This window comes from Dermacentor albipictus, chromosome 10 (assembly GCF_038994185.2).
Source record: "Dermacentor albipictus isolate Rhodes 1998 colony chromosome 10, USDA_Dalb.pri_finalv2, whole genome shotgun sequence".
In the NCBI taxonomy this organism is placed as follows: domain Eukaryota; kingdom Metazoa; phylum Arthropoda; class Arachnida; order Ixodida; family Ixodidae; genus Dermacentor; species Dermacentor albipictus.
The window spans coordinates 73628059-73772237 of NC_091830.1; the positions used below are offsets into that span (position 1 = coordinate 73628059).

The 144179-nt window shown below is 45.7% G+C and overlaps 3 protein-coding genes across 4 annotated transcripts; 2 read left to right on the top strand and 1 right to left on the bottom strand.

Moving 5' to 3' along the window:
- Nucleotides 1-24407: 24407 nt before the first annotated feature.
- LOC135898140 (lipase member M-like) lies at nt 24408-77920 on the top strand. The gene is made up of 10 exons (XM_065426901.2): nt 24408-24475; nt 25511-25646; nt 28156-28372; nt 29285-29399; nt 45960-46110; nt 50824-50916; nt 59824-59976; nt 63116-63187; nt 67828-67896; nt 77540-77920. Exons 1-10 carry the CDS (start codon nt 24408-24410, stop codon nt 77792-77794), a joined length of 1329 nt encoding a protein of 442 aa, XP_065282973.2. The 3' UTR covers nt 77795-77920.
- An 18074-nt stretch (nt 77921-95994) lies between these two features.
- Nucleotides 95995-98232, bottom strand: LOC135898132 (uncharacterized). 2 transcript variants are annotated; one of them, XR_011508954.1, is made up of 5 exons: nt 98116-98232; nt 97698-97915; nt 97572-97594; nt 97122-97163; nt 95995-96421 (listed from the first exon to the last, which is right to left on the bottom strand). XR_011508954.1 is itself a non-coding variant. In XM_065426888.2 (4 exons), exons 1-4 carry the CDS (start codon nt 97738-97740, stop codon nt 96191-96193), a joined length of 339 nt encoding a protein of 112 aa, XP_065282960.1. In that variant the 5' UTR covers nt 97741-97993; the 3' UTR covers nt 95995-96190. The 2 variants fall into 2 exon arrangements, 1 of the variants encoding a protein (XP_065282960.1); XM_065426888.2 differs by lacking the exon at nt 98116-98232 and having other exon boundaries at nt 97698-97993.
- A 9818-nt stretch (nt 98233-108050) lies between these two features.
- LOC135899948 (uncharacterized) lies at nt 108051-110171 on the top strand. Its single transcript, XM_070527696.1, has 4 exons — nt 108051-108494; nt 108596-108618; nt 109027-109068; nt 109756-110171. Exons 1-4 carry the CDS (start codon nt 108452-108454, stop codon nt 109984-109986), a joined length of 339 nt encoding a protein of 112 aa, XP_070383797.1. The 5' UTR covers nt 108051-108451; the 3' UTR covers nt 109987-110171.
- Nucleotides 110172-144179: the final 34008 nt, after the last annotated feature.

A 144179-nucleotide genomic window follows, 5' to 3' on the forward strand; every position in this document is an offset into this window, starting at 1 on the left:
TCAACTTCGCTCACTTGGTCGGGCACTTGGAGATAGCGCTCACTGAACAAGCGGCTCCTTTTGTTTCATCGTACAAACCTGCCTGGACTTGTTTCAGCTATTTGCTGGTTTTCTGTCCAAGAAGGGACGGACGCGTCCAACTTTGTACGGAGAATAAAAACTACTCTGACTCCCAACTTTTTTTCCTACGTTGCTTAGCCCCAGGTAATACGCTCTATGCGTACACCCTCACAACAGACTTACCGCGCTCTTTTTTTTTTACTGAGAGCTGTCGCTGCCCTGCTTAATTTTTTTTATTGTTTTCATACAAGAAAAGCAGGTCACATCATTTGGGTATGCGGGAACCCTGTGTCGTAAGACCTCGCTAATGAAGGCTGGACCTCATGTTGTGAAAGCATGGTTACCTTAGTGATTAATACATACGGGATAGCTGCGGTATCATTTTTGTTTTACTTTGGCCAACTTTCTCGTTCGTAACCAATCAGGCATTTTAATTTGAGACAAAGAAGGGCACATTGCTGTTGCGCCCTAAAGCACGTTCTCGGAGAATAATATGTCGGCAGTGAAAAAGAAAAGAAGTTGCGAAACATTACTTTGTGGGTACAAAAGAGGAAGCATTAATCTGTTGAATAACCTCAATTTTGAAGTTGCGAAGTCTGCAGTCAAAAACACACACTGGAGTGCTTCTTTCCCATTAAGAAGCAAGATGCACATAACACCGGTGCCATGAAGAAAGCACGCAATTCGTTACGAAACGAGGCACTTGGCAGTCAGCAATTTCGAACTTCTTGTATAAGCATCCCTCAAGATTAGGCATCGTAGATCCTTTGCTCGTACATGACTTCTTCAAAAGACAGAACCCGGGAGGCTGTTGCAGTGTTAGCATTGGTGTTGAAGAGCTTTTCTTTCGCAATCATACAGCTCTCCTGAAGTACGTAAAAGGTGTGATACAGAGGAGAATGATGAAAATAAATTTGGGTGTAGTTTCAAAGCGTCAGTAAAAAAATGCCTTGAAATTTTACGATAATATTTACCTTCAATAATAATTAGGTGGCAGGGAGAGCTTTATATCTGGCTTGTACGTAGAATCAAAAGTGGCGCCTTTACCTTATGATCTGTTTCATAGTCATGCAGGCCATTCTATTGCAGCTGATGCACGAAAAATTATAAAGCCTTTTTTATCTTGTGTCCAAATTTCGTGTCGTCAGAGCATTCATTCCACAGCGCCGACTTTGGCAAAAAATTGTTTACGAAACTCGACCTCAAAGCACACCTTGCATCACTCAAGCTCACCTATGAGGTTGAATTCAACAAGGAAAACCTGAGTCATAATATTTCTACCAGTCGCCAACCTCACTGGAGCCCCACCAAACTTTGTGAAGTTCAAATCCAATTGAGGTTGACGTTTGGCGTTAGAAGGTGGAAAGCTCGTGAGGTTGCCCGCCTCTGCTGGCAACTTATGTGCCCATGCCAAGCAGGTGGTGGTGCGTTGGTCACGTGCTAATGATTCTGTGTTCGCGCGCTAATGGCCGGAGTGTGGAAGTACACAGTGCGTAATCGCCAGCGATGCAGCACGTTAGGTCTCCGGGCCGCCAGGACCCGCGTTCTACAGCTTCCGCCACTATTGGAGCGCGTGACGTCAGCATGCGCTGGCCACTCAGAAGTCCCTAGCGCGCCACACCCTTACGAGAGCCATGGGAGAACCGGTGTGTGTATTCTGCTGCGAACTTGGTAGTGTATGGTGCAGCATATAACTCTAATCATAATAGGCGGCCGATGATGCTGCTTGATTAATGTCTTCCGGTTCGTTTAATTGAGCGCTCCTGTAGAACTTCTCTGCAGCCGAACTTCCAGCGACAGTGTCAGCCCCCGTGACAGCGACAATTGCTTTCGTAATAAATGCCCAGCAATGCTTTGTTGATGCGCTGATTTTTTACGTGTGTTTTATTTGATTTCTCTGTTGTGTGGCAAGTGCCGCGTAGATCCAACGGGGCTCACTTAAAACGGATGCTGCAAGCAACACCTGGCAGCGTTTACTGCTTTGGCGGCAGGCGGCCATTCGGCTTATTACCGCTGTGCTCATTCACCGACTGTTTCGCACCATTTGCTGTACCTGACGGTTTCAGAGGCAAGCAAATATTACAAACATATGGAACACAAAAATCAGTATACGGTCGACAAAGCACAAGGTCGCTTGGTCTATCCACAAAAACAGAGTAATTATCTCAAAAATGAGCTGCACACCGATGTAGGCCATTTTACTCTCTGAACAACATGAAATGAAGGTTGCTTCCCTGTGCTTAGGCTCATAGCATTCCTCGAGTTCTGTGTTTGCTCAAAATGCTAAACTGCTTCACAGCTGCTCTCGCGTCTTGCGTGATTCTATTTTTATTCCTGTGTCTTCTAGGTAAACACATCTCTGTTGTCAAGTGGACACAATCTATCTCACATGTCTTGACCAGCTCAGTATCGACACGCTCGAAGCTGGGCTTGCTACGCTGGTATTTGAGAGTAATGCTATGTTCAGACTACGTTCGTAAGGCGCCGATTTTTCGTAACATACGTAAGCGGAAGCGCAACAAGCGTATGCGTCTAGTTCAGACTGCGAACGTAAAGGTGCCAACGTGCGCAATTCTCGCAAAAATCGTGGGTGAGAGTGTTAAAGGGTCGGCAACATTTACGACTGTTATGTTACGACCGTTGCGACACAGCCAATGATCGATAAGCTTTCGTCTTTCAACAACCGGTGACGACACTTCCGTCCTTCCGTCTGCAGACAGCTCCGGGCGCGGGAAGTGCCATTCCACCATTCCGTGCGCACGATTGGCTGTGTTCGTGAAAATTTTTGCAGTGCGCCTAGCGAGACTGTTTTCAGTTCATCTGGTTTATCCGCCGAGGAAATCGATGGCCGCAGATGCGTGCTCCGAACTTCGATGAGTGGTCTCACTAGGTTTTCAAGGAAGCGGAACTGCTGGGGCGACATGCGCATGAAGTTGTGAAACATCGCAGCGTCACCAACTCGGAGCTTGGCGAAAAGGTTGTGAAAATCGCCGTCCACTGCTCTGTCGATAAATACTTGCCGCACCCAAACCCTTCTGCGTTGCCTTCGTCGTCTTCGGGCGATTGAATACATCACTACAAGTTTGTTTTGAGCGTGAATTTCTTCGAGCTCGGACAGCGCTCGCATGTTGACAGGAGCCATATTGGACCGCTGGTGACGTCGATTCTGCAGCTCTAAATTTGATTGGCCTGTTGTAAAAGCCGTAATTTACGCAGCAGTAAATGTGAACAAAGGTGCCGGCTTAACTGCCGTAACGTTTTTTACAGCCGTTACGTTCGATATGCCGAAAGAGCTGTTACGCGCGTTACGACCGTAGTGTGAACATAGCATAACACTGTCGCCTTTGTTGTGATGATGTTATCGCTTAGCCCTTATCAGGCCGCGTTACATTCCTGAGCTTCACACTTTCCCCAAGCTCGCTAAAAATAAAGATTTCGTCTTCACCGACAACAGGCAGTGCACAGCGGAATCGGACTGGCTGACCATTCAAAATTTACAGTCGCGGCTTTGGCCCTTGATTTGAAACTGAGCGTTTTTCCGCCCCACGTACATTACGAGTGTGTTGACACCTGGGTTTCAGCAATGGAACTGTCAGCGAATAATCAAGCATCGCATTATGCGCATCGGCATGACGAAGTTGCTGTGCATGTGAATTGGAAATTTTGTACTTTCCTGACGCCTCTTCTCGTTGCCCCAAAGAATGCTTCTCAAATTTTCCTCAAGTGTAACTAGCTTTACCTTAACCAATCAAGCTTTCTTTGTCCTGGGTATTTATGTCGGGTGCTCGCTGCAGTACCAAATCGCCAGATTGTGGTTCTCGAGTCCTGACGTTTGCGGTGCTAGGGCTGCTGACAATGTTATGCTTTGTTTGTACTGTAAAATAACATTCTAGACACAGTATGTCTTTTAAAGGTTATTTTTATTTGTTCGTCTCTTCCTGTGTGTAAGTGTTCCCATTACAATTCCAGTTTATTTTGCCTTCTTTCTCAGAGAAATATAACTTATTACACTGATACAATGCTCGTAGGAAACCAGAGAAAAAAACATAAAGATGAGAAAAATGAAAGGGCAGAAATTGAAAGCTAATGAAATGGCATTCTAACGGGGTTATTGTCCCATGTTAGCATATTCCTGCCCTTGTGTTTGGGGCATGTTTTGAGACCACAATAAAAATACGAGTGTGCGCGGAGAGCAACCGATAATGAGCAGTAAAAGACTTTATTGCTGAAGGAATGTCCTAAGGTATGCCGGTTTGCTGGATATATCCAGCACTTATTCATGACGTGCCAGAAGGCTTTATTCACAGAAAATACAGCCGAGTGCTTATATGCGAGTACAGGGTTATCAGATACCTGAGCGCTCGTATATGGTAGTGATGGGGCGTGTTGAAGACACAGAGTCAAAGAGCTCCTGCATTGCTAAACACAGTAAACCAAGGCGCATCATTTTTGCTTCAATATTTTAGCATTACATTCCTTTTGCTTATCAGCCATCGGTTACACATGAAGATAATTTTGCAGAAATAAATGCCGATAGAAACTGGTCTCACAATTCTGCTTTGTTGCAACAAGGTTACTGTTTTCTGATGTATACTTGTAAAAAAATATCACGTTCAGAACTTCAAATATCTCTCTTTGCTTTTGTTCAAGATAATCAAAATCGATATCGTGCTATCAAGTGCAATAAATTAGTGTGTTTGGCAAACCCAGATGCTCAGAATACCATTACACGGAGAAACAGCAATAACGCCTGCCAGCACACTTGTAATCGCTCTTCGGCTTCTTATATAATTCATGTGACCTGTATCGGAGGCTGGTTAAATTTAAAAATGTGAATGAATTGGCCATTACATAAACAAAAGAACTAAATGTGGCTACTCTTTTTACCTTCTTTTGGAAGAAAACGAGATTCGAACTTGAGTAACTCTTGAAGCCATATATCATGATCACCTCGTCGAGGCCTGCGCCTTTAAAGATGTCATTTGCTCCCACGCAGTAAGCCAACTTTTTTCACACATGGGGCAATAGTAAGATGCAGTCAGAAGTTCACAAACTCACGGATAGTGAAGTCCCTGCAAATCAATTGCGAAGATGGAATCAGATAAATTGTACATGAACTTGAATAACTGTGAGCCCTCGTATATGGGGCCAACTTTCTAGTCGCATTGCGGAATTACAATGATGTAATGACCACATCATGCTACTTAATAAATCGTGATAACATGTGAGGTTGCATGAAACAGCCCAGAAAAGATATCTTTCTTTTTTTCTTTTTATTGAATAATTATTTGTTAGTACTTTTGGCTGATTGGGCTGTTACAGGGCTGGGGTACAAATATGGCGCAGAGCCCATCATTGCGCACATAAAGTAGCAATGTATAGCTAATATATAGATTTACAAGTTACTCCGTGACATTATACATAGCTATAATACAAAATCTGACATGACAACCGTCACGTCAAACATAACAGTGAGTCCTAATTTGCGATGTAAGAACCATAGCATTTTTTCAGCGGTAGAGCAAATATTAGGGATATGTTGAATGCAGTTGAGGTCTTGAGATATTGTTACTCCTAAGTATTTACATTTGTTAACGGTAGTTAGCACAGTAAAACTTAGTTGATAATGAAATTTAGGACGTTCTTAACCTTGTTTGTAACAAGTAAAAGAACAGCCTTTTCTTTATTTACTTGCATTTTCCAAGTTTCAAACCATTTTTCAACAGACGTCAGTGCATCGCTGGGCATATTTTGATCCTTGTGGTTGCATACTTCTCGATAAATTAAACAGTCGTCGGCGAACAGTGGTAGTGTAACGTATTAATTATTCATCATCATTATTTATCATCATTTATTGTCCTTTAAAGGCCCCTGTCGGGGTATTACATAAGGGGGGGGGGAAGAGCGTATACAAGGTAGCTAATAAAAACAAAGGCCATAAAATATAACAGTGTAACGCAGGGACATAAAAAGAAGCAAAGAACGTGATAGTTAAAACAGTGCTTGTCAATATTGCCTTTATGCCACAAGCACCACACACGTTGGCGAATAGTTAGGGCAGCAGGGCGAGTACACAATGGTTACAGGGGAAGAAGAAAAAACTCAATACAGGAAAAAAGAATAAAATTTCATATGACACACAAATCGGAGCAAAAAGAACGTTTCAACCCATATGATTTAACAACATCGCCTTAAACCTTGTCGCGCCGTGCTCATTAGTTAGTGAATCGGGTAGCAGGTTCCGTTCTTCAAGTGCGGTCGGGAAGAAGGACTTGTGAGAAGCATTAGTGGAGCCATGAAGTCGTTGGATGCTATTTGAATTGAATAGGCGACGCGATGTACGAATGGGAGGAGATATAAGGGAACGAAGCAGATAGGGGAAATTGAAATATAACTTATGGAATAAACACAGGCGCGCAACTTTTCATCTGAGAGCTAAGGGAGTGAGGCCAAGTGATGGTTTAATGGAACTTACGCTGGAATGAAAGTCGTATGGGGACGATATGAAGCGTGCTGCATGGTTCTGGACGAATTCAAGCATGTTAATTATGTGGGACTGATGAGGACTCCAGATCGCGGATGCATATTCAAGCCTACTGCGGACGAAAGTTTCATATGCCAGTTTTCGTATGTTAGCGGGGGAAGGGAAAGTGATCTTCTGATAGAACCAAGTGTACGTGAAGCGTCGGCCGTGATTTTTGTGATATGATTAACCCAACTTAAATTGCTATTGATTGTGATGCCAAGGCAACGAAAAGATTCTACTTGCAATAGGTCCTCAGAAAATAAAGTGTAAGGAGAAGTTAAATTATAGCGCTTCCGATAAATTTGCATAAAACTGCACTTCCTAGTATTTAGTTCCATCATCCACAATGTGCACCAATTTGCAATAAGCTTCAGATCGTTCTGGAGGGCAGCTTGATCGTCTTTAGTATTTATACGCCGGCAGATAATGCAATCATCTGCGAAAAGGCGAATGCTGGATGAGATGTTGAGTGGGAGGTCGTCAATAAAAATTGAGAAGAGAAGCGGACCCGACACAGACCCCTGTGGTACTCCGGAGGTGACGCAAGTAGAATTTGAAGGAAGTCCACCTATTAGGGTGCACTGAGAGCGAGCTGTGAGAAAGTTGTGAATCCAGTCTAAAACAAGTGGTTGAAGGCAAAGACCTGAAAGTTTGGACATAAGACGTTGATGTGGGACACGTCGAATGCTTTGGAAAAATCAAGATAGATGACATCGGTTTGGAACAAAGAATCAAGGTTTAAGTGAAGGTCCATGGTAAACTCAAATGACTATGGTTCACATGAATAGCCATGACGAAAGCCATGCTGATTTTTGAAGAAGAAGGAGTTGGAATTCAGGTGGGATGCAATATGCGAGTATATAATATGCTCAAGAAAATTACAGGGTATGCAATTTAATGAAATAGGACGATAATTCAACGGGTCGCTCCAGCTGCCTGTCTTGAACGCAGGAACAACTTTGTTAATTTTCCAGTCACTAGGCATAGAACTGTTCGCAAGAGATTGATCAAAGATTATTTTTAGAAAATGAGAAGATACATTTTTTGTAGGTTTTCACATCTTCGCAGTGACGTTGCCTGGCACGGCGGCACTGGACAAGTATAGTTTGTCTATCACTTTGTCTGTAGTTTGTCTATATCTAAACTGGTATCGTTAATATAAACGCGAAATAGTACGGGTCCACGGACAGACCCTTGAGGGACGCCTGAAGTTACAAATAAACGATCGGACTGGTAGCCGTTTAGGTCCACGTACTGCGTCCTACCTGATAGATATGACCTGAACCATTCCACTATATTGTTATTTATTCCAAGCTGTTTCAATTTGATAAACAAATTATTATGAAGAACCCTATCAAAAGCTTTCGAGAAATCAAGGCATACTGCATCAGCAAGTTTTTTGTTATCTATTGCTTTTGAAAAGTCGTTAATGGTTTCAACGAGCTGCGAGTTGACAGTTTTTGCCGGAAGCCATGTTGGTTCGAATGTAGTGCTTTCTTATTTTCGGGGTACTTATATATTGCTTTCGATATTATATGTTCGAGGAGTTTGCAGCAGACGCCGGTTAAAGAAATTGGCCAGTAATTTTCAATTTTCTGCTTTTGTCCGTTTTTGTATATCGGGATAACTTTTGCGACAAGCCAGTCATCTGGGACCCGTTTTTGTTGCAAGGACGCATTAAAGGTAATTTCTAAGTATTGAGCAACGCATTCAGCGTATCTTCGCAGAAAGGTATTTGGAATTCCATTGGGACCAACACATTCTTATTCTTTATTGTTTAGCAGCAGCAATAGCAACTTTCATAGCTAATTCGTATTTCTGGCATCTCAGACTCGTGTGAAAATGATGTTACTGTAGTTGGAGCAGTAAAATTAGAAACATTTGAAAAGGCAGACTGGAAGAACTTGTTATGGTAAGACGCAATTTTTGAACAATCAGTTATGATTTCGTCGTTAACAACAATGCTGTATTCGCTTTGAGTGGTTTGCGACAAGTGACGCCAAAACTTTTGCGGAGAAGATAACATGAAGTTCGGAAGTGTATCCTTGTAATATTTCTTTTTCGCTTACCTAAGCTTTATTCGCAGCCGTGCAGATAGGTTAGACATCTTTTCACGATTTTTTACTTTCTTTTTTCTTCCTATTTTTTGCTTCATGCGAACAATCTCTCGCGTTATCCAGAGATTAAGTTTATTTCTTCTTTTTTTCCTTAATATTACGAAAGAGTTTACGTAGTGCACGGTAATGGTTTCGAATCTTGCCCACAACGCATTGACATCATCGTCAGAGCTCAGACTCTCTAGATGAAACGAGAAGTAATGAATGACTCGTGTCGTCAGCTTTATCAACATTGGGTACGTGCGCAGCGCTTTCTTTAAGATTTGTTTCGCAAACCTTAGTTTTGATTCGAACAAATACAAGTTGATGGTCTGATATGCCAGCTTTAACTGCTACCTGATAATTTTCAGACCGTCCATCAAGAAATACTGAGTGCAATATGGACTGCACTGTTCCCGTTTTTCGAGTGCTTTCCTCTACCACCTGTGTTAAATCGTTAGCCAAAGCAATGTCGTGCAGCACTTCGCAGTCAGCTCGTTCCCGTAACTCTATGGTAATCAAGTTCCAGTCAATCCCCGGCAAGTTATTATCCCCGACAATCATTACCGTTTGGTTTCGCGCCTTCTGTTTTTCTAAGTAGTATTGGATGGCCTCTACATATTCGATCGGTGCGTTAGGGGATCTATTGATTGTTCCTATTACGTGTAAAGTAGTTCCCAGTTTTATTTGACACCAAGCGCTCTCATTATTAGGGATACCGTTCATCCTTGCACATTCAATATTTTTTTTGTATTATGACAGTGTAAAGAGAGGGAAACCATAGCAGCACTCACTAAAATTAGTTCTTTTGTGGCTGTGGTGTGCGCTGTACAATATCTCCGCTTGAGCATCGCAGCGATTACAGTAGTGTCACTCTACAGCCTATTAAAATCATGAACGAGAAAGTTAAGGTGAAAAACGAGCCCCAATACTTGGCTAAATACAAATGTACTAGGCCAACCGACAAGAAAGCGAAAAAAAGCGCCAGGAAAATTACTGGGCGTGATATACGAAGATTCGAATACGAATTCCAAAGATGCAGTCTAGCACAAAAAAGCTATTTGATATTTTTGAATAATAGAAATTAACTAAAATTTCCCAGCTGACTGTTAAATCCGGCCGCTGTTCTCCGTCTGCTATACAAACTATCGCAAGCAACCAGAAGTGTGTTAAGCTAGGAATGCGTTATCAGAATGTGTTATGAAAGCTTTCTTTTTGGTTTCGCAGAGGAAGACTGCATGATAACCTGTGATTTTCGTTTGTCTACCATTTAGTATGTTTTGACAGTCTAGTCATGTAACACTTTTATGTTTTGCGCTACAACCAGCAATGTTTTACATGCAAGGTGTCCTTCTACATCATTGTAGGGCACACATGTCCTTGAAAAGCCACTTCCAGCAACCGTTTATTCAGGGTTTTCATAAATTAAGCCATACATCAACCATTCATTATTGGAAACAGTGTTTGATGATGATGATGATGTGTGGTTTTTTGTGGCGCAAGGGCCAGGTTTGGCCAAAGAGCGCCATGACAAGTTGTAATGTTGAGGATGTATTATGGAAGATGTGACTTGGCTGTAAAGTGGCCTAAAAATATTCGCTGTAGAGTGCGTAAAATTAACTTGTTATAAAATTATGGCGATGACAGATGACGAATACTATGAACACTAAAATCCATCGTGAAAGAATGATGCAGAATAGAAAATATATGAGATGGTAAAAATGCCTGGAGCACTGTTGCCTCGCCAGAGCCCTTCAAACACAAGGGCCTAGAGGCACGTGCTACACGAAAGAACTATCGCAGCGCCATCCTCTGAAGAGAGGAGACGCTACGAACATGTTGGGCTAACAACATGCAACACAACATCTTTCAGATAACTTAGGACTGCGTTAGTGTCGAAGAGCGGTTCTGGGCCGAGTAACATTACAGGATGAAGGGGAATATGCTGCCGGTATGCTAACGGAAAATGTTTCTTTCTGTCAGATTCGGCTTTCCGACACTCCAGGAGGACATGGAGGACGGTCAGCCTCTCCCCGCATCTACCGCAAGTTGGAGGATCATTTTCAGTGAGTAAGAAGTTGTGTGTACCAAATGTGTGTCCTATTCTGAGGCGACAGAATAGGACATCTGTTCGCCGTGATTTTGTTACGGAGGGCCAAGAACCTAACTGTGGCTTTATCACGTGCAGTTTGTTATTTACTTCTACGTCCCACTTACGTTGCCAGTGGTTTCGCAGTTTCCTTCTTAAGAAAGGCTTCAGGTCCGTGACAGGGACCGAAGCAGTAGGACTGACTGTATGCAATGAAATTGATGTGGCCATCTGGTCTGCTAGAACGTTACCCTCGATGCCCCTATGTCCAGGCACCCAGCATATAATGACATGCTGGTTAGACATATACGCTCTACAGAGGACGGAATAGAGCTCAATAATTACGGGGTTTCTGTGTTTACAGTGTGACTTCAAGGCTTTTACCACGCTTAAGGAGTCTGTAAATAAAATTGTTTTTTGAACATTTGATTTTCTGATATGTTTCATAGCCGACAGTAGTGCATAGGCCTCAGCCGTAAATATGCTTGTTTCAGGGTGCAGTACACCGGATTCCGAGAAGGATGGGCCAATGGCTGCGTAGGACACCCCGGCATGCGACTTAGAAGCGTCCGTATAAAACTCTGTGCACGAGTACTTGTACTGGAGCTCTAAGAAGTGCATTTTGATATGTGTCTCTGACGCATGTTTAGTGACCTGTACAAAGGATGTGTCACATTCTATCAGCTGCCACTCCCAGGGTGGTACTAGCTTAGCTGGAGGCATTAGGCGTTGGTCGAGAACTGGGACATCCATTTCCGTGCTAAGTTCTCTTGCACGCAGTGAGAAAGGACGTCTCACAGAGGGTCTGTTATGAAAAAGTGTTTCACATGTCAAGTCGTTAACGGTTGTGAAACACGGATGTTCCTTATTAGAGCGCACTTTCAGAAAATAGTTGAAGCTGATGTAAGTTCTCCGAAAATGGAGTGACCACTCATCGGACTCAACATACAAACTTTCAACAGGGCTTGTTCTAAAAGCCCCAGTGGCCAGATGGATTCCCAGATGGTGTACGGGGTCTAACATCTTTAGCGCGCTCGGGGCGGCAGAGTGATACACTGCGGCTCCATAGTCTATTCGCGACCGAACTAGGCTCCTGTAAAGATTCAACAGGCACTTCCTGTCACTACCCCATGTTGTGTATGATAGGATTTTAAGTAGGTTCATTGTTTTTAGACATTTTTCTTTAACATGTTTTATGTGAGGAATGAAAGTGAGCCTAGAGTCAAGAATAACACCAAGGAATTTGTGTTCTTTGCTGACAGGAATTTGGTGTCCGCCCAGTTCTACACAAGGATCTAGGACCAGGCCTCTCTTTCTTGTGAAGAGAACACAAGCACTTTTGTGGGGGTTGACCTTAAATCCGTTTTCGTCTGCCCACTTGGAAACCTTGTTCAAGCCCTGCTGTACCTGTCTTTCGCATACTGTAAGGTTGCAGGATTTGAAGCCTATTTGTATATCATCTACGTATACGGAATAAAAAATGGCAGGTGGTAGTGAAGCACGTAGCGTGTTCATCTTTACGATAAAGAGAGTGCAGCTGAGCACGCCTCCCTGGGGTACACCAGTTTCTTGCGTAAAGGGACGTGAGAGTTCATTGCCGACTTTTACTCGGAAGGTACGATTTGACAAATAGCTTTCAATTGTGTTCAGCATATTTCCACGGATGCCAATTGCCGACAGGTCTCGTAAGATCCCGTAACGCCATGCCGTGTCATATGCCTTCTCCATATCGAGGAATATCGATAGAAAAAACTGTTTATGTATAAAGGCATCGCGGATAATTCCTTCCATGCGCACAAGATGATCGGTTGTGGACCGCCCTTCTCGGAATCCACACTGATAAGGATCGAGTATATTGTTGAGCTCAAGGAAATGTATAAGTCTGCGATTTATCATTTTTTCAAAAAGCTTACACAGACAATTAGTTAGAGCTATCGGACGGTAACTAGCCGCCAAGGAAGGGTCTTTTCCCTGCTTTAGGACAGGAACCACAATCGCTTCTTTCCATGTGGATGGGAGGTACCCCGAAGCCCAAATAGTATTGTATAGTGTAAGAAGTGTAACTTGTGCGTCAGTATGTAGGTGCCTGATCATGTCATACATGACTCTGTCTGGTCCCGGTGCAGTGCTTTTACATGTGTTCAAGGCAGCTCTCAACTCGGCAATACCAAAAGGCCGGTTATACTGTTCATTCTGCCTGGATTTCCGTATGATTGGCTGACGTTCTATTATTTCTTTATGCTTAAGAAAGGACTGGGAATAATTGATTGATCTTGACACACGCTCAAAGTGCTCCCCTAGTGAATCTGCCTGGTCTTGCAGGGTTTCGCCTTGTGTGTTTACTAAAGGGAGGGAGTATCTTTGTCGCCCTCTTATTCTACTAACCCTGTTCCAGACTTTGGCCTCATCTGTATACGAGTTGATACCTGTTAAAAAGTTCTGCCAGCTCTCTCTTCTGGCCTGTCGGCGGGTTCGCCTGCCTTGGGATTTAACTTTTTTAAAATTGATAAGATTCTCCGCAGTGGGGGAGGCGCGTAGCAACCCCCACGCTTTATTTTGTTTCTTACGAGCGATCCTACAATCATCGTTCCACCAGGGGACACGCCGTTTGCCTGCCAATCCATTTACTTGTGATATACATTTAGTTGCGGCATCTATGATGAAGGCTGTAAAGTACTCCACAGCTGCATCGATTTCTAAAGAAGACATATCAGCCAGCGAGATGTTAGTAAGTGTTCGAAATTTCTCCCAGTCAGCTGTGTCTATCTTCCACCTAGGAGCTTGCGGAGGATATTCGTTTTCTTTAGATGTTCTTATCAGTATAGGGAAGTGGTCGCTGCCGTAAGGATTGTTCGTGACTTCCCATACGAGTTCGGTCAGTATGGACGGGGAAACTATGGTAAGATCTATTGAAGAAAAGGTTCTGTTTGCTAGGGAGTAATACGTGAGTTCCTTCTTATTGAGCAAGCAAGCACCTGAAGAAAAAAGGAACTGTTCAACAAGACGACCTCGCGCGTCTGTACGAGTGTCGCCCCACAGGGATGCGCATTGAAATCGCCAAGAACAACATAGGGTTCTGGCAACTCGTCTATAAATGACTGAAATTCATGTTTGTTTAGTTTGTAGTGTGGGGGTATATAAATTGAGCAAATAGTGATAAGTTTGTTTAGCAGAACAGCTCGCACTGCCACTGCTTCAAGGGGCGTTCGTAGCTGTACATGCTGACAGGAAACACTTTTATGAATCAAAATGGCAACACCGCCTGATGATACGACAGCATCATCGCGATCTTTGCGAAACTTGATATACGGTCGGAGAAAGTTTGTATGTTGTGGTTTTAGGTGTGTTTCCTGTAGACACAGCACTAGTGGATTGTGTTTTTGGATAAGCTCTTGCACATCATCAAGGTTCCTAAGAAGACCTCTGATGTTCCATTGAATTATTTGTGTATCCATATTGGAAGTCAGTAGGTGCTGTGTGTACAGAAACAGAAGTATTGATTATGGAAATTACAGAGCTTAAATTACAGAGCCCTTTCGAGGCCCTGTAACGGGAGTTTTACCCTTTCTGGAGCGTTCGAGGGAGCCTCGCCGCTCCTTAGGCGCGTGGCGCGCCGTGAGGACATGTGAAGTGTCCATTGCCTCTTGCGAGGCGCCGGACACATGCTCTTGCGAGCGAGAAGTTTTCTGTGTGGGTCCTGCCTCGGAAGGCAAGACCCCTGCGCCCACCAGCCCGGAGGTCGGTGGGGCTCCCTGAGGGATCTGGCTGCGCCGGTTGTTGCCAGCGCTGGACGGGGCCGGGGAGGTTGGGGTAGCCTCGGCTGCGCCCACCTTCGTGGTCGTTGGCCCCGCCTGCTGTGGTGGCGTAGCAGCGTTAGCTGCAATCGCCGAGGGGGCGGATGGCGTCACTGCCGCCTCACTGGCTGTGGGACGGACAGCCGCCGGAGGCCGTTGTGGCGCTGCCCCCTGACGCGCCACTTCGGCAAAGGTGTGCTTTGGCAGGAAAGATACCCGCCTGCGTGCTTCTTTGAAACTTATGTTTTCTTTTACTTTAATCGTAACTATTTCTTTTTCTTTCTTCCAAGACGGGCACGACCGCGAGTATGCAGCGTGCTCGCCTTCACAGTTTACGCAGTGGAGAGAGTTTTCACACGATTCAGAAGTGTGCTCATTAGCACTGCATTTAGCGCAGGTTTGGCGGCCTCGGCAGCTCTGCGAGCTGTGACCGAAACGATGGCATTTGAAGCAACGCAGGGGATTAGGGATGTATGGACGAACACGGAGCTTGATATACCCGGCCTCGATGGACTCGGGCAGGACACTTGAGTTAAAGGTGAGTATTAGGTGTTTGGTCGCAAGTTCCTTACCATCTCGCCTCATCTTGATTCTTTTGACATTTATAGCATTTTGTTCACTGAAGCCCTCCAAGAGTTCAGCCTCAGAGAGCTGCAGCAAATCATCGTCTGAGACAACGCCGCGGGAGGTATTCATCGTGCGGTGCGGGGTTACTACTATATGGGTCTCCCCAAATGATACAAGTTTAGGCAGTTTCTCAAATTGTTTGTGATCACGGAGCTCCAGGAGGAGGTCACCGCTAGCCATCCTCGACGCCTTATATCCTGGACCAAAAACATCGGTAAGGGACTTCGATACAAGAAATGGAGAAATTGTTCGCACTGGTTTAGCTGGTGTTTCAGAATGGATAACGTGGAAACGAGGGAAAGATTCTTTTTGCCGACCAAAAAGTTTGAATACTTCATCGGTGCGCCCTCTTTTCTGAGGGCGATCAGGGAGTGAAGGGAAGGAGGTATCCATAAACATATGTGAGATTTCGGCAGTAACGCCAGCCACCCACCGTGGAGTCCTACAAGGGGACGCTGCAGGACCTGTGAAACACGGCCTGCAAACGCCAGCTGTACATTACTACTATAACCAAATATGAAATAACCAAGGTTGGCTATCCACACAGGGTTAACCCTTGCCGCCAGGAAAAAAGAAGTAAAAAGAAGAGAGCAGGAGACAGGAAAGGTGGAAAATAAGAGAAAGACGAAGCTAATAGGGAGAGAGAGACAGGAAAAGGCAACTACCGATTTCCCCCGGGTGGGTCAGTCCGGGGGTGCCGTCTACGTGAAGCAGAGGCCAAAGAGGTGTGTTGCCTCCGCCGGGGGGCCATAAAGGTCCGAACACCCGGCATCGGCTCAACCTCCAGGATCCCCCTTTCCCCGGACACGGCTAAGCCGCGCACGGCTACGCGCGGGAGGGTCTAACCCTCGTGTGCTCGGGTCCGTGGTGTCGCCACACACCAAACGCCTGCTGACGCAGACGCCCCTGCGGGGTGGAAACAGTGTTTGCAAGTAGTCTCAAAAGGTGTTGAGAAGCTATTCGTGCACATTTCTTTTATTAAGCAGTGATATTGTGCATAAAACTGATCCTAACTATCCCACTTTCAGAATTATGCGTTTATCGTCACTCCCTATGTTACCATATCCTTCCTCGTCAATAACCATATCTCTCAATTTATCATAACTTCCTTTGATCATCGGACAGTAATCAACGGTAGATTGCTTAGTTCTGGCTTCCCACGTGATCTGGTCATGACACTAGATTACACACATGATGTGCCTCATAGAGATCGAGCATTAAGTTCTCGTTGGTGTCGGTATAATCATCTAGATTCTGTATATGGTTACTCAAGCAACCTAACAGAATAATTTCGGCAGCATTCTCGAAAGCTTTAATGTCAGCACTTAGGCATTTTACCAACTTTTAATTCTTTGCTATTTTTCGCCGTCCACAAATATGTAACGCCCAGACAAATTTTTTTGCGTTTACTCTGCCTCATAGCCAAAGATGTTCTTGACACTTTGAATTTGCTCTTCCCATTTGGCTCCCTGATGTATGAGTATTTCGACTCCCCCTCCCTTTCTTTCCGATTTAGTTCTGTTGCACTCTTCCCAAACATAATTCCCATTGATTGGTCGCTCTTCTTAGTCTCCAAGCTGCGTTTCTCTAAACGCATACACAGTCATTTGTTCTCTATTTAACTGCTCCTCAATCTCTAACCATTTGCCCTTTCTTCTGCTGCCCTGAATGTTTGTGTAACCTATTCCACGGTGAGCGCTCTTCTGTCCTATTTCCTTCGTTATTCTGTTATTTGCCGTAATCCTTGTGCGAATTTCCCCTAGGGGACTTTCTTCTTCACTACAGCCTATTCTGAAATTCTGAGCGCCCGAGCCTCCCCCCCCCCCTTCCAAAAAAAAAAAAATAGCAGCCTACTTCTCGTCCGAGCCTGTGCTGGAAGTTGGTTCCGTCTCGTTGAAAACCACTGTAACTTCTCACTTCCCTGTCTATTTGCACAACCTCGAAACACTTCATTCCTCTCCCTTCCCCTACAGCCTCATTAGCGGCCGAAACCGCTCTTTGTACGCTAATGTCACGTAAAAGTACGACTGGCACCGTTCACATCACAACCTGCACCCGAGGGGACGTCTCGCGCAAGCCGTCTGCGTACCCCCTTCGCCAAACGCTGGTCTAGTCTTGCCCCCTTTTTGTTTAGCGCGTCATTGAGTACAGCCCCGCTACTACTAAAAGTTTTCGTCCCAGTCCATCATCCGCAAGCTTTTCTCTAGCTCGCTCACTTGAAAGACACGGGGCTTTCTGACAAATTGTGACAGTACACTGTATGGCGCAGGACTGTACGGTGACACTGCGTAAGACTAGGAATGCCTTTGCGGGCTGCGTGACAGTGGCCACAGAAATACTTCGTGTGTACGTGCGTGTGTGTGCTTAGGTTTTTTTTCCTTTCTTTTTTTTAGCCTTCTTTCTTCGTCACCTATTGCATCCCCTTTCCCCTCCTCCAGTACAGTGTAGCCAACCGGAGATAATCTCTGGTTGGCCTCCCCGTCTTTCCTTTGCCTTTCTCTCTCTTTCTCTAGCTCGCTCCCTAACAGAGCCCAATGTTTGCCCTGGAAACGTCCTGCCACTGTTTTGTCGGCTCCCACCACAATGGCTTCTGAGCATCAACTCAGTTTTAGGTCAACGGCGAGTCGGCGACTATGACCTTTTCACTCTCTCCTACTGTCGAGGCCTCTCCCTGCTGCCCTTTGCCAACTTTTTCTGCGTGACTCGGATTTGACACGGGCCACAGGGCCCTCCGTTCTTGCCTTCGCTTTGTGGTCGCTGCAAACTAGGTAAGCCTTTTTCCAGCTGCCCAAACCACAAGTTCGACACCTTCCACGTGCTTTTTTGGCACTCCTGGTCCTGCTACGCCGGAAGACGACATTCTATCGTCGTTACCGTTTTCTTTCGTTATGGCGGCCCTGGATGCTCGAAGTGTTTCCTTTACTGCCTTCCGTGTATCTTGCTCCTTATCGAGTTCATTTTACAGCGAGAGCTGTATATGACTAATCTTCCGTAGTTTTTTCGGCGTCGGGCAACAGAAACGGACTTCGCGTTTTCTAACAAACCCATACGAGTGCAGTGTGGTGGTGCAGATGTCAAAACTCGGAACAGATTAGAATTCTCGCCGCGAACCACATCGTGACTTCAAGGTTATCGCTGTATATAAGAAGGAGAGGTATCGGCGCTAAAAGCAGCTGCATTATCGATGGGGCGGACACGTATGGTTCGTACACCCTAAGAACAACGTGCGTACGAGGAGCGCCTGATGGAACAGCAACGAGAATGTAAACGGCGCCGGTGCGAAACGACCACTGAGGAAGAACGTTCCCGCGATGATGAACGAAAACGACAATCGCGAGCTCGGGCACCTCCGAACGAGCAACGACGCCAGATCTACAACGCAAAAAATGACAACCATTCCACTCTGTGAAGATGGAATGGCAGCGAAAGCACTTTGCTTTTCGTTTAAGAGCTTTGACTGTCGTCAGCTTTCGCTGCCATTCCATGTTCACAGAATGGAATGGTTGTCATGTTTTTGAGCTCTTCGACCAGTTTTACAAGCTCACCTTAGACATACTTCATTTTTCTTTAGTGTAGCATCGACAACACAGTGTCTGCCGAACGACTCCGTTTCCTCTGCATTTGCATTTTCCCCCTCGTCTACCTTGGAGGATCCTTTCCCGCGGCATGCTTTATCGCGTTTTTTTTTTGCCATATGTTGCGCTTAGCTTTCTCTAATGTTAAAAACGAACCTTTCAGAGGACGTACCTAGAAGCCAAGGCCGATACGCATATAACCTGCATCTTTAAAATGCCATCAATTCTTTATCTGCGATGTTTAAAAGCAATAAATGCCCTACAGACTGAACGTATGACACACGAGCGTAGGTTTGAGAGCACGCGGCTAAGCTCTGACTGTCCTACAAAAGCAATATTCCAGATATGTTCACACTCACACAAAGAAAACACAAATGCCCTCTCCGCTTCCACTCTACTATATAAAAGCTATGGAGAGAGACTCCACATTCCGCATCGTTACAGCTGTTGACACACGTGGCATGAAGGTACGCTTTGAGTATCCTACAAAACCAAATATACCCGATGCGCACAGGCACACACGCCACAAAAATATATAGAAAATATCAAAAAACCTAATAGCTGGCAACCTTGCCTCTTCCAACTCACTATGTAAAGGCAAAAAAAAACAGCAAATCTAAAAACACAAGCAAGCTCAAAGCATGCACAAAAAAAAAACGTTTTCGTCGCTGCCACGGAGCCCTGGAAAAACACGTCCATCTGCCACAAACACCCTGCACTTCCGTGATCGTGTTAGGCAAAGCCACCACTTACGGCCGCGGCGGCCGACGTAGACCTTGCATTTTTTACCACAGCTGCCACAACGTACGTGTACTTAGGAGAAGGCAACAGACCAATGAGCAGTGTCATATCACGTCGCGGCATTCGAGGCGCTCACTGCGCAGTGAACGAGAATAATAGGGAGACTAGTGGCGTACGGTGAGGGGCTAGTTGGTATGACATTATGAGAACAAAGAAAAACTGCGCAAGAAAGAACAAGACAGAGAAAGAACCACACGACACAGGCGCAGACTAACAACTGGTTTAATGCTCCAACGCCTCTTTCCTACCAACAACAGAGCGCACGCGCACCAACCACAAAGACCAATGCTGCTATCATGTAGTCAAGCCTAGAGACGCCAACTCCTTGCGGTACAAGTGAGGCTTCCACACATTTGTACCGCAAGGAGTTGGCGTTTCTAGGCTTGACTACATGATATCAGCATTGGTCTTTGTGGTTGGTGCGCATGCGCTCTGTTGTTGGGAGGAAAGAGGCGTTGGAGCATTAAACCAGTTTTTAGTCTGCGCCTGTTTCGTGTGGTTCTTTCTCTGTCTTGTTCTTTTCTGCGCAGTTTTTCTTTGTTCTCATAATAGGGAGAGCCAGGCACATAAGCAGAGGGGGGGGGGGGGGGGGCGCCCGGCCTCCCCCTCCCCGCCCCGAAATTAAGCGGCATACCCCCCCACCTCCTCACCCACGCCACCAATCCTCACGCACATTACTAAAGCGCCGGCAAATCAATGTTGAGACTTGACAGCTATTCGGTGGTCCACATTTTGCTGCCTTTTTCACTCGTTTTGGATGACGGTATTTATCGGCATCTCCTGGGGTGTGAAGGCAAAATTTGCTCACCGATTCAGTGCCCGCGCGATTAACTGGAGATGCGTTCAGTTGTCACTATCTATTCAACGGTCTCGCTAATGGCTGTTGCTTCGTTAGTTCAGCCTTCTTTGTTTAGACTGATCCAGGGACCAGGAAAGGGATTCGGTTCGTAGTCGGCTGGTCTGTATGCTTGAGGAACAAGTTGCAGCAGGAAAGAACGCCAGTTGAGCTTAACTGGTCTGGAAAAGACGCCAGTTGAGTTTAACTGGTCCTTTTGCTTCATTGTTACCTCGAGCGACGGCCCGCCGCGACGCTTGCAGATCGTCGGAGAGAGAGAATGAAGAGGAAAGGCAGGGAGGTTAACCAGATATGAGTCTCCGGTTTGCTACCCTACACTGGGGATGGGGGATAGGGGTTAGAAAGATGACAGAGAGGAAAACGCTAAAAAAAAGGAAAAAAAACACGCACACATGGAGGCACACACACAAAAAGGCGTTCCAGTTAAAGTCGTTCACTCAGGCCGGTAGATCGCAAAAAGCGCAATAGCGCTTGCACGGCCTTCTTCTGTGACGGTAGGTCCTTTCGATGTTGTAGAATTCTGTTTTCGGATAGCGCTTGGTCGTCCAGTTTGTCAAGTTCGTGGCGAAGGCATGCCCTCTGTGTACTGTACTGCGGGCAGGCACACAGAATATGGCCAATTGATTCTTCATGGCCGCAGTGGTCACAGGTTGGGCTGTCGGTCATCCCTATGCGGAATGCATAGGCTTGAGTAAAGGCAACGCCCAACCAAAGTCGATATAAAAGCGTGGCGTCTCTACGGCGAAGCTGTGATGGCGCTCGAAGACTTAATGTTGGGTCAAGTGAGTACAGTCGCGTGTTTCTTAAATGTGGCTCATTCCATTGCGACGCGGTGCACTGCCGAGCAAGTAGGCGGAGCTTCCGTGCTGCGTCAGGTCTAGAATGAGGAATCGGGACGCAGCGCTCCTCAGTATGGGCTGAGCGGGCAGCGTGATCCGCCCGTTCATTGCCGATAATCCCGCAGTGACTTGGAAGCCACTGAAAGGTTATCTCATGGCCTGCTTCACTTATATGTTGCAAAGTCTCTGTAATATGGAATATTAGTTGCTCGTGTGGTCCACGTCGTAGAGGTGACAGTAGAGACTGCAGTGCTGCCTTCGAATCACAGAATATTGTCCATTTATGTGGTGGTTCATCACCAATGTGATGAAGGGCAGTAAAGAGCGCTGCGAGCTCTGCTGCCGTCGATGTTGTGGCGTGGGTCGTCTTAAACTTGATTGTTGTAGCTTTCGCCGGTATGACGATTGCCGCCGCGGTGCTACTTGGAAGGACAGATCCATCAGTGTAAATATGCGTAGAATCACGGTAGTTCTCGTACAAATGTAGTAGCGTGAGTTGTCTAAGGGCTGGCGATGATAGATCAGCTTTTTTCGAGATACCAGGTATTGTGAGGTTGATTTTTGGTTGAGCGAGGCACCATGGAGGAATCGAAGGTCTCGCAGCCGGGGTAAAACAAGCTGGCAATGATTCGTCATATGCGTTTATCGTCCGGCTGAAAGATGTGTGTGGTCTGTCCGCTGTTAGGGAGGCCAAGTGGTGACGAGGAGTCCTGGTCAGATGCCTTATATGGGTCCTGAGCACTTCAATTTCAATGTGGGTCTTGACAAGGTGATCTCCAGCGATTGCTATCGTAGCCACTGTTGAAGCACTCTGAGGCAGGCCTAGACAGATCCGGAGCACTTGACCCTGAAGACTTTGTATTGTGCGTAGATTTGTTTTACCAGTGTTGTTTATTGCTGGCAAGCTGTATCGCAGAAATCCTAGGAAAAGCACCCTGTACAGTTGCAACATCGCACTTGGCGACATTCCCCAGGTCTTGCCAGCGAAAAACTTGAACAGGTGGCAGATGCCTGTTAACCGTTTTTTCATGTATGATACGTGTGGGCTCCATGACAAGTCCCTGTCGATTATTACACCTAGGAACTTGTACGATCGGACCCGTCGTATTATTTGGCCATTTATCATTACACTGTAGTTGGCCATGGGTTTGCGCGTAAATGGCACTAGTGCGCATTTCTCTGAGGAAATTTCCAGGCCTCGATTACGAAGGTAGAGAACAGTTTGTGTGGCGGCTTTCTGGATTCTCGCTCGCAGCTGTAGGCGTGTTACTGCAGATGCCCATATGCAGATGTCATCCGCGTACATTGATACCCTGACTGTGGCTGGCACGTGCTCAAGCAGAGCAATTAGTGTTAGATTGAATAACACGGGGCTAAGTACACCGCCCTGGGGGACGCCGCGGTAGCTATAATGTAGAGAAGTATGGCCTTCCTCCGTGCTTACAAAGAAGGATCGCATGGATAGATAGCTCCGTATCCATTGAAACATCCGCCCACCCACTCCTACCTCTGCGAGAGCAGAGAGGATGGCTTCATGCGTAACGTTGTCATACGCCCCTTTAACGTCGAGGAATAAAGACGCGCAGAGACGCTTACGGCATTTCTCATGTTGAATGTAGGTGACCAGGTCGACGACGTTATCGATCGATGATCGACCGCGTCGGAAGCCCGCCATGGCATCTGGGTAGGTGTTGTGGTACTCCAAGTACCACTCCAGGCGTCCTAGGACCATCCTCTCCATTACCTTGCCCACACAGCTCGCCAACGCGATCGGGCGATATGATGAGAGCTCCAACGGCGACTTGCCAGGCTTCAGCAGTGGAACAAGGCGACTTGTTCTTCCAGGTTGTTCTTCCAGATCGTCGGAACCATGTACCCACGATATGGGCTAAATAAAGCGCAAATTAAAATAATGGGAAACAGCGTCCATCATCAAATCCTGCAATAACGCTTAAACCCATAAGCCACATTAGTGCCATGCGTTACCTCATCTGTGTTTTCCCTCATTGTACAGCACGTTTTGTGCAATATTGGCAATTGGAAACAAGAGTCGCAAGGAGTTGAGAAATTAAGCCAAGGCAGCAGCCAGACAAGAAGGAAAAGCGAAAATTAACAAATTTAACCATTGTTTATGAAAAGGTTTATGGATCGACATCTTTTTATTTAAAGAGAAAGTAGAGAAAACGCACCCGGAAGTGGAGAAGAATTCTGTGTATTTTGGATGACGCTTCTACAGTCATCATTCGAGTCGCCTGACGTAGCCACTTCTCTGCTGTGCTTATGTAAGTGCTTTTCTAACCTTACGCGGTGGGCGCAGTACGTCCAGAACCGCAGCGTCCTGCCCTCTGGGTGGTTGTACGGTACTGGGGGCCACGCATCATCACGCAACTTCCCAAATAAAGATACGAGTCGGTTTTGGCCCTTCACGTGTCAGAGCAGTAAACAAGGGATCCAGAAGAACAGTGATTGTTCCGCAAATATACGTTTCTCTATAATTCTTCCAGAGCTAATTTAAAAAAACAGAAAACATCGGATGCACTATAGTCGGATACAACTTAAGTCTGCAGTTAAGCCCCGCACATGCCCTCATAACCACAAGCCGCTGTTCCACCGCGAGGCTGCAAATAATTCGTGCTTCAAACTTTTCCTGTTACCAATACAAGGCAGTAACGCCAAAAATAAAATTATTAGCGCGTAAATTTATGCGTTTCCCTCACCTATTATAGTGGAATGGCGAAAGCCTAATCATTCATTGAAGTGAAATAAAATCCTTGCTTTGCTGCAAATATTTACTGTCAAGTTTCACTTCAGGTTGCCGTGAAATTTCATGAGTAAAACGGGCGCAGCAGGGAAATGAACTGTACCCCAGACTTTTGAAGAAATAATTAATTATGTGTTTTATGTGCCAAAACCACGATCTGATAATTAGGCACGCTGTAGTGTGGGACTCCGGGAATTTCGACCACCTGGGGTTCCTTAACGTGCACCTAAATTTAAGTAGACGGGTGTTTTAGCATTTCGTCCCCATCGCAATGTGGCCGCTGAGGCTGGGATTCCATCCCGCGACCTCGTGCTTAGTAGCCCAACACCATAAGCAGGTAGCCTTTTGAAGAGTGAAATGCTCAGACTCTATACGCTTTACCCATGTCTGTTGCACACCTCATTGCTTCCGTCGATGAAAAGACTCTTGAAGAACAGCAGACGCTCCGGAGGTATCAAGTACGATGCCATTTTGAAAAGGCCGCATGACGACGATTTTGTTTACTTCTGGGATTGGCTGGCGGAGTAACACAACCCCGCGCGGTCCGTGTGCCTTGGTTCCCAACTGCTGTTTTTTTAAGTTATATTCTACTATAGGTATCCCTGTTTTACGCTTTCGCTTGTTTACTTCTTCTTGGCAGTGCTCTTCCTGCGCTTCTTTCCTGCGTGAGTTCGTTCTATGTGGTTCCCTCTTTGCCAAGTAAAGAAGAGATGTATGTCACAGGCGTACTACCTGTGAGATACCTTATTTCATTTCTCTTTTGCGTGTTTACGCGTCTTTGTGGCGAATGGCGTGCGTTATTCACATTTGTACTAGTAAAGGTATACCCCCTCATTTGCATAGATAAGTTACCTTGGATTGCCCCCCACCCCCCCTGAAAATATCCTGGGGAGAGCCAAAGAGCTCGATATTTGCTCATCGCAAGTCCATCAAGCCAACATAGCAGAGGCCGAGAAATGCATTGGGGGAATTCGGACTGGTATATATATATATATATATATATATATATATATTGATGGAATCATACGTTAAGGGCAAATAAAATACACAACATATAAGATTAACAAATTGCAAGCAAAACAGTGAAAATAAAGACCCCTCGCTTTGAGAAAAAGACACGCCATTCTATGGTTGCACGCGTATTTATCACCTTTTTGCAAAACAACAATGAATCAGGTCGTTTTTCGCACTTCTCATGCGCCGGCATGCGCGAGTATAAAATTCGAGAGCTGCACTGGTGTTTTTGTTTTTCTTTAGCGAAGCTCGTTCGTTATTCTACTGCACAGCTGCTCTGAATGAGCATGCACATTTCGCCGGAGGTCGACAAAGCTGAAAGCTCGAGCAACAACAACGAAAAAAAAGGAGATATCATAGTGGTGAAAGGAGACGAGGCCAAGCAGAGTGCGCGTACAAATAAAGCAAACAGGATGCAACAAAGCACATTTGGAACACTCTGCGCTCCCTCGTGTGCGCCCATTCTGAGCAGGTCAGGCGGCAAGATGAGTGTTCTGCGGGCGCCCTGGCGCGTTCTACGGAAGCCTATTCTTTTCTTGACGTTGTTCTCGGTATGCATCCTGACAACGTATGCCTCCGACGTGGAGGAACAAGCAAAGCTGACAACGGTAAGCCAGATGCATTTAGTCCTTATTACTAAATATTGCAATCTTTCCGACCTCTGTGAAGGAACTGCCCGCGCGAGAGATCCTCCTTGAAATTGGGCTGAAGTGTGGACAATGCATATTTTTATTACGTCGACAAAAAAACCAGCTGCGTCGCTTTCAAAAGAAAGCTCACTTTATTGTATTGGCACGGCACCAAGTGTCTCGCACTGAACAGCACATAGAATGAAGACAGCGGATTGGTGGCACTGCTCGCCTAAACATGACGGTCTGCTCTTGATGGTGTATCTATGCTGTTCGGAAAAAAAAATCGCCTTTGTGGACTTTCCTTTTCAATAGAGTACTGCTGTGGCTTAGTAACCAAACCAAGTCGTTACTTTGGTGATGGTACCTTCCAATAACAGTTAGTAAAAAGTACTCTACTAGTTTAGCGCTATGACAAAATGAACCTAAGTTTCCAGGACTGACTCGGCTTGATTGCTATTCTGCTGTGATAACCTGAGGAGCTTCGTACGCGTGTACGTATTTCCCTACAGTCTCATGCGAGGGCAACAAATCCCGATGCGGCTCGAACGTTAAACAACATTCTATGCTTAATAATACCACGGGTACGCTTAATATTCCCGGAAATCTGTGTTTTAGCTCACTTTGGCTTTCAAGAGAGAGGGAGATTCGACCATGAATGTTCGCTCTGTGTAGAGCCTTAGAAAATGTAAATAGAAGTCGAGTTGTGTAAATTTCGGAACGCGGTGTCAAAGTAGAGGAGAAAGCGTCGAGAAAAATTTACTTCCTCTAACAAAACCGCTGTAACCTAGCGTGCAATATCATAGGCAACGGTGATTGCTGACACTAATAATTAGTAAGATACGTCGTTACGCATGTTCAGCAGCAGGCGGTTTGACACCTTGCCTCTACTTGGCGTGATAAAATGATAAAGACAGTATCTTCCTTAGCAGGTCACCATTACTTTTCGTTATCGGGTATGTTTCTAGGGTTTTACATTGGCCGATCCGAAAGTAGTGAAGTCTAAAGATGTCGGCAGATATGTGCAGCTGGGTATGCGCTTAGGTGGGCCCATGGGGCCATGGTGTTGCCGTGATTATTCAGACACACACGCACACATATATGTATATATATACGTATATGTACCGAACGTGAACCAAGGGGGTTAACCGAGGGACGTCATTTTTATTCATCATATCATAAGAAGCCAACAAACAAACACAGCAAGGAAAACCCAGGAGAAATTACATGTACTTACTAATTGAATTAAATAAAACTTGATAAATTAATTCAATTGAAAGAAGATGAGCAGTCAACTTGCCGCAGGTAGGGAACGATCCCATGCATTCGCATTACCCGTGCGATGCTTTACCAATGAAGCTACTGCGGCGCCGTTCTCCCACCCACGTTGTGGGGTATTTATGTGCTACTACTAGAACTAACCCTGGGCGCTGGATTCTAAAAGAGGACCCTCCAGCGCAGAAGCCAGCTAATGTAACCTTTATGCCATGGACACGACGGCACTTCGCCGTTACTTTACTACAGCGTGCCTCAATATCAGGTAGGAGGTAAAGCCACAGACGTTATTTAAATTTAATTACCGCATCCTCACACGTCAGAATGCGAGCCGATCCCGAAGGTAACGCAGCAAAAAAAAAATGAAAGAGTCCACGCTTCTTCTACTCCCCTCACGCGAGGAGCAACGCGGTAGTTTGCCTTGGGCAGGGATTTCCGCGCATTGTCCGCACCAGCTCAATCAAAAAGGCATTATCTACGATCGTATTCATCTGAATATTGTAACACCTTCCAACGTTTCGTTATACCGTGGCTAGATTCTTCTGGTCCTACTTTATCTTTCGTCGATACCTAGACTCTGTCATAGGCTCGCCTTCCGACCACTACTTGCGTATTTACATGTGGCAGCTCGCATAACAACACCACGTGTTACCGACGCCCGTTCACGTATACACCAAATAAAGCATTTAAATAAAATAAATAAATTAAATTAAACTATGGGGTGTCGTGAGCCAAAAAAAACTACGATCTGATTATGAAACGTGCCGTAGTTAGTTGGGAACTCCAGATTAATTTCGACTACCTGGGGTTCTTGAAAGTACACCTAAATCTAAGTACACGGGCGTCTGCATTTCGTCCCCATCGATATGCGGCCGCCATGGCCGTGATTCGGTCCCATGAGAGGTCGCGCTTAGCAGTGCGACACCAAAGCCACTAAGCCGCCACGGTGGGTATTTAAAAAAAAAGCGCTAGGTGTATTCAGTTAGTGGCAAACAGCCTATTCACACATCGGCTTACCGGTTGCATTGCTACGTTGCGTGTTATGTACAGCTCTGCTGTTCAAGCTCTCGTGTTCTGAAGCGCAGATATGTTACTATGCGCAATGAAATTAAGCCTACGTAATTTTGTCGACTTTGCTGTTGGACGCATAACTTTCTGTGTAACTAAAAGATGGACACTATGTGTGACCACTTTCTCGCTGTCACGTTTGCAGTGCGAGCTTATCACGTACTTTGGCTTTCCCTGCGAGACGACTGCGGCCACCACAGACGACGGGTACATCCTGGATGTGGACAGGGTGGGCACGTGTGTTGGGGAGGACAGTACGACTTGTGCGAAAAACGGCACCGGTCGCAACCCCATCATCCTGGTGCCGGGCATATTGTCAGAGTCGGGTTCCTGGTTCGTGAACTACCCCTCGCAGAGTCCAGGTACGCAAATAATTTGTGGCGTATTTTACAATCAATCAATCAATCAATCAATCAATCAATCAATCAATCAATCAAATAAATGTATTTGTTAAAGTGCCCAGGAACAACCTCAAGGGTCTTGGTGCTGGGGCACTCGGCTTAATGCAAGCTCACACACATACACACGCACGCATCTAAAAGAAAGAATAATAATCTGGCGAATACAGAATTTAACAGAGAATAAAAAGTGTACACGAAGAGAATACAAAGCAAAAATGGTGAAACACAAGAAAGGATTAGAGCATAACAAAACACACAACAGATATGAGAGTTTTTGTTCAGTTATCAAAAACCTCTGCAACTCCTTCCAGGAAAATAATAAATTTAGGCATGAAGATATCCAGGCACTCTGAATGGGCGTTGTATGTCGCCTGCACTCTAGATAGACGGTCACAAAAATTTGAAGGCTGAAAAGCTCAATGTTTCCTTCTACCTTTATGCGGAATGTAAAAGCGCACATTAGAAGGCAAGTGCCAGGAGCAGATTTTTCCATGTATCAATTTGTGAAGAAAAGTAACGTCCGATTTATTGCGTCTGCAGTTGATGGTAGGTAACGTGGGTGTCTGTGTTATCTCTATGGAGATGGAAGGCTTTTGACAGAATCGATGTTTGAATATAGATGTGAACTTCTTTGCGCATTTTCGAGAACTGCGAATACGACTGCGACTGGCGAAACTGCGACTTTTTTCTTTATCCATTGTGTCGCATGCATGACTATTGCATGCATCCTTACTATTGCGTGCATGTTTGCATGCATACTATTGCATGCATGCATGACTATTGCACGCATGCATGCATAACTCGCAGCTGTCAGTGCCAATAATTTAAACTATCAAATTACTGTGGTAACGAGTTTGTGGTTGCAAATTGCAGGCTTTCTTCTGGCTCAGCTTGGCTACGACCTATGGGCGATGAACACCCGAGAGATAGCGTTCCGCTCTCGCCACAAGACCCTGAGCCAAGACGATGACCGCTACTGGCAATGGAGGCAAGGCATTTTGCACTAAAGTTCTTATTTTTGATCTCGAAGTTCCGCATACTTGAAAAGAACAAAAAAAATTTCACTCACCAAAAATAATTATCAAGTGTCATAAGTATCTGTTTTCGAAGAAAACATTGCACGATATCTATTCAGAGTATTCATGGCTTTATTTATTCTAGGATAAAAAATAATGTACATTTCGTTCCGTTAGTTTATTATTGGCGGGATCGTAATGGAACACGTTTTAATGGTGAATCAAAGTACCGCACTTTCTCTATGACCCATAATGGTATAGCTAATGGAGACATTCGTCACTCATATCTGCAGTTCGTCTCTTGTCGTAGTGCGCAACTTATTGCCTATAAGCCGCCTTTCCTTCTTTTATCTTCTCTCGCTCTCACTGCAAAGTTAAAATATGTTGCATATCTGTTCAACGACTTCAAATGAAGAAGCCCATAATAGATTTCTGCTAAACGCATTGACATTATTCACTATGTCGTCAGAAATACATAATTATTTGTGTGCATTTTCGATAATGACCATGAATACTCGTCGTTTGAAAAAGGAAGAAAGATACCTGCAGCTGTGTCAGTTCTACTACGATCACTAAGCGTAGAGATTGATCAACCCTGGGCGAACACGGGAATTAAGTGTAAGCGTGACGCCAGTGTTAACAGAACCAAGTCTTTCTTGTTTTAATGAGTCAAATTTGTATTTGTTAAATTGTGGCCTTTGCTAGGATACAACCCGTGTTTGCCGGCTATCCGATCAATTGAATAGATGAGCGCGAAGAACGTGGGACTACACTAAGCGTGTTCGCCATTAGTGATGGGGAAAATGCATGCATAGACAACGGAAAGAATCGACCAGAATACCGCTTTTCAGTCAAGCACTGTTTACAAATGTTCGCGCTTTGTCGCATGGTAAATCAGTAAAGCTGTCCCAACAAATATGTTATTCCAATGTGAATGTTTCAAAAGCGGCAAATCAATGGTAACGAGATAATATATTTATGGGTTAGAAAGATATAACTTCGGTCTATTTGTTGCGCTTGTCTAACTGCAAAAGACGATGTTGTGTTTGTATTCTCAGCACCGCGGTATATGGTAATTGCACGGTAACGTGAACAAAAAGAGGTACAATTCATATAAGGTTGCCATCCATGCAAACAATATTCATTCATTTGCATTTAGAGAGTGATTAAAGATTGATAATGTTTATCTCTTGCGAAATGAGCCTATGAGAACATAAAGAAAATTGCAGAAGCTGGAACTTCACTGTTCATTTGCGCGCATTGGAGAGAGCTGGAAGCTTTTATTTCCCGTTTCTTTTATATTCAATATGCCTTGCAGAAAATCGTCACAAATAAAGAAATACTTACATAGGACATAAGCTGTCACGTCATCTCTTCAGAATGGCCCTGAGATCGGCGTTGGAGTCTTTCGTGTTAGATAGGCCGACAAGAACCCACGATGCAGTTTCAACTTTTATTTTGGCAGCAGTAAGGGCTCGAGATTGAGTTTGCTTTATTTGCCCGTCCATCCGCCCGTCCCGTTATGCCGACGACAACCGCTGTCGTCATCGACGACACAAAACGATGGGTTTTTCGTCGTTACCCCACCTCGTCATTACCAGCCTTGCCTTTGCGACTGTTGTATAGCCTAATTGTTGTAATCGGTGATGATCGTTCAGGAAGGCGCTGCCATTTGATGTGTATATAACGTTCTTTATTCGTCAAATTATTCAGACAAATAAGAGCACTTCCATTAACGTGTTAAGGTCTCGTCCGAGCGGCCGTTATAATATGCTTGCACAGCAGCTCCTCCGAGTCGTTCTGCCTCTGTCCGCTCTCCCAGCTTCCAAAATCTCCGCCTCCCCCCCTACCCAGTGACGTCCCTCCATGGCAAGCCCAACGGAACCATAAACTTCAGGACAGTCTCGGCGTACGGGGAATCCGTCCGTGGAGGGAAGCTCCATTATGTTTTTTAAGGTAGAGCGCCTGGAGTATCTCAAGTCACGATACTGCCACATGCGCTTATTATATGCGCTTATGCGCTTATTATATCTATATGAAGACGATGCCATGTGACCTTGGCGTTACGATCATGGGATGACGACCGTGGAATGATGACTCTAGAGTGACGACGGTAGTATGACGATGGTGGCGATGATGGAGGGATGAAGGGAAAATAGAGTGATGCTAACATTGTGACAATACGACGACGATGCTAAAATGATTATAATGGTGTGAAGACAGCGTCGTAACGACAATGATGTGACGGTGCTGAACTGGCAACGACTTATGATGACGATAGCATGTCGAAGCGGAATGAGGACAGTGCTACGACGAAGGTAAAATGACAGCGAGAAAGGCATGACAAGAAAAGGAGGACGACAGTGGAAACAGTACGGCGAAATGCCGGCGATAAAATGACCAGGACGACATGGCGGCGACTCTGATGACGACGCAATTGCGACGATGGAATGAAGATGCCGGACTGATGACCATGGAACGACGCGGATGTTATGACGACGGCGAGTAAAAGATGGTGGCGTAATCATGATGATGACAATCCAGTGAAATGGACATAGTCAGGACGACGGAAGGATGACGATAATATGACAACGAAACACTGATGACTACAGCATGAACATGTTGAAATGACGACGGCGGCAGTAAGTGACGGTATGTTGCTGCTGGCTGAGTTCATGTAAGCGCGTAAATGCGTCACCTGCCGCCATGGGCTGCCTTGACCTGGACTGTATCCAAAAGTCCCAGTTTCACCCGAAGGGGCAGCATTGATTGCAATGGCAAATTAGTAGACAGCTGTATGAAATAATGATAGTAAACTTATGGGCCGTATGAACTTGTAAACATTCGCTTACTAACTAAATCGACAAGCATAATGTAATGCGCGCACAGGCAAATATGAGCACATTTCGCTCGATCAACGCGGACACTTGCGGTCAATAATGACACGTGTACTTGTTTGTCTTTTTCGTGTGACCGATTTTGACCGTCTAACAAATGTTATACCGCAGCGCGGGATGCGCCCGCACGTATCGGAAATTTCTCGAATGTTATCGGTGGTTCTTTTTGTTGTCTTGTAGCCGAATCTTGAGTAACCTTATTGAATGTATGCGCGATGCGAATGGTGTGGAACTTTCTGTAAGACTGGCGGACACCAGCAATTACTCTGGAACCTTCGATGACTCATCCATAAAAGCCCCCCCCCCCCCCCCCCTGCGCCCTTGACCCGCTCATCATATTTTCGGCAATCGCCGGTTGGGTTCGCCGCTGTTTGAGTGCAGCCTGTTTTTTGAGGGCACAAGTTCGCCCAATAAAACGCTACTTTCGTCATTCCCAGTATTGCGGCTTCCTCCCCCTTCACTACTACGTGACAGTATGCTGGCGCGAGGAACAGTGGCAGCAGCAGCGAGCGAATCGACCTTCGTGCTGCCTCTCCCTTCAACGTGAACTAAGGGTGCGGGAACACAGCGCACGTGAAGCTACGTCCGCACCGGCCCACGTAAACTCTCTGCTCCTCGCGGATCGCCTTCAAGATAGCGCCTTGGCTGCTGAGCACGAGGTCGCGGGATCGAATCCCGGCCACGGCTGCCGCATTTCGATGGGGGTGAAATGCGAAAACACCCGTGTACTTAGATTTAGGTGCACGTTAAAGAACCCCAGGTGGTCGAAATTTCCGGAGTCCTCCACTACGGCGTGCTTCATAATCAGAAAGTGGTTTTGGCACGTAAAACCCCATAATTTTCAAGATAGCGCCCGCGCTCGGTCGCTTCATAGGCAGCCGCCGCCATAGTAGAGCGCCCACTCCGGGGTGCCTTGCACGCGGGTGGAAGATGGCACGCTTCCTCCCCACCTTCCTCCCTTGGGCGCGCGGGATCAAGCCACCATCCTTGGCTCAACTTCGCACGATTTCACTCGCACCTACAGCATACGACGCGCGAGCGCGGTGTTATCGCACTTGGACATAAGACGGAACACCACGGAGATGCCGAAGGCGGAAATGTGCATATCCGCCACAATATTTGTTTGCACTATAACCGGTACCGGCAAATCGTGCAAGTCTATGGTCAACATTTATGAGGTATGACAACTGTAGAACGACGGCGGCATCATCACGACATTAACTTCAGTGTGATCTACGCATTTGCTAAGAGCTATGGGGCAAGAGAGCAGTCAACAGCAGGGAGCCACCAGTAGCGGGAACGTCGAGAGAAGAGGCAAAGAAAGCCTCGCTTTAAAAATGTTGGGAGGATATTTCAAACCTGAAGCTAATCTGAAATGACACGCTACAGTCACCTCAGGCAGGAAGTTGCTTAGGCGTTGCGAACGACTGAAACAAAAAGAAGATGTAGTGTCTATCGGTAGGCAGCCGCAGTGGGTCACGTAAAACAGCTGCTTGCTGCAGATGGTATGTGAAAATTGGGTTACAAGAATGACGTACTGCAATGCAGATGGTACATTTATTCACAAATTACAAAGAATACATTCCATAGTAAGCTCTCGCAAATGTAACAATTCCGGCTCGGATTCACGAATATGCTGCCGAGCTCGGCCTTCCGAAGCGCTCAGCAAGAGGCTAAATTTAGCTCCGATTGAGTCATGCGTGGCGCTAGAACGTCGCTATTTGGGCGCGCTACACGTGCATGAACGAATAATGGCTCCTTTCTTCTAAGCAACGATGTCAAAGTATGGCAAGTGGCTGGTACGGTTGCAAAGATATAAGCAATAATACTATAACACGTTTTCGTGACCTGCACTTTTCACGTATTTCAAAGATGTTTAACTAAAAAAATGTGAATGTATTCCAAAAGCTATCGAAACTGGTTACACTAACACCAACGCCATTACCTTGAACAAACACAAATAAACAAAAATAAACACGCTAGCATAAAGATTATCTGAATCAAATATATTATAACAGTAAGATGAACCGCCTCGAGCAAAAAAAAGGAATGTGATACGGTTTTACAAAAGAGCTGCGAATTAAAGGTTCCATAGAGCCATACATCCTTGGAACAACAATCCCGTGGGCGCCGCCATGTTTGATCACTTGACGACGGCTTCACTCTGCCACAGCTACCTCTGTCGCGCCTGTGTTTACCACAGATGTGCATGAGGCCCCGATGCGGCTCAGCAAACCTTTGTTTCGGCGGGTATTGTAGGCGGTGACTTTGTGCATGATACCAAGATTTGGCTACAGCTTCAGAGGCCATGTAAGCGCTTTCGCTGCTTGTTACGACTTGTCCAAAAGGGGCTAGTAGCGTTTACCGTGCTATGCCGTTCAGAGCGACAAAACTATATTTTGTGTTGTCTACCGCCCTCCAGACGGAAAACTTGAAAATTTTTTTTCATCGTTAGAAGCACTCTTTGATTATGTGTCTATAAATGAGCACGTGTTATACCTTTCCGGTGATATGAATATTGATATGCGAACCGCGTCACCAGGGCAGACAGAATTTGCTTCTTTATTTGATTCTTACGCTCTTGTGAATGTAATTACTGTTCCAACGCGCGTAACTTGTTCCACTTCAACTACTTTAGATTTAATTATCAATAACAAAGATAAAAGCACTATAACTTCCGGAACTTTGATAACTGACATCAGTGATCATTTTCCAGTATTTTCCTTTATTGCTAATACCAACCCTAAACATGCTTCTAAATCACCGGTGTCTTATTATCGCTGCATTGATTCGAAATCCCTCGACACCTTTCGTAATGAAATATGTACAGCCAACTTTTCCCATATATTGTCGCTACCTGACGCAGATGTTGCGTACGATGCACTAATGATTGTGTTAAACCAAATATATCAAAACTGCTTTCCTTTAAAATGCTGTCGCAAACGAAAATCAAAGAAACCATGGATTACGAATGCCTTATTGAAAAAAATAGAAAGAAGAACGAAACTATATGCGCAATTCATTAAATCCAAGGATCCCGTGAAATTTTCTCAATATAAGAAATATCGCAATATCTTGAACAAAGAACTACGTCAAGCCAAGTACGAATACTTCAGCTATTCGTTATCAGATAATTCTAGCACGAACCCTCAGCATCGATGGCATGAACTAGGTAAACTGCTAGGACGTCGCTACAACAGTGGTCCAAACTGCATTATGCGCGATGGTGCTGTGCTGACAGGGAAGGATCTCTCAAATGCTTTTAATGATTTCTTTGTGAATATCACAAATACAGCAAGCTCTCCTATTAATTCAACAAACACGTCAATTCACCAAGCACCAGGAGTCTCGATGTCGATGTTTATGCCCCCTACAACCGAAAATGAAATAATTTCTGTATTCAGAAATCTTAAAAACAGTAGGGCTTTAGATATTAACGGTTTTCAAATAAAACCTCTAAAGTATGTAATTGATTTGCTAGCCCCAATATTAACACACATATTCAACCTTTGTCTCGGTAGTGGAGTATTTCCTAAGCAGATGCAGATTGCAAAAGTTATCGTGATACACAAAGGAGGCGATACCTCTGAACTGTCAAATTATAGGCCAATTTCTATTCTACCGGTAATTTCTAAAGGCATAGAAAAAATTATTCACACGAGAATAACAAATTTCTTAGATAAGCATTCCGTTTTGTCGAATGATCAGTTCGGGTTCAGACCAAAAAGATCCACTGAGTTGGCACTGCTCAAGCAAAAGGAACTCATCATAAATGCATTTGAAGACAAGCTCCTTGTCCTCGGAATTTATATTGACTTTTCGAAAGCCTTTGATTTAATCAATCATGACTTGTTAGTAAATAAACTAAACCACTACGGTATAAGAGGGATTTCTAATTCTTTGATACGGTCATACCTTCAACATCGTAAACAAATTGTAGCACACAATGAAGCTCTGTCTGATGGCCAATACATAAGATCGGGCGTGCCGCAAGGCAGCATCTTAGGCCCTTTGTTGTTTTTAGTTTACTTAAATGATATATTTTACACTAAGCTACCGGTGAACCTTACTGCCTACGCTGATGACCTTACGGTGCTCATTACGGGTAGTAGAGAAAATGACTTATCCTCTAGAGGTAATGAGTTCTTGCAATACATGTGTCAGTGGTCGCAGGAAAATTACCTAAAGGTGAACACAAGCAAAACTAAAGCCATAGTATTTCGAGCGAAAAACAAAGTTGTAAAGGATATTATGCTTAAGTTTGAGAACAACTATATTTAAATCGTGCGTACTATCAAGTGTCTGGGAGTAACCTTCTCGGAATCGCTTAATTGGGATGCCCAAATTAATAACGTAAGATCAAAAATGAATAAAGTGAATGGGGTGCTATGTCGTCAACGGTATGTGCTATCAACAAAAATTAAACTATTAATCTACAATGCTTTCTCAGTTCCAATACTTAACTATTGCCACACTGTCTGGGGCACAAGTACGAAGCATAATTTATCCAAGATTACTCTTACCCAGAAACGTGCGATAAGATTAATTGCTAACATACCATGGTACGCCCACACAGAAAGCTATTATTCCGAGTTTAGCATCATTCAAGTGCCTAATCTTTATGCCTTCAGATTAATTCTTATGTACAAGAATGCTATTAGAACAAACAACGCAGATATGTTGACACTGTTCAACCTTCAAAGCAATGTGCCCATGTACAATGTACGCCGTTGCACCACTTGGTCTACACCGTTTTGTCGGACTGTGTACCGATTTCAATCAAGCGCCTATAAACTTCCCTGTTACCTTAACACACTTGAACGTAATAACATCTCCCTGGAAGAAATATCGAAAAATAAGTTAATTAGTGTTTTGCCGCTCCTGCACTAATGTATAGTGTTTCATTCTGTTTTTGTATGTCGCGCTATTATTTCTTACGTCACACAATGTTAACAAATGCGCTAAGGCTGTTGTCGATTTTGTACGTATATTTTCTTACTGATCCCTACTGTATTTTTTGCCCTTGTAAGTTCACAAATTTCGCAATGTATTCCAATGTGTCTAGTATTTCTCTGCGTTTGTCATGAATAAGCTGCTTCTCGTCATACTGTCATGTGGGGCGTAATGGGGTTTTTTTCAAGCCGCTGCATGCGGCTTTTACCCTTACGTCCGCTCTCATTCTGTATTCTGTGGAAAGAGAGAAATAAAGATTATTATTATATATATATATATATATATATATATATATATATATATATATATATATATATATATATATATATATATATATATTATATAGACTCTAAGAATAAAGGGAGGAAATAGGGTATTGAGGCAACTCATTTAGCGGAGGAACTGATCTGCCACAACCATTCCTCCCTTTAGGGGCCAAGTGCGAGGGGATGGATTGTTGCTCCCCATGCGATTACTCCTTCGTGGACTAACAGTTGCTCTTCTTGCGATGCTCCTCAAAGATGTAATTAACGAAATTAGCCATTTATACGATGATAAAATATATCACTGAGATGAAAATGAATTGGAAAAAAAGACGATGCCCCAACGTACGATTCGAACACACATCCTCATGCTCCCAAGTCAGGTACTCTGACCACTTCACCATGGCGACTCATTTTATTTCTTCGTATTCATTACAGTAGAGTGCAACCCGAGGTAACATTCATCAGTAGTGCATAGTGATATAATAGAGGGCACAATGACAGTCATGCACAGAAAAGGCAGCGTTCATACTTTGGCTGGAAACGTTGGTTCCACTTTAGAAGGGTGGTAAGAATATGCATCTTACGAAATTGGGGTACCAGTCCATTGAATACTACGTTCATCACCAAGTGAAGTTACACATGCCAGCTCGGTTGACGAGACAGGATACTGAGACAAGGTTAAGCGTCTGAACGCAAATGCGGCAATACAAAAGAGACTCGGCATTTTGTGTGTGCTATGCGGCCAGAGTCCAACGCTGTGTGTACTTGCATTCATAAGTGAGTGCAAAAAGAAAGCTGTCCGTAAATTCTTGGGATAATTTAAACTGAGCCCATGACGTGATGTGCGTGTAGCGAGCGCAAATGGGGCATCAAGACGACAGGGACGGCCAACTTCACAGTCGCTTAGCGAGCCGCTTTTGAGCTACACATCACTTCAGTTAAGTTTGTAATCTCCTTAGAACGGAAGGAATTTAGGTGCTATTTGGCAAGAAAATATAGCAGTCCACCAATAACTTGCGCTTGTAAAGTGTATCGTTCACTTATGGTCTGCATGCACACGAAGTGCGTGGTTTTTTGCATTCCGCCTTAAATTTCGCGTAATTGTCTCACGAAAAGGCAAAGTGCTGCTTTGCATGTAGTTCGACAGAGAGTACACGAGCTTCGAATTATTCACGATTTACTGACAATACCTTTTCCGCCGCATCATTACACCAGACGAACGAAAGCAGCGGAAAGTATGGGGAGTAACTGCTGCTGTTTTTCCTCTCGTTGCTCTCTCTCCGACCAGGAACTAAACATTTACTCTGCGAAATTCGCGCAAATTCGCACGCTCCTGGAGTTAGTCCCTTGAGGGACGAAAGTGCCCTTTTTAGGACTAACTGTCTAGTTACTCCCGTTTACCCCGACATGTTTCGTAGAGTGTAGGAGTAGGGTTAGAACTCTATCCTAAGTGTCGAACCTTTGCGCTTCTGAATTAAATCACGATATGGATCTTTCCTGCGTTTCGTTACGTGTTTGCTAATCACTTCGAAGCCGCCACTTGTCATGTTTCTGATTCAGTAACGTCCCTAAGTGAGGTGTCCATCTGATTGTTTATTTTCGGCGTAATCGCTTGCGGCTCTGTTCAGTTGGGGTAGATTTGTTGGTAGCTCGGTTTAGCGGAGGGAAGTAATACACGCTTGGATAGGTTGAGAACGGAGGGTCGACTGGATTCATTCCACAATAAAAGCAGGTTTGCCGAGTGGCTGTGGTTGCGCCCCAGTCGGGCAGCCACCTCGCTTCCAAGAGCAGGGGGCAATGATCCCACGTGGAGGTCAGGCGAGGTAACTGGATTTCCCAGAAACGGGCACAACGTATGGTGACGGACGGTCGCAACAAGGACTTCCCCCCCTAGAACGCCGGAGGCCTAGACTAGGTGTGGATGGCGCAAGCAATGAAGCGTAGGCTGGTTTCACGCGGTCGCACGACACTGTCTCTTCTTTGCCGCGTAAGTCAATCTTCTAGGTTATCTCCGAACGCAAAACCACACGAAAGGGCCTTTGTAGGAAGTAGTTGTCGGAGCTAATGCAAGGAAGATCTAGCTCCGGCAGCGTTGGGTTGTGAACTGTTCTTGTTTTTTATGTCGCACTGCCACGCTGCGCGGCCCAGAGCTAACTTCCTCATCCTTGACCAACGCTGCAAGCGTAGCGAGTTGTGGCCTGCGGCCCGGGCCCAATGCAAGGGGCGCCGCTACAGGGCTCCCCCTGTAGCGCCATTGCCACCTTTATACGTCTTTTGACAGCTCTATGCGTCTATTCATTTCGCGATACATTTTGGCAAATAATTCGAGAAAGACGTGTAACAGAGTGGGCAATCATTGAACATTTTATCTGTGGGACAAGTGCGCCGGCTTTTATGCATGACTCAGCGAAGGTTCCAGTCTAATCGCCTGGTGCCGCTTGGCGACCAGAAAGTGCTACAGAACACGTGCCGCGCATACAATCATAATACAAAGCAACCGCGAAACATGGCAGTCGAAACAAGCGCGAACGAGACCAGAAGAAGCAAAACAGACAAGCGCGACCAGACGCGGCTGCGCGTGCCGTGGCCACCGACAACTCGGCGCATGCGCAGGTCATCTGCCCTCCGCTCCTCCTCCGCTTGCCACCTAATGCTTCTACTGTAGCCTCCTCCTCCGCGTTCCTCCTCGCGCTCTCCTCTTTCGTCTGCAGCGGCTCTCCGCGTTCGCTTTCTTCTTTCGCTATGCTCGTTCGCTCAGTTACGTTGTACGATGACGAGGCACGCCAAGGCTCCTCACAGGAACGAGCGCCTAAGAGCTATGCTCTCAAAATAGCAGACGCTACGACAAATCTGCTTGCGCAGACAAAAGAGTGTGGATGAAATGCATATTTTGCAAAAACATTTGTAAGCAAGTGTGGGGAAATCCCGAGATGCTTTCGTTAGCTGCATTTCCGAATGCCCCGAGAAAACTCTGCGCGGCACAACTTTTATAGGGGGCATACATGGGTGACACTATATGTTCGATGTGTCCCAAACGTTTTCTGTATCTGGCTTATTAAAGCGCGCTAGAAATTATCACTGAACCCTATTTTTGCTATTTTCATACTTCATACGAGGTTCGTAGTCGGTTTCTCCGGTGCGATCGGGGAACCGCACGAAGTGCCTTATTTATATTTGGCCTAAATAACTTTCATAGTCTGAATAACCTACAAGAAAAGTTCCAAGTGTGCAACTTATCAGTGACGTATGGAGGCGCTGTGGAGCGTTACGAGCGGTAGGAAAGTTAGCCCGCTGCCATGTCGTAACTCTAAATTCCACCGACAACAAATTTAGCAAGCTTACGCACAGAGCTATGGCCAATTTCGGCCAAAAGGTAAATGCGCGATGCTCAGGTACAGTCTCTCTAAACAATTTCTATATCAATTGTTTGTAGGCATTACACGGCCATATTGTGCTATGTTCCCAGCGTCCTGAGGAACTGAAGGCTAAACAAATTTTTGTTTGGCTAGAACAAGGCACACGGGCTTCGTCTGTGCTGTTTTCGTCCCTGTGCATGTTTCAACTTTGCAGTGCTGCTTTATAAGTACAAACACGTTATTGGTCATGCGCAGGCGAAATTCAAGAGGTTTAGAATAATCATGACCTATTGAATAAATAAGGTATACACACACTACAGAGCGTATATGATTTAGCTCTAGGAGCTGCTCAAAATTCAGCAGGCAGCCCTAGCATAACTACAAATGCCACTGACATCAAACTTGGCAAAAATTGGTGTACCGCGCTATGAAGAATTATTGTACAAAGATAAATGCGTGCGCGTAAAAGCTAGGCGTTGCAAAAAAATTCACGATTAGAGAGCATCAGGCTGTTGTTATTAGTTACACTACCTTATATATCCAGAGAAAACGCTGCTCTGCGCAAATGTTTGCGAACAAATGGACTTATTCGAAGATTTTTGAAAGTGTCACGCGCCACATGACAGTCTTCTTTTTCTTCTTCATTCTTTTTCTTTATATTAAGAAGAATTCCTTCAATTTATTTTGCTTGTACATTATTCTATCATATTGAATTCACTTTGCCCCAGCGAAGCGTAACCAGCTGGTCTACATTCGGTAACCTTTCTCTCTCTCTCTCTCTCTCTCTCTCTCTTTCTGCGTTGTAGAAAGTTTGTTTTTCATTGAAGTGGAGGCCACCCTAACTTGTGTCGCAAAATTGAAGCGTTTCTGATATAATTAGGAGCATTAAAATATTTCTTGAACCCTCGTTTTCTCGGCCTTTTCATGCGTTACACGATATTCTCCCAGTGTCCTCAGTCAACGAAATAAATAACGTTGTTTCATCATCATCATCATCATCAGCCTGGTTACGCCCACTGCAGGGCAAAGGCCTCTCCCATATTTCTCCAACAACCCCGGTCGTGTACTAATTGTGGCCACGCCGTCCCTGCAAACGTCTTAATCTCATCCGCCCACCTAAATTTCGGCCGCCCCCTGCTACGCTTCCCTTCCCTTGGGATCCAGTCCGTAACCCTTAATGACCATCGGTTATCTTCCCTCCTCATTACATGTCCTGCCCATGCCCATTTCTTTTTCTTGATTTCAACTAAGATGTCATTAACTCGCGTTTGTTCCCTGACCCAATCTGCTCTCTTCTTATCCCTTAACGTTACACCTATCATTTTTCTTTCCATAGCTCGTTGCGTGGTCCTCAATTTGAGTAGAACTCTTTTCGTAAGCCTCCAGGTTTCTGCCCCATAGGTGAGTACTGGTAAGACACAGCTATTATATACTTTTCTCTTGAGGGATAATGGCAACCTGCTGTTCATGATCTGAGAATGCCTGCCAAACGCACCCCAGCCCATTCTTATTGTCCTGATTATTTCCGTCTCATGATCTGGATCCGCCGTCACTACCTGCCCCAAGTAGGTGTATTCCCTTACGACTTCCAGTGCCTCGCTGCCTATTGTAAATTGCTGTTCTCTTCCGAGACTGTTAAACATTACTTTAGTTTTCTGCAGATTCATTTTTAGACCCACTCTTCTGCTTTGCCTCTCCAGGTCAGTGAGCATGCATTGCAATTGGTCTCCTGAGTTACTAAGCAAGGCAATATCATCAGCGAATCGCAAGTTACTAAGGTACTCTCCATTAACTTTTATCCCCAATTCTTCCCAATCCAGGTCTCTGAATACCTCCTGTAAACATGCTGTGAATAACATTGGAGAGATCGTATCTCCCTGCCTGACGCCTTTCTTTATTGGGATTTTGTTGCTTGCTTTATGGGGGGCTACGGTGGCTGTGAAGCCGCTATAGATATCTTTCAGTATTTTTACATACGGCTCGTCTACACCCTGATTCCGTAATGCCTCCATGACTGCTGAGGTTTCGAGAAAATCAAATGCTTTCTCGTAATCAATGAAAGCTATATATTGGTTATATTCCGCACATTTCTCTATCACCTGATTGATAGTGTGAATATGGTCTATTGTTGAGTAGCCTTTACGGCATCCTGCATGGTCCTTTGCTTGACCGAAGTCTAAGGTGTTCCTGATTCTATTTGCGATTACCTTAGTAAATAGCTTGTAGGCAACTGACAGTAAGCTGATCGGTCTATAATTTTTCAAGTCTTTGGCATCCCCTTTCTTATGGATTAGGAGTATGTTAACGTTCTTCCAAGATTCCAGTACACTCGAGGTCATGAGGCATTGCGTATACAGGGTGGCCAGTTTCTCTAGAACAATCTGCCCACCATCCTTCAACAAATCTGCTGTTACCTGATCCTGTTACCTGAAGTAATGTGACAGATGATAAAGATTGGAGAAGGCTGATGAGGCTTTCTTCCTTCATACTCCGTCGTCGGTTGGTCACTCGTCGAAGGATCTTGGAGACAGCCGTAGAGTTAGCTCCATTGGCTTCAATGGTCCTACCATGAACGCGGATGCGTTGGGACCACGGGTGTAACTTCACTGAGCCCTACTATATCCCATTTAGTGCCCTCTAATTCCTCCAATAGCACTGCTAGACTCGCCTCACTAGATAACGTTCTAGCGTTAAACGTTGCCAGGTTCACATTCCATTGGCGGCCAGTCCGGAGCCAGTGATTCTTAGCACCCTCTGCTGCGTTGCAGGTCTGACCGCCGCCGTGGTCAGTTGCTTCGCAGCTGCTGGGGACTGAGGGCCGGGATTTGATTGTTGTGTTCATATAGGAGGCTGTGACCAAGTACTGCACCAGGGTGGCCAATCCTGCTCTGGTGAGGGAGTGCGTTACCCGTGCTGGTCACCGGGATCAGGCCACACTCCAGGCCTGTTTGTGAAATTTTATCAACGCGCGGATTTTTTTTTTATTCCGGTGGAAAATTGCCGGCACCGGGATTCGAACCACGGACCGCTTGCACGCGAGGCGGGTGTTCTACCTCTACGCCACCACGCACCAACGTTGTTTATGATTAGTGAAAGTAAGGACCAGACGAAGTAAGGTGATGCGCAGGCAAACTTCAACGAGAGTTGGTGAATTGACGGGTTTACACTAAATTACGTATGCAAGCGTCCCGAAGTGCTATGAGGGCCTTTCGAGCACGCCGAAATTTACACCGTTTTCCGTAGCAGAACTACAAGTGGGACCAAGTTAAGATTTAGCGAAAATGGGGAAAGGCTAACTGCGCGAAGTTAATTGCGCATGGAACAAAAACTGCCTTTGCAATAGAAACATCCTGAAACAAGTGTTCGAATTTGTCATGTGCCCGTTATCAATTGTGCTTCACAATGTCCCCAGATAACTTCACGTTACCTCAAGGGTATGTTTCGTACAAATGTATCTTGTTATGCGCAATTTGTGACGAAGCTGGAACGTTTCGCGCTTAATTATAAGCTGTGCGAGTAATTACTAAACGCAAGTATTTTCGCTCTTTTTAAGTATCATACAAGATTGTTAGTAGCTTTTTCCAGTGTTATCAGTGATAATAAAGAGTCAGCTTGTTCGCATTCGTTTAAAATGAGCGGCAGGTTATCGGTGACATGCACACGAAGTTCGAAGTGTGTTTACAAATTAATGTTTTTACACTAAACTACGTATGCAAACTACCTAGAGCGTTATAAGTATATTTTCTAAAGAACGCAGACTATACCTTCCTGCGCGAGTAGTTGTTAACGCCACTAAGACAATGTACAGGATGATAATATTCAAATTTTATACAGTTCTTAAAGTGCGCTTGTGAGACGGCCTAATCCTTCCCCTTCAGATGTATTATTCGAGGCGGATATTATCAGGACGAGAAATCGAAACACATATCCAACTAATTAACCAAAATTTACTCATTAACTTTCCAAGTACCTTTCAGCCGATATTACAATTTACGAATTTTAGCCAGTGAGCTTGCATGACATATTCAATTGAAATGAATTTTCAAGATGACCTTAGTTTCGAGATATTTCACAAGCTGTGGGTCAGAATAGACGGGCGTTCCAATTACTTTTTGTGCTTCAATACATAAAACAGCGTGTTGTCAAAAAAAAAAAGTAACTGGAACAACAGTGCATTTTTACGGCAAGTTTGATGGGCACATCTCTAAACCGGCGCCATTCCAGAAATTCATTTCAAGTGGACACACCTTGTAACCTCAGACCTACAATTCGAAAATTTGCAGTATGTACCGTAAACTAAATTCTTCAGAACGTAATTAGTGATTTTTTGTTAATTAGTTCAATCAATGTTTGGATTTCTACTGCAAGTAATGTACGCCTCTCTGAATAATGCAGCTCTAGGGCTAGAATTATGTTTTTTACAACAGGCCATTTTTTAAATTCCGTAAAACTGAGAGATCACACTATCTAGTGAAAACCTTGAAAACGCGATGGACAATTTTCTCGCAAAGTACAAGTGCGTGGGAACGAAATAAAACTTCTTTAACGAGTGCTGGACAGCGCTTTATGAGCGCAAGATTTCTACCTAAATAGTTTACATAGGGCCACTGTTTCAATGCATGTCATTTTGTTAGAGACTACGGAGATTCTCATTACTACAGCTCAAAAAAATAAAGGCATCTTCGCTGCAAGTGAAGTTCTGATTCTGCAAGGGCTCACAAGTGTGTTGTTTTATTATTAATATTTGCAATGTTCTTGCAATAGATGAATACATTTTATACAACCGTAGCCGTTTCCCCCAACTAAAGACCATGTAACTGCTGGATTCATGTCCAGTAGTGTGTTGTGGGTGTTGTTGGAGTAAAAGAATTCAGAGCTAAACCGAACGCTGCATTTCTTTACAAGCTGAAATCAACACCAGGGGACCTCATAAACTGGCAACCTGAGCAACAGTGCACATCGTTGTGGTTAATACACTTAGTCACCGTAAGTGAAGTGCATGATTATCAAGGACATTGAAAACTTCTGGCGTTTTTTTTTTCACTGAATCTTTGGCTCAGCTTTGATGAAATTGGCCGCTACGATGTCGCTGCCGTCGTTGACCTCGTACTGAACGCCACCCGTGCAAGCAAAGTCACCCTGCTGGCATACTCCCAAGGACTGACTGCGACCTTGATTCTCCTTTCTACGAGGACAGAGTACAACGAGAAGGTTTGTTGTGCGGAGCACATTTGTCACGGTGTCGTTGTTGCCTATAGAGTTAGGATTCGCCTACGAAGCGGAGTATTGGCGACGCATTTTTAATGTTACACAAACAATAGGGCATATTCGCGTTGCAAGATACTTAGCTTACAATGAAGGTGGCGTAATGGCACCTGCAAGTGTAACCGCAAACGTGTTTCGATTGTGGTCCCAAAGTTTCGACCGGGAGGTCTTGCCGGTGCCACGAAACATCCTTTCTAAGCACAGCGACTATATGCCCCGATTAAGCGGAACTCGGATTAAGTAAACTCTGGCTAAAAGAAACTGTTGAGATAATAATAATAAGTGTCGTCGCCAGCTATTACGTTTCATGGAATACAGCCGCAGCAGTCTGACAGCCGTGTTAGTATGGTAGTCGCTATGGTAACACTATGTAGTAACGCTATGGTAGTCGAAGATGCTTTCACCTGCAAGCAACTGTGAATCGATGACATTGCTATGAAGAGCCACCTTTTGCAAAAACAAAGCTTGAACTGTTTAGAGGGTTTTCACTCCTCTGTATGCCGTTTAACAATGCTAGTCGCATGACGAGACAGTGTTCGGTCGAGTTCACGACTCAATCGCTTAATTCAATTAGGCAGCACCTAAATAATAACGCAACCAGGCATGCACGCAGCCGCAATGTCACAGTTGGTCGTAGAAATCCTTCGCTGCACTCCGACACAAGAATTTCCGAAACTTCTTAAAAAATACAGCCGTATTTTCTTATTCTTAAGCCATCTGTGGTAGAATTGCGGATATTTGTTTACACGCAAGAATGCACCTGACTACCGCAGTAGGGCAGAAGTAGGGATATAAAAGCAGTCATGTCGTCATTGTCTACGGACTCCAGAAAGGCAAAATAAGCATATTGGAGTAGCTAGCCACCTAGCCTCCGATATGGTTCTGTGGCTATGCTGTTTGTGAATTACATTGCAGATCGGGGGTCCTATTTTCCTCCCGGGGGGCCACATTACAGTGTAGGTGTGATCGTACAACGCGTTTGTACCAACAGCATTTCTATTTCCCATTTCCTTTCCCTGTAAATCGACGAACTTTTTAGGAATATGATTTGTCCATTTCACTTATTACCAAAAGCTTCTGGTATACTAGCAAAACATTTGTTTTCTTTTGGAACTGGTGCGTTATATTATATTGCGTTCCTTTGCTAAATTGAGCGCAATACTTGACTACATAATCATTTCGAATGATTTAAAGATATTATTGCGTAATAACAATATCTTGTTTCAGCCTGTCACGACGCATTTATCAAATGGCTTGGTAACTCGCACATTACGTGATCAACAAGCTTTTTGAAGCACTGGCTTAAAGAAAAAAGACGTTACACGAGTTTCAGAATCACACACAATGGTTCCAAAGAACTTTTCATTACGGCGTGAAAAGTTGGGCTCGTAAAGCTAGCCATACCAAGTAAGAATGAGTACGAAGAAAAACAGACACAATGACACTAGGAGTGTCAAAGATATTTACTAAGTATGCCAAATGAAAAGGCATGAAACTGCAGTTATTGTGATCATGTACAAATTATGGAAAACTTGTATTATTCGCTAGCAAATGATCCTGTTTAGCCTAGTAGCTCCCGTCTTACAAACAGATCATTTCAGTGATTTATACTTTCTGTCGGTTGAAACGAATAGACAATTTTAAATACTAGAAATTCCTGCGGCTGAGCGACCAAGCTAGACATCAATAAGAACTACCATCGAGATCACCTCAGATACAACATTCTATGATTTTCTTAAATATATTTCAGCCTTTCTCTGCACTTTCCTAGCCTGGTTATTTCAGGCTCTCTTCTTTCGACCGAACCACAAAGCTAAGTATTATGGCATCCAGAGCTGGGATGTATAAAGAGAACACATATGCCACATATAATCTAACGTTCGACGGATAGAGAGATCTAGAAAAGCTTCTAGATTGCACATGATCCAAAGCCTCAGACGCGAATGGGCCATTGCCTTCTCTCGTTATTTCATGCTCCCTGTAGCAGTATCAGAAACATACGTGAACATTTTCGTTTGTCGGATAGTCAATTCAGTGAGTGAGAGTTTAAAAGAAGGCTGTGATGTTAACGAGTTAGGTGTCCGGTTGGCTACCCTACACTGGTGGAAGGATAAGGGGAAAGTCCAAAGAAAGGAAAGAGAGAGAAAGGAATACAGTGAATGCGAGCGCGCGTGTGCACGGCACTACGCAAAGGCCCATGATCGGTGGGGACTGTGTACCAGCATTGCCTGTTCATTCACCCCATGATCATCTAGTTTCATCAATGCGTTGCACAGAGATAGTGATTGTGTTTGAAAATGTGGACAGTGGCACATTAGGTGGTCCATACTCTCCACGGAGCCCCCGACATCACCCTGCCGAACTTTCAGCCATTCCAACTGGTGCTGTAGTCTATTGAGAAACCTACTCAACTATTACCTATTACAATAACCATGGGGCACCTCAGGGCGGAGTACTGGGCCAAACGCTCTTCAGTCTAACACTCATTGTGCTCGCCGACATCCTGCCATGCACCGTTAGGTTCTCCATCTATGCCGAAGACATTTGCATCTGGACGTGGGCTGTGACGCGACTGCAGCTTCGCGCGCGACTACAGAAGGCAGCCACTTTATGTCATCTTACCTTCGAGAACAAGGACTTCATATATCATATGAAAATTGTGCAGTGGTGGCGTTTACCAGGAAATCAATGTCTCCATACGTGATGTCCCTCGACGGACAATTGGTCTCGTACAGCACACGAGTCACAGATTTTTGGGGGTGGTCATTGACAGAAATCTCTCCTGGACCCCTCATGTGAATTATGTGAGAAAACGCCTGATAGGAATTTGCCATATGTTTAAGTTCATAGCAGAAAAGACCTGAGGAGGGCCAATACAATCTATGCTGCAACTGTACAGGGTCCTCTCTATTGGATTCCTGGGGTACAACTTACTGGTCATGTCCAACACCTCAAGAACTAACCTGAATATAATCCAAAGCATCCAAGGCCAAGCACTCAAGCTATGCCTTGGCCTACCGCAGAGTGCGTCAACGACTGAAGTTATGGCAGTCGCTCAAGTTTCCACTCTTAAAACGCACATTAGCATTGAAACAATGCGTGTGCACATAAGACACTTCGCCCGGAATCCTACCCGCCACCTCACAAGTCTCCCAGTAGATGGGCCCCACACAACTATCAGTGCGACTGTCTTCGTGCCTCGTGCTTCTCTCAAGTCAGGTTACACACCTGCGGCAAGACCTTCTATTCCTCTATGGTGTGTGTGCCATACTCAAGTAAATCTTACAATTCCAGGCCTTCAGAAAAAGTTGGACTTGCCGTCATCAGCACTACAGCAACTAGCTTTACTTCTTTTGTACGCGAAATACAGTGACTGCACACACATCTATACCGATGGATCAACTACATGAACCAGTTCTGGTGGCGCTGTAGTTATACCAACAATGAGAATAACCCAGCAGTTCAAGACTTCCCATGTAACTACGTCTACAGCTGCAGAGCTGGCGGCTCTCCGCGACGCGCTTCTTGTGATAAGTGCTGAAAGTGCTAGGAAATGGGCAGTCTTCTGTGATTCAAGGCCGGCCTTGCAATGTGTGCAGTCGTTTCTCCGACATGGAACTCATGATCAGCTCACGTGGGAAATCGTGAAACTTGTCCATCATTTAGGAGAAAAAGGCCATTATATATCTTTTCAGTGGATACCAGGTCATTGCGGTATCATAGGAAATGATGAGGCAGATAAGGCAGCTCGGATGTCAAACCAAGAAGACAGCTGCGTCCCCATTCCTCTCTCAAGGACCGGCGCCGCGAGACAACTTCGCAATCTAGCTCGCAAGATCTCCTTAACAGAGTGGAATACCGCGCATGCAAGGCGCACAAGACTGCACAGACTAAACCCATCACTTCAGCTCAGACCTCCGACCGGTCTGCACCCATGCGAAGCGTCTCTTCTGTGTCGGTTGTGGCTTGGAGTTGCCTTCACGAATGCCTACTCATCACTAATTGGAATGACTGATAGTCCTACATGTGATGTTTACGGATGCGAGGAGAACATTGACCACTAATTGTGCCATTGTCCTCAATTCCAAACACAAAAAACAATCTTTTTCCAACTCTTCCAGGAAACTCAATGATCGTCCTCTGAGTGAACAGATATTACTAGAGCACCGTCCCCACCGATCATCGGCTCAGAAGGCACTGAAGGCACTTTTGTGCTTTCTCAGAACGTCGGGTTTGCGAGAGCGGCTTTAACTCAAGTACTGTTCGTACACGTATCTACACTTTCTCTCTCCCTTCTTTCTCGTCCCCTTCTCCCTTTCCCCAGCGTAGGGCATCCAACCAGACCCTTGACTGGTTAACATCCCTGCCTTCCTATATTCTCCTCTCTCTCTCTACTCAACTACTGATTATGAATTCGGTAAATAGATCTGCAATGGCGCTATACAAGATCATATCTGTACCTGCTTTTAGGTCTATCGTTCGCCATTATCTCATTCTACATCAGAAAATGTTGAATAATCTAAAGGTCATCCTAATTGGAGGCCGAATTTCAGCATGGGCTATAGAACACTGTGATTCGGTTTTTCCAAACGCCTGATGTTTTGTCGTCTGCGACTTGTATATATCGGGAGCCTGTCCCCCTTCCCCCTTTTTTTGCAGATTGACCTCGTTGTTGCCTATGGACCTGTGGCGAATATAACTCACATCGGGTTCCCTATTCGCGAGCTGATCGCAATCTCGGATCCACTTTTCGTGAGTACCAGCTTGACTCAGTAGCTTTTATTTTTTTTTCTGTTACGTTAGATGCCTCTTTTCATGAACTAACAGCAAAACGGACATGAGTGGGAAAGTTAGATTACTTAATTTGCGCATCATGTCAGCACTGTCGATGAAACTAGAGGAATTCGTAAACTGTGGATTCCTGCAACATTTAATAAACTTGGCTAGTAGTTTTTCTTACACATAGCGAATGACAAATATCACTAAGCGAATCAAGCACACACACACGACTGATGCACTATCCGGTTCGGATATTGTTCGTCCTCTCGCCACCAGCCCTCGACGTGGACTGAGAACTAAGAAAAAAAAGAGATAGCACGGCTAAAGAAAGCCAAATAGGCATTGCGTTTGCATGCTACCCGAACACGACATTTCTTTAATTACTGCGATGAGAAAGGCAGAAGGCGCGAGCTGATGATGAAAGAAAGATAAAAAAGCAAGCAAATAGCCAGGCCGCGTTACATGAATTAAACCGTATTAGCTCAAGCAGGATAGGTGACTATTTATGGTTGCCACGTTTCAAAGGGAATGTGAATAAACTTCAGCAGCAGCATCATTTGCTCTTTTAAATTTAGCCTGAATAATCAAAGGACCCCGGGGACTCTATCATTAGCTAGTTAAAGCTATGTGAAGGCGCACAGGCAATGAATCAAGGGAAACAATAGGAGGGTATGAAAATGGAAATGAAAGTTGAGAAATAACTTGCCTGCGGGGGCAGTAGAACTCACCATTTTCATACACCATATACAAAACAGTACTCCTTGGGCATCTACTCCGTTCATATATACATATAGAAAATGGTGATCAGTACCAAACTAAGATTAAGATATGGTTTGAAACAAACGAATCAAACCATTATATGAGCCTGTATAAGTAGTAGAGCAAGTACTTTGGCCCCAAGTACAGCAAGGACAATATGTTGAGTATATCGGACTTGTATTTTCCTTACACCACTGGAATAGTGCGGGTGCATTCTTCATTGGGCACATCGCAAACCGAAGACTGTGCGTACAAGCACACCAGTTACGCCTTGCCGAAAGAATTCGGCAAGTCGGCGTGTTTTCCAAATGTACAAACATGTGCATATTTTTTTCATTAGAGCGTAAATTGCTGTAATGCGTGAAATGTACACGCATGCATCTTTATTCTCAAAGTCCTCTCTTACTCATCTTTTACGCTGTGCTGTGCACTGCGAGCATACATGACTGTCATGGCAACGTTCTGTTTGTAGAAAAATAAACAGTAGAGATATTTATGGCCATCTTTTTTACCTAGTGGCCCTGTTTCTATCTAAGCACTTTACTTGCTTCTATAGTTTCTCTTACATTTATTATGGTTGATATTTATTTCATTTAAATCATCAGTCACATACACACGTAATAATTTTGTACGTTCGAGCAGGTTAGTTTTTTAAATCTCCGTGTAGCGAATTTACGCTGTCCAGCGAATTTACGCTGTCCGAATTACGCTGTCCTATAAGTCTGCGCAACGGCGCTGTAACAGTGGGTATCTTCTACAATTTGTGCTTCCTGTCACGGCATTGCACAGTGCTGTGATGAAGGCCCGCTTTACAGATATTAAACAGAGTAATTTTCTATTCATAATGTTTATAACCGCCTTCCCATGACGTCTTGTGTTGTTTCTATCTATTGAGCTAGAGAATGCCAATACCTGCGCGCTTTACCACATTTCCACTCAATGGACTTAATAGCCTTTTTTTTATTATCTAATTTCTAAATAACGTTATTTCTAGACGATGTTTAGAATTTTTCGCCACGTTCGCTAGTTTTTTTCAAAGTCACAGTTTGTACACGTTATTCAAGACTGACGCATTTCATTATGTTATACGCGGCTGCAGCAGCTTCGGCTACATGAATCATCGCGCCCATAGTTGCAATACGACGCAGAAGAACACAGCGTTAGGTTTCGACACTTGAATCTTGATGTTGAGCGCCTTCAACTTTAACGCCTCTGCTAGCTTGCTGGTACCTGCCACTGTGTACCCTATACGCTGATGGTGCAAATCCCATCCTGTACCTTTCGAGATGCGACCGCACTGCACAAGAATGTAGGCAGGCCAGTGATGTAGTTCTAATTTCTGGCGTCAGTGAAATGTGCAAATGCTAGTAAATTTCCTCCTTTCAGCCACTTTTTCTTTGGGCTCTCACTACGGTGAGAGGGTAATAATAATAATAATAGTATATACCATATCATAACGGGCCCCCCTCACCGTATCGTTTGTGGGGTGAGGGGGCGGGTCCTTTTTATTCCATCTCATGTTATGTGTGCAGTTTACCTTTCTCCCTCCTACCCTCTCTTTCTTTGAATCCCATCTCCGCCACCCTGCTGGCGCTGAGCCGTGCTCCCGCAGGGGTTGCAGAAGATAGTGCCAGCCTTTCCTCCTTTCCCACAAGAACCACTTCTCTCTGCAGTTTTACCATTCAGTGGCTGGGGGCTCGTCTAACTGTGGCGCACACTAAGAAGGTAACAATGCGTCATTATTCATTGGTCTGCGGTCGCTAAAACAGCATCTACATCAAGTCCTCCACCCAACCCATTGGCGTGTCAGGTGCGGCGGTGGGGCATTGGAGAAAGTAACAAGCACTGCCGTGGTTAATCGAGGAAAACAATAATGTGGCAAGCTCACAAAAAATCACGCAATAACTCCTCTCACCCCACCGCATTGGAACTAAGTGTTTTTTGTTCTTTATCTCTAGCTCCTCTGGGAGTTGTCTAAGTATGCGCAATCATTATGCCACTTGCTGTTTTCTAAAAATTGCCTAAGACACGATTCAAACCAACTACCCTGCAATCATGAGCCTAACAGTTTGCACGTTACCATGAAGCCAGGCGGAGAGATGCACTCTTACACAGGTTCCGAAAAGGTGGCTTCAACCCACCACCATAGTGTTGTGGCTGTAGTGCGGGGCCCCCATATTACAGTTACTTCCTTTCCTGTGTGGATTTCTGTTAGCTCTGATATCCCGTGATTCAGTATATGCTGCGATGCATACTTGTGACAGCACACGCCATATGTTAGGATAGAGTGCCTATTTTATTGATTTATTTCTCTATGAATTATTGCTTTTTGTCTAGTTGATGAATGATGAATTCATCGAGTAGATGAATGGTTGACAAGATACGCCAGTCGTTTTATATATAATAGATGTTCTTCGACGGCACACGGCAATCGCTGATTATTCATTTGCAAGTGATACGGGTCGGAAGGTGATTAGTCTTTTTCGGTACGTGAAAAAATGTCTTTGGATAAATCACTGGGCTAGCACGCCGTGTATAAGGAGCGCTTCAACTGCCTCTGCGTGATCCGTGGTGCGGAAGTCCAATGAAATTCTTGTTTGATGCTAAAGAATAAAAAGAAAACTTGTTAAGCGTGCTATTGTATGACAACACGGGAGCGTAGGAAGATGAAGGCGCGATTTGTACGCAGTGGAATCAGTGTGACAGTGCTTAGAGAAAAAGTCTACAGGCATGGTTTCAGAAAATTTCTATTGCGCTAGCTAATTAACCTCCATTGGCAACGTCCATTAGCGGAACTAGCAGGCACCAATTAGTCATTGACGGCAAAAAGCGCCAGGCTAAGCCAGCCTGTTTTGTCAGGTTGCCGTCCACGTGTTCATTTACGACAGGAAGGAGTGCTGATCATCTTGTTTATTGCATTACCAATACCAGTGAGAATAATAGATATTCCATTCACTTAGAGAGTACGCAAAAGTTGGGCGTGGGACAATAAAACAGGCTACTGAACAGCAAATGCAGTGAAATAAGCATTATTTACTGTAGCTGCTGATTTGGGGATGGAATACGGGCTGATGGAATTTAAGTAAGTGTAATAGAGGCGTCAGAGTTCATCATTTGCCAAAATGCCTCCCGTTGTTTAAAGCGTGGCATGAAGTGTTTTAATATGGAAGTCAGGCTTAGCTTGTGCTAGAGCAACGTTACGCTTATTTTCAGCACTAATGTACTTCGCCCGTGGAAGTTATGCAAGCAGACTTTTGAACAGAGTAATACTCTGTTAAAAGATTAGATGCCTTAGATTAGATGCCTTAGATGCCTTTTCTGCACGTTAATGAAACACGAGGAATCAGTCTGCTGTGGTATGGTTATTGGCGGAACATGTTTATCTATTATGCAAAGCCGTTTTTCACATGATAGCCATTTGTACTCCATGTAATGTTCGCGACAGCTGCCAGCCCATTTGTTGACAATATGATTAAGTTCGCTTATCATTATTTCTTGGCCACCTATCGCGGCTGCCGCCATATCTGCGTCTGGCCTCCAGGAAATCAATCTTGCCGCGCCGGTGCCTGAAAACGCTGATAATTGCTCCTTCACTTGCCGCACACGCAGGGCCTCGTACACAGTGACTCAAGTTGGCGAAAAGTCCATCGAAGAGCGCCACATACCCAGTGCATTCATGACGAAGTTCGCTGAAGCGTTGACGCGAAAGACGTCCATTTAAAAGCAGCACATGGACTATACCGAAGCCTTTATACCCGTGGAACAGAGATTTTTGCCAAACACGAAAAATTGAAGTGTCCATCCAGAGGCTGCGCTGCCGTATAGCTGCGTTGAAATTTATCTACACAGGTGTGGTCTGGTCCCCTCACCATTATGCTCATTCTGGGGCGAAGCGGAGACAATAGAGCATTTCGTGTTGTCTTGCAGGCGTTTTCTTGTTTTGAGAAAACGACTACTGGAAATCTCCCTTCGCAACATTGGCCTAAATTTATTAGTGCCTGTGATCCTATCTTTTGGAGGTTCCATTATTGGGTTCAGTCAAGGAAATGTTTGCTTGGAAATCCAAAATTACCTAATTGAAACCAATCGATTACCATCTTAGACTGATCGTTCTCTCTCCTCGGCGTGGCTTTTTAAATTTATTTTATATTATTAGATTTTTATGCACGGTTTTATCTGATTGTTTTTCCCCCAAACAAGAAGTTTACTTTTTAAGCTCCAACGTTCAAATTGTTCTTTTTATACACTTAGTTTAACCATCCAATTCATGGGCAATCTCTCACTGTGGGTATGTGCTACAGCCACTCAGGACAACGACAAAAGCAACAATATGCGCAGTCCATTTATGGCACATCCTGCACAAACGTCGGTTTACTATGTTTGAGGAACCCGTGTGACGCGGGTTTGATTCCTCCCTGCATCGGACAAATTTCAAGGATGTTTTTCGTCATTGTAGTGAGGCACACGCCTACTAGCACACACCCAGTGACCCTATTGCTGGCATCAAAGAAGTTCATTGAAGACCAGCACGAACCGAGTGGGGCGCACCCAGTGCTCGAATTGGGTGTCACAGAGTTTCTTCGGGAGCGGTACCTAACCAGCCCCGCATCTACATTGGTCCATGTTGGAGGCAACGAGGCTCGTTGAAGAGCAGTACATGTGTGAACATTGCTGCATATCCAGTAACTCAAGTTCGCCCGATGGTTGGTTTCAAACCTTGTTCCCCAGCACAGCGGCGTGATGCTCTAACCATTCGACTATGTACTACAATGTGTCCCATCTTGGCGGAAAAAAGATTAGATAAAACATAGAAACATAGGTAGGTAGATAGTCCAAAAGAGTCCGCGAAGTAGCCTAGGTTTGCTAACGCACTAAAAAAAAGAATTTAGCGTGTGGAGCGAGCACCATTTTTTGGCACCACACCAACCGTTGAGAAATGGGCGCGGAATACGTACGACTAAGGAGGCAACGTGCAGAATCAAACCCGAAGTGCTTCTCACTAGGAAAGGAAGGGAAAATGAAGTACGATAGAAGAGAGAGGTGGTGGAATTGCGAGTAACTTCATGTTCTTCGAACAGGAAGGCCTTCACCTTAACAGGTACAAATAAAACCAGACACCAGGTGCCACACCCAGCACACTGAACTTAGTGCTTCAGTACTGCACCAAAGAGAAGTCGATTAATGCTCACGACAGCGACGAAGGGCTTCAACATTGACACATTGACTCCTGCAAACAAATGGTTTTCAGAGTTCTTGAAGGTGGCAAGGGTGTTAGAACCCTCCGTGGCAGATTCCATACCTGCAGCAGTGACAGGAGGCGCCACATGTCTTTGCGAGAGGTATACAACATTTGAAAGCGTTGAAATCCTCATCATACCTTAATATTCACTAAGCCCCGAGGCTCATTATGAGCCTGATAGACGATAAAATGAAAATTATATAAACGTGTGTGTCACTTCAACAGTGCGTGTGTGTCTGTGTGTGATCTGGCATCAACTTGGGCGATAATGGTAGGATGGGTTCTGCGGGAGTTTTTTACCTCTTCAAAAGTCACTCTTGTGAGTTCCTCTCTTGGTCACGATACAGCTACGCGATTGTGAAACAACCGCTCACAACCCCACATGTCGCGTGCCGGTGTTTCAGAATTTATTACATCTGTGGAGACACAGAGATACATTCACCAGACTTCTTGCTATTTATGAAGCGGTAATTTAAATTATATTACTTTCAACAAACTGCGCACATAGTGTTTTGCGCAACTGATTACGGGAAGGGCACGTGGAGTCAGGGGGGTTTACGAAGTTAGGAAATTTGCAGGTGCAAGTTGAAACCAGGTAGCGCAAGACAACTGTAATCGGAGACTGCTGAGACAGGCCTTCGTACTGGCAGTTGGCATTAGAAATAAGCTGATAAAGATGATGACGTTAGTGATTTTATTTATTTATTATTTATTTATTTACATATACTGCCATCTTGCATAGCAAGATATTGCAGGAGTGAGGGCATACATATGTCAATCAGTTGAAGAATACAATTGAGTGGCAAAAAGAAAACAAACAATTGAAAAAAAGATGATGATGCGTACGAAGCGCTCCCTATAGCGGTGACAAATAAAAAGCAACAGATCCAGAATATCCCAAAAATTCTGCGCTAAAAGTTTGTCAGGTATGGAGTTCCAACCAGCTCTAACCAACGCTTTACGAATATTCAGTTGAGAGTAAATTGAGCCCTCTTTATAATGATGACGGCTTCAGGGTGAGGAGTATTGCTAATCAATACAAATACCTTGAAGAAGTTGACGGAACGCCCGACGGGCTGCGTTGCACCAGAAACCATCCAAGAACTTTCTTGGTTGCGGGATCCAATCCCGGCCACGGTGGCCGCATTTCGATGGGGGGCGAATTGTGAAAATTCTCCTGTACGTGGATTTAGGTGCACGTTAAAGAACCCGTGGTGGTCCAAATGATTCCGGATTCCCCACTACGGTGTGCCACGTAATCAGATTGTGGTTTTTGCACGTAAAACTCCATAACCTTTTTAGCAAATGTTTTCTTTCTGCAATGCCAAGAATTGATATGCGCATAGGCTTTGACCCGATTATTTAATTATTTTCACAACAAAGAGCGCCTATCTGACAAAACAGATAATAGATACCGTGTGAACATGAAGGTTCCCTAGAAGGTGCGCAAACCTAGTGTGACTATATTGATTTTGTTCCCATTAAACCTGGAGTACTCTGAAATACGGGGAGTTGAGGCAATATCAACGTTCTCTTCAGAAGAATAGAATATGAATAGTCAGTATCGCATGTCGACTCTTATGTTGAATAGTCTAATGCAGGTGCGCACACATAAAGCAACTATATATATTTCTATATAATTGTGTATCGCGCATTTAGTCATAAGCACAGTAAATCCAGCTGTCAATGAGAAAGAATAATGTTTAAAAAATAACTAATTGGGACTGTGGTTGTCAACAACATTTCAAAGAAATTACTGCTGTTGTATGTTTTCTAAAACAAACAAAAAATGTTGGCATGAAAAAAACTAAAGGCCGTGAAAAAAAGAAAAGAAAGCTGCTGAAGGACTCGTGTGCCACATACACGTGTTAATGGACCAATTGTGAAAGAAACAACACTGGTTGTATCCTAATAGATAAAACTACTTCATGACTAAACTGCCGAAAGCACTGCAAGACACACAAGCAAAAATCACAGGTTGTCATGTAGGCTTCCGCAGCAAACGCGAACACAAAGCTCTTTTTACACCATTTTACTCTCGCGTGTCCTCGATAACTTTTGTCGTTGTTTCACTTCCCATTATTTGAGATACTTTGTTTAGGAAACGTAGAAAATAAAAATGCTTTAAATGGCGCTTGTTTGCTGACATTTTGCTAGGTTGCAATATTCAGAAATAACGAATGGAAATTGGGAATTGGCATTTCCGAATTAATCGATACGAATCGATTAATGAGAATGTGTTCTCATTAATCGATTCGTATAGAAAATTCAGATAAGCGCCCGCAACTAGGCAAATGTTACCTAACTTGACACAGTTATCGACTGTCAGTCAATACTTATTATTAAAGGTGATATAAAAGGGATTCAATTTCAGCTATGAGAGAAACTGACTCTTTTTTTCAGTTCTTTCACAGCCATAATGTATTCTTTACCTTGCAACTGAATTAGCTGAATAATTGCTCTACGTGTTCCGTGTAGCAGCGAACACTACACAAAACGTCCCATTTCGTCAAATACGTGTTTTTACTGCATGTTCTATTGCAATTCGGGTGGAAGGGTACCCCTGCCGTTTTAGAACGTGTATAACTCGGAATTTCCTTTTTTCCGGGATTCTTTCAGAAATAAAGCTGTTTGGTACTATGAGGTGTTTTTAATGCACTATAGTAGTGAATTGAAAACATAGATGTTTGAATATTTGTACCGCAAACATGTCATATTTTAAACGCTTTGTTATCTGTGTAAGGTGGTAAATACAGTTCTTTCGCGTGACAAACTGGGTGCAACAATTTAATTCACTGTGATTTCATTCATTCGAAGCGAGCACAGTGAACGAACAGCCTCTCCTGATGTCTAACGTGAATGACTGACGCCTTTCTACGCAGCTTCTTCTGGATCCTCGTGGAGACAGCGGTTATTTGTACCTACCCGAAGCCCCAAGGGCCCTGGTTGAGCTCGTATGTGGCGTCCTTCAAGGGCAACCATGCAGCCTGCTTCTAGCAATTACGCTATTGAGCAGTCCTGAACAGCTGAACGAGGTACGGCGGCTTCGATCTGTAGTACACTTTAGGGATGTGCAAATATTCGAATATTTAGAATAAACAATCGAGTACTGTCCTGTTCGATTCGCTCTTCGAATCGAATAGCCACCATTCGTAAATGCGAATATTTTTCGGATGCCTTTTGAATACTTCAGAACATCAGCTTATCGTAGATATCTGTGTTTACTCTTCCACGCACGTTATGGCGCCTCCACACAAGGTGCGAACCGCGGCTGAAGCATGGGGTCGTTGAGTTACGCGCGGCTGCAACCAGGCAACGTCGAGCGCAGCAGATCGCTGTGCAGAGAGCAGCACAAGACCCACCTCGCTGTTCAGTTCAGTTGCTCTCGTGAAAACGATGGTGTAAATGTGTGAAAGAGGACTTCGGCGCCTTATATTCGTCTAATACGCAATGCCGCTCTTCGGGCACGGGGTCTTGTTTGGACTTTGTGTTTGTAACCAACGAAGTACCTGTAGTGAGCCGCATGTCCTTCGCGACCTACTTTTCAGATCATAAAGCAAGCCTAGTGCGTTCCAATAAATGCGTGCAAATTAACACCCTACTTTCCGTATACTCACTTCTTGCATTTACCGTCTTCCATCTGCTTACGACGGTCTCCTACAAAGCCGCTTCTCCAGCTAACGTTGTGATTGTGCTCCCTGTGCCGCGCAGTCCTGTGACATTTATGATGTGCTACTTATGATCTCGGAATGTCCTTGTTTCGCCAAAGACGCAGAGTTATTTTTGTTAAATCTAGAGATCCTATATACATAATGTAAGTTATTTTTTAAATGTGGCAGCGTTTATTATCGAACATTGACGTCTACATAAAATATTTGACATTATTTTGTTATTTGTAAATTAGCATGCGGCCATCCCACCAAGGAATCTCGCATTGGTTTCTTTTACTTTTGTATCTCTTAGGATAGTCCACGAACATGGATGCTCAACAGGCTTCGCACTAGTAAAACGTTATGCTAATGACTGCAATATATTGGTCCTTATATTTCACCGCATGCGCTTTCGGTTGCTTGATCTAGTTTTCAACACCTCTCTGAATAGCTTTTCTTTATTTGATATGTAAGCACACGTCTACACAAGTGACAACATGAATATGAATCCTAGATTCGTAAATCCTCTTATTAAAATTGATGACTGAAGCGGACAATTCGTTAGACATTAGTGGAGCCAAAAAGGCCCCAGTAAAGGAGAGAACATTGTCTACGTAAGCGACAAAGACGAACTCACAGACCAAATCACGAATCTCTGCACAAAAATTTACAAATCATAACGGTGGTTATTTCATACACAAAACAATTTCACCTAAACATTAGAAATATATTCGTTGTGCTCATGCTCGTAGTATGTTAGAATTATCGAGAAAAAAATCTGTCTTTATGCATTTCGACTGTTTACTGGTAAGCCCCATGTAACTAAAGTTTAGAAGTATTGAGGTGACAATAATGACAATGCATATTTATGCCATATTCGCGATCCCCCCCCCCCCCTAGCGGCCGTGCCGAGAACCAGCGGATACAAGTTGAGCCGATGATGATACATGTTATGCTATGAAGCGATATATCGTTTTGACGGGATGCTTTAGTTTAGCAGCTGTAAGCAAAATGTGCTGTTTTCTCATTCACCGTGGTGAGTCGACAGTTTATTCGCTCGCTAAAAATTTAGAAGCAACTGCAAACAACGCTCGTCCTAGATTTGGAGCGTGCGGCCTGGCCACTGCGCTGCTAGCTTGCTTGCCAACGCTGCGAACGCTAGCAAATTCGATCACAATTGATTCCATTCGTTCCCTAAACCATGCAGTAGCACTAACACAAATGACATTGCTCAAAAGGATGCCCGCGCTAAATTTCAGAAACCTAGCTGAAGAAGCTCAGCTTGGTCCGATTGGTTGTTATTCGCTTCTCGCGTTTCCATAGGGTTTGAGGCTTTCTACGGGTGGCGGGTGTCCTCTGCGTCCGCAAGCCTGAACCTCACCTATAACATTGCGTACATTGAGCGCGAGTAGCGCCGCTCATGGGGCGCAGACTACTTTACTACACGGATCAGGTAACTGTAGAGAGAAAGATGAACCTGGATTCACAGACTGAGTGCGTGTTTGTTTTTATTCCAAACACACTGACTAGGTAACCGTCGTTCTGTCAGAGCACAATATCCGTACTTATAGGATGGTTGAAATCCAGGCCAGTTGGTACATAGTTGAAGGAAAAAAAAACCAGTCAAAAACACAAAGGACAAGAGGAGAGGTTCACACCACAACGACAGTCGTTGTGGTGTGAACCTGTCCTCTTGTCCTTTGTTTTTTCTGACTGTTTTTTCCTTCAACTCCGTACTTACCTTCTCAAAGCACGACAGATATCAGGGCATATATGTGGTGGGATGCTATGTGATGTGCTACAACGCGAGTCACGCTGCTGAAAAGCCTATGAAGGTCCAAAACAGTCAAGTATCGTAGCTGTAGCGGTGGTGCGACGCCACGAACGAGAGCTGGCACTTTTCGGTGGCCCTCTACGCACACTTTTCTTTTTTAGCCTCCGGCTTGACTGAAAGGCTTTTTGTCTTTAAAAAGAACGCGATGCGGCTTGCTTGCCAAGTTGGCGGTTTGCAGGCATAGTGCAACTATTTCCTCGGCTTCGTCACTGAAATCCTTGAGACCGATCAAGATAAGGTAACCGGCATCTGCTTCGATGAGCCACCTCGATTCTCTGACGTCAAATAGAGACTCGAGCAGAGGCCAAGCGAAACAGCCGCCGTGAACCTGGATATCGTAGACGTCTTCGTATATTTCGACTGTCGCACAATAACTGACTGATTTTGGAGCTGTGAATAGCCAAGCACGCATATGCCAACAGAACAAAGCACTTTACGTTTATTTTAACCAACGATCTGGTTCTGTATGTTGAATTAGGTTAGTGTTGCACGTATCATGCTGGTGTTTGTTTTCCTGATGTTCGTCTTTCTGTCACTCGAAGTGCATGTCTAAGTTGTTAAATCTGTTTGGTAACGGGATGTAATTATTATTCAGTCACGCCAATAAGACAAATATGTTTTTTCCATTAAGTGCGACATTAGCAGATGGGCAGTTTCAGTTGGCTCCTGCAATTGTTTCATTTGTTTCAGACGAGAATACCTGTAGTGCTGTCACATTATGCCATTGGGACTTCGTATCAAAATCTACGACACTTCGTGCAGGTAAGAAATAAAAGAAGCATATATGACGCTATAACGATGTTTTCTGCTATATCTTCCTTCACTTGGAAGCAGGATCATTGCAACAACTGGATCCTATCCGTGAAGATTAGCTGCATGCCCCTGACCACCTAACGCCATCTTATATATACTGATACGACGCGTGTACTTTCTGGTTAATATTTGATAGACTCTGGCTGTGTCTTTTATCATGCACCCGAATGGCCGCATTCTCAGCAGAAAAAAGTCTTAAGCTGTCGCGTAAGCAACGGTAAAGAAAGCATGCGTCTTACATAAAGACGCTTAGCAAAGTATTCAAAGTTTTGCACGGCTGCACCACAATGCAAGTTTACTTCGACCAGAGGGCAGAAGGTACGGCTCGAAAGATTAAACATTTATGCTAACTAAATCAGTGAGGACAAATTTGTTTAATTTCCTAACTTTTCGAGCAGATTTCTTGGTCGCGTTCAGTTCAGAATCCGGCCAGGATATTTTCTAGTGAGTCTTACGTGTTCTTTTGAGTAGAAAAAAAGAAATCTCAACGCATTAAAGTTTTCAGGCTCTACAAAGAAGAAAAAAAGCTAGCGTGCAGAGTACTGATACTCATATTTCCGTCAGTCGGATCATTTTATTCATCCTGATTATTGTATTATCTTCTCGGAGTATCACCGTGAATTTTCTATTATCTCTTTCTGGTCTTATGATTCCTATAAAAGTACGGCACATTGCAAAGATTATTTTAGGTGAGGAAAAAGGTTGGTGGGAAATAACTTGAGAAATTAGAAATTGTACCACTGAACGAAATTTTCTGTTGTAGAAAACGGAACATTTTCGTTTTATTTCTTTGTTCTTTTGTTTTCATTTTTTGCATTATACAAAATTTGCTTCAGGAAATTTATGTTTATTTTCAAAGCATATGTTTAAATACCTGCCCTCGCCGGTTCGGCGGGGTGGCTTTCTTGCCGTGTAGTGCTCACCTCGTGCGTGGATCGTACCAAAAATGTCTTCATGCCCTCGTTTTCGTAGTATTCACATCGTTTCTGGCCACTTGCTGCAGTCTTGCAAGAATGGCCGGTACCTGACATAGCGCAAACAAGCACCGGATATAGTGCGAATCAAGGGGACAAATGATCCACCCGTGACAACTGATCCATCGAAACGCTGAAACATCAGTTGCTGCTATATTTGGAGATATATATAGAGGATATTTATGTGGGTGCTGCAATGAAGTACCGGCATACGGGCTTATATAAAGAATACATGCTGAGTGACAGTAGTGCCAGTAAGCGAACGTTTGCTCTAAGTAATAAAACAAACAAATTCTTACGTAAGACCAGCACATGTAAGCATGGTTGTCTCTGATCTACGCCGCCCTATTAATGAAATAGCGGGTTATGTTTACCGGATTCTTTTGATTACTTTGTGTTCTTTCATTTGCCCATTCACTATATACAACTAGTGCAAGTCCACTCTCGACCGCTCCATCGGAATTGTCAGGTGCTTTGGTGGCCAAAATGTGCAGAACCGTTAAATGCAGGACGCCGAACAAACGACCTATACATGGGGTACTATTGCACTGTGGCCAGAGTGATCAGATGGCCGCATCCAGCAGCGCACAAGCAGCAGCGAGTGCAGTGGCGTTCGTGCTGCTTCTCGCTTCAACGCGAACTTGAAAGCAAAGCACATACGAAGCTACCAGCACTCGGTGCACTTCGTCCAAATCGCAGATCGCTTTCAAGATGGCGAGCTCGCCCGGCCGCACCGTACGCAGCAGCCGCCGGAGAAGAACGCGCCTCCCCCCTCATCCCTCCCCCCGCCCCTATGCCTCGCCCGGGGGACAGACGGCGCGCTTCCTCCGCGCTTTCCTCCCTTGCACCCCGGATGACCCTCGCCGGGTGATCGTCGGGTGACCTACGCAGGTTTCACTGGCGCACACAGCATAGGGCGCGCGGCGATGACGTTATCGTGCTTTGACTTTATACGAAACATCACGGCTGCAGTGACGCCGGTGGTGACGGCAGGAATGTGACTGGAGTATCTATATTATTGAAATCGTAATAAAATAAGTGCACTATGATGAGCTGCGGCCAGATACAAGGCGCCGTCGACCGTGATCGCGGTGGTTGGCAAGCTAGGCCTACCGTCTCTTTCGGCCGTATTTCGGTGGGGGAGAAGTTCAAAACATTCATTAGGTTCGCTTTAAAAACCCCAGGTAGGCAAGTTTAACCTGGAGTCTTCTAACTGTAGCACGTGCCTAATATTGAAATTGTAACGTTGCCGCCCACCCCTCCAAAGAGAGACAGCGAGATAGAGTGCCACCCTCGTGAGCAAGGCGCTAAAGGACCTGGAATATATTGACGCCGTCTAACGTTTGCAAAAGTGGCGTAGGTTACCCAGTGCACCCGTTGGGCGGTCAGTATCTCCTGTAAAAGGACGCCACAAGCCGGTTTATGAAGGACGGGAATGATACACAAATTAGAGACAGTGAGCCCAACTGTGTTGCATATTGTTAAATCATAACTAAAATATTATTATGAATCATGTAAGCATGTGCAAACTTCACAAAGAGAAAGAAAAGTGGGCTAGCAATCGTCTTCGAAAAGGAACACCATGATCACAGTTGCAGAGGAGAGAAAAAAAGAAAGAGAAATCCAAAAAGGACATAAAGGAAGAGAACAAAAGATATAAAGGAAGAACAAATCACTCCGTCACGCGCACAGTACGAACATTGCCAATGAATGCGTAGCCATATGGTTGGCAAAATTTTCAGCACAGCTTTGTGAACCTCCTATCGATCTGAAGCGCGACCTTTCGGAAAGAAGATTTCACAACCGCAGCTAGAGCGCTCGGAATGCACTGATTGAACTTCTTCCGCCGCACACTGGTACAATTGTGAAACCGCCACTACATCACTACACATACAGGGTGCTCTACGTACCTTTAGGCAAACCTTAATGGTATGCAAATGCCACGTAACTAGACAGAACCAAGGTAATGTTGTCTGGCGTCGCTTGGAGATATTCATCTCATTTTTGCCTCGTCCCCAAATACAGGATTAGTCCTATTTAATTATTTACTTCTCGAACATTACAAATAGGGCAGGCATTACCAAATCCTGACTGGAGGCTTACCACTGTCATTGAAAGAAAAACCTTAAAATCAGTGTTTTCTACCAGCGCTAACATATGAGGCCGAAACTTGGAGGTTCACAAAGAAGCTCGAGAGCAAGTTAAGAACCACGCAAAGGTCGATGAAACGGAAAAAGTTAGCCGTAACGTTAGGAAGTAGCAGTGGGGCGATGTGGCGGGAAGCGCAGTCGACAACGGCAGAAAATTACGTGGAGTGATGAAATCATAAAATTTTCAGGCGGAAGTCGGAATCGGCTTGTGCAAGACACGGGTAAATGGAGATCGCTGGAAGAGGCCTTCGTCCTGCAGTGGACGTAAAGATAGGCTAAGGATGGCGATGACGATGATAATAATCTGTAAAGCAAACAGATGTTTTGACTCATGATATTCGCGTGACGCTCAACGGCTGCTTTGATTTTCTCAAGCTTCTTCTTTTGAGCTGGCCTACCACAACCTTAGGTAGTTGTCGATGTACCTCTATATGCTCTGTCTTATAAGCAGAAAAATTTGAATGACAACGTACTGTCCTTGAGCAAACCTTTGCCCTACATAATCAAAGAAAAGAATATGCAGATCCAGAGCACATGTTGGAAGCGATGTGCAGCGATCCTTGTTGCGAAGCGGTTAATTGAATGCTTTACAACTATTGGCGATGCGTGCGATATTGTTTATTTTACAGCTCGGCGAAGTGCAATCTCATGAAATGCCTAAGTTTACCCACAACTCAGGTCAAAGCTTTATTGTGATTCAAAGCTTATGCTTATGTAAGACTCTACTCACAAGCTGTGCCGAAATTCAAACACCAAATCAGACGAGTGCACAGTGTCGAATGCCTACGTAGCGATGCCACTAATCCAAAGCCAATATGAGATAGGGTGTAATAGTGATGACAGGTGAACGCGCAGAAGCTACGACACGCATCCAGCTTCAGCTAAAGATTCTGTGCTTCTTTTGTATCTGCGGCGCGTACCATTCTGGATTATTGGCGAAAAATGGTCCCATGCACATATGGCTGCATGCGGAACAACTAAAAATAAATTAACTGAATGAGAAAAAAAATATCCAATTTAAGGCCTACTCCTGTTAACAGCTCTGTGTACTTCAGAGACACCGGCGAGCTAACATTTGGACAGACCTTATGCAAGATTTTTCTTGTTTACGTACTACGCTGAACAGAGGCGCGATTACTGGCTCTGCTAATTATTCGGTATACGGTATACGAGGCCGTTTCCTGCTACTCGTATTCTGTACACATGAAACATATACGTAATGTATGTAACATGTATAACAGTAATTGTATCCTTTGAGGTACCAACTGACGAAGCAGCAGCCACCCCGAATCAGGGAGGGCGGGCAAGCAAAGCTTCGCATTAATTAAGAAATAAAGCCTTGCAGCCCGTTGTTTTTAAAGAAGAGTTCTCATGTAATCTTTACCAAACTACGCTAATGTGCTTTCATGACACCCTAACCTGCAACTACAACATATAATCTTACGTTTCTTCTTATCTATTGCAGATCAATCGAGAAAAAGACTTTCTTATGTATAATTATGGTGCCTCCAAGAACAAAGATCGCTATGGACAGGTAAGGAATTGTTTGTTTCGCGCTAGTTGGCCGTTTATGTTCAAAGGTTATAAAAGCCGAAAAACGGTGAGAACAGAACAACAGTGTAACAGGACGCGCACAAACTACCAAATGTAGTTTAGTCACAAAAGAAAATTCACCGTCACGCTCTGCCACGCGTCGCTTAGAGGTCATACAGGCAAGAAAGTAAACAAGCAAGATAGATGCAGCATGTATCGTCGCTACCAGGCGTTGCTATGAATGACCCGGTGAACGTAAACCATGGCAGTAATCTAAAAACAACAATGTCTTCTGAAAGAGAGAAATCATAAGGGAAAGGTAGGGAAGTTAATGAGGCTGAGCCCGCTAGGCTACTCTGCACTGGAGAAAGGGATTGAAATGGGGTAAGAAAGAGAGGAGTTCACACTTTTTACAGGTAGACGCACAGGCGTTCATTGTTGTGTGATTCACAAGCGGTGATATAGGCTGTCTTATTTTAACAAACGCAGCAGCGCTTTTGTGGTTTGTAGTAGACAGCAGATGCACGAGGCCACGGCGCCTAAGATCCTCTCTTCTTTGAAAGGCCTGTCATCTAAGTACCCTTAAGCTGTCTGAAGGGCAATCCTCTCATCTTCGTATGCTGCGCGGTCACTCAGGAGATGTTCAATTGTTTCTTCAACACCACATGTGCTGCAATCGGCTCTTTCCGCTATTCCAATTAGGAATGCACAGAAAATTTATCACTAGATTCAAGTCTTCCGGCACACAGAAAGTGTTATCTGCTTGTGTTGCAGCGTTCTCCGTGTTGTTGAGAGCTCCGTGGTCAGTGTTGTGCTCGATTTTTCTTTTCGAGAGTACAGTACCAGGTTTGCCCTTGCTACGTCGTAGGCTGCAAATGTAGCGACTGGCATAATGTAAAGCTGCGACATCGTGTCCAGCTGCAGGGCAGCAGACAAGCGGAGCGGCTGCAGTGCATCGGGGTGTCGGCATCCGATCGGCACCAGGATTTACGCGTTTGAGGCCCATCGCTGTACGCCGGAGGGTTCCTACCACAATAGTGTTTCGCGTCTCCGGTATTCAGGTAAATTCAAGCGCAAGCGGACTGAGCCTGGGCGTTTCGCGGCATGAGCGTACGTGCAAACGTGAACAGTCTGCACGGTGCAATCACCTTGTGGCACGGAGCACAAGCAAACACAGAACTTATATAGCAGGAGCGAAGTGTATTCCACTTTGCTGCTGGTGCAAATGGTTGACAGGAGCGGCATTGTGAGCACGTTGTTTATCAAAATGGTAAAACGTTTTAAACATGGTTAGCGCAATGTTAGCGCTTTGTTTGGCTGGCTAATCTCTTGTGTCACCAGGTGGCTGAACCGTACAGATCAATCAGGCCGCTCACCTAAGACTACGCTAAAGCATCTTCGTCGCAGCAATAGTAATAATAATAATAACTTCTTTATTTCCATCAGTGATGGAGGAGACTGCGGGTAAAAGTCGCTTTGGGCAAGCGACTTGACTAGAGCCCGCAGCCTCCTTTACAAGGCAAACAGCGATTGCACAGGAGGCATATATATAAATAACAATTGACTATATGTGAAATATGCACAAATATAAACGCAAAAAACACAACTTATCTGAAAAACGCTCTTCAATTATTTAAGAAAGATTGAATGACAAAATGTTCACGTAAAGCTCGTACACCAGTTATATAAATGTCAAGACCTGATTTCAGAAACAAATTTAAAAGTGTTGGTAGTGTGTATGATATCTTTTGTGTAGAATAATTGGCACGCGGAGTGACCACCTTCCACTGTTCCGTACACCTTGTAATGTAAGAATGTGTGTTCCTGGTGAGATTAGATAATTCGTGAAGAAACTTTAAGTTCTCTTTTACCTCCCGTTTGAAAGCTTGACTTAACTTGTAATTATAAAGGTTAAAAACGGGTATTACATTTGCTATCTGAAATAAGTCTGATGTGTGGGCATTGTAAGGCAGGTTAAATAGTATTCGCAAAAATTTTTTCTGAAGTATATGTATCTTTTCTAGATTCGTATGTGATGTGGTACCCCAAACGAGCAGACAATAATAAAGTGTAGAAAAAAATAGGGTGTTATAAACAAGAACCTTGATTCTGTAAGGTAAAAGAGGTCTCAGCCTCACCATCATCCCAACTACACGAGATAATTTGCCCAATACCGATTCTATGTGCATGTCCCAAAGCATATTTTGTGTGAAAATAACGCCAAGTATTTTAAAACTATCTACAATTTCTAGGTTTACATCGTCATAAACAAGGTTGATGGAACTGGTTATTTGCTTAGATTTTGGCCTAAAGATTATTGCTTTTGTTTTGTTTATATTGATTTGTAGACAGTTTTGTTTTGACCATACATGAAGAGTTTTCAGAGCAGTGTTAGCTTTATTCTCAAGGCTACTAGAGTCAGGTGACGAAAAAAATATACTGGCGTCGTCTGCGTACACTACGTATTTCGCATCTTTATAGATATTTACTAAGTCATTTATATATATGATAAACAGGAACGGGCCAAGAATACTACCTTGAGGAACGCCTCTGGTGATATGCTTCAAATTTGAGCGGCTATTGTTTATTTCAACGTATTGATAGCGATTATCAAGATAAGATTTTATAAGGCTTCCACAGTGCCCTCGAATACCGTAGGTTTCAAGCTTATCAAGAAGAACAGAGTGAAGGATGCAATCAAATGCTTTAGTGAAATCAATATAAATACCAAAGACAATGTTTCTAATTTCAAATTGCGATAAAATAAACTCTTTTTGATGGAGTAGTGCTAATTCTGTAGACCGTCGTTTTCTAAATCCAAACTGGGCTGGAGAAATTAGGCTGTGCTTGTCAAAAAACTTCGAAACCTGCATTAGTATTAGTTTTTCTAGACCCTTCGAAAAAACAGGTAATATAGAAATGGGTCTATAATTTTTAGTATCATTAACGTCACCCTTCTTGAACAATACAGACACTTTGGCTATTTGCATCCGTTTAGGAAAGATAGCGCTTGACAAAGACAAATTAAAAATATAGGTAATGTACGGGGAAATGATATTAAGCACATATTTGATAGGGCGAACCTGCATGCCTTCTGCATCGCAACTTGAGCTATTTTTTAGTGAAAGGAAAACTGATGTCACCTCATGCTCAGTAAAGGGATGAAGAAAGAGTGAAGATGAATTTCTGTTCGGCATAAATTCACTAATGTCAGACGACGCATTACCACCAGAAAAGTTTACAAGGTAATCGTTAAAAACATTTGCAAGAGCACTTCCCGATACTTCACTCCCACCAAGTATTAGGGTTTGTATTCGCGGAGCTGATTTTCGACGATTCAAGACATCATTTAACTTTTTCCATAAGGTATCAGGTTTGTTCAAACAACCCTCGAATTCTGCATGAAAATAGGACTTCCTATGGGATTTTAGTTCCTTATTTAGCTTGTTTCTATACGACTTGTATTCCTTTAATATACTTGGATCCTTAGTCTTGACGAACTTGTGATAGAGCGCGTTTTTATAATTAATACGTTTTAGCAATTCGGGGCTTACCCACGGCTTCCGTAATTTTTTACCGAGCCTGAGCTTTTTTTCTGGAAAATGGTTCTTATATATTCGAGAGACTTCATCAATAAGCTTGCCATACGCGATTTCGACGTTATCTATTTCTAAAATTTGTTTAAGGTCGCACCGTAGAAGTTCGTCTCTGAAGCTATCTAGACGTGTTTGAGTAATACTTTGACATAGGATATACTCATGCTTCCTCTTCTTCTTAAAGTTGTGTTTTCTTAGAAAAAGAAATACTGGAAGGTGATCACTAAGGTCGTGTGACATCACTCCGGCGGTAGCAGTTTCAGTGTCAGCATTTGTAATGAGCAAGTCCAACAATGTTTCACTTTCGGATGTAATCCTTGTTGGCGTACGGATTAAATTTTCATAACCATTTGAAGCTAAAATATTTAACATAGTTTTTTGTGGTACAGAAGTGGTCAGCATGTCGATATTGAAATCACCAGCGGACACCAAGTAATTGCTATTTTCTGCAGTAAAAGACAGCAGCTGTTCATAAAAAGAAAGGAACTGAAGAACATTTCCATTTGGAGGCCTGTAGCACACAGAAAATATGTACTCATTCGCACGAACTGTTACCATTTCAAAATCGTCGCAACAAACACAAAAGTCGGGAAGCAATTCACAACTGACATGTTCTTTCAACAACAGCAAAACACCGCCGCAACGGCGGTTCGTTCGGTTCACACAAAACGATTGATAATGTCTAAACTTACGCACGTCACGACCATCTCTGCACCAAGTTTCACTGAGGAGGGGCTTTAGTTTACGCCTCCCCCCATCCGTCGAAATGCCCAGCTCACCTGTGGTTAACGCAATACCCGACATGCTCGGCGCTGTGACAGAGTGCTCGGAACGCACGCTTCTTCTATAGCTCTTGCTTTGGATCGATTGCCTGGCGGCTGGCGTAGAGGTTGGAGATGTTTTGCAAGCTGGCTCCAAGACTACCGAAGTAGACGACACGACGTCCCATCATGACGGAGAGGCGGTGAAAGCGGAGCTTGTCTTAGCCCTCATCACTCGGCGAAGAGTTGAAGAGAAAACGTATGGCTATGCAAGAGGCTAACTTGTAATCTTGGGTAACTCTCTTAATACCAGACGCTTCACACAAATTGTGGTGCGAATGATTTGCTGCAGCTGTAGCCTGCGCGTCTACAAAATTTCTCCCAACCGTTTCAGGGACTCTTTAAGTGTAGCGGTCAATAAAACACTGTTTATCCAAAAAGAAGGCCACAATTTATTTTTCTGCACTGCATCGTTCACAAGCTATGCCAAAATTCAAACTCCAAATCAGCGGGATGTTCAGGCTAAGACGTGAAGGCACCGATGTTACAAGGACGAAGGCATTGTGTCCTCCTGTCATCCAGTAGTGAAATCGCGAACAAAATAAATCTAACAATTCGTTAAATATAATTTATCGTTCCATCAACTGGTCGGTCTGCTTCAGAGATGCCTCTTAACAGGCATCATTTAAAGTTTCATTTAGTAAGGTAATGTTTACTTTGTTAAGCGCAAAACGACAACCACAAGAAAGACGACAGGACAAGGCGCTCTTACGCTATAAAAAGGTGAGCAACCGGGGTCAGCATACAATGCTTATACTATAAGTCACCGTGCGGGTACTTTCATATAACCTTCGTGTATATGTATGTATGTATGTATGTATGTATGTATGTATGTATGTATGTATGTATGTATGTATGTATGTATGTATGTATGTATGCATGTATGCATGTATGCATGCATGCATGCATGTATGTATGTATGTATGTATGTATGTATGTATGTATGTATGTATGTATGTATGTATGTACGTATTATGTTACAAAGGCGTTTATTATTCACTGGCGTTTGGGTCCGACCGTTAGCGCAGGGCAGGGTCTCTCAGCAAGACCGGCATTGACGAGCAAAAGCGCTGAAGAGGACGACCCAGTATATCATTCCATAGTTCTCTACAATTACCCCAGAGATATATAAAGCAGCCACCCGGCGACCTAACAGCTTGTCACTATGGGTGGGTCATAGTAGGTCTTGAGGCGGTCGACGTTGACAACGCCTCATCCATGACCGCGCATGTCCAAAGACGGTTCAACGGGCTCGATTTCGTAGTTGACCGGAGATGTGCGTTGGACGACTTGGTAGGGCCCTTCATACTTGGGTAGTATAGTTTCGATGAGAGTCCAGGTGCACTGGAATGGACCGAGAATCACACAAGCGCTCCGGGGAGGAACGTGGGTGCAGAAGTGGAGCCACTGCGAAAGCTCTTCTGGCGCTCCTGCTCATTTGAAGTAAAGGCCCGTGCGAGATCGCGACACTCTTCGGCATGTCTTGCTGCGGCAGAAATAGGCGCACACTCAGATGCATCCGGCTTGTACAGAAGGATTGTGTCGACTGTATGCGATGGGGTCGGGCTGTACTATAAGAAGGATGGTGAAAAGCCAGTGGTGCTCTGAGTGGCAGTATCGTACGCGTAGGTTGCGAAGCGCAGAATAGCATCCGAACTTGTGTTGTCGGGGGCTGCGTATATTGCGAACATGTCGCCAAGCGCTCGGTTAAAGCGTTCTGTGAGGCCATTGATCTGCGGATTGTAAGGAATAGTTGTGCGGTGCACAACGTAGCACTCTTTGAGGATAGCTTCGACGACTTCCAACAAGATACGCCCACGATCGCTGAGCAACTACTGTGGTGGAACATGAAGCAGTATGAATCGGCGAAGCTGGAAGCAGGCAACATCGCGCGCTGTAGCCGCTGGGAGCGGCAGTTTCGGCGTATTGCATGAGGTGGTCAACAGCCACGATGGCCCAGCGCTTGCCAGCAGATGTCGGGCAAATTGATGCCGACGCACCCGAACGGCCAGGTAGGGCAAGGTTTCCGGCGTGGAAGATCGGTGCAGGAGCCTATGAACTTCTGAACGTAGTTGTATATCCTGCGTCACTAGTACATTTGTCGACGGCCCTGGTAAGTTTTGAATACTCCCGAGTGGGCACACTGTGGATCAGAGTGGAATAAAGAACACGTTTCAGAACGCAGACTGTCGGGTACTGCTAGCAACCACTGGCGGCCATTGGCGGTCTAATTGCATCAGTGGAGTTGGCCGTCGCGAACGGCTATATAGTGGCCTTGACGACGCAACCCGCGAGTGGTTGGTTGGGCCGACTGATGGATCAGAGAGCAAGTCTATCAGCGAGGCGATCCAATGGTCCTTGAGCTGTTCGGAAGGGATGGTGCGAAGGTAGATGGAAGAAACGGCAAGCTTCGAGTAGAGCACGGGCACGTGAAACGAATTACGCTTTGCGCATGGATTTGAACACCGCTATTTATGTGCTCCTCCAGCTTAGAAATTCGCCCTGGAAACGAATATGCTTTCCATTTATACTTGTCCCATTGTTTAGCCAGCGCATTTTTTTCATGCGAGGGGAAGCAATATTTTATCAACAACGCTATGTATTCTGTTTGGTAAACTGTACGACGCTCGACGTTTTCTAGTGCAGAGCTCATTTAAAGAAAACAATACTAATACTGCCCATTCACCAACTGGGGCCTCGAAGTTCGTCGAGCGATCCAGTATTCGAAAACTGTTATAACTGCCCCATTTGGGCTTTTTGGCTGTTTACGCATGCCTTTCGGTTTGCGCAACACAGCTCAAAGATTTCAGCGTTTTACAGACGAAGTCACCAGGTGCTAACAGTTCTGTTTTGCCTATGTAGACGATCTTTTCGTCGCCAGCAGTGATGCTGAAACCCGCAAAGCATATCTTCGTCAACTTTTCACTCGACCTCGTGATTATGATCTCGTCATCAATGTTGACAAATGTCAGTTAGGAGTTCCGGAGATCGATTTTCTCGGACGTCACCTTGCCTATGTTGGCATCACTCCGCTGCTTGGCCATCATCGTCTACCCACCACCAAAGCCCACACGTAGCGCGCGACATTTTCTCGGACTCAGTTTTTATCGCGGTTTTATCCCTGCATGCTCTTAAGTTGGTGCAGCCTCTCGAAGCACTCCCTTCCATTTCGAAAGCTTAGTGTAGAGCACTTTCCTGGGACACGGTCCTTGATTAAGCTTTCGCCGCCATTAAGGCCGAGCTCGCACAAGCCACCCCCCTACATCATCATTCACAGACCGCTACCACTAGCCTTATTGTGGACGCTTCTTCGGAAGCCGTGGGAGCCGCTCTTTATCAGTGGATTAATGGTGCATGGGCCCCCATCTACTTCTTTTTCCGCAAGTTACGCGACGCTGAACGCTGTTACAGTACTTTCAGACGGGAGCTCCTCGAGGCCTACCTCGACGTGAGGCATTTCAGGTGCTTCCTTGAAGGGCAACAATTTAAAATTCCTGCCGACCACAAACCGCTTGTTTCGGCCTTACGTTCCCACAGTGCCACCCATACTCCCAGAGAGCTTCGGCATCTTGCTTTTATTGCCGAATTCATGACAGACATACGATACGTCAAAGGCAGCTTTAACGGGGCAGCGGACGCTCTCAGTCATATTACCACCAAAGCCACGACAAGTTCTGTCCACCTTGTTTTAACTCGCAAAGGATCAAGCATCCTGCGATGAACTTCCACGACTGCTATCTTCTACATCCCTCCGCTTGGAGCAAGTCGACATTCCCGACCACGATGTCACACTCTGCTGCGACGCTTCACCTAACAGTACCCGCACTTATGCTCCTGTTCTTCGTCGTGCAGCTTGTAATACATTGCACTCAATGTGCCACCCAGGCGTATGTGCCACGCAACACCTATCACCGAACCTTGCGTTTGACCGCGCATACGCGCTGGTATACTAGAACGTGTCCGAACTTGAACATCGCGTCAACATATCAACGTGCAACGACACACCATGCAATATAGTTTTGCAGACTGAACATTTTGCAAGTTGTTGAATAAGAAAAAAAAAGAAAACTCGGCCATGTTTTATTGTCTGAGTTGTTTTCCTATCGCTTTGTTTTTCCTTTTTCTGGCTATTTAAGTGAGATATGCATTCTTTATGCATATGCACCTAAACATTGCATTTTTGTATTAAATTTTTTATATCTGTGCGCGGCCATGTTTTCATGTCGACTGCACATGTAACTGTGCATTTATATATTTAGCTATTTACTTATGTACTTGGTTTTTTATATCTCATTTAAAGATACCGATAATACCGATAGGTTATAATAGAAGAAGGATCTAACAAATATATATATATATATATATATATATATATATATATATATATATATATATATATATATATATATATATATATATATATATATATATATAAAGCGGGTACAAGTAGAGTTAAAGGTTTAATCGAAGACGCAGGCAAGTTTTTAGAAACCAAAATTTCTTGGTATACAGTGTGAGTAATGCTTATATAGACACCACAAGAAATACAAGACAAAAGCAAAATTCTTAATGAAAGAAGCTAACCGGTTACATTTTAGATACAACAATAGGAATATATAGCATTTGTTTTTTGCATAAGACAACGAGCGGTAAATGCAATAATCTAACTGACTAAATATAGGAATCATCATCATTAAGATGCATTATAAAGAAAAACTGGCTAAAAAGGCCCCTGAAATATTTCAATTAAAATGGAAGAAAACGTGAGCATATACGCTGTAAATGGTGCAGCTACACATGCCGTTTTTAAATTCCGTTTTGCTATTTACATAACGTGAGCTACTTATGAATATATCTCCATGACTACGCTACGCAATCTAATGATTGATATTATTCTCATTTTAATCGGTTATTATGTTTACTATGCCGGTTACGCAAGCCATTTCATGTTACCTTTACTAATCTGCAATGTCTGCAATATGCACCATATTATATAGCTATGAAACTGGGGTATCATATAACTGAGCTACTGCCTACATATATTTTTCAAGGCTTGGACAAGCTCGGCAAGCCTCGGTTAAGAATTTTGTCGCCACCCTCAGCTTTTCACAAAAAGAAAGTGCTGAAATAAACTGATTGTTCAATCGATTCATTGATTATTTGAATGATGAGTTGATTGAGTGATTGATTCATTTTGCTTACGTCTTCATGCTGCATGCGCTTGCAGGAAGATCCTCCTGCTTACGACGTGGACCAAATTACAGTTCCGTTAGCACTGTTCTCGTCAGAGGGAGACACGGTCGCCAATCCGACAGATGTGTCTCTTCTCACTGAAAGGCTGGGTCCGAGGTTACTTTTCAACCACGTGGTGCCACCCAAGGACTTTCGTCACCTAGACTACCTGGTGAGCTACCAAGCAACAGATTTCCTCCACAAGATTATGATTGACACAATCGAAAAGTACGCCGGCACGATAGCTTAACCAGTGCAATGACGACCCAGCAGAACTGCAGAAAGAAGTCAATTCGAAGTTGACTAAATAAACTCCAAATAAATGTAACAATACTTAGAGCAACATTCCTATGAGGCTTCAGTGTTGAAGAAAAAATAAACGCCTTTTTTCATTGATTTGTGAGTTGTTCATTTTCTAGATTATCTATGGCGCAACTATAGCCCACTATATACGTTGAGAAGCCCATCTTTCTTGCTTTTTTTCAGATAAAGCATGTTATTCTTGGAGTAGCGGCCAATTAATTAACAAAAATAAATTCTGGGATTTAACATGCCAGTGAAACATCTGATTGTGATGAACACTGTAGTGCGGCTATGTGGCTGTGTGGCTATGGGCTATAGTGGCTATGTTGTTAGGCTGCTGAGCACGAGGTCGCGGGATTGAATCCCGGCCACGGCGGCCACATTTCGGTGGGGGCGAAATGCGAAAACCCCCGTGTATTCAAATTTAGGTGGACGTTAAAAGAACCCCAGGTGGTCGAAATTTCCGGAGTCCCCCTCTACGGCGTGCCTCATAATCAGAAAGTGGTTTTTGCCCTTAAAACCCCATAATTGAAAAAAAAAACTGTAGTGCGGTACTGCGAATTCATTTTCGCCACCTATAGGATCCTTTGCCGTTCACGGGAATTGAAAATTCTGAGTCGTACAGTGCATGAGGATTTCTCCCTTTCGCTCCTATGAGCTGCAGACGCCGCGGCCATGATCGAACCCAGACACCACACCTACTGTGCTACCGGGAAATGTTTTTGACACGAAAGCGTCAACTGGGCCATTGAGAAAAAGAAATAAAAAATGAAAAACCGGAGTCTGCCTTCTGTAGTAGCGAAACAGCACCTCAACTTGCATTGCCATTAGCTATGACGCCACGCCACGAGCTGCTACATCGACGGTGCAGAGGAGGGAACACCTGTTGCCCAGGTGGCGCGACAGGTGTTACATGAGGGGAGAGGGCATAGCCGCGACCAGTGCTGCGGAATGGACGCCCTCTTTCCATTCCAGTTCCATTACCCGGAATTAGAAATAGCTGCAATTTCATTCCTTTCGATTCCTCTTAATTCAAAAGACTTAGCCCATTTCAACTACGAGAATAGCCGGGCAGTTCAATTCCATTCCTGAAATTCCTCAACGTGGGAAAGAGACATCTTGGTAGTTTTATCGAGTTACCGATGAACGTACCATAAAGCTGACGTCATCACACGCGTTAAGAAGAGAAAAATACGCGAAACACGTTACCAAGGTCGAGGGATAGCAGTTTGGTGACATATCACGTGCTGTACAACGACCCTACTAATTCCCATGGGGGTAGTTCTCCCGCTACCTATAGTGTTTGCATGGTCAGCATGTTTTAACGGCTTGCAATGTTTTCTTTTTGTTTAAGCTTAAATGTATTAATGTTAAAATGACGACAGCGTATCTTCGCTTAGGTGTCCTCGTGATATTTAAATGCTGCAATAAAGGTCGCAAGCAGTGCAACGTGCAAAATAAAGCTTTATCTTGATTTTATTCATCGAAATTTGGCAACAAAATGTCATCAGCCAAATTGGCTCTTTACCGTTTAGTTTTGAAAACCCAAAGCGTAAATGACGGCTACTTCAACGGTTAGTCCTAAAAACACAATAAAGTGAGATAAAGCTATTGCCTTCTAAAACTGTGCATTGCGCTTCACAAACATGAGCTGCTCGAACGAAGTACCTGTCAGCCTATTTCACTTCGCTCTCATTATCAGGGATGCCGCAGAAAACAGGCGTTCCACGTCAGCTGACATAGGATACACAGGGAAAACTATCCTTGCGAGGCGAGAAAGCAAGGGGAAAGCGGCTAGTTCCAGTCAAATATTCCATTCCATTCCAATGCGGTTTCCAGTAGGTCAGGGGCGTAAGCGTGTCTGCGCAACTTCCCTGTGTAAGGTGCAGAGAAACTTGCCGTGCAATGGATTCAGACATATTGTCTTGGTGGGCATTTTCATTTTGCCTGATGTTTTTAAACATCAAGCTGCTTGGCAATGCGTCCTAGTCTGCATTCGCGACGGTCTGCATTGTTAGATATGGCGCCGTTTCCTGAGGCTACTTCGAGTTCCCCAAACCACTTCGAAACGCAGCACAGCTAATTGAGGAATGCAGAAGCAGGAAAGCACATTCCAGAGGAGCGGCCGAGCAAACAAGTTTAAGGCAACAAGTTCACGTGCCAACAAGTTCGTGCGCCGCCGGGATTAGCAGGTGGGCCTCGGACAATGGAGTATGAGCAGCCCTCCCCTTCTCCTCGTTAGAAGTGCATTGCCAGTCTGCGAGGCAAGACCGCAGAGAGCCGCCAGGTGTGACACCGCGACACGGGCGCCTACCATTGGCTGAAAGTGGCGTCATCGCAGCGGACTCTCCCATTGGTCAAACATGACGTCACTTACAGTGCTCCAAGGGTTTATAAGAAGCCTTCCAGAGAGACCTGAGCATTCTGGGACATGCTCTGACTCCCTGATTCACCTCTCTCGAACTTCTTGCCGCGGGCCGCAGCGTCCGAGTTGCTGCCGGCCCGTAATGTATGTACGCCTGTTAATTGACGCTCACCGTCTCTGTACATAATGTAGAATAAATCCTCCCAAGTTTTGGGTTTTCATCCCGAAGTCCCGTCCTTCAACCCCTACATCTGGTTGGCAGCGGTAGGATCGCCTCCGAATGCATCAGCTGGTGGCAGCGCTACGGATAAACCTTCGTCGAGAGAGATCCTAAGGAACCGGGAAGAGCGAAGAAGAGAGAGCCTTCGTCGAAAGAGGTCCGAAGAAACTGGGAGTAGCGAAGAAGGAGCGAGCCTTCGACCCAGGGAGTCCGGAGGAACCGGGAACAGCGGACAAATGAACCGGATGGCAGGGTGCTGCAACCGTAAGTGAGCGCGTGGTTTTTTTTCCTTATGATTCGCCAGACTCAAATGTTGTGTGTTCATTTTGATAGTTCTGTGAATCGGGAATTTGTTGCATTGTGTGTTTGCACAAATTAATTAAGGAAAACAGTTTTAACCACCTGTCGGGGCAGCTGCCATGGATCTTAGAAGGTTGACGAGGTTAGACTTGTTGTTGGAGTGCGACGATTTGGGAGTTGAGGCGGACGAACGGATGGAAACGCCAGCTATCATAAAGGCGATTAATGATAGTGGCAATGATGACAAAAGCATTGCGCTTGCTTGGGAGGTGATACAGGAGCCACGGGAGCGTGTGCGTCGTGTACGTTTGCGAGAGCGTCGTGAACTTAGGAGTAAGCATAAGCGTGAAGAACGCGAGAATGAACGGAAGCATGAGCTTCAAGAACTTACTCTTAGGTGTGAGCTTCACGATCGTGAGAATCAACGTAAACGTGAGCGTGAGGAAAAGTTTGAGAGAGAGAAGGCAGCACTGATCAAAGAGATAAAGCATTGTGATCAGTTATTGGCACAGAGACAACGGCTGTCTGAAAATTCTGTAGGTAGTACAGAGCGAAAGAATGAGGAAGTGTCTAGCGGACTTTCGCCAGAAGCCGACGAAAAGAGTAGTGCCTGTGAGATTGGCTGCCGATTCATAAGCGAAGGGAAAAGGCTAGCTGCTAACGATGCCTTAGTGGCAATAGAGGCCGTTAAAGGCCAGAGTGAGAGCGACGAGGTGCTGTGCCAACAGATGACTGTGGAGACAGCTAGGCCAGCTGCGAACAAATTGGCACAGTTACCGCGTGTGTGCGTCGCTGGTAAGGTTAGCGAGGTTGCTAGCGAGGAAAAGGGTACTGTTGACGCGACAGACGCGAGCACCCATGTAGAGCCAGATCTGCGTGCAGAAGTGAAGTGCGAGCTGGACGATGCAGTTGAGAATAGCTCTCGAGGTGGCGAGCTCCGTAGCTCACGAGAGAACAACTGCATTGTTCAGGGATCGGTGCGGCTCTCCGCCAGTCTAGATGGCCTAGATAGGGATGATTCAGTTGTTAATCATTCGGACTGTGCGCGTGAGACAGCGATCGATACCGACGGGCTGTGTGCCGATGCACAGCGTGAGCTGGGCAATGTAGTAGAGGGCAGTTCGCAAGAATGCGAGTTGTCTTGCTCGAGTAAAGCCTGCTGCATTGTGCCAGAGTCGGTTGAGCTGTCCGCCGGTCGAGGCATAGAGAGTGTTGATTTAAGTGAGAATCACTCAGACTGTGCGGGTAAGAGACCGATCCGGGCCGACGAAATGTGTACCGGCCAGCACGAGGCACGAGAAGGCGACATGAAGGCGAGTGCAAAGAGAAAGCGCCGTAAAAAGAAGCGCGGTAAAGACCGAAAGTCGGTAATTAATGTAGCGCCGCCAAAAATGGCGAGAAACCCAAAAGGGCAGAGCGCGAGGAAGAAGGTGCGGTCGTCACGGACGATGTTGACGCATCCTAAACGTTCGAGCCACAGGTCAAAGGGGGACCGCGAAGAATGTTCTGCACGGACGCGGACAAAGGGCACGAGGCAGTTAAGCTCCTCGTCGTTCCGTAGTTCTTTTCACAGCTCAGCGTACAGTTCGAAGAAACGCAAGGTGGCAGGACGAGACCAGGTGGGGAGTGGCGACGCGGTCAATCGAGTTTGTGTTGAAAGCGGGGCGCGAGGACGCAAATTGGCAGGAGACCGTAACGTCTTGGGGGAGCTGATAGTTAGTCAGCCCTTTTGTTGTCTCTCGGCAGCCAGAGTAGCTTTCAAGCCGCGACCACCGCGAGGACGGCTCAGAGTATGAGTCAGACATAAGCGTTTGGAAAGGGAGGCCAGGAGCCCTTCCGTAGAAATGAAGTGTGTTGTTTTTATTTTTGAGCATCGGAAAATTTCGCGATTTGAGACTAGGTTTTTTTTTCAATATGTAAAGGTATGAGCTTTGTTTGTGTTTTCGTTTGAGAAGCTCGAGATTTGAAAGATGCGTTTTAAGTAAACATGTAGTCTCGCGAGATGCTCATTAATAAGTAGATAGGCTTTTTTGTGTGTGTGTGAGTAACCTGAGGGTCAAAAGGTTAAGCGCGTAGTTTTCAGTGAGTGCATGATTTGCACTGAGAAGCGTTCTTAGTTCCATTAGCGCGTGTCCTGTGTGGACGGAAGGAAGCAGATTTATGACTGTGTTGCTCGTGTGTGTTGAGGGCAGCCGTATTCTGACTTCTCTGATAAGTACGCGTGGAACGAGTTATTAAAAGACGCATTATTTTAAGAGTTCTGCGGAGTGTGTAAGTCCCGCAAGTTTAATTGTTCGTTTAAGTCACGTGTCCTAGAGGGACTAAAGGAAGAAACGTGAGTAAGCGTAATGAAAAGTTTGCCTACAACGCAAGTACGCGTTCTGTTTAGTGACCACAAGGCTAGTGCGCTTGTGATTACGTACTTGTGAGGTTGACCAGATTGTTCAGTGGCACCATTACGTGCGATAAGTACGCCACTGCGATAGATTGGAAACAGGCTGTTCGTGCAGTTAGGCCACTTAAGTTATGTTCGGCTGTTTTCATTTGTTGTTTGCATCGTCAACTACCCTTTTGTTTTGCAACAACAATAGTACTCTGATCTTGTCGGCATTCAAGGAGAAATGGATGGCTGTTTGGAAGAATGGTTACAACTGTTTTGTCAAAATTGGGGAACTAAAAGATCAGGGTTGATTTTGACTCAGTAATAGCCTGGCGAGTCAGGGGTGAAGAGCCTGCGCTTACGCGTGGTGCAGCGCTGTGTTGTTTGGTTTGTTTGACGTATGTTCTCCAGGGCCCAAGATCCCGAGGGTTGTCAAACGAGGCTCGACCCCAGTACCCTGCAGCATCTATCAGCGTTCCTCATGGCCAGCGAATTGAGTTCACCGGCCATTCAGAACTACCGGGGCGAGGACGAGCTGTTAGATATGGCGCCGTTTCCTGAGGCTACTTCGAGTTCCCCAAACCACTTCGAAACGCAGCACAGCTAATTGAGGAATGCAGAAGCAGGAAAGCACATTCCAGAGGAGCGGCCGAGCAAACAAGTTTAAGGCAACAAGTTCACGTGCCAACAAGTTCGTGCGCCGCCGGGATTAGCAGGTGGGCCTCGGACAATGGAGCATGAGCAGCCCTCCCCTTCTCCTCGTTAGAAGTGCATTGCCAGTCTGCGAGGCAAGACCGCAGAGAGCCGCCAGGTGTGACACCGCGACACGGGCGCCTACCATTGGCTGAAAGTGGCGTCATCGCAGCGGACTCTCCCATTGGTCAAACATGACGTGACTTACAGTGCTCGAAGGGTTTATAAGAAGCCTTCCAGAGAGACCTGAGCATTCTGGGACATGCTCTGACTCCCTGATTCACCTCTCTCGAACTTCTTGCCGCGGGCCGCAGCGTCCGAGTTGCTGCCGGCCCGTAATGTATGTACGCCTGTTAATTGACGCTCACCGTCTCTGTACATAATGTAGAATAAATACTCCCAAGTTTGTGGTTTTTCATCCCGAAGTCCGTCCCTCAACCCCTACAGCATTCCAGGCTACCCTGTATTCAGCCACCTATTTGCATACAAGTGTGCCTTTGCTTTTGATTTCCACAAGGGAAGCTGAATATTCGGAACGCGGGAAGCAAAAGCCCGGCTGTCTCGTGCCTTTTCTGCAGCAACTCCGTGGCTTCTCCTACAGGGGAGGGAAGCTCAGCCAAGTCTGTCGCCAGCCTCAGCTTATATTTAGACAATTTAGCCTTCTTGCGCGCATGCAGATTTTCTGTCAGGCCTGAAACACTCGAAAAAGTGGTAGCGAGCTTTCTTATCATTCGCAACTGCGAGTACCCCCTCGTGGCATCGCGAGATTCCAGAGGCACAAGACCGGCCACATTCAACACTTCTACCGTGTCGGCGGTTCTCTTGCGCATAGATGCAACGATGGCGCCACATTTTTGTACGACTTCCTCGGCACGTGGCTCCTAAAATAAAGCGAGGACGACAATTAGTAAAGATTGCCCCTGCAAGTACAGGTAGCGCAAACGGCAAACATGCAATGCAATAGTTCCAGAAAGAAAATGATGACGTATGTAATCATAAGGTATTGCAATCGAAGACACACTGACACTCTTCAAAACTGCAATAGACAAAATAAAGTGGGAACAGACACAGTAGTTTTCTCCAGCCCTACGGTAAATTGAGTGCACATTAATGCGTAGGCTGCACCTTCCTGTTCTTCAGGAATAAATGTCGTGCATGTAGTGCCTGGGCTACAGCACTACGGAGGGTATTATACTAATAAATGGGCTTCGTAATTCAAAACGACATACTAGCAGCAGACTGCGCCTCCCCAACTGGTCTTTATGCCAGGCAACTGTGTTTGCGGGAAGAGCGAGGTGTACTAGAAGGACTGACGTACGCAGGATTTCATTTTCTTGGGCGGGAGAGTGTAATTAAAAAAAATGCAGTGGGAGATTATGAAAGAAGAAAAATAGCAAGGAACACAAAATACAATAAGACAAAAATAGTTTGAAGAAGGAAGCAAGCAAATCCAAATCATTTAAAATGTAACTTCGGGAAACCGCAGGCGTTCTTTACACGATGCGATAGTTTGTTTTTGCTTGTCTTTAGTGGTATTTCAGAACGGTTGATTACCGCGGCGAGAGTAGACCCCGAAGTCGCGTAAGCTCGGTGCCTGGCCTGCAGCAGAAACCTGATCTACAGCCGCTATTTGATGGGAAGCAGAGTTCGTCACCTTGGTTGTGGCAGCAAATGCACACGAATCCCAAAGATGGCAAATCGAAAATTCGGCTAAACATGAGCTGGGGATAGTTGCGTACTAAAGCTCTAAATCAACGAAACAGTAATAAGCACAGTTGTCTGCCTTTGCCTTTCAAACTGCAATTAATACATTCATACAGTTTTTGTCCATGCATTCATGCCAAATTATTTAACACTCATCGTCATCAACATCATAATCACCATCTTTATCATCAGCCTATTTATGTCCATTGCAGGATGAAGGCCTCTCCCTTCGATCTCCAATTACCCCTGTTCTGCGCCAACCGGTGCCAACTAGCTTGATCCAAACAATTGTTCAAGAATATAGTTATAAATTAACGACGTATGATGAACGACGCACATATGATGAAACCAACATGTTATTTAATAGCGCAAAGCTGCCGAATGGCGTCTTTTACGGCAGGCTGTGGGCGGCGCAGCCAAATCGAAATTGCTCCAACTGATGGAACTCGCTTAAAATCTGCTTGGTTAAGCGTAAAGGGAAGTCGTCGAAATTGTCATCATAATCTTCCTTTTCAGTCTCCTACCGGTAAATTCAAATGCCTTTATCATTGACGAAGGCGAAGCGAATGTGAGTCAGAACGCCAGTTTTGTAGCTCAACAATGTTCGCCTGATTTCTGTCTATATCGAGGGGAAGCCGCCATGGGTTGTGGCACAGATGTAACTGGACCTCTCCATGCCACTTCTGGGGATAGCGACTGCACTCCAGAGCGACACCAACCGCGTCGATACTAATGTCTACTCGCTCAGCAGTGAGGACTTCTCCGTTGACGGCTTTCGGCTTGTGAGAAGCCGCAAGGCGAAACGAAGAAACATCATGGCCTACCTGTCTTCAAGGGCGTTGACTGTAGGACCAACTCGGAACACTTCAACCAATATGATTCTATTTGTACCGAAACTATCTACCGACAACGTGAGGCGACTCAACAGACTTTCTCGGTGCTCCTTGAAGCAGTGACACCAAATCAAGTCACGAATGTCAGAGTCAACTCACGAAAAAATGTCTTGGCTATGGACGTTGCCCCTGAGACTGCGCTGCAAACTTTAAGCAAACTTACGGAACTTGGCGGCATGATGTTCCGCTCGTATATGCATCTGGACATTGACACTACTACTGGTGTCTTCTACGACGTGGGCGTCTCCATCTCCAGCGCGGACCTGCCTATTCTAGTGAAGCCAAGCCATTGATTACTTTGTCACAATTCGCGTGTCTCGACTAGACGCACTTTTCGAGGGCGAATCTCTTCCCTCACACGTCAAGGTGGGCCACTTTAGTCACCCCGTACGACCACTTATCCGAAGGCTACTCCAATGCCGCAATTGCATGAGACTGGGGCATGTAAGCGCTGTGTGCGAGAACATGAGAATTTGCTCGCGTTGCCAGAGCCCCATGCTGCAGACTCATGTGTAGCCACGGTTCTCAAATACCTAAATTGCATTGGGTCCCGTGATGCTACCTCAACGTACTGTCCCAACATGAAGTAGGAAACGGAGTTCTTGAAGCAGATAGCGAAAGACCGTTCGTCTTGTCGGGTAGCTGTTGCGGCGCTTAGAAAGCGACGCTCCACACGACGTCGGACCTTAAAGAACGTAGATGCCTCTATGAAGAGGGCGCTACATCCTACAACTCCTCCTCCTCTGCCCCTAGGCCTGCCGCAGTAGAGTTTAAGGTTGTGCCGCACAACACCAATGCTGAAGCTTGACCCACGCTACTAAAGCGACACGCCCCGCTACAGCCGATGGCACAGCTGAATCCACAGTCGAAGCCACAACTGGTGCCACAGCCTAAGCTACAGCCGGAGCTACGCTCGATGGCACAGCCGATCGCACAGCCGATGCTTCAGCCGGAGCCACAGCCGGAGCCACAGTCACATCAAAGGATACAGAGCACCGCAGTAGAGTCCAAAACGCCGACTTCCGATAAATTGGCCAAAGACCGGCAAGTGGCTGTGGTGCTTCGGTCCCTCAGTTGCATTCTTCGTCAACGAGAAGTGCAGTGCAGTGCTAGATGCCCTTATTCCAGTGCTTGCAAGTCTCGAGTATAAACACCATAGCTCACTCGCAGCCTCTTATTCGCACAACGACCACTGTCTCTTTGGCCGTCCCAGATGGCATCAACGCAGATCACCAGCTATGGCACTCCACTTTGGTGTCGCGGTGCTTCACTGCAAACACGGTCAACATTTTATTCTTCTTTCTATTCCCCTTTCCCTGACCCCCTGCGTAGCGTAGCAATCCTAATGCTCGTCTGGTTGACTTCCCTGCCTTTTCTCTCTTTGCTATCTCTCTCTCTCTCTCTCTTGTTGACTATGCCTTTTCTCCACCACGTGAATGACCTGAAAATGAAAAAAGAACAGTTAACGGAAGCAAAACTCTACGAAACTACACATATCACCTCGTCAGCGATGTTTGACTGCAGCAACGCTGCGCCATACTCGGAGCGGAACCGAGCACTTGTGTGGCTCCCCGTCAGGCCAGTGAAACTGAGAAGCTACGTGAGAGCCGTGAAGTCGCTGTCTACGAATGTTGCTTCGACAGCCAGGCAGCCCTTCATAGCCAGCGACGTCCACACCTCTAGTGCGATAGAAACGTACTCCGCTTTCGCCAAAGACGATGATATTTTGGTCTGCAGCGCTGATACTATTCAGGGCACGAACTTCTCTCTGAGGTCATCCCGCGATGGCAACCTGTAGCCCGGGACCACGACCTGAATCTGAAAGAGTACAAATCAGTTGCGTTTATGAAAAGCGGCTTATAATGTTGTCAAACTTACTTTTACGAATTGCTTGAATCACTCCCACTCTACAACACGAAAGTGTTCCGTGTCACTAAAAAATTATGTTGTTCATGGCGTCGTCAGAGCAGCCTTTTGATGAACAGGCACAGAGCTGCCCTCAGCGGCGAAAGCCAGACGTTTTTTTCAGCTGACATGCCAGCCCTTTCTCTTGTTGCGTGTACTCACGTTCTTGCTTTTATTTTAAGGTGCCGCATCAAATTAGATTAAACTCCGACTACAGCATGTATAGTTTCGGAGCAAACATGCAGCGTGCAGCTTGTTTGTTTTCCTCGCGGGTAATTTCAAAAAAATATTTCCAATGCGCCATGTTGGCGGACCTAATGGGTGCGTGAGCCGCTGTGCGCAGGAGCCAGTATGGCAGTACGTTATCGAAGCGTTTTTATTTTCAATAGAAGGCTGGAAAGGTGGGTGGTATGGAAGCAAAAAAAGACGAGGGGTATGCTTCGAAGCATTGTCTAGCATTACCAGTATGAGTGAGCTACTAAATGAAGCGTAAGACTTTTGTAGCCACTAACAGGCGTCAGCGCAGTGGCGGCGCCACCTGAATATAGGTTACTATACAAGCTCTAGAGGACAAGCTAGCCATGGGGCCCATGGATTGAAATCAGGAACCGCAAGAGCACCACCATGTTCCTACGCTGAGGTTGCCAGCTCCTGGGACGCTTGCAAGACTTGGCGACATAGTCACTTTTAATCTAGCAACCGGCAGCTTCCAGCTGGTTCTTTATTAGATGCTAGCAATGGTAGCAGCGCCTCGCTTGTAGTGGTGTGATGTGGTGTGCTTGCAGCCGTGTGTGTGTAGGGTGTGTGGGCTTTATTCTATGGTGTAGATGTTGTCGGTGTTGGCCATGCAGGTGGCAGTTATGCAACCGAAGAATCATCCTGTTAAAGCTTTCGGTGGTATGGGGGCTTCGACGGTCATGCTCTGTTTGCTGTTGCAAGTGTCACTCGACGAGGTTATGAGTTAAGAGCTCGAAGCTGTGGTCGGAAGATTCCTCGTTCGCGTACCGCAATTTTTCTCGCATGGGCGCTGTATGTTGTAGAAGCCGTGGGGCGCTTCTTTCGTTGCGGGGTGCTTTTTCTGGTCGTAGCGATAGATTTTTTTACAAGTATTGATCCAGCTGGAGGGTACATGTAACCGACAGACGGAGGTCGCTGGAGAGCACCTGAGAATATAATAAAGCAGGTGGCGCAGGATCTCCAGGGCACCCGAGTGCAGTAACGGGAACCAAAGCTCGAGTCAGGGCGGTCCGTTGGCTGGGGCCGCCGAGGCCGGTGCGTGCCAGGGAGTGCTCGCACGGACAGCTCCCCTGGCGCGCACAGCGGTGTCTAGCAAGGTCGAAATCTTTTAAAGGCACCTGCGCCCACAATCGTTCCTTTTTCTCGGTGCATTGAGCACAGTTATATAAATGATATGGAGGTCAGCGGGTAGTCGCAAATGCGAGTGATGGCATATAGCTCGCGTCGCCAGGCGTATGTAATAATACCAGAGTTTTATGGACTCTATGCTTAGTACGCTTTCTTACGGCGCGTTTTAAAGGAATGGCTCTAGAGGACGTTGCAGATATTGCATACGTTTGCTACGTTGGTTCGTACAGTGTCTAATCCTATCCTCCCCCCGCACAGAAAAACCCACCCCCACCCCTTTTTTTTTCTTTATGTATACATATAATCCCTTCTCAAGACCGATTGACTAGTTGAAGTAGAAAACTTATCAATAAACACAATTCCACGATGACATTGTTTGCTTTTATTTTTTATTGTAACACTGAGAACTGGGCGCAAAACCTCATTTTGTATTTGTCAGAGAAGCATAGGCCTTTTGCACATGTGGATATCACAAGCGTAGGCCAGAGTGTAATACACAGATAAAGCAGCTGCTACAACAAGAACTGCGGCATTCAAGACCATACAGCATCATCATCATCATCAGCCTGGTTACGCCCGCTGCAGGGCAAAGGCCTCTCCCATACTTCTCCAACTACCCCGGTCATGTCGTAATTGTGGCCACGTTGTCCCTGCAAACTTCTTAATCTCACCCGCCCACCTAACTTTCTGCCGTCCCCTGATACGCTTCCCTTCCCTTGGAATCCAGTCCGTAACCCTTAATGACCATCGGTTATCTTCCCTCTTCATTACGTATCCTGCCCATGTCCATTTCTTTTTCTTGATTTCAACTAAGATGTCATTCACTCGCGTTTGTTCCCTAACCCAATCTGCTCTTTTCTTATCCCTTAACGTTACACCTATCATTCTTCTTTCCATAGCTCGTTGCGTCGGCCTCAATTTGAGTAGAACCTTTTCGTAAGCCTCCAGGTTTCTGCCCCGTAGGTGAGTACTGGTAAGACACAGCGATTATACACTTTTCTCTTGAGGGATAATGTCAACCTGCTGTTCATGATTTGAGAATGCCTGCCAAACGCACCCCAGCCCATTCTTATTCTTCTGATTATTTCAGTCTCATGATCCGGATCCGCGGTTATTACCTGCCCTAAGTAGATGTATTCCCTTACCACTTCCAGTGCCCCGCTACCTATCGTAAATTGCTGTTCTCTTCCGAGACTGTTAAACATGACTTTAGTTTTCTGCAGATTAATTTTTAGACCCACTCTTCTGCTATTCTCTCCAGGCCAGTCAGCATGCATTGCATTTGGTCCCCTGAGTTCCTAAGGAAGGCAATATTCTCCGTACAACACATACATAATTAGAGGTGAAAAGCATAGAGGGAAGCTACAAAATGCTGGTGCTGCAAAGTATAACAAGTATAGTATGTGTACATTAAATGGTCAAAAAAGCAACGCATCGATGTCCCATTTGCTTTTACTTTTGGTATCAAGGTGATTATCAAGTTTATTACCAAGTTCATGTTTATAAACTAATACTAAACTATAACTATAGTTATAACAATATAATTATAATTTATATATCTTAACTATAACTAAATTTCCGCGTTTATTGCACACTCCTGATGCTATGACCTGGCTTTCGTTTTCATTTTTATTTCCAGATTATTCGCTTTGGTGACAGCTGTTATCCCGTTTCCCGCAACTATCAGAAACAGTAAATCTTGGAAAAACGTTAGAAAAACGTAAGCTGGAGTCCGTACTGCAGTCTTCTAAATTGCGTGTTTAACATGATGTGACCGAAGTATTACGGTGGACCAGAGTAGCAGCGTGGGCTTGTTGGTACGACATCTTGATCTGAGTGTTTTAGCGTGAACAAGACTTGCCACAAAACGATACGCAGCAGATGCATGACGCTATGTGTGCACTGTGCCATGTGTGCCTTTTGCGTCTTCTTGTGTACTCTTACAAACGCCAAAAAACTTAGATCACGAAGTATTACGCCAGAGAAACTCCGACTTCGCCATGTAATATGAGAAAACGTGTATTTGTGCCAACCGCAGGATGCAACTGTCATGTCTAAGCAATGACTCTGCTTAGGAAACAAAAGAAATTTCAACTAAAGAAACAAACATAATGACAGCATCTGATTTTAGGAGAGCGTCATTTGACCATTCGCCGCAATGACAGCTTTCATTAGAGATGACAGCGAGCAATACACTGCCTGCACAAATGGCTGGACGGCAAACAGGTGCTCCCACTGCTGTCAAACTTCCTCCCACATGATGTCTGCCATCGTGGCATAAATGGGTTTCTGCGCCATGCCAGTTTTCGTACGGCCCGGTACATCTTCTATTATATTCAGGTCGCCGCCTTTCGGACACCATTTCAGCGTGAGCATCTGTTGCTCCACGATGTAGTCTTTCAGAATCATGCCCCTGTGAACTCGTGCCCGGTCGTTCTGGAAGAGGACATTTAAGTCGAGAAACACGTTTTCCACGTGAGGAAACCACACGTTGTCCAGTATATGGCACTACTCCGCCGACGTCAGGCTGCCTTCGATGCGTTGCAATAGGCCCAGACCATGTTTGGACACAGTGCCCCACATGTTCACGTTTGTTCTTCCGCTGACCAAGACACTTTGCCCGTTGTCACCATGGTATCTGTACTACAACGTCTAGTGAAAATTCACCTCGTTGATGAGAAACAAAGGTGCAAGGAAATAAGCTTTATCGCGTGTCTTAGATTCGCCAGACACGCACCCTCTGGTCCTGTAACATAGACAAAGTAGGCTCGTCAGAAATGAAGACGCGACTCATGTCGCCGCTTCTCCACGAAGCGTGCTGCATAGCGAACCGCAACCTTGTGTACTTCGCAGCTTTCAGTAATTGCTTGCGTGCTAACCACGCAGCTGCAACACCTTGTGCTCTTAAGTCGGCGCCGAACTGTTGAGTCCGAAGCATCGATGTCTAAGACTTCAGGAATTGCTCTAGCGGCAAAAAAAGGGTCCAGAGCCTTTTAAGGCATCATCATCCCTCGTTGTAGATCTTGTTGGTAGCATACGGGGACGGCGGGGAGGGCGGGAGGGGGGCGAACGAATGCGTCCGTCAAGCTTAAGTGCCTCAATTAATCTGTTTACGGTCTTCAGTGGCTAATGAAATAAGGATCCAACTTGACGTCGGGAAATCCCCTGCTATTCAAGATGCGCAATTCCACACCTCTGCTCCTTGGGTGTTCTAGTCATGTCAATAAACAGAAACATGGGTGACGGGCAGAAACAATGCCCCAATTCATATATATGTGCAGAGTCTGCTAGGTGGTGGCCTGATATTGAACTTACCTCCGAACAGCCGACGCACAACATAGCAAACGAGAAAGGTGCGTTCCGACGATGGTGCGACGCGTGTGGTTGTGAAATATCTTCGCCACAAGCACGCTGCTCATGTGCTCAGCTTCGCGCACTGGTGATACCGGGTGTTACCATGTGCTCAGCTTCCCGCTGGTTACACTGATGACACCTGGTGCCACGCACACCTGTGTTCACGCTAAACCTGCTCGTGACTGCGCGAACTTCAACAGCTGCATTCTGAGGGTAGTGCGAAGCTTCGGGGAATGTGGTTGCGGAAGAACGTTGTTTTTCACGAATCTGCTATTCCGCCGTATATAAAAGGCGACAAACTTGACTCTTTGCGGGTACGTCGGATGTAGCATTAGATAATCCGTTTTTAAAAATAACCTGTTACAGGTAGCATAATTCTAGCTCTTGAGCTGAATTATTCGGAGAGGTGCACATTACTTGCACAGAAATCGAAACACATATATTCAACTAATAGCAAATATTCAGTAAGTAACACTTCAGTTAGTTACTTTATGGCAGCTATGAAAATTTACGAATTGTAGCCGGTGAGCTTGCCAACGCTTTTTACTTGGAATTAATTTCTACAATGACGCCAGTTTGTAGATATCGGCCTCAAACTCAGGACAAAATCCTCAGTTTTTCCTCTTACTTTTTCACCAAAACGCTCTTTTATGCTTTGAGGCAAAAATGTAACGGGAACGCCTACGTATTTCGTCCCACACTTTGGTATATAATTTATCCAAACTGCTGACCTACTGGAGATTCAGTTCAAGTGCTTACGTCTTGCAGACTCCCTGGCTAAAACTATAATATGTGACGTAAAGCAATTAATTTGGCAGTAAATAAGGAAATGTTTTGTTATTTCGTTGAATAAGTGATTCAGTCTTTCGTTCTGGTAATGTCCAGCTCTTCAAATTATTGAGGTCAAGGAAAATAACTATGTTATCTGCCACAGGCGATCTTTTTAAATTCCGGAAAACTAAAAAGTGATCACCCCGTGTTTATGAATTTTCGGCTAGTGGACCAGACGGCTCAGTGGTATAATATCGTGCAGAAGAGACAGTAAGTCGAACCATTTTCTCTAAAACTGTGCCTCCAAGGCCAACGAGATTGTTTTCCTACAATATATATATATATATATATATATATATATATATATATATATATATATATGCCATAAAAAAAGAAGTTCTGGGTCCGGGTACTTATTCACAGTGAAGTAAACGCGCGTATGAAGCGGTTTATTGACGTTTCGGCCGGGGTCCGGCCTTCTTCAGAATTCGGATGAAGGCCGGACCCCGGCCGAAACGTCAATAAACCGCTTCATACGTGCATCTACTTCACTGTATATATATATATATATATATATATATATATATATATGCGTGTGTGTGAACGAAGAGAGAGGGAACTCAGGGGCCCGATCTTTATTAATCAAATTATGAGAAGCCAACAAAGGCACCAAGGACAACATAGGGGAAATTAATACTACTTATTAACTGAAATAAAGAAGTGATAAATTGATCGAAATTAAAGTGGATGAAAGGATAACTGGCTGCAGGTGTGGGAACGAAACCACGTATTCGTCTTACGCGTGTGATGCTCTTATCAGTTAAGCTACCTCTGTGCCGCTTTCCCATCCACTTTCACGTGTATGCATGTTTTACTACAAAAACTGCCCTGGGAGTGTCTGCCAGCGCCACCACTCACAAACCTTGGCGGCGGATGCGGAGCATCCTTTCTGCCGCAGGGAAAACACGGGGAAGGCGTCAGATGGAAATTCAAGACAATGAGCAAAACGAGAACAAGGTGAAAGCAGGAGCCGACGTTTCGAGAAGTGGACTTGTCTTAATCAAGGCTTCTGCCGCAGGCATTACGAGTACGTCATCTTTTATTTGAGTAAAGGATAGAGATTTCGTCATCCATGGGGAGATAGCCCGCTCCCCTACCGTTCGACGCACCCGACGTGGCAACTGTGCCCACGTGGTCCCTCATGCTACCGCACGACGACTGCCGCGCGAGTGTTTCCAATGGCGCGGCTCGTTGAGAAGTAAGCGTAAGACAGATTCCCGCTGTGTTGAAGTGAACATTTTCAGGCGTGAGCTAACAACACCCTTTCTATAGGTAAAAGAAGCGGAAGTGATATTCGTTTGCAGAAGCTCCGCCTCCAGGCGATTCACTTGAAGGACGACTTTTCTTCCTCCTCTTGCTTATTCTATTACTTATCCATTCATAAGACGTGTCGAATCACAAGAGATGATGTGTTTGGCCTTCTATAAATGGGCCATAGAGGAAATGTACCCTGATAGAGAATTCTGGACACGAACGCCACCCTTGAGCTATATCTTTGTCGTCAGACGATGATCGTGCTTACTTTTTATCACTGAATAAAGGTGTTCTCTTTGACTTTTCAAGCATGCTCCCGTGGCCTAATGTTTCAGCAGTCATCAAACATCCAAAAGAAGTCCAATCAGCAGTCTAACGTCGTTGTGCATTGACAATACCTTGCGAAGCATGGGACTTGGAAGTACGACTACGCCTTTATTTGATACACCAAACATTTCTTGCGTTGTAGTAGAGCAAGTATTGGATCTATTGAAGACAAGAACAACTACAGGGATCATTTCTCTTTTGCATCGGCACCATCGGGTTCAGGCAAGCTGCGGTCCGCCAATATTGACAAATCAGGCAGGAGACCAAGAACAAAAGTACACGTGGAACCATACTTGATACTCGACACACACACGTATATATATATATATATATATATATATATATATATATACACACATATATATATATGTCGAGTATCAAGTATATATATATATATATATATATATATATATATATATATATATATATATATATATATACATGTGTGTGTGTGTGTGTCTTCTTATGGAGAAAGCATATATGCTGTGAGAACAGCGTAGAACTGTTAAATCATGTAAAACCTATCAGTGTGTTCACACTCACAAGGTACGCAAGGTAACTCTGCTGATACTTTATTCAGGCTGGACCGAAAACTTTACTAATTCAATAGCGTGACAGAGCAATTTACCGTTCTTTAACATCGTCAGGTTGCTTTCAAAGAAAAAACAAGGCTACTTTGTAAATGAACACCGTATACATGGTTTCGTTCGCCTAAGCCGATCGTCGAGGCACCAACGCGTACGTCGACGAAGTCATCGACCCTTTCCGATCGGGATCTCGACGCCGATGCCCACGGATCCCTGAGGCCTGCCTTTGTACGTCTTGCCGTCGATGCGGGTCGCACCGTGTGCCACTCCGCCAGAGGCCACCACCCGAGTGCCGTCCCTGCCGCGGTACGCGTCGTACTCGCCGCGAACAGAACCGCCCACGTTGAAGTTGCGGTGGTTGCGACCTGCACCCGATGCCTCCACGCTGAAGCGGTGCTGCGGAAAGACGGGGTAGACGACGCTCACGTTCAGCCCAAAAATAACGGGCACGTTCACTTGGTATATGTGCACTTTCAGTGTCGAAAGTGCCATGGAATACGTTGCTATTACTATTTTTTTGCGTAACTTCACTACGCAATTATGGAGAGCAAAACCATAAGCACCTTCATATTGACACGATATTATACATGGCAAGAACATGTACTCCGGTTCTCAAGGCATGGATAGGTGGCAATTTTAATTATTTTTGATGAAAGACAGCCTTGATTATCGTTGTTACAACTTCAAAAACGGCTCTAACTATTTACAAACTAAGAAACGACACAGCTCGGAGTTGTGCTGCCACAGGGATCTAGTTTTTCAATGAAGAAATGCAAACAAGTTAGCTAGAGACACTAGTAAAAAATATTTTTTTTTTTCTGTAGCGATTGCTGAAAAAGGAAAAAAGACAAGTTACCCCATGCTTTCGTATGCAGCGATATAATTGTGCACCTGCAAAAGTTACGTTACTAGGCGTTTTGAAGGTATTCTGAAAGGGGAATATATAACCAAAAAGGACAAAATATGTAAGGTACAACTCAGCAACGTTTACGTACATCATTTATGATTTCGTTACATTACATTACCGGCAGTGTAAGCAATAAATCTTCAGAAAAAGAAGTTTCGCGCGCAACTGCGACAATCATCATGGACTTACCCGTGGAGGAGGTGGCTGAAAGTTGAAGTTGAATTGCCTCCTCTGTAAAAGAAGAAAGGTAAGGCTATTAACCATTCGCTTGCTTCAGAGAGCCAGAGACGGCGTTCATCATAAACATTTACAAGGCAGGGAGAGTTCTGTGACCACGATAAATTATTCCTTGGTATTTCGCACAATCGTTCTTCTTTAAGAATCCTGTGTTATGAGCTCAACGGACAAAGTAGCATTTGCATAGCTTTTATCATTGAACTCCCACGAATGATATCCAAGACTGTGTCCACATGGGAAACATAACGACCCGGAGGAATAAATAAGCTGTGTTTCAAATACAATTCTGAATTTCGCTGTTGCTTGGGCGCCGTTAGACGGCAAAAACTGATACCGTGTCCGCTCTGCCCGATACAACTTTTCTCCCTTTCACACGCATTCGACTGTTCAGAAGGCACGTACCTGAGCATTGACCACAGCTAGAGCTAAAAGAAACAGAACAATAGTGTCAGTGACCAAAACAAAACAAAAAAAACATTAACGCAAAAGAAAGCGAGCAATGTCTAACACTGTAATCGTTGTATTTACCTGCGAGCGCCAATACCAAGGCAAAGGTGACAGGACGAGCCATGGCAAAGAGTAAAATCTATGAGTGAAGCTGCAAGACCGCAGGACAGGAATGCTCTTCGTGCAGGACCGGCAGGCTTTATATACAGTGGACCAGACGTTCCCTCGGCGTTAGTTACGTCCATAGCGTATCCTGTGTCCTCAAAATCCGCTACATGCGTTCAACGTCGGAAAACCCACTTGAGGAAACCACATGGAAAGAACAAGCACCGAAATCAACGCGAAACAAGCAGGACTAGGCTTCATTCAATCATATCGAATGTCGGCAAACAGCCCACAGGGCATAGTGAATAGAATGCATCCAACCTTGCCTGGTTTTTCCTACACTATGGACGCTTCTGCCTCCGCTAACTTTCCCAACCCATCCGAACACTCCTACCTTTAGCTCTGTCTTTATTTTGTAGATCAGATAGTTTCAAAGCAGGGTGCAACTCGGACGTGTCGTCGAAACCCACGTTTCAAAGCTTCTCGGCTTTCTAGTCTTGTTAGGCGTCTGTGGGTGCGTCCGGAGGGAAGTTCGTATCGTTGCCAGCGGGGCAAGCTCCGCCGACTCGTTTTTTAGAGCTCTCACGTCACTCATTGACGACCGGAGCAGTGGTGTCGCTTACGCCGTGATAAAGGGCACGCGCTCAGAAGGCGACGGCTCCAGGACGCGTGTACAGCAGTCGTTCCTAATGAGCTTGCTCTCGAGATCTTTTGCTTTCCCTCGTGGCCCAGCACAGTATCCATGATTTGAATACAGTTTTTTTTTACGCATTTGTTGGTAATGTTGCAGTGAAGAAGAGGATGCGCTAAAGGTTGGTCGCCAGTGTTTAACTGGAACTGATTGGGATGTCTTTACTGATCCGTGGCCGCAATAAATCTCATAACATTTAGAGGGGCGACAGCGGTAATATTCTGGCCTTTATGAGAATGCAGTAATAGAAATGACGCTTCGATGAACAAGAAAGCTGCTCTAACAGCTTCTCCAGTGCGGAGCGTTTGAACATAGCTATGGAAAAATAAACTGCTTTTACAGAATGCGTTCCAAATTCCTTAAGCATAGGGAAGATGGGACAATCAAACGCTTCTTCGACAATGTGTAACCACCGATGCGATCATTTTAGAGAACCTCATAGTAGCAGTTAGACACGAAATTAATCTTGTTATAGTTAAACGTTTTGACCAAGAGATCCAGACGATGCATTCCTATGGAAGATTTCAAATGCGTCATCGGAGCAGGTGACAACGTTTCCTGAAGAACTTCAGTTTGGCCTAGTTGTTGCTTACTGCATACCATAGTGACCGCAAATAAAGACAGGAACAGCAGAAGAGTGTCGTTCTTGTGTTCTGTTCCGCTGTCCGCGTCTGTATTTGCGGTCAATATGATATGCAGCGTTTTCCTGATTAACAAGAAGTTGAAGCTGTTAATTTCTGATGCATATGCAGTCCTGGCCAATTTCTCAAGAAAGATGAGGCCCAACAACCAAAGAGCGGAACTGTAATACGCGCCTCGGAGGCTTAGCGGCTGTGGTGTTGCGTTCCATACACAAGGTCGCGGGATCAAATCCCGGCAGCGGCGGCCGTATTTCGATGTGGCGCGAAATGCAACACCACCCCTGTCCCATGCAATGGGGGTACGTTAAAGATCCCCTAGTGGAAACAATTATTCCGTAGTCCCTACTACGACGTGCCTCATAATGAAATCGTAGTTCTTGCAGGTAAAACCCCACAGTTAAATTTCAATTCGGAATTGTCATGTCCTTATCAAAAGCCCTTTGCATAAGAAATTACAAGTATTCTGACGTTTTACGTGCCATTATCACGATATAACTATGACGCACGCCGTAGTAGGCGGCTTTGAAATAAATTTGTCGACTTGGGTTTTTGTAACGTTCAAGCAATGAACGGTACACGAGTGTTTTTACCTTTTGTATCCACTAGAATGTGACCGTCGCGGCTGATGATCATGCTCGGTCATATTTTAACTGCTTATTGCAAAATTGTAAAGAAGCAGCAGTGGTTTTCAATACCTAAAAGATGTCTGTGAACCCAGAAACCTCCAAAATGTCGCAGTTTTGCCCGGAAGGTGAAGCATCGATTGCGATAGCAAATTAGTGGACAGCTATGCGAAGTAGGGAATGTAGTTTTAATGGTCGTACAATCTTGTGAACATGGGCATACTGTACTCCCGTACAACTTTCTGTGGCTATGAAGGGAAAGCTACGTGCGTATGGCTGCTTGCTGTAAATGTGTTGCTGCGCAGTACGGCAGTGTTTGACAGTGATTTTGGTTACTCCGAATAGACGTTGAATCGATGCAGCTTCCACGTGCGACGGTTTCGCGTTTCCCTAGGCGTGGAAAAGAAAAGCCGCAAAATAACTAAATCTTTACACTCAGTGATGTGTTCTGTTTAAAAAAATCGTAAAGCAATAAAATTTTTTGCACAACGCGCACTGCAGAAACTAACACTTGTTATCTGGCAATCGGGGAGACGCCACCACGCAGCAACCTTGCTCAGCGCAACTCCTAGGTGCCTGTAGGTGGCCTAGGGACAGAATCGTTTAGGGACTTTTGGGAAGGCGTGTTGAATGTCTGTCCCACGCCGACCGCCCGTTGAGCTATTCTATGCGGGTTCAATGTTTCTTTGCGGAAAGTTGTACATTAGTGGTGGTGTGGAATGGCGGCTTTCCGTGAGCTCTTGTAGTGTTTTGATGTGTATTTACGTAGAATTCGGTGGTGCTGACGATCGAAAATATTCAAGTGGCGTAGTGCATCGGCAACATAGTTTGCGGACCGGCGCTGTGTTAAGAGGTCGCCGTGTTCCCCCTTTTCGGCATCGTCATCACATCGCCCATGCACCTTTACTTGACGGACGTCGAAAGTATTATACGTGTTACTGGCCAGGACCTAAGACACCTAAGTAATATAATGCTTAAGGTGGTGTTTCCGCACAACCGTTCACGCGTCCTTGCAGTGAGGCAGCGTATGTTTTCAATCGGGTTCGGTGCTAGTGCGCTATCGGTGACTTCATATGATTTACTTTTATCGCTGGCTTTACGGCAATTATTGCTTAATACTGTGAGCTTAACGGAGATCTATTGCCATCACATGGGCTGCTACATTGTCACAAACTAAAATTCAGGAAAGATACTTGGGATTTTTGGTACCAAGAGCGCGATAACCACACTGACATGAAGCTTAATACCGTGTCCGATGGTGTTTAGTTGCATCTCTGCCTGCTTTTCACGCTCCTAGTTCTAGCAATGGGGCATAGAGTTCTATGTAAAGTTTGAATGAACGTATGTGGCAACACGAATCCAGAATGATTTCACCGCACCACAATTGTGTATTGCGGCAAAGCAGTGTACTGCGGTGACGGATAGTTAGACCACCCTAGTTACATCTCTGATGTTCCTGTTGCCCTGAAGTTGCTGCACCGGCCACTTTATTATAACTTGAGGTGTTTGAGAACTCTCCATTTGCAGGTATCTTTATTTTGACAAGCTCAATGGTATCACCGCAAGACATATCTGTAGTAAAATTAGGCTTATTAATGTTGCCAAATTCTATCACAGTGTGAAACCTAACAGTTTGAGGATGGCATGGCCGATATGACATCCTAGACTTTCACTTTAACAATTTTATTATGACTTTCAAACCAATCCTACACCATTTGAAAAGCAACGTGACCACCTCAGGGGTTGATTAGCAAGACAAACTGGCATGGAAAGCACATGTACAGCGGCCAAGAGTGGATGGATGGATGGATGCGAAACTTTAGTACGGCCAAGAGTGTGGTGAAGTGCTTTACACACTCCACCGACGCATCATAAGTGCTTTATAATTGGTAAGCATTTTTGCACTGATGCAGGTTGATCAGACTTACTGCGATGTTGGTTGTTTTACAAGGAAAATAATAGTATTCGATAAGGGGATGCAAGCTATTTCTGTACTGCAAGTCACGTGGGTCCCAGTAACGCCCAAACCGGGTTCTTGTTTACGCATGCCGCTTGCCTTCTCTAATCCAAAGCTATCTAATGTCAGCAGTGTAGAGGCTGTGGTCATGGGGCTTCGAACTTCACAACTCCGTTGTGTTTCTTCTAAACTTGTTAGAGCTTAAACATTACGCTGTCATGACAGCATTCGCCTAGCTCGTTGCTACATTTTGCGACCAAAGCGGTGCTTGCTCAGTTATAGTTGCCTGTACTAATACTACTTCAAGAATTCTTCAGACAGTTTATTTTTTAAACACGGAGCTTTCCGTGCCTCTCAAGTAAACTGCTTTGCACTGCACCATATAATACCGGACCAAAAAATTTGCCAAGCAGTAAGCTACTAGAAGTAGCTAAATAACAGCGTAATCCTAAGTGAGCTATATTTGCAGCACCTAAAGTTGGTTATTATTGAATTAGTGCAAGGAAGGAACAGCTTGAATAAACATATGTCCGCATTGTCAGCAAACAGAATTTTATTGTTAAGAAAATGCATGTGAGGGTGCGGAGCCTCACAAAAACAAAAGGGAACATGACCGGAGTACTTGGAAATGTATGGGAGAGGCCTTTGCTCTGCAGTGGGCTTAGCCAGTGTGATGACGATGATGATGACAGAAACCACACACTTCGCGTTGAACAGCGCGCGGTCGACGCGATCACGGTTACGTGACTTGAAGGATGCAGTACACCGCTCAAACTCTGTCAACCAAGTGTACATATTTGCATAAAGGGCAGACATGGCGACGCCGCCGCACTGGTTCGCTAATTCCATTGCCCAGGCGCTACGTTATCTAAACATTTAGATCGTCGGCACCTTCGAATTCTTGGGAAATACGGGTCTGGCACAGGCATAGTTTACGGAGGCCAAATGGCGCCATGCCGCGCCACTACTGCAGCAAGGCTTTCCGCCAAAAAACACTGAACCGCAGAGAATAGCACATAGGTGTTCTGTGATAGCACAATGAGCGGTCGGCATGGGCAAGACATTTAACGCGCCTTCTCAAAAGTCCCTAAACGGTTCTGTTCCTAGGCACCTAGGAGTTGCGCTCGACACAGTGGCTGCGTGGCGGCGTCTCCGCAATTGCCACGATAAGAAGGGTTAATTTCGGCAGTCCGCATTGCGCACAAGATTTTCTTCATTTATGGAATTTTGTTTAACATTCGATGCACCACACTACAGTTAGCTTTTCGCTGTCTTTTTCAAAGCAGCGGAAGTGAAGCGACACGCTATGGCAAGCCGCGTCACACCCCGCTGTAGCCACTAGCAACAGTACATACGCCGCCTGGCCGGGCCGTTGTAACTTGAAGGCCATCTACGACGGGCACAGAGTCCGCGCTGCGCTGTTTCTTCAAAGCGTAGTTCGCGTTGATACGAGCGGCTGCACGATGGTCGATTCGCTCGCTGCTGCTGCCGCGTTTCCTCACTGCAGCGTTGCGACAGCGAGTTTCCGTAGTCATCGAGTAGAATGTTCACGTTTGCGCGTGGTATAATTTAGCTATATTTACGGACAACTATCTCTCGCTCTGAATTGAAAGCTACGCAGGCGAACCGCATACAAGTGAGAGTGCTCCTGAAAGGAGTCCGGCATTTAATTCCCCTTTATATTAAGGTGGGCAAAGACAAAACATAAACACATTATTAGCAACAGTTAAATAAGACAGAACACATCACTGAGTGTAAAGATTTACGTATTTTGCGGCTTTTGTTTTCGGCGTCTGGGGAAACGCGAGACCATCGCGCTTCGAAGCTGCATCGATTCAGCGTCTGCTTCGAGTAACCGTAATCATTGTCAAACGCTGCCGGACTGTGCAGCAACACATCGAAAGCAGCCATACGCCCGTAGCTCTCCCTTCATAGCCACAGAAATTTGTACGGGAGTATACGCCTATGTTCACAAGTTTGTACGGTCATTAAATCTACATTCCTTTCTACGTATAGCTGTTCAATAATTCGTTATCGCAATCGAGGCTTCGCTTTTCGGGCGAAACGGCGACTGTTTGGAGGTCTGTGGTATCAAAGGTACTTTTGAGGCCAAGAAAAACCTCTACGGGTTGTTTACATATTTAAAAAGAGGCATTTAAAATATGTTATCACCATCCGCGACGGCCGCATTCCAATGGATGCAAAAGATAAAAACGCTCGTGTACTATTCATTGTGTGCACGTTAAGGAACCGCAAGTCGACAAATTTGTTTCGAAGCCGCCTACTACGGCGTACCTCATAATTAGATCGTGGTAATAGCACGTAAAACGTCCGAATTATCGTAATTTTCTCATCCAAAAGACGTTTTATAAGGGCATCTCAGTTCCGATTTGAAATTTAATTCCGACGATTTACGTGTAAAAATAACATGATTTAATTATGACGCACGTCGTAGTAGGGACCCCGGATTCATTCTTTCCACTAGGGCAGGCCGCCATTGGAATATGAACCTGGCAAAGTTTAACGCTAGAACGTTATCTAGTGAGGCGAGTCTAGCAGTGCTATTGGAGGAATTAGACGGCAGTAAGTGGGATATAATAGGGCTCAGTGAAGTAAGAAGGCCAAAAGAAGCAAATACAGTGCTAAAAAGCGAGCACGTCCTGTGCTACCGGGGCTTAGCGGAGAGAAGAGAACTAGGTGTCGGATTCCTGATTAATAAGAATATAGCTGGTAACATACAGGAATTCTATAGCATTAACGAGAGGGTGGCAGGTCTTGTTCTGAAACTGAATAAGGGGTACAAAATGAAGATTGTACAGGTCCACGCCCCTACATCCAGACATGATGACCAGGAAGTCGGAAGCTTCTATGAAGACGTGGAATCGGTGATGGGTAGAGTGAAAACTAAATACACTATACTAATGGGCGACTTTAATGCCAAGGTAGCCAAGAAGCAGACTGGAGACAGGGCAGTGGGGGAATATGGCATAGGCACTAGGAATAGCAGGGGAGAGTTATTAGTAGAGTTTGCGGAACAGAACAATATGAGGATAATGAATACCTTCTTCCCCAAGCGGGATAGCCGAAAGTGGACGTGGAGGAGCCCGAACGGCGAGACTAGAAATGAAATAGACTTCATACTCTGCGCTAACCCTGGCATCATACAAGATGTGGACGTGCTCGGCAAGGTGCGCTGCAGTGACCACAGGATGGTAAGAACTCGAATTAGCCAAGACCTGAGGAGGGAACGGAAGAAACTGGTACATAAGAAGCCGATTAAGGATTTAGCGGTAAGAGGGAAAATACAGGAATTCCAGATCAAGCTACAGAACAGGCATTCGGCTTTAACTCAGGAAGAGGACCTTAGTGTTGAAGCAATGAACGACAATCTTGTGGGCATCATTAAGGAGTGTGCAATGGAAGTCGATGGTAACTCCGTTAGGCAGGATACCAGCAAAATATCGCAGGAGACGCAAGATCTGATCAAGAAACACCAATGTATGAAAGAATCTACCCCTACAGCTAGAATAGAACTGGCAGAACTTTCGAAGTTAATCAACAAGCGTAAGACAGCCGACATAAGGAAGTATAATACGGATAGAATCGAACATGCTCTCAGGAACGGAGGAAGCCTAAAAACAGTGAAGAAACTAGGAATTGGCAAGAATCAGATGTATGCGTTAAGAGACAAAGCCGGCAACATCGTTACTAATATGGATGAGATAGTTCAAGTGGCTGAGGAGTTCTACAGAGATGTATACAGTACCAGTGGCACCCACGACGATAATGGAAGAGAAAATAGTCTAGACGAATTCGAAATCCCAAAGGTAACGCTGGAAGAAGTAAAGAAAGCCTTGGGAGATATGCAAAGGGGGAAGGCAACTGGGGAGTATCAGGTAACAGCAGATTTGTTGAAGGATGGTGGGTCAGATTGTTCTCGAGAAACTGGCCACCCTGTATACGCAATGCCTCATGACCTCGAGCGTACCGGAATCTTGGAAGAATGCTAACATAATCCTAATCCATAAGAAAGGGGACGCCAAAGACTTGAAAAATTATAGACCGATCAGCTTACTGTCCGTTGCGTACAAACTATTTACTAAGGTAATCGCAAATAGAATCAGGAGCACCTTAGACTTCTGTCAAGCAAAGGACCAGGCAGGATTCCGTAAAGGCTACTGAACAATAGATCATATTCACACTATCAATCAGGTGATAGAGAAATGTGCGGAATATAACCAACCCTCATATATAGCTTTCATTGATTTCGAGAAAGCGTTTGATTCTGTCGAAACCTCAGCAGTCATGGAGGCATTAGGAAATCAGGGTGTAGACGAGCCGTATGTAAAAATACTGAAAGATATCTATAGCGGCTCCACAGCCACCGTAGTCCTCCTTAAAGCAAGCAACAAAATCCCAATAAAGAAAGGCGTCAGGCAGGGAGATACGATATCTCAAATGCTATTCACAGAGTGTTTACAGGAGGTATTCAGAGACCTGGATTGGGAAGAATTGGTGATAAAAGTTAATGGAGAATACCTTAGTAACTTGCGATTCGCTGATGATATTGCCTTGCTTAGTAACTCAGGGGATCAATTGCAATGCATGCTCACTGACCTGGAGAGGCAAAGCAGAAGAGTGGGTCTAAAAATTAATCTGCAGAAAACTAAAGTGATACTTAACAGTCTCGGAAGAGAACAGCAATTTACAATAGGCAGCGAGGCACTGGAAGTCGTAAGGGAATGCATCTACTTAAGGCAGGTAGTGACGGCGGATCCGGATCATGAGAGGGAAATAATCAAAAGAATAAGAATGGGCTAGGATGATTTTGGCAGGCATTCTCAGGTCATGAACAGCAGGTTGCCATTATCCCTCAAGAGAAAAGTATATAATAGCTGTGTCTTACCAGTACTCACCTACGGGGCAGAAACCTGGAGGCTTACGAAAAGGGTTCTACTCAAATTTAGGACGACGCAACGAGCTATGGAAAGAAGAATGATAGGTGTAACGTTAAGGGATAAGAAAAGAGCAGATTGGGTGAGGGAACAAACGCGAGTTCATGACATTTTAGTTGAAATCAAGAAAAAGAAATGGGCATGGGCAGGACATGTAATGAGGAGGGAAGATAACCGATGGTCATTAAGGGTTACGGACTGGATCCCAAGGGAAAGGAAGCGTAGCAGGGGGCGGCAGAAAGTTAGGTGGGCAGATGAGATTAAGAAGTTTGCAGGCACGGCATGGCCACAATTAGTACATGACCGGGGTTGTTGGAGAAGTATGGGAGAGGCCTTTGCCCTGCAGTGGGCGTAACCAGGCTGCTGCTGCTGATGATGATCTTTAACGTGCACCCATTTCATGGGACACGAGTGTTGTTGCATGTCGCGCCGAAAGAAATGCGGCCGCCGAGGCCGGGATTTCATCCCGAGACCTTGTGCACGGAGCGAGCGCAACACCACAGCCGCTAAGCCAGCGCGGCGCGTATTACAGTTCCGCTCTTCGGTTGTTCGGCTTGATCTTTCTTGAGGAATTGGCCAGGACTGCATACACAGCAGGTATTAACAGCTTCAAATTGACACCTTGTTACCTGCTGGGATGACGCTTTTGAAATATTCCATAACAATGCGTCGTCTCGATCACTTGGTCAAAACTTTCACCTATAACAAGGAATATTTCGTGTCTAATTGCTATCTTGAGGTTGTCTAAAATAAATGCATCTGTGGTTACACATTGACGAAGAAGCGTTTGATTATCCCATCTTCCTTATGTTTAAGGAATTTCGAACGCAATCTGTAAAACGGTTAATTTTTCATCGGTATATTCAAACGCTGCGAACTGGAGAAGCTCTTAGACCAGCTTTCTTGCTCGTCGTAGTGTCATTCCTAATATTGCATTCTAATAAAGGCCAGAATATTAACGCTCCTGCCTCCACTAAATGTTACACAATTTATTGCGGCCACGGATTATTGTACAAATCCCAGACAGTTCCAATCAAGCACGAGCTGTGATCTCGCGCACACCGACCAACCTTCAGCGCATCCTCTTCTTCACTGCAACATTACCAATATATGTGTAAAAAAAACTGCATTCAAATAGTGTATCCTGTGCTGGGCTACGAGGGAGAGGAAAAGATCTGGAGAGCAAGATCATTAGGATCGGCCGCTTTGCATGCGTGCCGGAGCCGTCGCCCAGCTGGGCGCGTGCCCCTTATCATGGTGTAAGCGACACCGCTGTTCCGGTTGTCAACGGGTGACGTGAGAGCGCTAAAAAACGATTCGGCGCAGCTTGCCCCGCTGGCAACGATACGGAATTCCCGCCGGACGCACCCGCAGACGCCGAACTAAACTAGAAAGCCGAGAAGCTTTGAAACATGGGTTTCGACGACACGTCCGAGTTGCACCCTGGTTTGAAACTATCTGATCTACAAAATGAAGACAGGGCCAAACGTAGGAGCGCCCGGATGGGCTGGGAAAGTTAGCGGAGGCCGAAGCGTGCGTAGAGTAGGAAAAACCAGGAAAGGTTTCATGCATTCTACTCATCAGGCCCTGTCGGCTATTTGTCGACATTCGATATAATTGAATGAAGCATAGTTCTGCTTGTTCCGTGTTGATTTCAGTGCTTGTTCTTTCCATTTCGTTTCCTCAAGCGGGTTTTCCGACGGCGAACGTACGCAGAGGCTTTTCAGGATACAGGATACGATACGCGCGTAACTAACGCTGAGCGAATCTATCGTCTACTGTATATAAAGCCTGCCGGTCCTGCACGAAGAGCATTCCTGTCCTGTGGTCTTTCAGCTCCACTCATATACTTTACTCTTTGCCATGGCTCGTCCTGTAGCCTTCGTGTTATTATTGGCACTCGCAGGTAAATACTACGATTACAGTGTTAGACATTGCTCGCTTTCTTTTGCGTTAATGTCTTTTGTTTTGTTTTTGTCACTCACACTATTTTTCCGTTTCTTTTAGCTCTAGCTGTGGCCAATGCTCAGGTACGTACCTTCTGAACATTCGAATGCGCATGATAGGGAGAATTATTATATTGGGCACAGAGGTCACGATATCAGCATGTGCCGTCTAACGGTGCCTAAGCAATAGCGAAATTCATAATTGTATTTCAAATACAGATGATTTATTCTTCTCTGTCATTATGTTTCCCATGTGGACGCAGTTTTGGAAATCATTCGTGGGTTATCAATGATAAAAGGTATGCGAATGCTACTTTCTCCACTGAGCTCATAACACAGGCTCCTTAAAGAAAGAACGATTGCGCGAAATACCATGGAATAATTAATCGTGGGACATAACCTTTTCTCCTTTGTACTTGCTTATTATGAACGCCATCTTCAGCTCTCTCGAGGAAGCGAATGGCTAATGGTACTGCGTTTCTCCTGTTACAGAGGAGGAGAACAACCTTCAACTTTCAGCCACCTCCTCCACGAGTAAGTGCTGGATGCATGTCACAGTGCTCTGCGAAATTTGTTTTTCTGAAGATTTAACGATTACATGACCGGTATAGTAACGTAACGATAGCATAAATGACGTACGTAAATGTTGCTGAGTTGTACTTTTTTGGCAGCATATTCGCATTTCAGAATATCTTCGAAACGCCAAGTAACGTAACTTTTGCAGGCGCACAATTACATCGCTGCATACGCAGCGTGGGGTACCTTTTCTTTTCTTTTTTTTTCAGCAGTCGCTAGAGAAAAACACATTTAGTTTTTTACTAGCGTATATAGCTATTTTGTTTCCATTTCTTCATTAAAAAACTAACCCCCTGTGGCCCCACAACAAGGAGCATGTGCTCTCTTTCTACATTGTATATAGTTATTGCAGAGCTATTTTTGAGCTTGTAACATTGATAATCAAGGCTGCTCTTTATAAAATATTCAAAATTTCCACCCATCCATGGCTCCAGCACCGGAGTAGATGCTCCTGTCATCAATATTATTGTACCCTTATGAAGGTGCTCCTGGTTTTGCTCTCCATAATTGCGCAGTGAACTTACGCAAAAAAAAATAACAACGTATTCCATGGCACTTTCGGCACTGACGGTGCACATTTAGCACGTGAACGCGCCCCTTCTTATAGCGCTGAAAGTGACCGTCGTCTACCCCGTCTTTCTGCAGCACCGCTTCAGCGTGGAGGCATCGGGCGCGGGTCGCAACCACCGCAACTTCAACGTGGGCGGTTCTGTTCGCGGCGAGTACGACGTGTACCGCGGCAGGGACGGCACTCGGGTGGTGGCCTCTGGCGGAGTGGCACACGGTGCAACCCGCATCGACGGCAAGACGTACAAAGGCAGGCCTCAGGGATCCGTGGGCATCGGCGTCGAGATCCCGATCGGAAAGGGTCGATGACTTCGGCGACGTACGCGTTGGTGCCTCGAAGATCAGCTTAGGCGGAGAGAACTGCGAATACGGCATTCATTTACAGAGCAGCCTTGTTTTTTTCTTTGAAAACAGCGTGACGAATTTAAAGAACGAGGAATTGCTCTGTTGCGCTATAGAAATGAGTAAAGTCTTCATTCTAGCCTAAATAAACTATGAGCACAGTTACGTTGCGTACCTTGTGATTCTGAACACACTGACAGCTTTTATAATATGTAGCAGCTTTGCGATGTTCTGCATTGTATATACGTGCTTCCCCCAGAAAAAAAATTATATATATATATATATATATATATATATATATATATATATATATATATATATATATATATATATATATATATATATATATATATATATATATATATGTTATGGCAAGGAAGTCCGACACGGCTGTGGACGACACGAAGGACGCGGACAAGCACAAGCAACACCGTAGGCTTAGCCAGTCACACCAGTGACAGTGTCTAGCCCGAGCCCCACTTCAGTAGCATTGGCGATCCGGCTGCGGAGCTCTGTACGGTGCACTTCTTCTTCCTTACAACTTCCCCCCTCGCTGAAAACGGAGCCGCACAGGAGGCCTAAGGCGTCGTCAAGACGAAGGGCTCGTGATGCGGCTTGAGCCGATCTGCGTGCACAGTTTCGCGGCCTCGGTGACGCAGGTCCGTAGGGGGCGTCAAAGGTTCGATGACGTACTTTACTGGAAAAATTTGCTGTAGAACCCGGTAGGGCCCATGGTATTGGCATACAAACTTGGAGGAGACACCTGGTGTCGAAGTAGGAGGCACGCACAACCAAACGAGAGCGTCAGGCGAAAACTGGTGGTGGGGGCGCCCATCGTCATGACGAAATTTCTGTAGGGCTTTTTCTTGCGTTGTAAGGAATCGAGCTAGTTTCTGACATTCTTCTGCATACCGGGCGCCTTCGGAAACCGGTGTACCCTCTGATTAGTCGGGACGGTAAGGAAGAATAGTGTCAATGGGAAATGATGGTTCGCGGCCATGTAGAAGAAAGAAGGAAGGAAAGCCCGTCGTCGACTGGAGTGCCGTATTGTAGGCGTACGGTACATATGGAAGGATGAGGTCCCAGTTGGTGTGGTTGTAGGCGACATAGATCGAAAGCATGTCGCCAAGAGTTCCCTTAAAGCTCTCTGTCTATCCGTTTGTTAGCGGGGGATATGCGGTGGTACGGCGATTAATAGTGCGGCATTCAGCGAGAAGTTCTTGAATGACATCGGCGAGAAAGACGCAGCCACGGTCGCTCAGGAGTTCGCGGGGAGCGCCGTGACATAGAACGAAGCGTTGAAGGAGGAAGGAGGCAACGTCACGAGCCGTCGTGACTCGCAGAGCGGCCGTTTCTGCATACCTCGTGAGATGGTCTATAGCTACAATGGCCCAGCGATTGCCAGCAGCTGTGTATGACAGAGGCCCGTATAGGTGTATCCCAAGCCGGTCAAAGGGTCGCGAAAGACACGGCTAAGGTTGCATTGGTCCAGAAGGGCGGCAAGGATCAGGCTTCCGGCGCTTACGTTCTGGGCGAGAGCGAATGCACTTTTTCGCAAATGTGTACATACCACGCCAATAAAACCTATGTCCTAGTCTGGTGTAGGTCTTGAAGAGACCAGCGTGTGGGCACTGAGGGTCGGCGTGGAATGCGGCGCATACATCAGTGCGGAGTTGCCAAGGTATTACAAGCAGCCATTTGCGGCCGTCGGAACTGTAGTTATGGCGATAGACAATTCTCTCGTGGATGGAGAAGTGCGAAGCTTGTCGGCCTAACACTCGGGATGGTGGGCGTGTAGGTGAATTTGAGATGTAATCTATCAAAGATGAAATCCAGGAGTCCTTGCGCTGCTCCAAAGCCATGTCGACAGAAGCGAAGGGGAGAAGTGGGTCGTCTAGGTTGGAGACACTGACAATGTCGGCGTGGACAGGCGAGCGTGAAAGAGCTCCGGCATCAGCGTGCTTCTTGCCTGAGCGGTAGACAACCCGGATATCGTACTATTGGAGCCTCAGTGCCCATCGGGTTAGGCGACCGCAGGAATCCTTGAGAGACGACAAGCAAAGTGCGTGGTGATCGGTAACGACATCGAAGGACAGGCCGAACAGGTATGGACGAAATGTTGTGATGGCCCAGATGATCGCGAGACATTCTTTTTCCGTGACGGAATAATTCGCTTCAGCTTTCGTGAGAGTGCGGCTTGCGCAACCAACAACATATTCTTGGCAGCCGGGCTTTCGCTGGGCGAGCACAGCGCCAAGACCAACACCACTAGCTTCCGTACGGATTTCCGTGGGAGCATTTGGATCGAAATGGCGCAGTATCGGTGGTGTTGTGAGCAGGCGACGTCGCGTCGCGAAGGCATCATCGCAAGTCGGGAACCACGCGGAAAGATTGGGGGTCTCCTCGAAGAAGCTCTGTCAGAGGCGTCATAATCGAAGCCAAATTTCTAATAAAGCGACAGAAGTACGAGCAGAGGCCAATGAAACTGCGCAAGTCTTTTTGAGACGTTGGCCTCGCGAATTCTTTAACAGCATGCAGCTTTAACAGCACTGAGGGACGAATTTTGCTCCGGTGGGTTGAAGATGAGGGAGAGCTGGCGAGCAACTTCTTCCCGGACGAAAGCCTTGATCTGTGAGAGGAGGGTGGGATGTTGAATAGGGGAGGTCAAGCCGGGCAACGATTCCTGATGGGGAGCAGGACGGCGAGTGAGGATGCGTTGACGGCGGAGCTCGTCATAGCTTTGGCACAGTTCAATAGCTTGGGCAACAGTAGAGGGGCTGTTTGAATTGAGCATCTGAAATGCGTCCTCGTCGATACCCTTCATTATATGCTTGATTTCAGTCATGGGTGCATCGACGCGTGTACAGAGATCGATGACATCTTCGATGTAGCTGGTAAAGGTCTCACCAGGCTGCTGAGAGCGCGACTGCAGACGCTGTTCGGCACGAAGCTTTTGAACAGCAGTGCGGCCGAAGACCTCGCTGAACTTTGTCTTGAACACCGTGCAGCTTCGGACTTCGCTTTCGTGGTTCCGAAACCACAAGTGGGCAATTTCGGTGAGGTAAAAAGGGACGGTGGTCAATTTCGCGATGTCATCTCATTTGTTGTTCAGACTGACGCGTTCGTATGATGAGAGCCAGTCATCAACGTCGTGGTTGCCATCGCCGCTGAAGATGGGAGGGTTCTGCTGATGGAGTGTGCCGGGGCATACGGAGGACTAGGGAGCAGGTGGTATTAAGCTCGTGGCGCTTGCGGTGGTCATCATGGCAGGGAAAGTCCGGCTGCGCAACTCCAGGAATACAGGAGACCCAGCAAACTTCCACCAATTATGGCAAAGAAAAGCGACATGGCTGTGGACGACACGAAGGACGCGGACAAGAAGACGCAACAGCGTTGGCTTAGCCAGTCACACCAGGAACAGCGTCTAGCCCGAGCCTCACTTCAGTAGCATTGATGATCCAGCTGCGGAGCTCTGCACGGCGCACTTCTACGCCCTCACAATATATATATATATATATATATATATATATATATATATATATATATATATATATATATATATGCACGCGCGCGTGTGTGTGTGTGTGTGGTTGCACGTATACTTCCACTTTTTTGGACTGTTCGCTGATTTTTCAACATTCCCGGACCGCCACTAGCGTGAACCCAGTGATGCAGATGCGAAATAGAAGTGCTACTTCGAATTTTTCTTGTCTTCAATAAATTCAATAATACCTGTACAATAGCGTAAAAAACGTTTGGTGTGTTAATATTGGGTATTAACGCAACAGACGAGCTAGAGACCTTCAGAAGTTTGGCAACAGTAGTGAGGCGGTGTATGTAGACGCTGCGCGATATGGAGGAGGGGGAAGCACACACGTGGTCGTTGTTGTGAACGACATGGGTGAGTGCCTCGCGAGCGCCACGGTGACCACGCGACACACGGAGGCGGTGGAAGAAGCCGCGATAGCCCTAGCACTGGCCGCGGTGCCGAACGCTGCGATCGTAATCAGCGAATCGCAGGCGGCAATCAGAGGCTTCGCGCGCGGTCGCGTCTCGCGGGAAGCGGCCCGCATACTCCAAATTTCTTACGACGGCGACTCGTCATTGCCCTCGCAACCCCAAAATTCTACGATTTTCCTCCTCTGGGCCCTGGCACACACCGATATCCCGCTCGCGGGCAACGAGGCGGCCCACGCCACGGCTCGAGGTCTCACAAGCCGAATCGCCACAGATTCCGTGGCCGCCGCCTCCACCCCCGAGAGCGGGGCATCGGATCTGCCGGATCGGGACACTACAACAGAAATGTGGCAACAAGAATCGCAATGGGTGTGGAGCGATCGCCTGACCACGTTCAGAGACCTCACCCAACACTACAGACTCCAAAGACGCACATTCCCGCCACCACACGACAAGTTAAACAGGAATGAGGCTGTAACTTTACGCTTGCTCCAGACACACACTTACCCTAGCCCCGCGGTCCTACATCACTGCTACCCGGGTTTATATCCAACAGATGCCTGTAAAGCTTGCGGACAGCGAGCAACGCTGCGACACATGCTCTGGGAATGTGCCGGCAACCACGGTAATGGGACCACATCTGTTCGCGACGCGTCCGTAATCGCAGCCGTTACCACAGTACGGGAAGCCTCGAGCTCGCTTCTTCCCGACGCCACCCCAGCTGCGGGGGCCGCCGGGGACCTTCACCATCGGCGTCGCCGCCGCTGGGAGGCGGCTCTCAAAAGTTCAGAGTTGGCAGACCAGCTCTGGGCCGCCCGGCAAGCCAAAGACGCCGCCCGAGTCCAAGGACTTTGAGCCGCCACATGAGCCAACCACAACGAAACTGCCGGACCATTCATTAATAATGTTTCTTTTCTCTCTCTCCCAACTCGGTTGATGCACTGTAAATCTGTCTATAAGGTAATCGCCACAAAAGATATGTATGTCTTCCAAAAGAATTGAATTATGAGGTTTCACGTGCCAAAACAACTTTCTCATTACGAAGCACGCCGTAGTGGAGGACTCCGGAAATTTCGACCACCTGGGGATTCTTAACGTGCACCTAAATCTAAGTACACGGGAGTTTCCACATTTCGCCTCCATGGAAGTGCAGCCGCCATGACCGGGATTCGATCCCGCGACCTCGTGCTCAGCAGCCCAACACCATAGCCACTGAGCAACCACGGCGGGTTGTCTTCCAAAAGGTGTACTGAGTACATCATGTAACTGTGGCAGATGCGTGCAAGAGTATTGGGCTCGCTGACCTATACTACACTTAATAATGTCTCTCTGTGGCAAAAGAAAAACGCTGACACTCATTTACCAGTTTCATTAAGCGCAGGGTCTGTAAAGAGAACGTGTGGATGACCGCTGCGTACTAGTGACAAAAAAGGTCGAAGAGCTGTACGCTTGCGTTCAGTTTTCACCTCGCCAATGAAGTTTACAACATACCGATGTGCGAGATCACGCGGCTGGGTGTGCAGCAACACCCCTACAATCGCGAACAGTTCAGTCTGATCATCGCAGCCATCAACCTCGAATTGAAAGAACAAGCACATTTCGATCTTCAGAAAAGTAGTTTGAAAAAAAATGTGAAGGCAGCAGACAACCAGGGAAGGGTATTGACGTCTGCGAAGCGTTCACGAGGAATCTATGACCTTGAGGTCACCGTGCGCACACGTGTACATAAGGCGCAAATTGACACAGCGATTTTTTCCCAAAATTAGTGTTTCATAAAAATGGTATGATTTTTTCTTGCTTTCTGCCCCTATTTTGACATTCTCTGCCTTTACATCCCTTACCTCATGAATGCTGTGACGTATTTATTCGAAAAAATATGTCATGCGACACGACTGCCTTGATTTCTCTTCATGAAGCTTTCGAATCCGACACACTGTAGTGAATAGAAGCGTATGATGAAACGTGGGGCCCTGTACTCGTAAATCTATTCCAATATGTTTTTCTTACAATCTTTTGACCTCAAATTTCCGTAACCGCCGACGCAAGCATCGGCGGTCAACCGCAGGGTTGTATGAACAGACCACTGAAACGCTCTCCTGGTTCATGGGAGGTCAGTTTTGCTTGCTTGAAAAACGAATAACATTGCCTACACTCAGCAGCTTCTCTTATGTAATTGGCTGAAAAGATGCGAGGAGCACGCTCAAGTGCAGAAGGATTTAATGGGGCCGAGCCACTGCAATGAAAATTGATAACCACATGAAGAGGGTGGTGCCGGCGTCTGCTATTGGTCCGCTTCCCCTTACTTAGCTTGCGTTGGCTGGTCGAAAATCACAGCGACATGCAATGGAAGTTTAAAAATGCCGCTAAAATGGATCCTCAGCAAAGAAGAGTTGGCAGAACGAGGCCGTAAATGTGCCGAAAGTGCTCGAAAACATTACACGGCCACGCAAAATGTTTTAATATAAGCAAATAAATCCATGCTCTCCGGCAGGTGCGAGAAGCCAGTGCCTGAGCGATAGGCGCCAGCCACCTTTCATTCCTTTCGGAACAGGGCAGCCTGCGGATATTCAGAAGAAAAGTCAGTTTTGTTCGCCATATTAATGCATCTTTAACGCGTTCACGTCACTTTGACGGGGTGAGTTTTTGCGGTTTTGTGACGTCGCGTGACAAGCAGGTGATGTGGGTGCAGCCCGAAAACTTTTCACCAATAGCCGGGGGTTAATGGCAAAAAATCGTCAAATAAGAAATACCTTTTATTTTGTTCGGTCAAATTATGCATAATCAGTAAGTAAACATCATATCAGAAGGAGCTATCACGGTTTTCGTGACGTGGCGTTACTCACAGGTGAAGTGGGGTGGTCCAAAAAAGTTTTTGACCAATCGCGGAGGGCTGATTGCAGAATTGCAATAGAAAAGTTTGGAATAGTTTTACGTTATAGCGCCCATGCATGCCATAACTCATTCCAAATAAATTAAGTTTTCGTTAACGTTGGGTTATACTTATAATATTCAGCGAGGTAAGAAAGTTAGGTATCAAACTGCAAAAAGGGCAGCCTTACTCTCGTCTGAGGTACTGTCCACAGCTTCTAAGTCATGAGTCCGATGTCTTATCAGTTGAGCTAGGTGACTTTCTCAGCATGATTGCCCTCATTGTGCAATAAACGAATCAGCGAATTCTAGGGGTCCGATATTTATTTCGGTAACAATCATGTGAAGCAAACGGCACTGAAATGAATTGCCCATAGTTAAAGTGAGATCTCTTTTATTAAATATCGAAATTTATTTTGTAAGACATTTAAATTCTGACTAATCTGCCTTAATTTTCTCATTGTTTACAATTATCTACACCGTTGAAATGTTTTGCTGCAGGTGGCCGAGAGAAGCCACGAGCAAATAAAAGTTACGGGATGATTCAGACAGCAAAATGAGAGGAGGGGATATATACAAATAATAACAATGAAGTACGCACACTTTGCTAACAACTAACCACTCCCTTGTCAAAAGTGACAGATCGGGTTGCGAGTTAGAAAAAAATGTGCGACATGGATAAACAAATTGAGGAGGATTGACAGGAGCATAACTTCAGCGCTGCCCCTTGACCTCGGCTGCCAGAGGCTGCCAGGGTGGTCCGGTAGAACTGTGGCCTCAGCCCTGAGCTCCATCAAACACCTAAAGCATAAGCGCACCGATATGCGTGTGTTTGGGCCAAGGTCACCGCACAAAAACCCATGGCTGTGACAATCTCTTCGGCATGTTCTTTTGTTGAAGTGTACTTTAATGGATGAGTAGTACCTGACTAGAAGAAGAAGTGTATCTGTTCGGTCGCTGTTTTTGTGCGGTGCTCTGAGTTTTCTGGTTTTTGGACATTTACGGCTACCATTGACGACGATTGACCAACAAGACGTCGGGCGAAGGTTCAACGAGCCAGGCGCCTTACAGGTACGACATTTATTTTTTGAGAACCTGGCTATTACCCTGCCGCTACGGTGGTCGGAAGCCGAGAACACCGTCACGAGCTTTATGCTCGCCCAAACGTAACAAGCCATATGAATGATGCTACGGGCCGTAATGAAAAGCCTGGGGCCTTGCAAGCGTCACAAAGCTTCATAAAGCCGGCCCGTTTGGTTCTCCACAACTCGGAATCAACTTCAGGGAATTCAGGAATAATGGCTGACAGTGAATTCGAGAGCAAGAAGCCTCGCCTAGAAGACAAGTACGATGACACAACATCGAATTATGAGTTAAGTGATGAAGAAGAAATGGGTGAAGACGCACCATTTACTTTGGTCACGTACAAGAAAAAGCGAGCCGAAGGCATTCCGGTTGTCTTTCGCCCAAGTGAAGGTACTACCTTTTGGCAAGTAAATCCAAACCGAGTGTCTGCCGAAATAGTTTCCGCTGCCAAAGAAAAAGTGCAGTCTTTCAGGACGAACAGAGATGGAAGTTTCAGCGTCAGCGTTGCTTCCTTAGCGTCGGCGAAACGCCTTTTGATGCTTTCAAGTGTAGGCGGCCTGGAAGTCAAGCCCTTCATCCCAGAGTCATACACGCGAAACGTTGGCAAAGTAAAGCATGTGCCTCTGCAGTATACAGACGAACAACTCCTAGACTTCTTGAAAGACGCAGGAGTTATATCGGCACGCAGACAGATAAGGTATTCCCGCCAAGAAGATGGAGCAGTACAGTCACATCCGCTTCACACGGTAATTCTGACTTTCCGAGACGATCGCCCTATTCCAGGAAGAATTTACTTGGGTTTCACCAGTCACCCTGTCGAGGAATACCTGGGACCAGCACTTCGCTGCTATAATTGCCAGAGATTTGGGCACATGGCGAAAACCTGCCGTAGCACACGTCGGTGCAAAATCTGCTCAGAGGATCATGACCACAAGGAGTGCAAGTCAGTTCTTCAACCAAAATGTGCAAACTGTGCGGGGAACCATGCCGCCTCCTTCTCAGGCTGTCCTCAGAAAAAAGCAGCGGCACGAATGCGTCGACATGAGCTCATCCATGGAAGACAACCGCGACGCAATGAACCCGCCCCAAACCTTGAGATTGTTCATCCAGTGCCAGATCACCCACCTCAGCGGGCACCGGAACCACCACAGCCAAGAGCACCAACAAGCTATTCCTCCTCTAGAGAACAACCAACAGGGCAATCAAGAGACCAATCAAGAGGATCACAGTCAAGTTCCCAGTCTTATGTATCAGTGCTACGGAAACCCAGACGACAACAGGCAGAAAGTAATACACAAGAAAGCTCCAGTACTCGCACACATTCCTCTCAGCGACCTTACTCATCTACTGCAGAAGTAACACCAGCTAATAGCGAGCATACCACAGCATCGGTGACACAACTGATTTTGCCAATGCTTTTCGCAGCTCTTAAGGCAATCCTATCTGCTCTGCCGGAAGCAAACAACCTACCAGAAGTGAAAGCCTTGTTACCTCTAGAAGCACTATTGTGTCAACAATACGGGCCCAAACTGCGGCAGGCACTACATGAATAACCACTACAAAAATGTCTCCATATTTCAGTGGAATGCCAACAGTCTTCGAACGAAGTGTGCTGACTTTCGTAAACTACTTGTGCAATACAACTTCCCAATACTTTGTATTCAAGAGGCGGGAATCAATGACGACTTTCGCCTTTCAAATTATGTGATATACAAGACTTCTCGTCAAGGTGCTGTGAGCAGAGTGCTCCTGTGCGTCAGAAAGGACCTACCATCTTATCAAATTCAGTCCAGTGATTCGGACTTCCCGGAATTCATCGCATGTAAAGTATCCTTTGGCAAGCTCTGTATAACAGTGATTAATCTATATCTACAACATTCAAACCGCATTTCAGTAGAAGCGCTAGTGGATATCTTCAAGATAGCTCATTCTAATGTATTTACATGTGGCGACTTCAATGCACACAACATCATCTGGGGCAGTGATCATTGTGATGCACGGGGTAACGTTATAGAGTGCGCCATAGATAAATGCAACTTGGCTGTTTTAAACGATGGGTCGCCAACATTCCTTCGTGGATATAATTACTCAAGCTGCATAGATGTTACCCTGTGTTCACATGATCTAGTGAATGGTGTGGGATGGACAACAGATATGGAAACGCGCGGAAGTGATCATTTTCCCATCCTTGTTAACCACCCTAGCATGTACTGTGATATCAGGCGTTACAGCAGACTAACCAACTGGCAAGCTTTTCGGTACCGCCTAACGGATCAAATTAATCAACATGCAACAGTGGAAAAATTTACAGAATTTTTGCAGGACAATATGAACATATATGCACAAGGAAGGTCCCAATTCCAAAAGATTATGCTGCAGTTGACGGAGAATATGAACACCTAAGAGCCATCCGACGCCGATCCGAAAGAGCTTACCGACGGAGCGGAAGCTTAGAAGCATACAGAAATGCTCAGAAAATACACAATGTAATGCGCAGACGAATAGAAAATCTAGGCAAACGGCGCTGGCGCGACTTCTGCAGCACGCTGTCTCCTCACACGGCTGTCCCACGAATTTTTCTAGTAATTCGTTCTTTAAGCGGACCTGTAACACAGAGCTTCCCATTTCATGCTCTCGCTGTAGCACGGGACACGTGTGAAATAATAGTTGCAGATGAATTTTGTGAGCTTATTTCCAGACCTGCTTTGTCATCGCAATGTGCAGAGTTTGATATTTCAGTAGTGTTGGCTAAGCGCAAAATTACTGCTTGCTACTGGGCCCAACATCCTCAATTAGATCATACTTTCACATTAAGCGAGCTTCAATGTGCAATTGCATCATGTCGCCAAAAGTCCGCTGCTGGGCCGGACGGCATTACGTACAATATGCTAAGAAACCTCGGACCGACAGGTACAAATGCTCTCTTAGACATCTATAATAACTTATGGATAGAGGAAACTGTACCTGACTCTTGGAAAGTCGCTCGAATCATACCAATTTTAAAACCTGGTAAGACGCCCTTGTGCCTTGAATCCTTCCGCCCTGTTAGTTTGACAAGTTGTTTATGCAAAGTAATGGAGAAAATGATTGACGCGCGACTTCAATGGTGGTGTAATGAAACGAATGTGCTGTCCAACTACTTAGTAGGTTTTAGAAAACATAGACGCACAATGGATGCAATATTAGATATAGTAACCTGTGTGGAGCACGAGCGTGCACGTGGGAACATGACTATAGCAGTATTCCTAGACATAAAGAGAGCATTTGACACTGTTAGTCACGTTCATGTTCTGCTAAGCATGTTGGAACTTGGACTGTCTGGCAGGTACTTGCGATGGATTTCTGAATTTCTATCAGGTCGCAAAATCTTTGTTCAGACGGGTGAAGGAAAGAGTGCTGAACATGTTGTCAAACAGGGAGTACCACAGGGAAGCGTACTCAGCCCCTTCCTTTTTAACTGCGTCATGGCCGATTTACCAAGAAGGCTGCGATCACAATTAAAATTTTCACTGTATGCAGATGATGTGTGTATTTGGACATCTGGGTCTAATGCTCAACTACTTCAAATGGCATTGCAAGACGGCATAAATATAATCAACAAATTTTTGAGAGAGAGAGGAATGGTACTATCACACGCAAAGACAGCTGTATTGCCCTTCACTCGAAGGCAGTTAAAAAATTTCACTCTTAATCTGGAAGGACACCCTCTAATGATTGTCAAACAGCATCGATTTCTAGGCATAATACTTGATAGGCAGCTATCCTGGGCACCCCATATAAAGAAACTCGAAAACGAGATCAATGCCGTAGTGGCTGTACTTCGCAGACTTGCAGGCACATCATGGGGCGGATCAGTATCGTCCATGCTGACTGTTTACAATGCATTAATACGACAAAAAGTTGCGTATTCCGCGCCCATCTTACACGGACTTTCCCACACTTCAGAAGAGCGACTTCAAAGACTTTTAGCTAGAGGACTACGCCTATGTCTAGGAGTTCCACGAGCGACTTCTAGTTCTCTTGTAATAGCTGAGGCTCGCCAATCACCATTTCCAGTTATGCGAACTACAGAAACATGCCGGCATTATTTCCGTCTTCAAACCCAGCATAAAAACCACCCATTGGCTCTAGACATAATGAAACGAGATAGAAGTTATGTTCATATAGAAATTCAAGAAAATCTTCACATATTGCCAAGAAATGAATTTTGGAACTCAGACATCGAATATCCTCCATGGCTGCTTACAGTTCCAAAAATCGAATTGTCACTAGATGGGATATTCAGCAAAAGAGACATGTTCATTCGAGCTGCTCAACAACTAGCGCTGTACCAGATATATATGCGGTATTCAGGATACACGCACGTCTATACAGATGGCTCTAGTACAGCAACCTCTTCAACTTCATCATTCATTATACCACACCTCAACAAACAAGAATCATTTAAGTTAACTCGTGCGACTTCGTCTACAACGGCTGAACTGTTCGCAATCCTAGGTGCGATAAAATTTATATTGTCAGTAAGAGATGCGCAAAAATGGGTAATTTTCAGTGATTCACAGGCGGCTCTAACATCACTCTGCAACACAAAGGGGAAAACATTCAGTGACAGTTTAATATATGAAACACTTAAAAACCTCACAAAGGCAAGCGAAGCGAAACATGCAATAGCATTCCAGTGGATACCAGGGCATTGCGACATTCCTGGCAACACAGCAGCCGATGAAGCAGCACGACAAGCACACCTCATAGATGATACATCTCCGCTCCCAATATCAAAGGATGAATTGCGCTGCATTATAAGGACAACGTCTCTCAAAATGTCTAGAAACACTTGGTTTGACCAGAATTCTAAGAGCTCGGACTTATACCATATTGATCCATTTATTGAATTCAAATTTTCATTGTCATTAGATAGAACTATGGAAACCCTTATTCATCGATTAAGGCTAGGCACTGCCTACACAAAGCATTTCTTACACAGAATTGGCCGTGCGGAAACCCCCGTATGTGATTGTGGATTTGTAGACGAAGATATATATCACCTCCTTCTAGATTGCCCACATCACGACACACCAAGAAGCCGACTTAAATCAGCGCTAATTAAATTAGACCGCAGACCTTTCAGTTTAAGGAAAATTTTGGGCCCTTGGCCAACAACGGCCTTGCAGAAGAGTGCTTTAAAAGCACTAAAGAGTTTTCTTGAAGACAGCGGCATTGCTGGAAGTTATTAGCGCTTTCCTTGTTCTCTTCATTTCATTGTCACTGTGTATATCCATCTGTTTATGAATTATGTTATGTTGACTGTTCTGTTGTGACTGTATGTGATAATGCATTTACATAATGTATGTACCACCCGCTGACTAGACAATGTGTTGTTAGACGGAAATATCTTTTGTACTTTTGAGACTTTCATCTACATAAGTGTGGAGACATATACATTGTATTTTGTATGTTCCTTACGTCATAGTGTTCCTGTGGAAACGCTGCGTGATAAGTCATGGTGCTTGTGTGAAAAGACTATTTGATAAGTAACCTTGAACCTTGTACGATATGTGACGGAACCACTCAAGAGATGAGGAGTAGCCGGCGCCTTAAATTGTGCGCCAACATCTCCTTATATCATATCAATAAAAAAAAAGTACCTGACTCGTATAGTGTCGTTGAGTGGAAATACGGGTGGGAATTAAGGAACGGAGTGGACAGGACAGATGCATTTTATTTCATTTTCCTAGAATATGGCTGTGCATGAGCTAGCTAGGTTGCTGCTACATAAATACATAAATAACATGCAGCCCATGCCCAACTCATTCAAATAACCTGAGTAGTGCTCATCGTGTAAATCCAGGGTGAGCTTATTTTATATATCAGTAATCAAAACAGAACACGCTTGTACGATGCTGACAGTATCAAACGGTCTCAAGTAGATCATCCTTGTTTTCTACCATGGCTGAGAGAGGGAGCATGCCTGTCATGGTACTGCTTAATTTTTTGTGCACTATGTTGTGCATTGTTTAAATGCTCAATTAGGCATAATTTCAGTACAATAGGTAATGAAAAGGTGGATGAGGTAGCCCTCAAGGGACATGATCACATAAAATTTATTCAAGTGCTTTTCACTAAGAATGAGACTTCAGCTTTGGCAGAGATATGTGTACTCAATGAACTGCGTAGAAGATGGTCTTCCCTTTCAGGCAATTGCAAGTCTTTGTTGAACATCAGCCCAGAACTCCAATCAAGGCTACCGCAATGTCTCCCGCGGCATCGGGAGACCCCGTATCACTTGCTACGGCTGAACGTTGCATACATGAGCAATCTTCTTGTTCGCAATGGCCAGACCACAAATCTATGTTGCGACAAGTGTGGCGCCAAGCAATCTCAAAAACATATCTTGCTGGAGTGCCCGGCTTATAGAGACAAGCGACATCGATACAAAATGAACATGAGAAAGCTCCACCAAAGCCCCTTGACACGGATGCTGGGTCCCTGGCCTTGTTCATCGAGATAGCTCAAAGCTCTGGCCTTCTTGTTTTGTTTTATTGAGTCAGTGGATCTGCTGTCTAAACTAGGCCTCACGCACGTCCTCTCATGAGGATTGTTATCCTATTTTCTTTTGCATTAAGTTGTCTACCTTGATCACCTGGTACACTTACTCTACTGCTAGTAAGATGACACAGCCTGAATTTTTTTCCTTTGTCTCGGGTGAATGTGAAATGGAAGTGGGTGAAATGTAATATGAATCATTTTCGGCAATACTATTACTTTCGCCTGACGTAGAACGCTGAACGTCGGATGATTCGAGAGGTTTTGCTCAATCAGCCAAGGCAGCGCGCACTTCAACTTTATTAATTCTTCTAGTATGCACTGCAAATGACCTCCTGGGCTGAAAGCTGCCATAAGCAGCTTTACTGAAAGTGATCGTCTGAGAATTCGTCCCATGTTTCGACATGATGCGACTGCAATACATTTTCGCAAGGTGGCGCAGATGAGATGACTGTGCAGTGTTTCGAACAAGCATGACGACGCCAATGCAACATATGCGGCAGCAGATCAGAATGTGACAGCCTAGAGTCGTATTTTCACCGTGAAACGGAAACTTGAAGTCACATACGCAAAAATATGCCAGTGTCACCCGCTGTCAAAAACAGTTGTCAGCATTGACACCTTTGCTCCGCTAAATCGTTACCAGCAGCCGTGATCCAATACGAGTGCGCGTGCGAGCCGCTCGTACGCGTTCGACGAGCACCGAATTTTGCGACACGACCGCCTTTTGGGCGTCCGCCCCGGTCCGCACGGGGGTGGACGAGGGTGGAGTGGACGTGCGAATTGACCATGTTTCAGCCCTATCCACCATGTACTTGTCTGCGTCACCGTTAGTTCGCGTCTGACGCAAGGTAGGTAATTCTGCTGGTCGCGCCGACAATGGCTAACAGGTGAGCAAGGATTAGAAGGGGGGTTTTAGCGAGAGGCAATGCAAGTTTTAAAAGATGCAGGTAAAGAGGGCCGGCGATCCAGTGTGGATAGAGTGAGTTTCCAGAAACTTCTAGCGTGCCCCCTTTTGTTCGAGGGACAGTGTGGAGGTGTTGCTGAAATGGGCATACAGCTTGCCCCAACCATCCCAACCATCCAGTCCCGTATACTGATATGTGGCATAGACAGACCTGGGCACATCTGCCTGAATCCCCTCGCCAGACGCGTGGGCAGACGAGAAAGGAAAAAGCATCTATTATACAAACTCGTTCGATTGCAGTGGCTTTTCGTCCAGAAATCGTAGTCGCTGTTTCCATCGTCAGGCGTCAGCTGACGTGGCGCTCACGCCGGCACGTACGTGTTTAGCGCTTCATGGTGGGTGTTTAGGTGCTCCGGTCGGTAGTGGCGGTGTGCTGCCTTTCTGCGATGGGTGTTGCGTGGTGTGTTCGTCGCGGAAGTCCAGTGCGGGCCTCTTGTCGTGACTCGTCTTGTCTTTCTGGTGGAGGAGAGCTTCTTTTAGACCGATTGCCACTGTTGAGTGGGATGCATTGGTGGCGACTGTTGGAGAAGAACCAAACGTGTGGTGAAGAAGTCCCATTTTGAGGAACCTGTCGTGCGATGCACCGCATAATTTGCCCCAATTTCACAAGTAACATTCAATCTAAGACTATTGTACGTGTCCACTTAACCATATCTACGGGACAGTCGCTAAAGATTAGTTCATGGATGGGGAAGTTCGCAAGAAAAGAAACGCCAGCGTTCTTCTCAATTTAACTCGGGAATTATAATTTCCTGGCATAGAAGTGATTGAAACCCGCAACTGATTAGCTTTGTAGGTCATGCTTAGAACACTGTTGACTTTTATGCATTATTGCTGAGAATATTCATTTGAACTCTCGTAATACACATAATGTTTGTATCTTGCGTATTATTTCATGAAAGGAAGCCGCAACAGCCAGTATATAATTTTTTATGTACGCCTAAATAAAAGAAATATATGCCCTTGAGCAGACAAGTGCATTCATCTCAGTATCGCTAAGCGTGCCCACTGACGCAGCAATTCCCCATCCCATCTCTCACGCGTACCTGAACGTAACAGGTCAAACCACAAATGTCCGCTTCTGTGCCTCCCTAGACTGTGTCACAAGTTTGACCTGTACATTGACCTGTACACTGACCTGTACATTTCCAGTGAATATGTCTGCTTCAGGGCAGATAGTGGGAAAAGATCTGTAATACCGAAAACGCTAAAAGCCGCAACAAGGTAATTGAATTGTTGGCGTCTGTACATCAAGCAGGCTGTTACGAAAAATAATTAACAAAAGTATAACGCGAAGCTGCCACGTGCTATATATTGCTACACTAGAGGAGCGCCGCACGCGAAGCCGTGGTTAGAGCAGCCGGTTGAAGAACTGTTGGTCACATGGCAAGACAGAGCCATTTTCGTCAGAGAGCAATGTGGCTGCCTGCTATAGTAATCGTTTTCTCGAGCTCTGTCTCCTGTATCGACGTTACGGACGTGGATCGACATGCCAATATGAGTACCGTAAGTTTGCGTGTGTTTTTGTTCCTTGAAGTTTATCATATCGCACGGCCTCACTGAGGCAATCATCTAGTTCATTGCATTTTAAACTCTACACAGAGATAGATTATCTTTCTCGCATTACCGTCGACACTTATTGTGAGACGACTTCCACCAAATTTTTTTAAACACGCATTCTCACTCATTATAAGCAAAAGCTAATAAACAGCTATTTTTTTTGCAATTATTCGACAGCTGCTGTGCCTAAATTCATGAAATAAAACAAAATTCTGTATTCTGTGGTCTATCCGAATCGTTATACATTCATTGGCAGAGTATGCTGAATGTATTCGCAAGCGTTCTTTAGCCGCATCCTTTACAGTTCTTGCCCTCTGCGACTGAAAGAGGTCTATAGTGAAACTATGCATGGGTGCTATATATAAAAATAACTATTAGCCAAATCAGCACTCAGCGCAGTTGCAATTAGTTGGTATGAACAACAGAATATATTGCAGACAATCATATCTGAGCATTCTGAGGGTTGTCCCTATGACTATCGGCAAAACTTATGGCGTCTGCACGAAAGAAGCTTCGTAGCCAGAATTCAGTCGGTAAATCTTGCAGAAGTGTTTGCGTGCGCTACGTGCATGGCGGTGTCTAAACGCCATGAAGGAAATGGTTCCAAAACAAAATGTTTCAGATTCGCCGTTGTAGATGTAACTACTTAAACGCATAATATAAATATCGTCTATAAGCGAAAAGTTCAAGGCGACGTGGCTGCATTGTGCGCTCAAAGTAGCATAAAAGATCAATTCTCTACAAATGTAGAAAGGGAGAAGCGCTCAAAAACACGTTGCTGGCAAAGCGCCCGATGCGAGTTAACCGAAATAAAAACAAGAAAGCCGAAAAAACAGTGACAGTCATAGCAAGGCTTAACACTGCCCTCGCGCTCTTCGGGCGGATTGTTCGAATACGCAGGGGGCGGCATAGCGCGACGCACCGCACGAAGCAGCAGCTGTTCGCAAGCAGGAACGTTCGCCTGTGAAATTGAACGCGTCTCCAGCGCAAGCGTAATTGGGGGCCTGCGCCTCCCACAACGCTAGCGTTGTGGGAGGCGCAGGTAGCGGCAAACGGAGGCGCCGCACACCGATGGGCACGCGCGGCGAGACCAACGGAAAACCTTGGGCGTTCTTCGATGACGAGTTTTAGGATGAGGTCCTTTCAGCTGGACACGTTTACTCTCTGTTGCACTCGGACCAGTGTGTGCAACCAGCGGTTGAGCACGAATGCTAAAATGTATGCGCGAGCCGCTCATCTAAGCAGTGAATGGCAGCACTTTTTTTGGCCTTGATTCCGAGTCTAATGAGCTACGATTGACGAGTCTGTAACGGTGCTTCCACTTGACCGTGTTGATTCTGCAGCCAAACCCACTGCGTGTCGCTTCCGTTGCTGAAAATCTTGTAACCCCAGGCCCGCGCGCCGGTGCTCTCTATATTGCGACAGCATGGCGGCGGCGGCGGTGCCACCGACGGCGGGAACGTGCCACTATAGCGTCTATATATTTACTTTTGCAATAAAAAAATTATTGCGTCATTTGTCACTATGGCGCTAGTTATCGCGAAAAAAAAAAAGAGAAAGCGTACAGCAGCTGTAATTTCACTATGGCTGCACGACTGCAGAGCAACAATTCGCTCTACTTTTCTTAATATGAATGTCTAAGGTGAGAAATGGACTACCTTGTCCATGCTGTGGAAATAGTACGTTGTGGTTTCTGCTTGCCCTGCGGTCAGTAGTCTAGGCTGCGGCCAGACGTCTACGATGCTGAGTAGCCGCCAGTGAGAGCCCTAACAGTCCTGCCTTAGCCCTAACGGGCTGCAGTATGTATAAATTAATAAATAAAATAAATACGAACTCGTGCTCTCTCACATTCGCCTGCCGGCAGCATTGTATCGAATGAGCACGTGCCACAACCATGGCCATATCCCAATTAAACACAGCGATATTCATCGACCCTCAAACGGTCGCTCCGCAATGTAGGCTGCGTGATACTTGTCAACACTCCACTAGCCCACGAATTTTTAAGTGCGGTTGGAGTACGTCGCCATATGTAAGGTGAAATACAAGTACCCGTCCTTTAAGTTATTTTGGCCATTCTAAGAATAGAAGATTTTGCAAAAGTTGGCAGCCATTTCACTTTTTCCGTAACGAGGACAGGTAACTTGGAGTGCCATAATGTTTCACATTTCGGTATTACGAAATAACCACTCCTCTACTCGCCATTCATACCTCGTTTATTGATGCTCTTGCCCCGCACTTCACAGGACACGCAAGCCATTTTATTTATATTTACTGCATGATAAATTTAAGAGCTTCGGTAAATGCCACTCATCTTTGTTCTTTCATCATGCTTTATTCAAGCCCGGCAACGTAACATATAGAAGGTACAGATACACCTAAGTTACCATTACGTCACTTAGTGCACAAAGCAGCCCATGTCACCAGAAAGACGACACCGTCACAATTGCAATGTTATGACGAAAGTCAGGCTGTACCCAGCTTTGATTTCCTGACGCGCATGGTCCCTTCAATGTCACTGTCACCGTCTACAAAAGCAAACCGAGACATACGTGAGCGTCGTGGCTTCTGGAAATTAAGCTGTGGACCATACACGCTTAGCAGAACGTCTCCCTGAATACTTTTCTCCCATAGCTCATAGTTTGCCTGGCACCAACTACCGGGCCACAGTTTTCCGAGTTTACCGATCCATTCTTCGTCACACTTGATCCCACCTACCAACAGTAAACAATTTCTCTGATTCCCCATCGTCTCGAGCATTCTCAACTTTTGTGGCATCTGCTTAACTTTTCCCGTATATAAACCGGATATTCTGCGACCTTTTGCATGTTGTAGCAGAAAGGAAAGGCACTTGTGCTTGAATTGATCTAAAAATATAAAGCTTTCCCCTGCTTTGTGACGTTATAGCAGGATGCAGCGAACAGGTGGAAAAAATAAAGAGGTGATGTCTCGTCGTTGGACAACAGCAAAATAATAAATAAATCTAGATTGGCCAGTCACGAACATGAGATATCATAGCCGTGACTTAAAAAAATAGGAACCACAGTGATGAATTGGCTAAACAGTTCAGCTTCAAAATGTGTTGTGCTCGTGGAATGAGCTCTAACGAACCACAAATGGTTCACAATGAAGTGAAAGTTCTCCACAATGGCGAAGGCCCAGCTGTTACCTTCGCTGTAAACTTCACCAATAACTGAGTCACAAAAAGAACGTGAATTAGCTCACATCCATCATTGGGTGGCGTCAATGGTGCCCCTTTCTGAAGCTAGAACAAAAAGAATGAATGTCAGTAAGTTGCTGTTAACTCAAAACGAGATGTTATCTCATTTGCTCAAGGTAAAATAAAATTACAATTTTTACACTCAGGATAACTTTATTCGTTGTCCTAGCATTCTGTGGAGCCCTCAAAGTGTAACTTCATCACCCCGGCTGGGAGCCCCTGCCACACAACATTCCGTAACTTCACGGATAGCTTGACGATCTGGAGCTCATGACTCGAACAAAGGGTTACGTCCTGCGGGGGCGTAACTAGACCAACTAATTGCGATTTTACTTAATCACCGATATGGCATGCTCACAACAAAGGGCGCTTGACATATCCTGATATCTCATAGCGGTTCAGGAATAGGACATATACAGCGCATTGATTATAAAATTTCAGTTCGTAATTGCCTTTCTTACATCCGTGTTTAACCTTCGTCCTGCAAAATCGCAAAGGAAAACTCATCGGCGTTTCTAACGTGAAATTTGCCGTCTGTTCCGCTAAGGCCACTGTATAGGCAGCGTGGTGCAGTATGTACACAACTGAACAGCAGTAACGGTAGTATTTGGGCGCAAGACGCTGGTGCCAGCAGCGGAAGGCAGAACGCTGCCTCTGCCACTCCGCTGCAGAACCAATTGAGCAGGGTGGGACTGCGCGTCCACTTGGTCCTCGTTGTTTGGTTGGCTACGACATTTGACACCAAGCGAACTGCGCGTCTCTCGCTTTTTTTCTTCGTTTCCGTTTTATGCGAAGCATATTACTAGAGCTCAACCTAGCTCCTCAGGCGCGGCGGTGTCGCCTTCAATATCACGTGACACCGTGACGTCACGACAGAGGAGAAACGGGGCTCCAACTCGCGCCGTCGCTCGCTGCATCGCCTTCAAGGCTGACCACGTGACACCGTGACGTAACGACAGAGGAGAAACGGGGCTCCAACTCGCGCCGTCGCTCGCGGCGTCGCGGCGGTATATAAGCAGCTGCGCTTGCCTCTGCTAGACACTCACGAGGTGAGATGCCTCTTGGAGACAGAGCTGCTCGTTGGAATGAGAAGCGAAGGTTGCGGCGTGCTACAGAGACTGTTTCTAGGTGGCTTTTTCCTGCTCCACGCGCGATTACCACACAATCCGTCGATACCCCGACAGCACGTTGGCGGTCCTCGAGTGAGCTTCTAGTTGCTATCGCAATAAATGTGCAGTCATCAGAAGACCCGCTAAATTGCAACGGAATAATCAAGAGCTTAAACCCCAGTACGGGTGGTTATTTAGTACACGATCAAGTTGCGCCATATTGTCCAGCTTGCACCTTGTCTGATCTGGTTGGCCCACACAGCTTCCGAGGCCTATCTGATCGGTCTAAACTAAAGACGGGGCCGAATCGGACAATAATGGAGAAATTTATCACCCCCCTCACACACACACCCCGCAGAGTAGCAGCCCCGGACAGATTAGCTTTCAGATTTCAGATTAGATTTCAGATTAGCAGCGTTTTCCGATGACAGACCGACGAATCGAAGGGAGCCACAGCTCGAATGTTCGCTTACGATACGAAGAATGGCTATTGTATTGGAGTGTGCGCAGCAAAAATGACGTACGGCCACTGGCAGCATTCGTCATGAGGCAGTGAGCAGATGGTGGGTGTCCCTGGCTTTGCCGGCCTGGAATGCTACTGCAGCGTGCACTCGTGTCAGTGTGCTGCATACCCTTCGTTCAAGCTATCATTTGGTCGTTGATTATTTCTTTTATTTCAAGTTTTTCTGCTTGTAATGTTATCTGTATTGCTCCTTTGTGTTGCGCTCCGCGCAGCTGTTGGCTTCTGCAGCCAGACAGAAAATGAGTTTTTTGCTGCTTTTGAGCTACGCAGAAAGCTATATCATCGTACGAGAGAAAGTTTACGAGGCAGTGTCAAGTCATTAGGTTTCAAAATTGCATTCTCCACGCAGCTATATTCCTATTTGTTCTACTGAACATTCGTTTCAGTGGCGCTGTAGCAAAGCCATTTTACAGAGGAGCAGCTGAGCGCTACATCGGGGCTCTACTTGCTGCATTTTTATTAATCGCTCTCGGTGTGATTTATCAATTCATTGCTCCCTTTGCGAAAGAATAAATGCTGAAAACCCAGACGACGGCAAAGAAAACAGGCAGTGCAACCACGCCTCTTTTTTTAATTTTGTCTTTCAAAAGCAGTGCGACAAATTTTCCACTGCAAGACTGTGTGGTCATATGGGTCATAAGATGAAGCGGCCCTGTCACCTGTTCCCCTTCGTTTTTTGTTTTAGTTGCTGTTCCTGCAGTTTACTTTCCCCCATAACTGACAAGCTAACTAAGCTACATGTTTTATACACTGGTTTCGCCGTTAGATTACTCGTTTATTGGGTCTGACAATCTAACGGAACGCAGAGACTATTAGAGACGCAGAAGCTACTGCAATTGTACGTGTCCGCCACCCTGACGAAAAGGACACTTGTCAAAACGTTCACCCCGGAGACATCCATTTTTCGACTCACGCTGGGAACTTTATTTCTGTGTACCTTCGGCTTCCTTGAACACTTCGTAAATGTACGTAGTGAGCGTATGCTTCGTAAGACGATATATAACTATAACTGGAACTATAATGATACGTTATAGTTGTACAGCTAATCTGAATTAGCGCTACATTTGTGGCTGTAGTTTAGTGCTTTAATCCGGTTAGCCTTCCTTGCCTACTCCAGTCACATTGAGTCTATCAACCTGCCAAGCATCTCGCACCAATCCAGCGACCCAATTTGTTTACCAACTTCGGCCACCCGGTATGTGCTCCTGGTCGTGATGCCGTCGGGCTCGTTCCATCTTCGTCATACAGTCGTCATCCTCCCACTGTCGTCATGTTATCGTCCTACCGTCGTCATCGCTTTAAAACCGTGATCCCATTGTCGTCATACAGTGGTCGTCATACCACATTCGTTCTTCCATCGGCGTCGTTCCTTCTTCGCCCCTCTATCGTATTCATGATGCCGTCATTCAATATTCACAATGCCGCAATTTTATGCCGTCGTCGTGTGCTTACGTTGCCGTCAAATAGTCGTCATCATGCAATCGTCGTAACGTCGTGGTGATGCCGTCCTAGTTGCTCCATAACCTTCAATGCGCCTTCACCATCTCATAACCGACATGCCTTCGGTGTCACAGCGTTGTCGTGGTCGTACACTCGTCGTCATCCCACTGTCGAGTCGTCGTATTGCGATCGTCGCGCGGTCGTCGCAGAACCGTCATCATTCAAGAAACGTCACCTCATTGTGCTCATACTGTGGTCGTCATATCGTTCCTACCCGCCGTGGTTGCTCAGTGGCTATGGTGTTGGGCTGCTGAGCACGAGGTCGCGGGATCGAAGCCCGGCCACGGCGGCCGCATTTCGACGGAGGCGAAATGCGAAAAACACCCATGTGCTTAGATTTAGGTGCACGTTAAAGAACCCCCAGGTGGTCGACATTTCCAGAGTCCTCCACTACGGCGTGCCTCATAATCAGAAGGTAGTTTTGGCACGTAAAACCCCATAATTTAATTTAAATTTCATATCGTCCCACCGTTCTACAGGCGTCCTTCAATCGCGCTCCTTGATGTTGTCATCCAATTGCAATTATGCCACCATTGTAACCCTACCGTCGTAATGGCAACTCATGGACCGGTCCTCCTGCTATCCTTGTCATACCATCATCGACATGGCTTTGTGGTTGTTCCATCAGTCATCCGATTTTAGGCATTCTATCTTCGTCACACCGTCACGCCATCGTGGTCATGCCATTGTCCTCATGCTGCCGGCGTCACGCTGTCATGGTTATGCCATCGTAATAATTTCAGAATCATCATAGAGCTTTTGTTGTTCCGTAGATGTCATTCCGTCTTTGTCATTCTATGGTCGTCACGGCGTCGTGGTCATGCCGTCATGGCCATGGTCATGACGGCACGCGAGCGAGTGACGTACGAATGTGGGCCGATCCCGAAGATTGTGTATGTGTAATGTAGTCAAAGTAAGGAAAACCTCAGAGTGGGCCGCCACAGATTCTAAATAAAGGTGTCTTCAGCAATAGGAGGTGTCGTTATTTTGCTCGAATGTTAATCACATTTAAGTCGGCAGCCGTCCTGATGTTCTGGCGGAAGGTTCTGGGCGTGCCGCTAACACTTGTGTGCAAGTTCATTTTCTTATATGGAATGGCGACGCTCTGTTCCTGAATGTATTCTTCCGTGACACTCGTTTCAGATGTAATTGCAGCTTGCTCCCAGCGTTGCAGAAAGCCACGCAATACCCAAAAACAAAAAGGCGTTATATATGCCGTTGACGTCTTACTGCTTGCAGAAATGCTACTATGGTGTTGATACAGCTGGGAGATTTCATCCTGCAGGGGACATAAAACTTTATTATTATTATTATTATTATTATTATTATTATTATTATTATTATTATTATTATTATTAAATGGCTTCGACAGGCCCGCTTAATATGTATTTTTTCTTGTGGTGCATAAATAAATATTATTATTATTATTATTATTATTATTATTATTATTATTATTATTATTATTATTATTATTATTTCTGGTATTATATATTGCTACGGGGTAGTATTCCCAATGAAGAGCCGAGCAGGAAGAAGAAGAAGACGACGATTGGAAGCTAGCGCGGGCTGTTGCCTCTTGGTCAACTGCGGCGTATAGCCTTGTAAATATACTTGTAAATAGCTTTTCGTCGGTGTCTTCCTACGTAACATATTTGGTGGAGGTGGACGTTCCCCGTACCTCGTCACGGAGCTTCGCAGTGGACGGTACGTCGAGCCTACCTTCATGGCTCCCGGCGACGCCAACCCGACACCACCGGCTCCGACACCTGCTGCCACTTCGACGACCTACATCACCCTCTCCGCTCCCCGTGATCCTGGCGTATTCTCGGCAAAAGATGCGGAAGACGTCGAGGACTGCATCAGCCTTTACGAACACGTCAGCCGCAATAACCGGTGGGACCCAACTATCCTGCTCGCCAACGTCGTCTTTTACCTCGGTGGCACACCTCGAGTTTGGTATCGGACGCACGAACATGAGCTGACCAGTTGGGATTCGCTTAAGCAAAAGCTTCTAGACTTGTTCGGCAACCCCTACGGTCACCAACTTGCCGCGCAGAAGGCGCTTTCCGGTCGTGTGCAGACGTCAACGGAGCCCTACGTCACGTACATTCAGGACGTCTTGGCTCTATGCCGCAAAGTTGACGCACACATGACTGAGTCCGACAAGGTCTCCCACATCCTCAAAGGCATTGCCGACGACGCCTTCAACTTGCTCGTATTTAACAACGTCGCGACGGTGGATGCAGTTATAAAAGAGTGCCGCCGCCTGGAATTTGCTAAAAGCCGACGTATCGACCAACAGTTTGCCCGTCTGCCCAACACCCCAGCGACATCTTCCTGTGCCGACGCTCCTCGTCCCAACAACACTGGCGATGTTACCAGGATTGTCCGGCGTGAGCTCGAGGCCGCCTATCCGGCTGCGTTCGACTCCAGCCCCTCCAATGCACCTGCAGTCCCTGTTTCCCAGATCCAGGCAGTTGTCCGCCAGGAGTTCGCCAACATGGGTATTCACACCATCTGCTCGGCCCATCGCCCTGATCCCCACCCGGCATCTTCGATTCCACCCCGTCCCGCACCTTCTTACCCACCACGTTTCCGCAACCCCTCTGAATGGCGCACTGCAGACGACAAGCCGATTTGTTTTCACTGCCATCGAATTGGGCACATTTCTCGGCACTGCCGCAGTCGCTGGAGTTCCCTGAACCAGTCTACATATACTGCCTACTCTCGCCCCCCAGATGGCCTTTCTCGTCGCTATGCTGCCCGCTCAGATAATGCCACCACCGATTCTCCTGCGCCGAACCGCCCCTATTCTCGTTCACCTTCGCCCCAACGACGACAATCTCGCTCTCCCCAGCCCCGTCGTTCCTATTCGCCGACTCCCTTCGGACGCCGCTCCCAGCCGGAAAACTAGACGATGCAGCGCCTCGAGGTGACGCTGCATTGCTCCCTACGCCGCCAAATCCTCTCCTGACGTTGCCCACTCATCTGAACCTTCTTTCCGTGCAAGTCGACGGTGTTCCTGTATCAGCTCTCATAGACACTGGGGCGCATTTGTCGGTAATGAGCGCGGATCTTCGTACCCGGCTGAGGAAAATAATCACGCCCGCCACGACGCCTGTTGTCCGTGTCGCCGATGGCGGAACAGCCCCCGTAATTGGTATGTGTGCCGCCCGCGTCTCCTTCGCCGATCGCTCCACTACCGTGCTATTCACAGTCATCGCTCACTGTCCCCACGACATCATCCTCGGCCTCGACTTCCTCTCCGCACATTCTGCTCTCATCGATTGCTCCGCCAGTACTCTCCGCCTCGACCTGCCTGTTCTGGATCCCGCTGAACAACACCTTCCTCGCCTCAGTTCCGTCGACTTCGTTCGTTTGCCACCTTCGGCACTGACTTACGTTGACTTCGTGTCATCCCCACCAGTGCCCGACGGTCACTACATCGCGGCTCCTATGCAAGACGTCCTCCTTACACACGGGATCTCACTACCTCATACTATTTTATCTATTACGGCGAATTGCGTCTGCCTGCCAGTGGTCAATTTTGCCTTGACGACACAAGTGCTGCCACGCGGGATGTCTCTGGCCCAACTCTGCTCATTCGAGGATCACTCTGTAGCATCGATTTCAGTAGACGACAATTCAACCAATCCTCCTCTACCATCGCAGTCGTCAACTTGTGCCATCGCCAACTTACAGAAAATGATTGCACCCGACATGCCGTCCGAGCACGCTCGTGCGCTCTACCGCGTTCTGATGTCCTACCAAGATATTTTTGACTTTAACGATCGTCCTTTGGCCCAAACAACAGCTGTTAAACATCGCATTAATACCGGAGATGCCCCTCCCATTCATCGCCGCCCGTATCGAGTATCACCGGCTGAGCGTCAAGTGATTCACACCGAAGTTCGCAAAATGCTTGCCAAGAACATTATTGAACCGTCATGTAGTCCATGGGCGTCACCGGTTGTGCTGGTAAAAAAGAAGGATGGCTCATGGCACTTTTGCGTGGATTATCGGCACCTTAACAGGGTTACCAAAAAGGACGTGTATCCCCTACCTCGGATTGATAACGCCCTTGACTGCCTCCACGGTGCTCGCTATTTCTCCTCTATTGACCTTCGCTCCGGCTATTGGCAGATTGCCGTGGACGATCTCGACCGCGAGAAGACTGCCTTTGTGACACCCGACGGTCTTTATCAATTCAAGGTGATGCCGTTCGGCCTATGTAATGCTCCTGCCACTTTTGAACGAATGATGGACTCCCTTCTTCACGGTTTCAAATGGTCCACATGCCTGTGCTACTTGGACGACGTTATAGTATTCTCCCCAACATTCGCTACGCACCTCGAGCGCCTCTCAGCAGTCCTGGACGTTTTTCGGCGAGCCGGTCTGCAACTCAACGCATCGAAGTGCCAATTCGGCCGTCGCCAGATTACTGTCCTTGGACATCTCGTTGACGCGAACGGAGTGCAACCGGACCCAGGCAAGATCCATGCTGTTACGCACTTCCCTGTTCCGAAGTGTGTCAAGGATGTGCGCAGATTCATCGGCCTTTGCTCGTACTTCCGCCGTTTCGTCAAAAATTTCGCGGCCATAGCACGACCACTAACCGAGCTTTTGAAAAAAGACGCCCCTTTCCAGTGGGGCGATAACGAGGCCTCTGCATTCTCGCTTCTCATCGATCTTCTCACAACGCCTCCCGTTCTGGCCCATTTCGATCCTTCTGCGCCTACCGAAGTCCGTACTGATGCCAGCGGTCACGGTATTGGCGCAGTACTGGCACAACGCCAGCGTGGCCACGACCGTGTTATCGCTTACGCCAGCAGGCTCCTCTCACCCGCGGAGCGCAACTATTCCATCACTGAGCGTGAGTGTCTGGCCCTAGTTTGGGCGGTTGCGAAGTTCCGCCCATACTTATATGGCCGACACTTTTCCGTCATCACAGACCATCACGCGCTTTGTTGGTTATGCTCATTGAAAGACCCTTCAGGAAGACTTGGTCGCTGGGCCTTACGCCTCCAAGAATATTCGTTCTCTGTCACCTACAAATCTGGCCGACTACACAAGGACGCTGACTGCCTGTCTCGCTACCCGGTAGACGAGCCTGACGACGCCGACGGTAGTACCGCCGACGGCATTTTCTCTGTGTCTGCCTTCGCTAACATCGCCGATGAGCAGTACCGAGACCCATCGCTGCGAGTACTCATCGAGCGTCTGCGCTCTACACCTACCGACGCATCCGTTCGCCGATATGTCCTCCAGGGCGGCATTCTGTACCGAAGGAGCTTCCTCCCTGATGGCCCTGATCTTCTTCTTGTCGTGCCAAAACATCTACGACAGACTGTGCTCTTTCAGATGCATGACGCACCCACTGCAGGACATCTTGGCGTAACCCGCACGTACGACCGCGTCCGCCGCCGCTTCTATTGGCCTGGTCTTGCTCGCTCCGTCCGACCCTATATTGCTGCCTGTGATCCCTGCCAGCGTCGGAAAACGCCTCAGGTGCTACCTTCCGGTCATCTCCAGCCGATCCCCATCCCTGTGGAACCGTTTTTTAGTGTTGGATTAGACCTCCTCGGTCCCTTTCCCACGTCATCCTCTGAGAACAAATGGGTAGCCGTCGCAACTGATTACGCCACCCGATACGCTATCACGCGGGCTCTTCCTACCAGTTGCGCCACTGACGTCGCGGACTTTCTCTTGCGTGACATTATCTTAGTGCATGGCGCCCCGCGACAGCTGCTTACTGACCGTGGTCGTAACTTTCTCTCGAAAGTTATCGCCGACATTGTGCATTCCTGCTCTATTCAACACAAGCTGACTACCTCATACCATCCTCAAACCAATGGCCTGACAGAGCGCTTAAACCGTACTCTTACCGACATGCTGTCCAAGTACGTTTCGAAGGACCACCACGACTGGGACGTTGCCCTTCCTTACGTCACCTTTGCTTACAATTCTTCCCGGCACGACACCGCCGGATTTTCTCCATTTTATCTACTCTACGGTCGCGAACCGACCTTGCCCCTTGACACGGTACTTCCTCCTGCTGCGACCTCAACAACCGAGTATGCGCGCGACGCCATCGCCCTCGCCGATCATGCACGCCAGCTTGCCCGTGCTCGACTGACGGACTCGCAAACCACGCAGCAGCGTCAGTACAACGCCCGCCACCGTGACGTACAGTTTTCGCCTGGTGCACTCGTGCTCCTGTGGTCGCCCTGTCGTCACGTTGGACTTTCCGAAAAGCTCCTTTCGCGATACACAGGGCCCTACCGCGTGCTGCGCCAGGTGACGCCTGTGACTTATGAAATTGCTCCTGTGAGCTCAACCTCGTCATCTACTCTGGCGTCTAGTGATGTCGTGCACGTCAGTAGGCTCAAGAGCTACTACACTGCTTCAGAGTCCAGCCTTTAGTCGCTCCGGGACGGCGCTTTTGCCGCCGGGGGTAGTGCTACGGGGTAGTATTCCCAATGAAGAGCCGAGCAGGAAGAAGAAGAAGACGACGATTGGAAGCTAGCGCGGGCTGTTGCCTCTTGGTCAACTGCGGCGTATAGCCTTGTAAATATACTTGTAAATAGCTTTTCGTCGGTGTCTTCCTACGTAACAATATTATGCATTGCACAAAGCTTCTTGTCCACGTGCAACTTGCAGTGCTGCAAAACTACCGTATTTTTTTGAACGTAACACGATTGCGATAACAACGCGAGGGCCGACTTTTGAGTCCACGAATTATATAAAATATATGAAACAGCGAATGGTAACTCGAGATGAACGGAAAGATAAATAGTGCCTATAAAGAAGGAATCAATTCGGAAACAAGTTACATTTAATTAACAATGTCTGAAACGCAGACGCAGCTTTCCTTAGGCGGTATTCTCGGGTGATCCCTTCGGAAAATAGTTTCGATTTGGCGAAATTTCGCATCACTTTGCACCGAAAGCGTCCCCGAAAGGTGTTCCCGGCACCGGGCATTTCCCGTTATCAGTGCCAAGAACGCTGTCAGCTGTGTACTTCGTGGGGTTCGGTGCCGGAACGAGCCAGATCTCGCGAAAGCGAAACTGATTCCTGAAGTGATAATAATGATAAAAATTTCTTTATTTCCTTCATTGATGGAGGAGACTGCGGATAAAAGTCGCTTTAGAGACAAGCGACTTGACTAGAGCCCGCCGCTTCCTTCACAAGGCGAGCAGCGATTGAACAGGAGACATATATACATAGCAATTGACTACATGTGAATATGCGCAAAAAATAAACACAAAAACCCAAATTTCCTGAAAAATGCTCCTCAATTATTCAAGAAAGAATGAGTCACACATCGCAAGACAATCAACTCATCCGTGCTTTCGAGCTCCTTTGCGATGAAGTATTTTTTTTTAAACCGCACAACCATTGCATTCGGGGAGAGTATAGAGCCACCACGGGGCCTTCCTGACCGGCCCCTAATTTACAAAGCGCTGCCGATGGGCGCCACCACCCGAGGATCGTCGACTTATTGAGGTCGAGCCAACGCGGCACGACGGAGTTTCCCAGCTCCTTGGACATTCATATTACTCGCCTCTCGAAGCTGTCGTCCTACCGAATGCTCAGCGTCACCATAACGCTGCGAATGAACGTAGTCCAACCGCGAAAGGCCGCATGGTGATGAAGCACTGTAGCCGTAACACCAGTCACAATCAGAGCAAATATGGCCTCGATTTCAAGGGCAAAGAAAATTTTACTTCGGTTGACTTGTCCATGGATTGAATTGAGGTGTAAAGGTGCAGGTTGCAAACGTAATGGTAAAAACTGCGTAATTTAAAAGATTTGTATTAAAATCGTGCATCTTGCCGTTATTCGAATGTAACGCCAGGGTCGAGTTCAAGCAACGAAAATCTTGAAAAAGACTCGCATCGCAATCGAGTAAACACGGTATATAGGGGCAGCGTTCCGCGTTTTCTGCACGGCCTTGTTGCATTACAGACTGTCACATATGGCACGACAAAAACAAAAGAAACATGTAATAATTATCCTGCCTGTATTGACATATTCCAAACTTTTATTTCGTCGGTTTTGTGCATATGTAGATAATCATGTTTTAGAATCAACCGCACTTTACGCCCGCCTTCTCGTTATTTTGTTTCACCATTTGTTTCCCTATGTCACATTGTTTCGTCAATTACGTTTGTCTTCTGTGTACATTTTTTCTCGAGTGTGACATTTTAGGTGAACCAGTACGACGACTCCTTAGTTGTTCCTGACGCTATAACAAACATTTGATTGATTGAGTATTACTACTATATGGTTGTTATTCATTTTGATATTATCATTATTCTTACTATTCCTAAGAATCTTATGGAATAATATTATTATTGCAACGACAACTCCACGAAACCACGTGTTAAAGGAGGAGGAAAAGCGAGGACAGGAAATGGGATCATTGTCCACAAGTGCATTGATTGTTAACATATTTAGAAATTGGGCAGACAGAAGAACAACGGCGCATATTTTCACTCGAGCAGAGGGCTCCAGAGTCATGATAAGAGACGCCAAGAAAGTAGCAGGATAGCTTTCCGCTCAAGTGCATAAGTGCGGAATGCGGAAACTAACGACTTTTGCCTCCTATTCTTTCATCAGGTCCTTCTTGTTTCTTTTGTCCGTTGTGGTCTTGTTTGCTTCAGAAATGCCTTTAAACGGTGCTGCGAAAATCCCCGTGCTTGCCATACGGCTACAGCCGTACGCCTTTTAAATCGAAGATTTATAATTGCGTCAGTAATTAGATGGACACTCCAGGCGCATTTCTGGCATCGCCGTCGCCGTGATGTTTCGTACAATGTCCAATGCCAATAACCATGCACCTTCATACAATTATTACTAAAGGGAATTCTTCCACTAGGGTCTACCGGATCTGCAAAGGGGCGGTTCAGCCAGCATGGCAATTATAGGAAGTACACAGGATTTGTCTAAACTTCGTTTTTATGGCTTAAGCCGGCTTCTCGACTTTGTAAACTCGTCATTCTCAACAAATAATTAAAGGATCATTAATACAATTTCTACGACGGCAGTATTCGAACACAGGATCTCTAACACGGAAGCCCGATATTGAGGGACGCAGACATCCACAAAGAATGTCAAATGTTTTTATAATTTTATCGCGGGCTAGCCAGTGCCTTGAGACGCTTGGTGCGTTTCGATTTGTCCACTTCGAAAAGCTAAACCGTTGCAATTGGCAGCGATTGTGCGTGTTCGCAACATCTTTTCCGCTTCTAAAGTTATAGATTGCTCCGAAAGTTACGTCATTGAAGGTATATAAAGCGTTTTAAACAAAGCCACAAATACGTCTGAACCCACAAGCGTGAAGATCAGACAAATCCATGTACTTCCCATCGTTTTGATTGTGGCTGAACAATTGCAGCGCCAGAGTTCCCCCTAGTAACTATTGTAGGAAACTCCGTGGCGATAACATCCTCGCCAAACACCGCTTGCTCTATGTGAGAGTCAGAGCATGGGAGGGTGAGCCGGCGATGGAGGCTCAATCTTGCGCGCGCAAAGACGAAAAGCCGTAAGGAAGCGCGCCGTCTTCCGTCGCGCTGAAGGCATCGAGGTTAGTGGAGGCGAGGGGAGTGCGTTCTGCTCCAGCGGCTGCTGCGTATGCCGTGGCCACACGAGCCCTATCTTGAAAGCGATCTGCGGTGGAGACACAGGGATGATGGCTTCGTGTGCGCTTTGTTTTCGCCGCTTAGTTCGGTTTGAAGCGAGAGGCAGCACGAAGGTCAATTTGCTGGCTGCTGCTGCCGCCCGTCTTCACTCCAGCTTTTTCAATGCGAGTTTCCGCGCTCATTGAGTGGGATGTGCTGATGTTTTCTTGTGCGAGCGTGAGTGATTGATTGTCTACAAGTTTATACGGCCAATAAACCGACGAAACCAACAACTGCCGGAAATTTCCTTCAAATACATTGGTTCGGAAAGGGATAGTAGACTCATGGGTTTTGGCGTTAAAGAAGAGTTGAAGCTGGTAGTGTGCTGCCACTTTCCTTCTTGACAACAATTTATCAAGACCTAACTCCTGCAATAAGCTTACAGCCTTCGCAAGTAAACTGGATGCCTTTTCCGAAGTTTTACTGCCGCTTTCCGGACCATTGTATCCGAAAGGAATTCTTGGCAGTTGTTGGTTTCGTCGTACCTGCAGGAACATTTGTCAAGTCTGTGGTTTGGTAATCCTTTCATGATTCCGAATTCTGAATCAATCGTTGTGCTTTTGAGAGACCCTGGAAAAAGGAAGGCTCTTGGCATAGATATTGAAGATCTATACGGCTCACTACCACACTTAGAATTATTAGAAAGTGCGAAAGCCTGCATCTGCAATTTAAATGATGAGAAAAGATTCATTGACCAGTGTGGCATCAGCATAGAATCATTCCTTGAATTACTTTCTGTGCACTTGAATTTTACTGTGGTGTGTTGGGACAATGCTTTATACTGACAAACATCTGGTGTTCTCACTGGGGCAAAAGTGGCCCCCGTTCTTTGTAACATATTCTTACGTTTTGTCGATAGAAAAATTAAGGAGAAGCTGGTGTGGCTTGGCCATGAAAATCTTCCATTTTTGGATGCTTATTTAGTTATCGTAGACAATACTGAGCTTAGCTAAGCGTATGTCAACATACTAAAGATATTTGGCGAAAACGGAATGGAACTCAAATTTACAATGGAGTTGCCTCAGGATAATTCGCTTGATTTTCGAAATCTGAGGCTAAATTTTTTGCAATACCATGTGGGCTGTTTGTACAAGCCCCGTTCTGTGACACCTTTGCTGCCGTACCATTCCGGACACAGCAAATTGGT

Excerpts from the sequence above, each read along its gene's own strand:
- LOC135898140 (XM_065426901.2), top strand. The coding sequence starts at position 24,408 with ATGTCTGTTGCACACCTCATTGCTTCCGTCGATGAAAAGACTCTTGAA. Across the intron at positions 29,400-45,959 it reads GACCGCTACTGGCAATGGAG|CTTTGATGAAATTGGCCGCT; the intron begins GCAAGGCATTTT and ends TCTTTGGCTCAG. Across the intron at positions 50,917-59,823 it reads CAATCTCGGATCCACTTTTC|CTTCTTCTGGATCCTCGTGG; the intron begins GTGAGTACCAGC and ends CTTTCTACGCAG.
- LOC135898132 (XM_065426888.2), bottom strand. The coding sequence starts at position 97,740 with ATGGCTCGTCCTGTCACCTTTGCCTTGGTATTGGCGCTCGCAG. Across the intron at positions 97,164-97,571 it reads TAGCTGTGGTCAATGCTCAG|AGGAGGCAATTCAACTTCAA; the intron begins GTACGTGCCTTC and ends CTTCTTTTACAG. Across the intron at positions 96,422-97,121 it reads TTCAGCCACCTCCTCCACGG|CACCGCTTCAGCGTGGAGGC; the intron begins GTAAGTCCATGA and ends GTCTTTCCGCAG.
- LOC135899948 (XM_070527696.1), top strand. The coding sequence starts at position 108,452 with ATGGCTCGTCCTGTAGCCTTCGTGTTATTATTGGCACTCGCAG. Across the intron at positions 108,495-108,595 it reads GTTATTATTGGCACTCGCAG|CTCTAGCTGTGGCCAATGCT; the intron begins GTAAATACTACG and ends CGTTTCTTTTAG. Across the intron at positions 109,069-109,755 it reads TTCAGCCACCTCCTCCACGA|CACCGCTTCAGCGTGGAGGC; the intron begins GTAAGTGCTGGA and ends GTCTTTCTGCAG.